The sequence below is a fragment of the Oncorhynchus clarkii genome, chromosome 27 (genome assembly GCF_045791955.1).
Source record: "Oncorhynchus clarkii lewisi isolate Uvic-CL-2024 chromosome 27, UVic_Ocla_1.0, whole genome shotgun sequence".
NCBI lineage: Eukaryota > Metazoa > Chordata > Actinopteri > Salmoniformes > Salmonidae > Oncorhynchus > Oncorhynchus clarkii.
The window spans coordinates 19,871,658-20,015,836 of record NC_092173.1 but is presented as its reverse complement, the minus strand read 5'-3'; the positions used below and the strand labels follow the sequence as shown (position 1 = coordinate 20,015,836).

General features: G+C 43.7%; 2 protein-coding genes and 1 pseudogene across 2 annotated transcripts; 1 reads left to right on the top strand and 2 right to left on the bottom strand.

The window, feature by feature from the left end:
* Window positions 1-79,936: 79,936 nt before the first annotated feature.
* Window positions 79,937-122,871, bottom strand: LOC139386214 (TNF receptor-associated factor 4-like). Its single transcript, XM_071131697.1, has 7 exons — window positions 122,345-122,871; window positions 90,304-90,355; window positions 86,694-86,798; window positions 86,294-86,455; window positions 84,607-84,768; window positions 83,747-83,902; window positions 79,937-82,917 (listed from the first exon to the last, which is right to left on the bottom strand). The coding sequence occupies exons 1-7, from the start codon at window positions 122,485-122,487 to the stop codon at window positions 82,285-82,287; spliced, it is 1,413 nt and encodes a 470-aa protein (XP_070987798.1). The 5' UTR covers window positions 122,488-122,871; the 3' UTR covers window positions 79,937-82,284.
* Window positions 106,363-119,843, top strand: LOC139386424 (uncharacterized; annotated as a pseudogene).
* A 5,279-nt stretch (window positions 122,872-128,150) lies between the features above and the next one.
* On the bottom strand, window positions 128,151-142,977 carry LOC139386107 (serine/threonine-protein kinase Nek8). Its single transcript, XM_071131533.1, has 15 exons — window positions 142,914-142,977; window positions 142,126-142,331; window positions 141,638-141,870; window positions 141,373-141,504; window positions 140,873-141,081; window positions 138,972-139,054; window positions 138,709-138,887; window positions 138,294-138,441; window positions 135,666-135,742; window positions 135,452-135,569; window positions 135,178-135,328; window positions 132,373-132,536; window positions 131,967-132,119; window positions 131,302-131,460; window positions 128,151-129,789 (listed from the first exon to the last, which is right to left on the bottom strand). Exons 1-15 carry the CDS (start codon window positions 142,958-142,960, stop codon window positions 129,761-129,763), a joined length of 2,088 nt encoding a protein of 695 aa, XP_070987634.1. The 5' UTR covers window positions 142,961-142,977; the 3' UTR covers window positions 128,151-129,760.
* Between the last annotated feature and the right edge of the window lie 1,202 nt (window positions 142,978-144,179).

Sequence of the window (144,179 nt, the reverse complement as noted above, 5' to 3'; positions counted from 1 at the left end):
ACTAGGAATGGGAGACCACTGAGCCTGGTTGTCCCTGACATTCTTTCTGGCCATTCTCTTTCTTACCACAAGGTGATGATACTGCACCAGTCATTTTCTGATGGTGCACAAGTTATCTCACCAGTCAGAGAGCGGTGAACTACAACTCTCTCTCTCTCTCTCGCTCCCTCTCACTCTTCTCTCAAGGTTCCATCTCTAACCTCGTTCGAGGATTCTCATTCTCTTTGTTCGACCACACAAGTCTATTTCCTCAACCAGTCTCTCGCTCTCTATCTCTCTCTCATCTCTCTTCTCTCTTCTGTCTCTCTCCCATCTCTCTCTCTTTTATATATATAAAATCTACTCCAGTAGGAGCCATAATCCCATTACGATGGGTGCAGTGTAGCCGTCAAGGCAAAATAAAGGCCCCTCAAGGATGAGAGGCTCCTCTTCTTTCCCCCTGAGGCAGCACTGAGACCAAGGGGACCAACACTGACAAGTGGGTCCCTGAGCCCCTCTACCACTTTAACAGCCCCTCTGGTACAAAAAATGCAAATCTGGGGGGCAAGACCTCTTCAGCGTCTTACCAGCTGCAACAGGACGGGAGTGCCTAGAGCCATCCTATACCATCAAGAAAAGGCTCCCAACAGATTGAGCACAATAAAAAGGACAATAGCACTTACAATTTCACTGGGATAACCACTTTCTGATAGACCTCAGTGTGTTGAACGACCCTCTCAGAACACATGATCAATTTATCATTCAGAGACAGACTAAATAACAGACTAAATACCTTTTAGAGAGCATACTTAAATTAAAAAGTGGCATGTTGTTACTCAATTGTTTACAATGGTTTTTCTCTGTGATCATGAAGTATTGCTCCTGCGCACTGGAACTCACAAATACAACTATTTGTGAGATGCCTGAATCCTTCTAAGCCTGCTTAAATGCTTCTACAACGGACAAATAACAAAGACAAGCTGCAGGAACCTGACATGTAGTCTAGCCTACTATCTGCCTCAGGAGAGCACGCACTCACCATGCGTCAACCTATTCAGAAAATAAATGAAATTGCCACTTCAGTTCTCCGTTACTCATGCCAGGGTTACCATATGTGGTGGCATATAAAATCACATCTAGAGAGTGCAGCGTGGGCTAACAAAGGGAATAAAGTGAGCATCACACAGACTGACACGTGTGCTTCTGTACACCCCCCGCGGCAGCATCTCTGTCTGTGAGCAGACTACCTGCCATCTCTCCATCCATGCCCCCCCCCGCCCCTACCCTGTGGCTCCCACTCCCTGCCTCCGAGCCCTGGGGAAAGGTAAGACAGACCAGGCACACCCCTGCCCCAGCCTGCAGGCACCTTTGTGGATCAAAGGATGCAAAGCCTTGGGGTTCCAGTGTATAGAAGTGTGCCAAATTATGCACTAGACAAACAGATGCCCCCCACTCCCCATTCCCCTCCTCCACCCCCCATCACTCCACATTCCCCTCCTCCACCCCCCATCACTCCCCATCCCTCCCTACTGTGTCCCCTCACCCCTGCACTACCCAGCTGCTGTGATTTAAATGAGGGCCCCATGAAGAAAGGAGGGCATCTGCCACATGCCCAAGAGCCTCGCCTCAGAGAAAAAGGCGTCCCTCTCATGGAGATGTCCTGTAACAAGATTAAGTCATTTGAAAAAGTAGTGAGCTAAAACGGAATGGATGGGTGCATATATGTTTGAATTGGAGCTGAAGCTTTAGGACAGGGATGGCAGCAAACGACACCTGGGTCATGTGATCGTCATTACCCCCCCAAATGATAGATTAGATATGGAGCTGTGTTAGGGCAGCTGAAAAAACAAAACAACTAGAAGATCAAAACCAAGTGTCCTGAAACCATATTTGAAGTGTGTACAGCACTGCACTGAATACTGAATTTGTTAAGTACCTGGAACAAGTTCTGTATGTATGGTAATGTTTTATATCAATTCAGCTGAGAGAGAGGGATGATGTGTTCAATCATTAATAGTCTTTCCCATTGCCATGATCTCATGGTCCTTGCTATCCGGTACCTTTGGACATCCCCACCCCATTGAAGTTGACATTTCAAATGGTTAAGGTAAGAGTTATGGTTAAGATTAGGGTAGGGGTTAGTGTTTAGGGTAGGGACGTCCCAAGGAAGCCGGATAGCACTAACAAAGCTCTCATTATCTCTCCTCTCTCTGGTCATATATGGTCCATTATGCTTTTCTGCTTTTACAGTCCCTCACAGCAATGCAGTCTCTTAATGATGATGAGCATGGCATGGCGTTACAACCTCACCACTGCATTAATGCACCAGCCAGTCAGAGAGTGGCACAGCGGTCTACGGCACTGCATTGCAGTGCTAAAGGCATCACTACACACCCTGGTTCGTTTCCAGGCTGTGTCACAAACGGCCGTGATCGGGAGTCCCATAGGGCGGTGCACAATTGGCCCAGCGTCGTCAGGGTAAGGGGAGGGTTTGGCCGGGGGGGGTGGCGTCATTGTAAATAAGAATTTGTTCTTAACTGTCTTTCCTAGTTAAATAAAGGTTAAATAAAAAATGAAAAGAAAAAGATAGGGACTGTGTCACAATAATTTTTATCCCAATGGTTGAACTCACCATTATCCCAATGGTTGAACTTGAGTTATCACTCAAGCTTTGTCTATTTCCCCAGAGGTCGTAAATCTCCGATTAATAAAGAATTAGACAAAGTCTCAGATTCTGCAATAGATCAATATTTTATTCAGAGAGTACTCTGGCCCTCAAAGGCAGAGCCAGTGTTTTTATACACACACACACACACTGTAACGATTGTCTTCCTCTTCTGATGAGGAATAGGATGGATCGGACCAATGCGCAGCGTGGTAAGTGTTCATGTTATATGCATTAGAACAGAAACACTAAACAAAATAACAAAGAGAGTGAAACGAAAATGAAACAGTCCTGTAAGGTGCAGCAACACAAAACAGAAAACAACTACCCACAACCCATAGTGGGAAAACACGCTGTCTAAGTATGGTTCTCAATCAGAGACAACGATAAACTGGTGCCTCTGACTGGGAACCATACCAGGCCAAACACAGAAATACAAAAACATATAACACATGGAATGCCCACCCAAACTCACTCCCTGACCAAACTAAAATAGGGACATAAAAAAGGAACTAAGGTCAGGACGTGACACACACACACACACACACACACACACACACACACACACACACACACACACACACACACACACACACACACACACACACACACACACACACACAGATGAACTCACATCAGTAGAAACTCCACCTCTCTTTAGGGGGGCTGTATATTTCCACAATACAACACATACAGTGCCTTGCGAAAGTATTCGGCCCCCTTGAACTTTGCGACCTTTTGCCACATTTCAGGCTTCAAACATAAAGATATAAAACTGTATTTTTTTGTGAAGAATCAACAACAAGTGGGACACAATCATGAAGTGGAACGACATTTATTGGATATTTCAAACTTTTTTAACAAATCAAAAACTGAAAAAATGGGCGTGCAAAATTATTCAGCCCCCTTAAGTTAATACTTTGTAGCGCCACCTTTTGCTGCGATTACAGCTGTAAGTCGCTTGGGGTATGTCTCTATCAGTTTTGCACATCGAGAGACTGACATTTTTTCCCATTCCTCCTTGCAAAACAGCTCGAGCTCAGTGAGGTTGGATGGAGAGCATTTGTGAACAGCAGTTTTCTGTTCTTTCCACAGATTCTCGATTGGATTCAGGTCTGGACTTTGACTTGGCCATTCTAACACCTGGATATGTTTATTTTTGAACCATTCCATTGTAGATTTTGCTTTATGTTTTGGATCATTGTCTTGTTGGAAGACAAATCTCCGTCCCAGTCTCAGGTCTTTTGCAGAATCCATCAGGTTTTCTTCCAGAATGGTCCTGTATTTGGCTCCATCCATCTTCCCATCAATTGTAACCATCTTCCCTGTCCCTGCTGAAGAAAAGCAGGCCCAAACCATGATGCTGCCACCACCATGTTTGACAGTGGGGATGGTGTGTTCAGCTGTGTTGCTTTTACACCAAACATAACGTTTTGCATTGTTGCCAAAAAGTTCAATTTTGGTTTCATCTGACCAGAGCACCTTCTTCCACATGTTTGGTGTGTCTCCCAGGTGGCTTGTGGCAAACTTTAAACAACACTTTTTATGGATATCTTTAAGAAATGGCTTTCTTGGGCCTCCCGGGTGGCGCAGTGGCTGTGCCATCAGAGTCCTGGGTTCGCACCCAGGCTCTGTCGTAACCGGCCGCGACCGGGAGGTCCGTGGGGCGACGCACAATTGGCCTAGTGTCGCCCGGGTTAGGGAGGGCTTGGTCGGTAGGGGTGTCCTTGTCTCATCGCGCACCAGCGACTCCTGTGGCGGGCTGGGTGCAGTGTACGCTAGCCAAGGTGGCCAGGTGCACGGTGTTTCCTCCGGCGCATTGGTGCGGCTGGCTTCCGGGTTGGATGTGCGCTGTGTTAAAGAAGCAGCGGCTTGGTTGGTTGTGTATCGGAGGACGTCTCTCCCGAGCCCGTACGGGAGTTGTAGCGATGAGACAAGATAGTAGCTACTACAACAATTGGATACTACGAAATTGGGGAGAAAAAAGGGGTAAAATTCAAAAAAAAAAAGAAATGGCTTTCTTCTTGCCACTCTTCCATAAAGGCCAGATTTGTGCAATATACGACTGATTGTTGTCCTATGGACAGAGTCTCCCACCTCAGCTGTAGATCTCTGCAGTTCATCCAGAGTGATCATGGGCCTCTTGGCTGCATCTCTGATCAGTCTTCTCCTTGTATGAGCTGAAAGTTTAGAGGGACGGCCAGGTCTTGGTAGATTTGCAGTGGTCTGATACTCCTTCCATTTCAATATTATCGCTTGCACAGTGCTCCTTGGGATGTTTAAAGCTTGGGAAATCTTTTTGTATCCAAATCCGGCTTTAAACTTCTTCACAACAGTATCTCGGACCTGCCTGGTGTGTTCCTTGTTCTTCATGATGCTCTCTGCGCTTTTAACGGACCTCTGAGACTATCACAGTGCAGGTGCATTTATACGGAGACTTGATTACACACAGGTGGATTGTATTTATCATCATTAGTCATTTAGGTCAACATTGGATCATTCAGAGATCCTCACTGAACTTCTGGAGAGAGTTTGCTGCACTGAAAGTAAAGGGGCTGAATAATTTTGCACGCCCAATTTTTCAGTTTTTGATTTGTTAAAAAAGTTTGAAATATCCAATAAATGTCGTTCCACTTCATGATTGTGTCCCACTTGTTGTTGATTCTTCACAAAAAAAATACAGTTTTATATCTTTATGTTTGAAGCCTGAAATATGGCAAAAGGTCGCAAAGTTCAAGGGGGCTGAATACTTTCGCAAGGCACTGTATGTTGGCAGTAAATGTGTAATCCCTCTGTAAAGGCTGCTTTCACCTCTGATTAATTAACATGCCTGCCCATTTGCTCTAATTAACACACAGCTGCTGCTTAACTAGCTACATGTATGCAGGCAGGAGAGGGTTCAGTATGTCTCTCTCTACCTCTCTCTACCTCTCTACCTCTCTTCCTCTCTCTACCTCTCTCTACCTCTCTACCTCTCTCTACCTCTCTACCAATTCAATTAAATTCAATTCAAGGGCTTTATTGGCATGGGAAACATGTGTTAACATTGCCAAAGAAAGTGAGGTAGATAATATATAAAGTGAAATAAACAATAGAAATTAACAGTAAACATTACACATACAGAAGTTTCAAAACGATAAAGACATTACAAATGTCATATTATATATATACAGTGTTTTAACAATGTACAAATGGTTAAAGGACACAAGATAAAAAAAATAAGCATAAATATGGGTTGTATTTACAATGGTGTTTGTTCTTCACTGGTTGCTCTTTTCTCGTGGCAACAGGTCACACATCTTGCTGCTGTGATGGCACACTGTGGAATTTCACCCAGTAGATATGGGAGTTTATCAAAATTTGATTTGTTTTCAAATTCTTTGTGGATCTGTGTAATCTGAGGGAAATATGTCTCTCTAATATGGTCATATATTGGGCAGGAGGTTAGGAAGTGCAGCTCAGTTTCCACCTCATTTTGTGGGCAGTGAGCACATAGCCTGTCTTCTCTTGAGAGCCATGTCTGCCTACGGCGGCCTTTCTCAATAGCAAGGCTATGCTCACTGAGTCTGTACATAGTCAAAGCTTTCTTTAATTTTGGGTCAGTCACAGTGGTCAGGTATTCTGCCGCTATGTACTCTCTGTTTAGGGCCAAATAGCATTCTAGTTTGCTCTGTTTTTTTGTTAATTCTTTCCAATGTGTCAAGTAATTATCTTTTTGTTTTCTCATGATTTGGTTGGGTCTAATTGTGCTGCTGTCCTGGGGCTCTGTAGGGTGTGTTTGTGTTTGCGAACAGAGCCCCAGGACCAGCTTGCTTAGGGGACTCTTCTCCAGGTTCATCTCTCTGTAGGTGATGGCTTTGTTATGGAAGGTTTGGGAATCGCTTCCTTTTAGGTGGTTATAGAATTTAACGGCTCTTTTCTGGATTTTGATAATTAGTGGGTATCAGCCTAATTCTGCTCTGCATGCATTATTTGGTGTTCTACGTTGTACACGGAGGATATTTTTGCAGAATTCTGCGTGCAGAGTCTCAATTTGGTGTTTGTCCCATTTTGTGAAGTCTTGATTGGTGAGCGGACCCCAGACCTCACAACCATAAAGGGCAATGGGCTCTATGACTGATTCAAGTATTTTTAGCCAAATCCCAATTGGTATGTTGAAATTTATGTTCCTTTTGATGGCCCTTCTTGCCTTGTCTCTCAGATCGTTCACAGCTTTGTGGAAGTTACCTGTGGCGCTGATGTTTAGGCCAAGGTATGTACAGTTTTATGTGTGCTCTAGGGCAACAGTGTCTAGATGGAATTTGTATTTGTGGTCCTGGTGACTGGTGACTGGACCTTTTTTGGAACACCATTATTTTGGTCTTACTGAGATTTACTGTCAGGGCCCTGGTCTGACAGAATCTGTGCATAAGATCTAGGTGCTGCTGTAGGCCCTCCTTGGTTGGTGACAGAAGCACCAGATCTTCAGCAAACAGCAGACATTTGACTTTGGATTCTAGTAGGGTGAGACCGGGTGCTGCAGACCTTTCTAGTGCCCGCGCCAATTCGTTGATATATATGTTGAAGAGGGTGGGGCTTAAGCTGCATCCCTGTCTCACCCCACGACCCTGTGTGAAGAAATGTGTGTGTTTTTTGCCAATTTTAACCGCACACTTGTTGTTTGTGTACATGGATTTTATAATGTCGTATGTTTTACCCCAAACACCACTTTCCATCAGTTTGTATAGCAGAGCCTCATGCCAAATTGAGTCAAAGGCTTTTTTGAAATCAACAAAGCATGAGAAGACTTTGCCTTTGTTTTGGTTGGTTTGGTTGTCAATTAGGGTGTGCAGGGTGAATACATGGTCTGTTGTACGGTAATTTGGTAAAAAGCCAATTTGACATTTGCTCAGTACATTGTTTTCATTGAGGAAATGTACAGGTCTGCTGTTAATGATAATGCAGAGGTTTTTCCCAAGGTTACTGTTGACGCATATTCCACAGTAGTTATTGGGGTCAGATTTGTCTCCACTTTTGTGGATTGGGGTGATCAGTCCTTGGTTCCAAATATTGGGGAAGATGCCAGAGCTAAGGATGATGTTAAAGAGTTTTAGTATAGCCAATTGGAATTTGTTGTCTGTATATTTGATCATTTCATTGAGGATACCATCATCACCACAGGCCTTTTTGGGTTGGAGGATTTTTATTTTGTCCTGTAACTCATTCAATGTAATTGGAGAATCCAGTGGGTTCTGGTAGTCTTTAATAGTTGATTCTAAGATCTGTATTTGATCATGTATATGTTTTTGCTCTTTATTCTTTGTTATAGAGCCAAAAATATTGGAGAAGTGGTTTACCCATACATCTCCATTTTGGATAGATAATTCTTCGTGTTGTTGTTTGTTTAGTGTTTTCCAATTTTCCCAGAAGTGGTTAGAGTCTATGGATTCTTCAATTACATTGAGCTGATTTCTGACGTGCTGTTCCTTCTTTTTCCGTAGTGTATTTCTGTATTGTTTTAGTGATTCACCATAGTGAAGGCGTAGACTCAGGTTTTCCGGGTCTCTATGTTTTTGGTTGGACAGGTTTCTCAATTTCTTTCTTAGATTTTTCCATTCTTCATCAAACCATTTGTCATTGTTGTTAATTTTCTTCGGTTTTCTATTTGAGATTTTTAGATTTGATAGGGAAGCTGAGAGGTCAAATATACTGTTAAGATTTTACACCTTTACTATTACAGTGGAACGTTTTACCCTGGAAATTGTCTAAAAGGGATTGAATTTGTTGTTGCCTAATTATTTTTTGGTAGGTTTCCAAACTGCATTCCTTCCATCTATAGCATTTCTGTTACTCAGTTCCTTTGGCTTTGATGCCTCATGATTGAGTATTGCTCTGTTTAAGTAGACTGTGATTTTGCTGTGGTCTGATAGGGGTGTCAGTGGGCTGACTCTGAACGCTCTGAGAGACTCTGGGTTGAGGTCAGTGATAAAGTAGTCTACAGTACTACTGCCAAGAGATTAGCTATATGTGTACCTACCATAGGAGTCCCCTCGAAGCCTACCATTGACTATGTACATACCCATCATGCGACAGAGCTGCAGGAGTTGTGACCCATTTTTGTTGGTTATGTTGTCATAGTTGTGCCTAGGGGGGCATATGTGGGAGGGAATGCTGTCACCTCCAGGCAGGTGTTTGTCCCCCTGTGTGCTGAGGGTGTCAGGTTCTTGTCCGGTTCTGGCATTTAGGTCGCCACAGCCATAGTACATGTCCCTGGGCCTGGAAATGATTGATTTCCCCCTCCAGGATGGAGAAGCTGTCTTCATTAAAGTATGGGGATTCTAGTGGGGGGATATAGGTAGCACACAGGAGGACATTTTTCTCTGTTAGGATAATTTCCTTTTGAATTTCTAGACAAATGTAGAATGTTCCTGTTTTGATTAATTTAATGGAGTGAGTTAGGTCTGCTCTATACCAAATTAGCATACCCCCTGAGTCCCTTCCCTGTTTCACACCTGGCAGTTTGGTGGATGGGACTACCAGCTCTCTGTAACCTAGAGGGCAACCAGTGGGTCCGTCTCCTCTATACCAGGTTTCTTGCAGGATGACAATGTCTGTATTACCGATTTCTTTGGTGAAGTCCGGGTTCCTGCTCTTTAGGCCAAAGGCAGATGACCTCAGGCCTTGGATATTCCAGGATGATATAGTGAAGGCTTTTTGTTCCATAGAGTGTCCAATGTTGTTGGTTGTAGTTTGGCCTCAGGCCAGTAAGTGTGAGCAGAGCCTGCTGAGCATCTGGTACATGCCATTGGCTTGGGCGAGTGTGAGAGTGGGGGTTGGGACTGTTTGCCCGCTCACTACCTGGGCGTATGTGTGGCTTCCATGTTGAGGCCCTCTTTGCGGGGGTGGGGTGCATGGGGTGGGCAGGAGTGGCATAGGTCTGATCTGAGGGGGCCTAAATGGGGTGTGGGCATGGTTGACGTGGGGGGGTGTTGATTGGTTGGGGTGGGGGTGTGGATGTGTCTGGGGGTGCTGTGGTCTGGATGTAATTCCTCTTGGCGTGGGTCCTCTATGTGTAGGTCCAGGGGGGGGGGGTCCTGCAGGTCTGGGAGGGTGTCTCGCTGGTCTGGGTGGGGTGTCTATTGATCTGTTACTCCTGTGTGAAGTGTTGGGGATACGTTTGAGAGCGATGTCCTTTAGGGTTCGGGCAAAGGTGGGCACTGCTGCCTTGTAGAGGTGGACCTGGTCATAGAGGCTGTTCAAGTCCAGGGTGGAGTGGTTGGCCAGGAAAACATTTGGTTTTCAGGCACAGTCACGGGAAATACTTGCGTTTACCCGCTGTATTGTGGCAGGGTGGAAGTCTTTTAGTGGTAGCAAGGTGGAGATAACCACTTGTGTGTTGGGGAAAGTAGAAGAAGCCTTTTCAGTCACTCCCTTCAGTGCTGTGGCCACCCTTTCCTGCTGTGCTCTCAGGTCGTTTGTGCCTGTGTGTATTATTATGTGGCTAGGTGAGCCTAGTTGGTCCTCAGACAGAAGGTCGAGGGCGCGCTGGGTGTTTGGACACCAGAGTTTAGACACACTGTGTTTGGGAAAAGTTTTTTTTTCTTATTTCTATATTTCCCATTTGAGTCCATAAGTAGTACAATCTGTGTCTTGTGTTTGTCCTCAGTGGGTGTGGGGGGGTTGTCAGAAGGGCTATCAGGGTGGCTGACAGGGGGGGGGTGCTCAGAGGGGGTGAGAGCCACTGGGCTTGGGGTTCTTCATTTGTCTGTTCTGCTGTGATGTCGACTCTATGGTCAGGGTCTGGTGTGGACTGTTCTGCAGTGGTGTCGAGACTTTTGTCGGGTGCTGAGGTGGCCTGTTCTGCTGACTTCTCTGTGGGGGTGGCCACCTCTGTAGTGGGTTGTTCTCTGTCACACACCGTCCCCCTCAACCTCTCCTCCGTCCCCCTCACCCTCTCCTCCATCCCTCTCAACCTCTCCTCCACCAGCAGTCTGATCCTCTCCTCTACCTCTCTCTACCTCTCTACCTCTCTCTACCTCTCTACCTCACTCTACCTCTCTCTACCTATCTCTACCTCTCTACCTCTCTCTACCTCTCTCTGTCTCTCTCTACCTCTCTCTACCTCTCTACCTCTCAAAATCTCAGCAAATCTACATTACCTCGTGCATCATGACCAACCAGCAACAGTGTCCAAGGGTGTTCATTTCCACATTTGTTTCCATGCATTTTTATCAGTTTCACCTGAGACATACAGCTTGTGTTCATTGTGAAAACACATATAGATCCTGTATCTGACTCCTAATACATCATTCATATGTTGAAAACGATCAAAAAGTTCCCGAAAGATACATTATGGTAATAAAGCAGGCCATCCATCAAAATACATCAAACATCACAACAAATATCTAAAATGAAAATAACAGGAGTCAATATTTCATGAACAAAAAGCAGCACAATAACATGGGGAATAGTATGATGTCAGACATGGCTTGGGGGAAATGAAGAGGAATAGGGATTCTGCATTACTCTCTGGTGGTGATTGTTCGGGGCTGGGGGAGGGGCCGGGTGGAGGAGACGGTAATGTGCATGTCATGACCCCAGGCCAATCTGATGGATGGGCTCCAGAGCCACAAAGATTTATTTTGGGATTTAATATTAGTCTTGAATCACTGTGTGTGAAACACCCCTTCATTAATCAGCATGAATCTCACTGTTTTCCTTTAGCTAGTTGTTATAATGAAAGTCCTACATTTGGCCCAGTATGTAATAAAGAAAAAACAAATGCAAAGGTTGAACATCAACAGACCTCTTTGAACCAATGCATTGACCCACCATGTGCTTTATTAAAACAAGATGGGAGTTTATCCTAAAGGCCATGTATGCTTCCCAAATGGCACCCTATGCACTACTTTTGACCATGGACCCTGGTTAAAAGTAATGTACTATTGGCCTCCCGGGTGGCGCAGTGGTTAAGGGCGCTGCGTCCCTGGGAGTCCCTGGGTTCGCGCCCAGGCTCTGTCGTAACCGGCCGCGACCGGAGGTCCGTGGGGCGACGCACAATTGGCCTAGCTGGAGCAGCAGCACGGCCAGGTGGACTGGGGACAGCAAGGAGTCATCATGTCAGGTAGTCCTGGGGCATGGTCCTAGGGCTCAGGTCCTCTGAGAGAGAGAGAGAAGGAGAGAATTAGAGAACGCACACTTAGATTCACACAGGACACCGAATAGGACAGGAGAAGTACTCCAGATATCACAAACTGACCCTAGCCCCCCCGACACATAAACTACTGCAGCATAAATACTGGAGGCTGAGACAGGAGGGGTCAGGAGACACTGTGGCCCCATCCGAGGACACCCCCGGACAGGGCCAAACAGGAAGAATATAACCCCACCCACTTTGCCAAAGCACACCCCCCACACCACTAGAGGGATATCTTCAACCACCAACCAGCCACGGCACAACCCAAGGGAGCCCAGGTTGTGTTCACTAAGGCACACCGTAGCGAAACCCTTTGAAACAGAAATTTATTAAAATAACTGCAGGTATTACCTCCGTGTATCACTCTTTCATAAGCGATAAGTTCATACATACTGCCTGTAATTTATCTCAGATTAGTAGTGCTGATATAAGATCAGTTCCCCATAATCATATTTATTATGATCTAAAAAACTAAACTGAGCCTAGACCAGCACTCCTCTGTGATTCTTTGTGAATACAACCCTGACGTTTAAGTCTGAAAATAGTGAGAGTCTCTACTGGAGACTTCCTGTTTTACTTGTTTGCTTTCAACTTTACTTGTTTGCTTTCAACTCAACTTCCTGTCAATATCCTGATATTCTGACAAAGAGTATTTCCTGCTGTTGAGGAAGTGAGATGTGCTTAATAGTCTAATGAGCACTTGAGTTAATGACATATGTCACTTGATGTCACTAATTACCTCTTGAACAAAGCCTGGGAGGGTGTTTGAAGCCCCCTTAATGCCATGCCCTTTAATTCATTTACGATATAAAAGATTGGGGCTGAAGTTCCCTGAGGCACAACTACTACAGTGCAATGTTAATATCATTAGGGATCTGTCCTCTGTCGATCTCCTACGTACACAGACAGTGACGTAACGTTACTGCAGGCATTGTTATATGGGGACGGTATATCCACAGCGAGCCAACTAAACCTATGGTCTCCCACACAGATGTGTTGTGTGTTTATTTTCCCTACAGTATGTGTGTGTGTGTGTGTGGGGGGGGGGGGGGGGGGGGGTCGGTCCAGTGAGAGTGAGAGTTCAGGAAGGTCAACAAGTGAGTTTGGAATGTGCGCTTTTCCCACACGGTGATCACCTCCACACACACATAAGCTCTGAGAATACACGTGACGGGCCTCTGCCCAGCAGACTGGAATGCCAAAGGGCTGCCCTGGGGCTGCATCCAATGAACCACAGTTTTTGAGGAGCCATTGGGTTAAATGAAACACAGAGAGAGAGGGAGAGAGAGGAGTGAGACAAATGTGAAGATAGTCTAGAAGGGACTGGTGGATAATGTGTGTTTCTGAAAAGAAGAAATGCGTTCCTTTCGCTTGTGCACAACACACACAAACACACACAGTCCACCCCACGGAGGTTAAGCTACAACTGGAGCGTAGAGACAGAGAGAGTACCCGATGTGAGTGGCCCTGTTGTTTTCTCTGTACCTCTCACGGCAGAGCGGCTCTGCCACAACACTGTCAGAGCACATCAGTAGAGGAGGGCTTGATCACTCCCACACTCCTGCTCTCCCACAGACAGCCTGGTCCCACCAGACCATTGACCCTCTCTGGGGTTGTGTCCCAAATGTCATCATATTGTCTTTATAGTGCATTAGTCTTGACCAGGGCCCTGGTCAAAAATAGTGCACTATAAAGGGAAAACCGGGTCTCAGCGCACTCTCTAACACAATATCCCCCTAACACTAATCTGAGGGAAGAATGGTGATGTGCATGGGGTATTATCTAGGGTGAGGTCTGACAGATTGTATAGGAATAACAGCAAATGGTCATTTGGGACAATGTAAGAGTTGTGATTTTTTTTATTTTACCTTTATTTTACCAGGTAGGCCAGTTGAGAACAAGTTCTCATTTACAACTGCGACCTGGCCAAGATAAAGCAAAGCAGTGCGACAAAAACAACAACACAGAGTTACACATAAACAAACGTACAGTCAATAACACAATAGAAAAATGTATGTACAGTGTGTGCAAATGTAGAAGAGTAGAGAGGTAAGGCAATAAATAGGCCATAGAGGCAAAATAATTACAATTAAAGATGACGATGTGCAAGTAGAGATACTGGGGTGCAAAAGAGCAAGAGGGTAAGTAATAATATGGGGATGAGGTAGTTGGGTGTGCTATTTACAGATTGGCTGTGTACAGGTACAGTGATTGGTAAGCTGCTCTGACAGCTGATGCTTAAAGTTAGAGAGGGAGATATAAGACTCCAGCTTCAGTGATTTTTGCAATTCTTTCCAGTCATTGGCAGCAGAGAACTGGAAGGAAAGGCGGCCAAAGGAAGTGTTGGCTTTGGGGATGACCAGTGACATATACCTGCTGGAGCGTGTGCTACGCGTGGGTGTTGCTATGGTGACCAGTGAGCTGAGATAAGGCGGGGCTTATCTAGCAAAGACTTATAGATTACCTGTAGCCAGTGGGTTTGGTGACAAATATGTAGTGAGAGCCAGCCAACGAGAGCATACAGGCCGCAGTGGTGGGTACTATATGGGGCTTTGGTGACAAAACGGATGGCACTGTGATAGACTGCATCCAATTTGCTGAGTAGAGTGTTGGAGGCTATTTTGTAAATGACATTGCCGAAGTCAAGGATCGGTAGGATAGTCAGTTTTACGAGGGTATGTTTGGCAGCATGGGTGAAGGAGGCTTAAGGATAAACTGTTGCACTGAGCAGAGATAACTTTGTGCCCTGCCTGAAGTTATGGCTGTAGTGGAATGTGACAATGTATCTCATGCTTGATTAAATGTCCTCATTCGGAAATATGGCTAACCTTGCAAATAACAACAGTGATGACTTGTGGCAACAAGCAGAGAAAAATGTCAGTCATGTCATCAACCAGGTCTTCCCTCTGGCGGAATGCAACCTACCACGAGAGAGAACATATTCTTAGTTGCCACATGCTCTTCTGAAGTGAGTATATAGAGTGTTGAGGAGTAGAAGTGACCAATGAAAGCTCAGGGTCAGAGCTGGAATGTAACCACAGATTAGAGTTGGCACTCAGCACAGTGCACACAGAGTCTGCCTGCCAAATGGCACCCTATTTCCTATAAGCTCAGGTCAAAAGTATTGCACTATGAAGGGAATAGGGTGCCATTTTGTACACAGACAGACTCTCACACAAGTGTGAGGCTGACAGGGACAGGCCCCATCTCTCCATCTCCCACCTACCCATAGGCCACCAGTTAGGGGTCATGACCTGTCCACCCTATCACTTTCTACCACACAGCAGAAATGTGCAACACTAGCAAGGGAGCACAGGCACAGCACTCTCCATTACCGCTGAGCGATTAACCAAAATGTCTGTTATTCTTCGTTTTTAAACAACTAATTGACCAAAGTTGGTTCAATTATTTGAATTCCATTCATTGAAAATGTGCAGTTTCTGTAAAGACAAATAAGGCCAAGCTTGAACTGTGCGATGTCGTAGGGAGTTGTAGTTTCCAACAGGCCAATATTCTACTTAGTTTAGCTCAGATCACATGGTAATTAACTACAATGACCATAATCCATTGCACACCCGCTTAAACTTGTACGGTCTGTGCGGAGCAGACACAGAGACAGAGAAGGGAGACAGCTCAATCAGAGAGGGATAGAAAGCAGTTGCTTCGCATGCCTGAAAATACATGATCCAAATGATTGATAGTTGGTATTCAGCAGTCATAAAAGTATGCCTTATTTACTTTGAAGAACTACTAAAATAGTGATTTTGTCAGACAGCATAGGCAGCAACTCTACAGAGATGAGATGATGACTTGGAATGAAATAATAAAGTCATCAAATGAAACACATATTTTATCTAATTAAAGTAATGTGTATAAATGATGCAGTAATAAGTGATGAGCAGTAATAGGCAGTCACTACGATAATGAAACTTTTGTTAATTGTTTTCATTCTGTGTTGTTACAGCATTCAACCCACTGTCACGCCCTGACCTTAGAGAGCTGTTTTATTTCTCTATTTGGTAAGGTGTGTTTGTTCACTGGAGTACAAAGAGTGCTAATAACAGACTGTTAGCGGTGGTCAATGAGCCCAGCACTAAATTAGAGCACCTCAATCCGAGTGCTGATCAATGCGCTGGCAGAGCATAACAGCCGACATGTTGTCGCGCCGACTCAGATGCCTCAGTCCAGACAGGGAGAGATGGGGGACCAGGGTGACTTCACAGATTTAAGCAGATAACGGGAACTGCCAGTGAGTTGGGATAAACCAGCACTATCAGTGGTTTATGATCAACATTGCTGAAGATTGACAAGTTAATTGCATGGAGATTTTGTATAGAGATTTGAACAGAATGACAGAGAGAGAAGTGTGTATACTGAACTAGTGCTGATGAAATCAGAGCATCTGTGAGAGAGGACGAGGCGATATGGGGATAAACAGATGAGCGGAAGAGAAAGAGGAGTTCACGAAGCCTGAACAGATTTAGATTCAACATGCCTAGTCTCACACCCCATATCTAACAGTGTAAAATATCGACACATCCAACCGCAACAAATTATTCTCCCTCATTCTCCTTAGGGAGAAAGGGCGGGAAAATACAATCTGACAGATGAACACTGTAAAAGCTATTGGATAGCAGATCATATAACAGCTCTCTCTATATATATTAACTGCAGCGAGTGCTAGTAACAAACTCTCACAGCAAGCCTACGAATTCTTTATAACCAGAACAATTTATACATAAACATAAACCCAATAAAATCCAATATGACAATGAACAAGGCAGGCCCATAACTGCTTTAGAATGTAATGAATATGAAGGCATTGAGTGTAGGAACAGAATACCTTTGGGACAGGATCGTAAACAGAGCAGGCAGGGACTGATGGGGGTTGGTTGGGGCGTTTGGGTTGAGACAGACAGAGAGAGGCATGTGGTTGTGATTGCCGTGGCACACAGTGGAGAGAATAATCATTGTGTATAGGGGCTTTAACTGGCTGCAGCCTTGCACATGAGCAGATCAGAAACACATGTTCCAGTGTGATTGTGTCTGACGGCCCATAAAGATGGAACACTGCATGGCTGCAGAACATCCAGGCCCTAGCTGAGTCCTAAATGGAACCCTATTCCCTATAAAGTGCACCTCTTTGGACCAGATCACTGCACGTTTCAATGGCCTGGGCTTTTTCAAATGCCTTATGCAATACAGAACTAACACATGAGCTGACTCAGTTCAAATGTATTGTATGGTATAGGAAAGAGAGGAGAGGGGTTTCCTAACTTTGACAAAAATAGTGCTTGGGGAAAATATTCCAAACGCAGTTAGAAATGAATTATGTGGGGCCTCCCGAGTGGTGCAGGGGTCTAAGACACTGCTTAGCAGTGCTAGAGGCGTCACTACAGACCTGGGTTCGATCCCAGGCTGTGTCACAACCGGCAATGACCGGGAGTCCCATAGGGCGGCGCACAATCAGCCTAGCATCATCTGGGATAGGGGAGGTTTTGGCTGTGGGGGCTTTACTTGGCAATTCACACTCTAGGTGACTCGGTCGTCAGTTGAACAGTGTTTCGTCCGACACACTGGTGCAGATGGTTTCTGGGCTAAGAAGTGCGGTTTGGCGGGTCATGTTTCGGAGGATGTATGCCTCTCCCGAGCCCGTTGGGGAGTTGCAGCAATGAGAAAAGATCGTAATTGGATATCACTAAATTGGGGAGAAAAAAAGGGGTTAAAAACAATCAAAAAATACAAAATAAATGATTTATGTGTAAACTGTACCTATAGCACAAGATTAATCTTAGGCTGTGCACTCAAACATGACTAGTTCACTTCACATTGTTGCTCGTATACTTGTGTAGTAACATTGTAATTAGTCTAGTAACAATATTGTATTACAATAATTGCTCTCCTCCATCTCTGCCAGGCTTGTCTCCACTCCAGTCCAATAGCAGGGAGCAGCCAGAGACAGAGAGACACAGGAGCCTGTCACTCACCAGCCAGGACTTATCTCTAGTAGTCAGGACGCTGATTACAGGGAGACAGGAGAGGCATGCAGATGTATGTACCCTGTTATGTGTTACAGCCTTGTGTGTTCAACCTGCCCTAAAGATGTTTGCCCATAGGACAGTGACATGTCAAAGCAACTGTTATGTCACTTACTGTAATGGGATTTCCAGCCTATGAGACGACTCTCAGGCTTAGTGTGAAGTTTTTCTTATTCTGTGGACCCTATTGGTAATAAACTGGCATAGCCTTAAGAAACAATTTTCCTGCTGCTTCCTTGATTCTAGAATGTTTCATTATTTTATAATGAACTGGAATAATATAGAGCTGGAGCATGAGCTGGAGCACAGCTCATGCACTCATGAAAATCCAAAATGGTGCCCTATGCACTACTTATGTTTTTCCTCTGCCAGAGAAATGGAATCTGTAGGGTGTGAAGGGTCGCAAGTTCCTTGGCGTCCACATCACCAACAAACTAATATGGTCCAAACACACCAAAACAGTCGTGATGAGGGCACAACAAAACCTGTATCCCCTCAGGAGACTGAAAAGATTTGGCATGGGTCCTCAGATCCTCAGGCACTACAGAGGATACTGCGTACGGCCCAGTACATCACTGGAGCCAATCTTCCTGCTATCCAGGACCTTTACACTAGGAGGTGTCAGAGGAAAGCCCTAAAAATGGTCAAAGACTCCAGCCACCCTAGTCAAGACCGTTCTCTCTGCTACCACACAGCAAGCTGTACCGGAGAGCCAAGTCCAGGTCCAAGAGGCTTCTCAACAGCTTCTACCCCCAACCCATAAGACTCCTGAACATCTAATCAAATGGCTACCCAGACTATTTTCACCCCCCCCTCTTTTACGCTGCTGCTACTCTCTGTTATTATCTATGCATGTACATATTTCCTCAATAAACTTGACTAACCGTTGCCCCTGTAAATTGACACAGGTACCATCTGTATATAGCCTCACTATTGTTATTTTACTGCTGCTCTTTAGTTATTTGTTACTTTTATTTATTTATTTATTTATTTATTTGTTGGGGTATTTTCCTAAAAGTGCATTGTTGGTTAAGGGCTTGTAAGTAAGAATTTCACTGTAACACCTGTTGTATTTGGCACATGTGACAAATACAATTGGATTTGATTTGATCATCAATTTAATTTATGTAAGTGCTGTGCTTGAGTGTCCTTCCCTATAAGCGTGCTGAAAGTCCATTGTCAATTTGTTTTCTGTGAAATAGCATTGTATCTGGTCAAACACAATTTTTTCCAGAAGTTTATTAAGGGTTGGCAACAGGCTGATTGGTCTTCTATTTGAGCCAGTAAAGGGGGCTTTACTATTCTTGTGTTGCGGAATGACTTTTCCTTCCCTCTATTATCCTCAGAAATGTTATATCCAGATTGTCAGACCCCGGTGGCTTGTCATTGTTGATAGACAACTATTATTATTTTTTTTACCTCTGCCACACTGACTTTACGGAATTCAAAAGTATAATTCTTGTCTTTCTTAATTTGGTCTGATATACTTGGATGTGTAGTGTCAGCGTTTGTTGCTGGCATGTCATCCCTAAGTTTGCTTATCTTGCCAATGAAAAAGTCATTAAAGTAGTTGGCATCATCAGTGGGCTTTGTGATGAATGAGCCATCTCATTCAATGAATGATGGAGCCGAGTTGGCTTTTTTCCCCAAAATGTTATTTAAGGTGCCCCAAAGCTTTTTACTATTATTCTTTATGTCATTAATCTTTGTTTCATAGTATAGTTTATTTTTATTTAGTTTAGTCAAATTATTTCTTAATTTGCCAATCAGTTGGGCTGCCAGATTTATTTGCCATACCTTTTGCCTCATCCCTCTCAACAATACAATTTTTCAATTCCTCATCAATCCAAGGGGATTTTTACAGTCATTTTATTAATGGGTGTGTGCTTATTAGTAACTGGAAAAAGCATGTGTCAAGTGCAGCGTCTGCTTGCTCCTCATTACACACCACAGACCAGCAAATATTCTTTACATCATCAACATATGAATCACTACAAAAGTTATTGTATGACCTCTTCTACATTATATTGGGCCCAGTCTTTGGACCTTTGGTTTTCCGAAATATTGCTACTATATTGTGATCACTACATCCTATGGATTTGGATACTGCTTTAAAGCACATTTCTGCAGCATTAGTAAAGACGTGATCAATACATGTTGATGATTTAATTCCTGTGCTGTATGTAATTACCCTGGTAGGTTGACTCGTTACAGTTTGAAGCAGCTTGATGAGAGCCAGTCAATATTTAAATCAGCCAGAAAATATACTTCTCTGTTGATCACATACACTACCATTCAAAGGTTTGGGGTCACTTAGAAATGTACTTGTTTTTGAAAGAAAAGCCAATTGTTTGTGCTCTGCCTTCTTAACAACATTATCAATAAGGCAGGTCCTACAAGTCCTAGTTTTGTCGCACCTTGACTACTGTTCAGTCGTGTGGTCAGGTGCCACAAAAAAGGAAATTGCAATTGTCTCAGCAGCATGTCAATCTCTCTTAGCTCAAAGTGGAGGAGAGATTAACTTCATCACTACTTTTATTTATGAGAGGTTGACATGTTGAATGCACCAAGCTGTCTGTCTAAATTACTGGCACACAGCTCGGACACCCATGCATACCCCACAAGACATGCCACAAGAGGTCTCTTCACAGTCCCCCAAGTCCAGAACAGACTATGGGAGGGACACAGTACTACATAGAGCCATGACTACATGGAACTTTATTCCACATCAAGTAACTGACGCAAGCAGTAAAATTAGATTTTAAAAACAGAGACCTGCTTTGGCAGCAGCTAATGGGGATCCATAATAAAATACAAATACAAATCACCCGACCTCAACCCAATTGAGATGGTTTGCGATTAGTTGGACTGCAGAGTGAAGGAAAAGTGCTCAGCATACGTGGGAACTCCTTCAAGATTGTTGGAAAAGCATTCTTCATGAAGATGGTTGAGAGAATTCCAAGAGTGTGCAAAGCTGTCATCAAGGCAAAGGATGGCTACTTTGAAGAATATAAAATACAAAATATATTTTGATTTGTTTAACACTTTTTTTGGTGACTACATGATTCCATATGTGTTATTTAATTTGGTGGATGAAAATTGTAGAAAATAGTAAAAAAATAAAGCAAAAACCCTTGAATGAGTAGGTGTGTCCAAACTTTTGACTGGTACTGTACGTCCTCAGTGGCGACTGAGTGTGTAGCCCACCCTGTCATCGGGGGCTCTCTTCGGCAGCTCAGGGTCATTGTGCTCGAATCTTGAGAAAAGTTATTTAACTCATCCGGTACGGTGGCGTTGGTGACCGCGATGTGGCAGGCTTTCCTTTTGTAAACTTTGATGGTTAGGAGCCCCAGGCACATACACATAAAGGCATGTTAGAACACAGCCTGAGGAGTATATCAGTACAGTTAATGGACAGTTCATACCATGAACTCACACACATGCATACGCACACACAGCTGTGGGGTTGTGAAACAGCTTTGTCTACTGTGGCATTGTCTACTGTGTCTATATACAGATAATCATTTTACCATAATTTATTTTGGCAGTGTGTCATTAACAATTGCAATGGTTGAAAAGACAGTTGTTGTGCACTCTAATCCAGCAGATGGCTTCGTGAAACTGATTGTCTATTTTCAACATCAGATTACCAAACACAACATGGTGAATCAATGCTTCCATCAACTGAAATCGTACTGGTGTTGCAGCTGTGGTAATACTGTTCATGTGTGACATCATAGATGTGTGTTAATGCTGTTGAAAGACTGAGGAAAACAGAGATCTGCATTTGGAAATGTGTGTGTAATTTATTGCGGGATATTCTTGCATAGATGGCTACCACCCGGCTACTCAACCCTGCACCTTAGAGGCTGCTGCCCTATACACATAGACATAGAATCACGGGCCACTTTAATAATGGAACACTAGTCACTTTAATAATCTTTACATACATATTTACTCATCTCATATGTATATATGGTAGGAACACAAGCATTTCGCTACACCCGTAATAACATCTGCTAAATAATGTATGTGTTCGTGACCAATAAAATGTGATTTGATTAGAGAAACTATTGGCCAATCCGCCAGCCAGTCAGCCAGCCAGCCAGCCAATCAGCTCAGTCAGCTCAGCCAGTCAGCCAGCCAGCCAGCCAGCCAGCTCAGTCACTGGTGTATCAGTCCCATCAGCAGGTATGGACTGACTTGTTAATTGAGGTAATTGTAACAGGGTTATCTCTCTGAAGCAGAGAGCTCATTAAGACCCCCACTTGCTGCCAGACAGACAGAAAGCACAGCTAGGGACAGGCACCATGCCACTTCCACCCATTGTCCCTCTCCCTTCTTCCCTCCCAGACCCGCCCAAACCATATTTAATTAACTCCCAAATTAATTATGAACAATCCATTCTCTGCAGTTGGAGGGGGGCAACTTGGCACAATATTGGTATACATCTTCTGAACATGCAAATTGTATTTTCCTTTTTAACCAAAACCCAGCAGGGTGGTCAGGTGGCTTATTTGCCAACTAGATGGTTTATGTCAAGTGTCAACTTAGAATACTGCCTGTATTGACACATTTAGCCCTTGTATGACACATTTAATGAGCAGGTTTTAATGTATACTGAGAGTATTATGGCTAAATTGTTAATGCAAATTCTCTGGGGTTATATAAACAAAGCATTATTCCTGTGTTCTATGTCCTTACAGTAGGTCTTAGAAACAATTGTTAAACTATCATAGAAGAGTTTATGTTTTGCTGCTTGGACCGTATGCCCTAATATTATACCAGCAAGAAACACGTACAACTTCAAAATGGAGCAACAGTATTTTTCAACACCACTTTTAAGACTACAGCCTGAAGCTTACAGTCTGTATTTCAGAGCATGCTGCTCATGAAGCACTGCATCATGTGTGTTCTTTATTGTAATAAGCCCTTTTCGACATTGAGGAATCGATTGTCCATGAGGCTATGTTTGGCCAGGATCTTCTTGACACGGAAACAGACCTCTATGAGTGTGGAATAACCTGTCATCCATCACTCACTTCCTGTGTGGAATCTCTCTTGTCGGTGTTAATTGAATTGCACCCTATTCCCTAAGTAGTGAACTATATAGGGAATAGGGTGCATTTTTGGACAAGACTGGGTCTCTATGAGGCAGTTGACTGAAACAGCCTGCTAGGTCTCCTGTCCTGTCCTGTCAGCAGCAGGTGCACTGTCTTTAGATAAATGTGGCAGCCAGCAGTGGCACCTGTCTTTATTGAGCAGCACAAGTAGCCATGACCTAGGCATCAGACCACCATGGTCTGGGAAACTGTTACTGTTTCACAGAGTTAGGATGACCTGTTTGAACCAATGAACCTCATCACACCAAGGCCAGTCAAACTCTCTGAAGCTGTCACTCAAAACAACAACTCCATTTACCCTTTACACTCGTGGGAATCAGCCCATTAGATAGGGCTAAATTGAAATGTTTCTTACAGAAGAGATATGAAAAGCATATGCATAAGCATGGTAGCAATTGAAAGGGAACCGTTTGGAGATAATGTGGAAATTATTAGACAAAAGGTGAGTAGACAACTTTTCACCTGACATAAGACTGAAACGGCAGGGTAGCCTAGTGGTTTGAGTGTTGGACTAGTAACCGGAAGGTTGCAAGTTCAAACCCCCGAGCTGAAACGGTACAAATCTGTCGTTCTGCCCCTGAACAGGCAGTCAACCCACTGTTCCTAGGCCGTCATTGAAAATAAGAATTTGTTCATATTAACTGACTTGCCTAGTTTAAATTAACACAACATTACACTGTTGATTTTATGTGTATTTTACATTTACTGTACTTTTTGCTACTCTGGATACATAACATGATAATACTATTTCTGGAAAATGTGGAATAGGTGCAACATAAGACAAAAAAATGACAAAGGAGAGAGGACTAACTGGCGTCTCCAAGTGGCCATACACTTCTCCAAAGTGTGCACACATCCTAAGCAATTTTAATGCACCTTTATGACTCAAAGAAGATTTTTCAACTATAAGGTACATTTTTGAGCTTTCCTAGCTGTGCCGTTGAGGGACTAAAGCAAGCACACTTGCAGTTATTTAATTTGGAACACAAATCACACAATTACTGCTTACGCAATCCAAAAATGGTCGGGCATGATTTAAAAGCTTGTTCTATTGCCAAAATGGCTAGCTAAATTATACTATACAATCTTACAGTGTTAGGCTTTTACAAGGACATTCGGAGAAACAGAAACGTTGACGATGTATATGACGTGAGTTTTTTTATTTGAAATGTGAAGTGCACATTTGGACTCACAGGTGTTTGGCTTGCTTATATGATATCAAAGCGGACCAAAAAAATGTGCACACGTTGCCCAATTACCGGGAGGGATAGGGGCAACTTCTTGTTGCGCACGGTGCGCAAATTCAGAATGACTGTCATTCAAAACCCATACAGAGCTGTTAAGCGCAGAAACAGAGCTCTAACATCATATATAGCATGTTACTGTAAAGCCACTACATTCCATTTTAGGCGCTTATAAATACCCAAATCTGCCATTTTCAATCTGTATACCGGTACAAGTGTTAAGGGCTACAGAAAGGTTGAGCTTGTTGACTAGAATAATGCCTATAGACATGCAGTACAGACAGATCAATGTTTTTTTTCAGCAAAGTAAAGATTTCAATAGATTTAAGATTAAATATATGTCAATATAATGAGAACAGAACATTCTGGAGTAATTTGTGGATGAAAATTAAAAGTCTTTGACTAATTCAAAGTAACAGAGCTTCAAGCTATTGAACTCCAAACTTTCGGTTGCACTCTGAGACAATTATTTCCTTGACAATTCAGAATATCAATATGCCAAATTATTCCTGGCAAAAAACAAAGGGAAATCTTGCACATTTCATTTGGAAAATGTTTTGTAATTACAAATGCCTCAGAGATCCATTCCATGCCATACATTGTTTGGTGACTCTCCAAACTAGTTAAAAAAGCCAGATGAACTGACTGCGCCGATGTGGCCACAGCAACTCTTCTTCCTGTCTTGCCCCATCCACAGTGCATAAATGCTGGGAGACCATGTGCCTGATTGAGTGGGGGATGCAGTATATACCTTGTCTGCTCTGTATCCCAAATGACACCCTATTCCCTATATTGTACACTACTTTTGACCTGGGCTTTATTCGTGCAGACAGGATTAAAGAACTCTTCGGGAAGAAGAAAGGCGGTGGTGTATGTTTCATGATTAACTACTCATGGTGTGATTGTGAGAACGTACAGAAGCTCAAGTCCTTTTGTTCACCCAACCTAGAATACTTCACAATCAAATGCCAACCATATTACCTCCCAAGATATATCAATTCGGTTATAGTCACAGCCGTGTATATTCTCACTCAAGTCGATACCATGACGGCCCTCAAGGAACTACACCTGGACTTTATGTAAACTTGAAACCACATATCCTGAGGCTGTATTTATTGTATCTGGGGATTTTAATTAAGCAAATTTGAGGAAAACTCTCCTGAAGTTCTATCAACACATTGACTATAGTACTCGCGTCAACATTTTTTTGACCACTGTTACTCCCCCTTCCGGGATGCCTACAAGGCCCTCCCCCACCTCCCTTCGGCAAATCAGATCATGACTCCATTTTAAGCAAAGATAAATGACAGTACATCATTACTTTAAGACATGAATGGTCAGTCAATCCAGAAAATGTCAAGAACTTTGAATGTTTCTTCATGTCACAGGAAAGGAAGACGCAGAATTACCTCTGCTGCAGAGGATAAGTTTATTAGAGTTGCCAGCGTCAGAAATGAATTATTCACAGACATCTCAACATCAACTGTTCAGAGGAGACTGCGTGAATCAGGCCTTCATGGTCGAATTGCTGCAAAGAAACCACTACTAAAGGACACCAATAAGAAGAAGAGACTTGCTTGGGCCTAGAAACACTAGCAATGGACATTAGATCGGTGGAAATCTGTCCTTGGTCTGATGAGTCCAAATGTGAGATTTGTGGTTCCAATCGCGGTGTCTTTATAAGACGCAGAGTAGGTGAATGGATGATCTCCACATGTGTGGTTCCCACCGTGATGCATGGAGAAGGAGGTTCGATGATGTGGGGGTGCTTTGCTGGTGACACTGTCAGTGATTTATTTAGAATTCAAAGCACACTTAACCAGCATGGCTACCACAGCATTCTGCAAAGATATGCCATCCCATCTGGTTTGGGCTTAGTGGGACTATCATTTGTTTTTCAACATGATAATGACCCACACACCTCCAGGCTGTGTAAGGGCTATTTGACGAGTGATGGAGTGCTGAATCAGATGACCTGGCCTCCAAGGTCACCCAACCTCAACCCACTTGAGATGGTTTGGGATGAGTTGGATCGCAGAGTGAAGGAAAAGCAGCCAACAAGTGCCCAGCATATGTGGGAACTCCTTCAAGACTGTTTGAAAAGCCTTCCAGGTGGAGCTGGTTGAGAGAATACCAAGAGTGTGCAAAGCTGTCACCAAGACCAAGGGTGGCTACTGTCATGACGTGGCCCTTTCTGGGTGTAGATTGTGGCTTAACCCTCTCTTGGGGCGGCAGGGTAGCCTAGTGGTTAGAGTGTTGGACTAGTTGCAAGTTCAAATCCCTGAGCTGACAAGGTACAAATCTGTCATTCTGCCCCTGAACAGGCAGTTAACCCAGTTTTCCTAGGCTGTCATTGAAAATAAGAATTTGTTCTTCACTGACTTGCCTAGTTAAATGAAGGTAAAATAAATAAAAACCCTCTCTCCTACACCCAGGTTCTGTTATCTCAGGTCATACATTAGAGACAGAGACCACAGAGTGAACAAGGGATTTCACTTGGCTAAATCCCCCAAATGGGAGTTTTAAACAATACCTCTCACCTTTGAGAGTATGGGAATGGTCCGTGGACACAGTTGAGTGTGTTTCATTTTGTGACCTCATAAACCACAGGAAACGCACGTAACTATATCTCTGAATGTGTACATTTCTCAATTATGGGGTTTTGAATCTAATTATTGTATAAAATGAATGAGTATAGATTAAACTATTTATGAAATGATGTAATGTGATGTTAACCTTTAATTTTGAGAGAATTGTATTCCCTGTAAAGTTTAACTAATAACCGGCCACACCCCCATGAGCACAGACATGATCTGGCGTCATGGAGCCTTTTCTATTTTTACAAATAAAACCCTCTTCTGAAGAAATCCTCTTCAGACCACGCATACCTCAGTGTAAACTGAGATGGCACAGGTTTGAGTACCAAGACTAAGCAAACCCACAGTATGAGCTGTGATTGCAAATAGTTGAGTACCAAGACTAGAAAACCACATCACGTGGCACATTAACTACAATGGTTAAACTCTGAGACTATCGATCCCTACAGAATAAAAGCAAATCTTAGATACTAATAACTAGTCTGCAGCTAGAAATTATGTAAACCTGGGATGCGAATACCGACAACATATATTCTAAGAACAATGGACGCCTGACGTATCCAAAACAACAGACACTATCAGGAGTTGCAGATAGACCTACAATCACTCTCTGATGAACTGTCTCTCCAGCAGACGGACCAACGACTCCAACAGAGAAGACAACAACAACATATAGGTGTAAATATATTGATTGCAATTATTACCGAATGAGCGAGCGTTCATGTGCAAAGGATTAGCATTTCAATGAATATAATTATCCACTGTGTAGTGAAGCCATTTTGTCTTTCCCGCTCCTTTATCGGTCCACACCCCCTTTCCCTTTGTCCTACAATGTAGAAAATAGAAATTTAAAAAACAACAACATTGAATGGGTACGTTTGTCCAAACTTTTGACTGGCACTGTATATTTCTTAATTCATTATTTTACTTTTAGATACAGTATGTGTGTATTGTTGTGAATTGTTAGAAACTACTGCACTGTTGGAGCTAGGAACACAAACATTTTGCTACATCGCCAATAACATCTGCTAAATATGTGTATGTGACCAAATCAAATCAAATCAAATTTATTGCATTAAGTGCTGTACAGAAACCCAGCCTAAAACCCCAAACAGCAAGCAATGCAGGTGTAGAAGCACAGTGGCTAGAAAAAACTCCCTAGAAAGGCCAAAACCTAGGAAGAAACCTAGAGAGGAACCAGGCTATGTGGGGTGGCCAGTCCTCTTCTGGCTGTGCCGGGTGGAGATTACAACAGAACATGGCCAAGATGTTCAAATGTTCATAAATGACCAGCATGGTCAAATAATAATAAGGCAGAACAGTTGAAACTGGAGCAGCAGCACGGCCAGGTGGACTGGGGACAGCAAGGAGTCATCATGTCAGGTAGTCCTGAGGCATGGTCCTAGGGCTCAGGTCCTCCGAGAGAGAGAAAGAAAGAGAGAAAGAGAGAATTAGAGAGAGCACACTTAAAATCACACAGGACACTGAATAGGACAGGAGAAGTACTCCAGATATAACAAACTGACCCTAGCCCCCTGACACATAAACTACTGCAGCATAAATACTTGAGGCTGAGACAGGAGGGGTCAGGAGACACTGTGGCCCCATCCGAGGACACCCCCGGACAGGGCCAAACAGGAAGAATATAACCCCACCCACTTTGCCAAAGCACAGCCCCCACACCACTAGAGGGATATCTTCAACCACCAACTTACCATCCTGAGACAAGGCCGAGTATAGCCCACGAAGATCTCCGCCACGGCACAACCCAAGGGGGGGGGGGGGGGGGGGGGGGGGGGGCGCCAACCCAGACAGGAAGATCACATCAGTGAATCAGAGAATCCCAGTGGAAAGAGGGGAACCGGCCAGGCAGAGACAGCAAGGGCGGTTCGTTGCTCCAGAGCCTTTCCGTTCAGCTTCCCACTCCTGGGCCAGACTACACTCAATCATATGACCCACTGAAGAGATGAGTCTTCAGTAAAGACTTAAAGGTTGAGACCGAATTTGCGTCTCTTACATGGGTAGGCAGACCATTCCATGAAAATGGAGCTCTATAGGAGAAAGCCCTGCCTCCAGCTGTTTGCTTAGAAATTCTAGGGACAATTAGGAGGCCTGCGTCTTGTGACCGTAGGGTACGTGTAGGTATGTACGGCAGGACCAAATCAGAGAGATAGGTAGGAGCAAGCCCATGTAATGCTTTGTAGGTTAGCAGTAAAACCTTGAAATCAGCCCTTGCCTTGACAGGAAGCCAGTGTAGGGAGGCTAGCACTGGAGTAATATGATCACATTTTTTGGTTCTAGTCAGGATTCTAGCAGCCGTATTTAGCACTAACTGAAGTTTATTTAGTGCTTTACCCGGGTAGCCGGAATGTAGAGCATTGCAGTAGTCTAACCTAGAAGTGACAAAAGCATGGATTTATTTTTCTGCATCATTTTTGGACAGAAAGTTTCTGATTTTTGCAATGTTACGTAGATGGAAAAAAGCTGTCCTTGAAATGGTCTTGATATGTTCTTCAAATGAGAGATCAGGGTCCAGAGTAACGCCGAGGTCCTTCACAGTTTATTTGAGACGACTGTACAACCATTAAGATTAATTGTCAGATTCAACCAAAGATCTCTTTGTTTCTTGGGACCTAGAACAAGCATCTCTGTTTTGTCCGAGTTTAAAAGTAGAAAGTTTGCAGCCATCCACTTCCTTATGTCTGAAACACATGCTTCTAGCGAGGGCAATTTTTGGGCTTCACCATGTTTCATTGAAATGTACAGCTGTGTGTCATTCGCATAGCAGTGAAAGTTAACATTATGTTTTCGAATGACATCCCCAAGAGGTAAAATATATAGTGAAAACAATAGTGGTCCTAAAACGGAACGTTGAGGAACACCGAAATTTACAGTTGATTTGTCAGAGGACAAACTGATATCTTTCCGACAGATAAGATCTAAACCAGGCCAGAACTTGTCCGTGTAGACCAATTTTTTTTTTTTTGAGAGGAATGGAAGATTCGATATAGTCCGATAGTTTTTAATATTTTCTGGGTCAAGGTTTGGCTTTTTCAAGAGAGGCTTTATTACTGCCACTTTATTACTGCTCTGAGACCTTGAAGTAATAGTTCCCCTTGCTCTGCAAGGGCCGCGGCTTTTGTGGAGCGATGGGTAACGATGCTTCGAGGGGTGACTGATGTTGATGTGTGCAGAGGGTCCCTGGTTCGTGCCCGGGTATGGGCGAGGGGACGGTTTAAAGTTATACTGTTACACCAAGCACAGGAAGCAGCTCTTTCAGTAGTTTAGTTGGAATAGGGTCCAGTATGCAGCTTGAAGGTTTAGAGGCCATGATTATTTTCAGCATTGTGTCAAGAGATATAGTACTAAAACACTTTAGCGTCTCTCTTGATCCTATGTCCTGGCAGAGTTGTGCAGACTCAGGACAACTGAGCTTTGAAGGAATACGCAGATTTAAAAGGGAGTCCGTAATTTGCTTTCTAATAATCATGATCTTTTCCTCAAAGAAGTTCATGAATGTATCACTGCTGAAGTGAAATCCATCCTCTCTTGGGGAATGCTGCTTTTTAGTTAGCTTTGCGACAGTATCAAAAAGGAATTTTGGATTGTTCTAGGGGATATACAATTTGATTTGGTTTGGGAAGCAAGCACCCTCTTTCCATCACAGACAACCTGTAATCCATCACTCACTCCTGTTCCCACTGTCTCAGATTAGTTTACACACTTCCTGCATGTGGGCTAGGACTTCCTGCCGGCATGGCCCCCTGGTTGGGGCAAGGTTCTGGACAACATATTTATCTCACACAACACACAGAAGGACACACAGCGAGGCACACGCACATCCAGGAGGCTATTGCTTTCTGTTTCTAACACACACACACACACACACACACACACACACACACACACACACACACACACACACACACACACACACACACACACACACACACACACACACACACACACACAGAGGTGTTTACAAACTGTAGTAAGTGAGTATACAGTATGTGATGTCTAACACCCCAACACTATCTTATCGAGCTGGCGAGGCGCCATTGGTTTGAACAATAACCGCTAGGCCTCTTGACCACCAACCAGAATGCACCCGGAATGTAGGTTTACTGTTAGAGAGTTGTTGTGTTTTAATTGAGCAGTCTGTTTGGGGAGCAGTAGCAGGGCTGACACTGGACACACTGTAAACTCTGACTGAGTAATTCCTCCTGCCAAGGCTGCTTGCATGGGCTCAGGTTGAGTTTATTATGAGCTCATTAGCCATACTGTTATCTGGCAGCGAGAGACGCCTTTTCCAGACACATACAGTAGGCTATGTCCAAAATGTCACCTTATTCCCTATATAGTGCAGTACTTTTGACCAAAGCCTTATGGGCCCTGGTCAAAGTAGTACACTACGTAGGGCCCTGGTTGAAAATAATACAATATATAGGGAATAGGGTGCCATTTGGGATGCAGAGGATTCTCCTCCAAATGCTTCCTGAGGCAGCCTGCCCAGCGACCAATGCCACCCTACAGCACCACGTACAGCGTCCATTTTTTAATGGACCCGCAACAGAGATGTCACATGATGACATAGTGTTGTGCCCCTGTCTCTATACAGTGCCTTGCAAAAATATTCATCTATTCATGTGTTTTTCCTGTTTTGTTGCATTAAAACCTGTGATTTAAATTAATTTTTAATTTGGATTTCATGTAATGGACATACACAAAATAGTCCAAATTGGTGAAGTGAAATTTAACAAATAACTTGTTTCAAAAAATTCAAAAAAATGTCAAACTGAAAAGTGGTGCGTGCATATGTGTTCACCCCATTTGCAATGAATCCCCTAAATTAGATCTGGTGCAACCAATTACCTTCAGAAGTCACATAATTAGTTAAATAAAGTCCATCTGTGTGCAATCTAGGTGTCACATGATCTCAGTATATATACACCTGTTCTAAAAGGTCCCAGAGTCTGCAACACCACTAAGCAAGGGGAACCACCAAGAAAGCGGCATCATGACGACCAAGGAGCTCTCCAAACAGGTCAGGGACAAAGTTGTGGAGAAGTACAGATCAGGGTTGAGTTCTAAAAAAAAATCAGAAACTTTGAACATCCCAAGGAGCACCATTAAATCCATTATTCAAAAATGGAAAGAATATGGCACCACAACAAACCTGCCAGAGAGGGCCGCCCAACAAAACTCACAGACCAGGCAAGGAGGGCATTAATCAGAGAGGCAACAAAGAGACCAAAGATAACCCTGAAGGAGCAGAAAAGCTCCACAGCGGAGATTGGTGTATCTGTCCATAGGACCACTTTAAGCCGTACACTCCATAGAGCTGGGCTTTACGGAAGAGTGTCCAGAAAAAAGCCATTACTTAAAGAAAAAAATAAGCAAACACGTTTGGAGTTCGCCAAAAGGCATGTGGGAGACTCCCCAAACATATGGAAGAAGGTACTCTGGTCAGATGAGACTAAAATGGAGCTTTTTGGCCATCAAGGAAAACGCTATGTCTGGCACAAACCCAACACCTCTCATCACCCTGAGAATACCATCCTCACTGTGAAGCATGGTGGTGTCAGCTTCATGCTGTGGGGATGTTTTTCATCAGCAGGGACTGGGAAACTGTTCAGAATTGAAGGAATGATGGATAGCGCTAAATACAGGGAAATTCTTCAGTCTTCCAGAGATTTGAGACTAGAACGGAGGTTCAACTTCCAGCAGGACAATGACCCTAAGCATACTGCTGAAGCAACCCTCTAGTGGTTTAAGGGAAAACATTTAAATGTCTTGGAATGGCCTAGACAAAGCCCAGACCTCAATCCAATTGAGAATCTGTAGTATGACTTAAAGATTGCTGTACACCAGCAGAACCCTTCCAACTTGAAGGAGCTAGAGCAGTTTTGCCTTGAAGAATGGGCAAAAATCCCAGTGGCTGGATGTGTCAAGTTTATAGAGACATACCCCAAGAGACTTGCAGCTGTAATTGCTGCAAAAGGTGGCTCCACAAAGTATTGACTAGTTATGCATGATCAAGCTTTCAGTTTTTTTGTGTTATTTCTTGTTTGTTTCATAATAAAAAATATTTTGTGGTAGGCATGTTGTGTAAATCGTAGCAATTAGTTTCCATACAACAACATAGCCCACAAGGACAACAAAGGAAAACCCAAACCCAAAAACCCTCCTCACACCCTGACTTGATCACTATGTCTGTGTTGCAACTGGCACCTTATTCCCTACAGTACATAGTGCACTACTTTCGACCAGAGGCCTATAGGCTATTTTTTCCCCAACTTTATTTAACCAGGTAGGCTAGTTGAGAACAAGTTCTCATTTACAACTGCGACCTGGCCAAGATAAAGCAAAGCAGTGGAACACAAACAACAACACAGAGTTACACATGGAATTGTCACGCCCTGACCTTTTTATGTCTCTATCTGGTTTGGTCAGGGTGTGATTTGGGGTGGGTATTCTATGTTCTATTATTTGTATTTCTATGTTTGGCCGGGTAGGGTTCTCAATCAGGGATAGCTGTCTATCGTTGTCTCTGATTGAGAACCATACTTAGGTAACCCTTTTCCCACCTGTCTTTGTGGGAAGTTGACTTGTTTATGGCACATAGCCTTTAGCTTCACGGTTTGTTTTGTAGTGTTTATTGTTTTGTTCGGCATCTTTTCATGCTAATAAAGAAAATGTACGCTCACCACGCTGCTCCTTGGTCCAGTTCTTTCAACGGCCGTGACAGGAATTAACAAACATACAGTCAATAATACAGTAGAAAAAGTATATATACAGTGTGTGCAAATGAGGTAGGATAACAGGGGTAAGGCAATAAATAGGCCATAGTGGCAAAATAATTACAATATAGCAATTAAACACTGGAGTGATGGATGAGCAGAAGATGAGTGTAATAGTAGAGATACTGGGGTGCAAAGGAGCAAAAATAAATTAAATAGATAACAGAATGGGGATGAGGTAGTTGGGTGGGCTATTTACAGATAGGCTATGTACAGGTGCAGTGATCCGTGAGGTGCTCTGACAGCGGTACTTAAAGCTAGTGAGGGAGATATGAGTCTCCAGCTTCAGTGATTTTTGCAGTTCGTTCCAGTCATTGACTATATAGGGAATATGGTGTCATTTTGGATGCAACATATACTTCCTGGTTCTCTGGTGGTGACAGTGACATATTACCTCCCTGATGAAAGGCCTCTGCAGACCGAGGACACTGGTTCATCTCGTTCCTCATTCTCAGCCCCTCTGTGATCGTTTGACCTCCCCTGTTAAGCATCCTGTCAGACCTCCCTGGGCATCAGGAAGCCCTGGCGGGCCTGCCAAGACCACAAGCAGCGTCGCTCGTTGCAAACTCTGGCACAACCCACTCTCAGAGCAGAGGAAAGAATGGGGAGGAAAGAAAGACGTTTGGTGAAAAAATGCTGATACTGTATGTTAACCATTTTTGGGGAAGTGCTGAGGTTTCCTGTTAAGCTCAGTATTTTAAATGAGCCAGGGTTGTATATGTGCCATTACTGAGGGTTATTAACAGTGGTTAAATTGAGCCGGGATACCCGGAGCCAGGCTTCTGCACCTTGGGTCAAAGAGAGCAACCCCAGCATCGTACAGATGTACGATCTTAATTCAATCACTCATTTGTTGCAGAGAATATTCCTGTGCCGCAGGAAATGCTGATCGGCTTCGTGGTTTACATAAATTAACTAAAAATCCTTCACTAACACATGGTTATATTAACAGTATTGCACTTTTCATGTAGCCTACTACAATCCAACTAATAGCATTACCACCAATCAAGCAACACTATGGACTAAATGATAAAATCCTATTGCGGCAGGATTATTTTTGCTACAACAATACTGGTCAAATTAATATCCGACATCTGCTGGACAGAATGTAAAATAAAAGTACTAACCCTAACCCTAATATTGGCATAAACTTAACCCTAGCCTTACGTTCAACTCTGGCTTAACCCTTACCATAACTCTAACCCCTGGATATAATAATGTACTTTGTGAGACTGTTATTGCCGTGTGGTGAGGTAAGTGTATTAATGCTAAGTCTGTGTGGGCTACTACAGTGCATGTGCATGCACACACACAGCCCAGTAAGTACTGTTATCTACTAAATGTTCCATGCTGTTGGATAATGAAGTAACCCTCTCTGTGGGCATATCTGGCTTCCGGCGCAGACAGAGATGGCCACCTCGCTTCGCGTTCCTAGGAAACTATGCAGTATTCTGTTTTTTTATGTGTTATTTCTTACATTGTTACCCCATGAAATCGTAGGTTTTATTACATACAGTCTAGAGGAACTATTGGATATAAGAGCAACATCAACTCACCAACATTACGACCAGGAATACGACTTTCCCGAAGCAGATCCTCTGTTTGGTCCACCACCCAGGACAATGAATCGGATCCCAGCCAGCGAGCTAAAACAACGGCGCCGCAGAAGGGGCAGACGGAGCGGTCTTCTGGTCAGGCTCCGTAGACGAGCACATCACCCACCGACTCTATGTGAACTGGAAACCACATATCCACAGTGCATGTGAAGTGATGCCCCATTCAGTGAGGCAGTCGGTCATCCCAGAGTCCCCCTAATACCGATAGAGAGATGATCAAAGTACTCTCTCCCAGGGCATAGCCAGTCCATGAATCACTTATCATTCATTTAGACTGTAAGTCATTCAAAGAGTGCTGTGGGACCTGTTCGACAATGACTATATGGGTCAGAATGAGGGCTTAAAGACCAAACACACTGTGTCAACAAACAGTTAAAAGCTGCTGGTGGCTGTCCCTTCGCCTCTGACTAGAACATCGGCCATCCTTTTCTGTTCATTTCCCGATGATTCTACATGTTGAATGGCCACTGTTCGTTGACACCCAGCAGGTGATCTCTAACACGGCACGCTGCTTAGTCCTTTAATGGCACGGTGTGTTTTGTCCTTTATTGGCACGGTGTGTTTTGTCCTTTATTGGCACGGTGTGTTTTGTCCTTTAATGGCACGGTGTGTTTTGTCCTTTAATGGCACGGTGTGTTTTGGCACGGTGTGTTTTGTCCTTTAATGGCACGGTGTGTTTTGTCCTTTAATGGCACGGTGTGTTTAGTCCTTTATTGGCACGGTGTGTTTTGTCCTTTAATGGCACGGTGTGTTTTGTCCTTTATTGGCACGGTGTGTTTTGTCCTTTATTGGCACGGTGTGTTTTGTCCTTTATTGGCACGGTGTGTTTTGTCCTTTATTGGCACGGTGTGTTTTGTCCTTTATTGGTGGCCTGTTCAGTAGTTTTCCCATAATTTGTGTGTATGAACCTGCTTTTGCACGTCAGATCCTGGATTACTGAGATCCCAGTGCATTCATTACAGGTGGGGATTAGATTATTACTCACAGTGGCATTATCTGCCTGCCCCATCCCATCCTCACAATGTCATTATCTGCCTGCCCCATCCCATCCTCACAATGTCATTATCTGCCTGCCCCATCCCATCCTCACAATGACATTATCTGCCTGCCCCATCCCATCCTCACAATGTCATTATCTGCCTGTCCCATCCCATCCTCACAATGTCATTATCTGCCTGTCCCATCCCATCCTCACAATGACATTATCTGCCTGCCCCATCCCATCCTCACAATGTCATTATCTGCCTGTCCCATCCCATCCTCACAATGACATTATCTGCCTGCCCCATCCCATCCTCACAATGTCATTATCTGCCTGCCCCATCCCATCCTCACAATGACATTATCTGCCTGCCCCATCCCATCCTCACAATGTCATTATCTGCCTGTCCCATCCTCACAATGACCCATCCCATCCTCACAATGTCATTATCTGCCTGTCCCATCCCATCCTCACAATGACCCATCCCATCCTCACAATGTCATTATCTGCCTGTCCCATCCCATCCTCACAATGACATTATCTGCCTGACCCATCCCATCCTCACAATGACAATGTTCAACATTTCACCTGGGGATTACAGGGACCCATTAGACATCCTTCACTTGGATGTATTCATCAACATACCAGGGCAGAGGGGGTTAATTCACCCCTGTGACCATGTTTGCATCCCAAATGACACCCTATTCCCTATATAGTGCACTATGGGTCCTGGTCAAATGTAGTGCACTATAAAAGGAAAAGGGTGCCATTTGGGATGCATCCCACGTATGTAACGTGAGCTCCCTATACAGCCCTGCAGCCTGTTAGCAGATTGAGTTCAGCCTGCAGATGGACACAGTGCTGTCAACACAGACCCCTTTCCTCCCACCAGGCAGACTGGCAGGTAGTGCCCTAACCTTTCACCCCAGCAGGACGCCTCCATCCTGGGACGCTCTCCTGCCACCAGCCCCCTCTCCCCCTTCATCCCCCTGCTGCTACCACACTGCTGTTTGGACAACATGAGGTACACCGGGAGAACGGCCATCTGTCTTCAAAATGTCCAGATCACACAGGAAATACCTAATGTCTTCATCTGCCGTCAGCTCGTCACAAGTTGCAGAACCCCCGCCCACCCACAGAACCTGCCTGGCTGGACACAATATTGATTATTCTGAGAGCTTTACGACATCTGTCGAACGTTGAATTAAATGTATGTATTGGCAGAGCGATGGGCTTACATCCCAAATGGAACCAGAGGTCAAAAGTAGTGCACTATATAGGGAAAAAGGGTACCATTTCAAATGCAGACAAGTTCCTCCTCTCCTCTCTGGCTCCTGCAGTTCAAACATGGATGCTTGTTTACTGTGCAAGCTTTGTGGGTGGTGAGAGAGAGGCCCTGTTTTCACAACGCTTCCACTCTGTCCCAGTTTGCTTTTTGCTGTTTTTGTCCAGTGGGGCTAAGACACAGAGAGAGATCATCCACAAGAAGATCCTCCTGTGTGGAGGTTGCTGGTTGTTGGTATTACAAGTGGTTTCAGTGTGTGACATTTGGAAATCATTGAGAGCATGTCTAGGTTGGGTTGCCATGATAGAGTCCCCTGGTTTGTTGTAAAACTAGTGAAAGCCTTCGATTGTATTGTTACTGTGTGGTGGAGTAGTCCTTGTCCTATTGCATCCGTGTGGGAGGAGTATCACGAGTATTACGAGTATCACGCGCTCCAGCAGGTGTATCTCACTGATCATCCCTAAAACCAACACCTCATTTGGCCGCCTTTCCTTCCAGTTCTCTGCTGCCTGTGACTGGAACGAATCGCAAATCGCTTAAGTTGGGGACTTTTATTTCCCTCACCAACTTTAAACATCTGCTATCTGAGCAGCTAACCGATCGCTGCAGCTGTACATAGTCCATCTGTAAATAGCCCACCCAATTTACCTACCTCATCCCCATACTGTTTTTATTTATTTACTTTTCTGCTCTTTTGCACACCAGTATCTCTACTTGCACATGATCATCTGATCATTCATCACTCACTCTAAATTTGTATTATTCACTCCTATGGTCTATTTATTGCCTACCTCCTCATGCCTTTTGCACACAATGTATATAGACTCTTTTTTTTATACTGTGTTATTGACTTGTTTATTGTTTACTCCATGTGGATCTCTGTGTTGTTGTATGTTCACACTGCAATGCTTTATCTTGGTCAGGTCCCAGTTGTAAATGAGACCTTGTTCTCAACTAGCCTACCTGGTTAAATAAAGGTTAAAAAATAAAATATAAAAAATCAACTGTCCTATTGTATTTGTGTGGAGGGAGTAGTACCTTTCCTATTGTGTCTGTGTGGGGGGAGTAGTACCTTTCCTATTGTGTCTGTGTGGGGGGAGTAGTACCTTTCCTATTGTGTCTGTGTGGGGGAGTAGTACCTTTCCTATTGTGTCTGTGTGGGAGGAGTAGTACCTTTCCTATTGTGTCTGTGTGGGGGGAGTAGTACCTTTCCTATTGTATCTGTGTGGGGGGAGTAGTACCTTTCCTATTGTGTCTGTGTGGGGTGAGTAGTACCTTTCCTATTGTATCTGTGTGGGGGGAGTAGTACCTTTCCTATTGTGTCTGTGTGGGGGGAGTAGTACCTTTCCCTATTGTATCTGTGTGGGGGGAGTAGTACCTTTCCTATTGTGTCTGTGTGGGGGAGTAGTACCTTTCCCTATTGTATCTGTGTGGGGGGAGTAGTACCTTTCCCTATTGTGTCTGTGTGGGGGGAGTAGTACCTTTCCCTTTATATCTGTGGGGGGGAGTAGTACCTTTCCCTTTATATCTGTGTTGGGGGAGTAATACCTTTCCCTTTATATCTGTGTGGGGGGAGTAGTACCTTTCCCTTTATATCTGTGTTGGGGGAGTAGTACCTTTCCCTTTATATCTGTGTTGGGGGAGTAGTACCTTTCCCTTTATATCTGTGTGGGGGGAGTAGTACCTTTCCCTTTATATCTGTGTAGGGGGAGTAGTACCTTTCCCTTTATATCTGTGTTGGGGGAGTAGTACCTCTCCCTTTATATCTGTGTTGGGGGAGTAGTACCTTTCCCTTTATATCTGTGTTGGGGGAGTAGTACCTCTCCCTTTATATCTGTGTGGGGGGAGTAGTGCCTTTCCCTTTATATCTGTGTTGGGGGAGTAGTACCTTTCCCTTTATATCTGTGTGGGGGGAGTAGTACCTTTCCCTTTATATCTGTGTTGGGGGAGTAGTACCTTTCCCTTTATATCTGTGTTGGGGGAATAGTACCTTTCCCTTTATATCTGTGTGGGGGGAGTAGTACCTTTCCCTTTAAAGCTGTGTGGGGGGAGTAGTACCTTTCCCTTTATATCTGTGTGGGGGGGAGTAGTACCTTTCCTATTGTGTCTGTGTGGGGGGAGTAGTACCTTTCCCTTTATATCTGTGTGGGGGGAGTAGTGCCTTTCCCTTTATATCTGTGTTGGGGGAGTAGTACCTTTTCCTTTATATATGTGTGGGGGGAGTAGTACCTTTCCCTTTATATCTGTGTTGGGGGAGTAGTACCTTTCCCTTTATATCTGTGTGGGGGGGAGTAGTACCTTTCCTATTGTATCTGTGTGGGGGGAGTAGTACCTTTCCTATTGTATCTGTGTGGGGGGAGTAGTACCTTTCCCTTTATATCTGTGTGGGGGGAGTAGTACCTTTCCCTTTATATCTGTGTGGCGGGAGTAGTACCTTTCCTATTGTATCTGTGTGGGGGGAGTAGTACATTTCCCTTTATATCTGTGTGGGGTGAGTAGTACCTTTCCCTTTATATCTGTGTGGGGGGAGTAGTACCTTTCCCTTTATATCTGTGTGGGGGGAGTAGTACCTTTCCCTTTATATCTGTGTGGGGGGGAGTAGTACCTTTCCCTTTATATCTGTGTGGGGGGAGTAGTACCTTTCCCTTTATATCTGTGTGGGGGGAGTAGTACCTTTCCCTTTATATCTGTGTGGGGGGGAGTAGTACCTTTCCTATTGTATCTGTGTGGGGGGAGTAGTACCTTTCCCTTTATATCTGTGTTGGGGGAGTAGTACCTTTCCCTTTATATCTGTGTGGGGGGAGTAGTACCTTTCCCTTTATATTTGTGTGGGGAGTAGTACCTTTCCCTTTATATCTGTGTGGGGGGAGTAGTACCTTTCCCTTTATATCTGTGTTGGGGGAGTAGTACCTTTCCCTTTATATTTGTGTGGGTGAGTAGTACCTTTCCCTTTATATCTGTGTGGGGGGAGTAATACCTTTCATATTGTGTCTGTATGGGGGGAATAGTACCTTTCCCTTTATATCTGTGTGGGGGGAGTAGTACCTAACCTATTGTATATGTGTGGGGGGAGTAGTACCTTTCCCTTTATATCTGTGTGGGGGGAGTAGTACCTTTCCCTTTAAAGCTGTGTGGGGGGGTAGTACATTTCCCTTTATATCTGTGTGGGGGGAGTTGTACCTTTCCCTTTATATCTGTGTGGGGGGAGTAGTACCTTTCCCTTTATATCTGTGTGGGGGGAGTAGTACCTTTCCCTTTATATCTGTGTTGGGGGAGTAGTACCTTTCCCTTTATATCTGTGTGGGGGGAGTAGTACCTTTCCCTTTATATCTGTGTGGGGGGAGTAGTACCTTTCCCTTTATATCTGTGTGGGGGGAGTAGTACCTTTCCCTTTATATCTGTGTGAGGGGAGTAGTACCTTTCCCTTTATATCTGTGTGGGGGGAGTAGTACCTTTCCCTTTATATCTGTGTGGGGGGAGTAGTACCTTTCCCTTTATATCTGTGTTGGGGGAGTAGTACCTTTCCCTTTATATCTGTGTGGGGGGAGTGGGGGGAGTACCTTTCCCTTTATATCTGTGTTGGGGGAGTAGTACCTTTCCCTTTATATCTGTGTTGGGGGAGTTGTACCTTTCCCTTTATATCTGTGTGGGGGGAGTAGTACCTTTCCCTTTATATCTGTGTGGGGGGAGTAGTACCTTTCCCTTTATATCTGTGTTGGGGGAGTAGTACCTTTCCCTTTATATATGTGTGGGGGGAGTAGTACCTTTCCCTTTATATCTGTGTGGGGGGGAGTAGTACTTTCCCTTTATATCTGTGTGGGGGGAGTAGTACCTTTCCTATTGTATCTGTGTGGGGGGAGTAGTACCTTTCCCTTTATATCTGTGTGGGTGGAGTAGTACCTTTCCCTTTATATCTGTGTGGGGGGGAGTAGTACCTTTCCCTTTATATCTGTGTTGGGGGAGTAGTACCTTTCCCTTTATATCTGTGTGGGGGGAGTAGTACCTTTTCCTTTATATCTGTGTGGGGGGAGTATTACCTTTCCCTTTATATCTGTGTGGGGGAGTAGTACCTTTCCCTTTATATCTGTGTGGGGTGAGTAGTACCTTTCCCTTTATATCTGTGTGGGTGGAGTAGTACCTTTCCCTTTATATCTGTGTGGGTGGAGTAGTACCTTACCATTTATATCTGTGTGGGGGGAGTAGTACCTTTCCCTTTATATCTGTGTCGGGTGAGTAGTACCTTACCATTTATATCTGTGTGGGGGGAGTAGTACCTTTCCTATTGTATCTGTTTGGGGGGAGTAGTACATTTCCCTTTATATCTGTGTGGGGTGAGTAGTACCTTTCCCTTTATATCTGTGTGGGGGGAGTAGTACCTTTCCCTTTATATCTGTGTTGGGGGAGATGTAGCTTTCCTATTGTATCTGTGTGGGGGGAGTAGTACCTTTCCTGTTGTATCTGTGGGGGGGGGGAGTAGTACCTTTCCCTTTATATCTGTGTGGGGTGAGTAGTACCTTTCCCTTTATATCTGTGTGGGGGGAGATGTAGCTTTCCTATTGTATCTGTGTGGGGGGAGTAGTACCTTTCCTGTTGTATCTGTGGGGGGGGGGGAGTACCTTTCCCTTTATATCTGTGTGGGGGGAGTAGTACCTTTCCCTTTATATCTGTGTTGGGGGAGTAGTACCTTTCCCTTTATATCTGTGTGGGGGAGTTGTACCTTTCCTATTGTGTCTGTGTGGGGGGAGTAGTACCTTTCCCTTTATATCTGTGTGGGGGGAGTAATACCTTTCATATTGTGTCTGTATGGGGGGAATAGTACCTTTCCCTTTATATCTGTGTGGGGCGATTAGTAGCTTTCCTATTGTGTCTGTGTGGGGGGAGTAGTACCTTTCCTATTGTGTCTGTGTGGGGGGAGTAGTACCGTTCTTTCTATATATCTATGTGGGGGGAGTTGTACCTGTCCTCTTATATCTGTGTTGGGGAGTTGTACCTTTCCTATTGTGTCTGTGTGGGGGGAGTAGTACCGTTCTTTTTATATCTGTGTGGGGGGAGTAGTACCGTTCTTTTTATATCTGTGTGGGGGGAGTAGTACCTTTCCTATTGTATCTGTGTGGGGGGAGTAGTACCGTTCTTTTTATATTTGTGTGGGGGAGTAGTACCTTTCCTATTGTGTCTGTGTGGGGGGAGTAGTACCGTTCTTTTTATATCTGTGTGGGGGGAGTAGTACCGTTCTTTTTATATCTGTGTGGGGGGAGTAGTACCTGTCCTTTTATATCTGTGTGGGGGGAGTAGTACCTTTCCTATTGTATCTGTGTGGGGCAGTAGTACCTGTCCTATTATATCTGTGTGGGGGAGTAGTACCTTTCCTATTATATCTGTGTGGGCAGTAGTACCTGTCCTATTATATCTGTGTGGGGCAGTAGTACCTGTCCTATTATATCTGTGTTGGGGGAGTAGTACCTTTCCCTTTATATCTGTGTTGGGGGAGTAGTACCTCTCCCTTTATATATGTGTGGGGGGAGTAGTACCTTTCCCTTTATATCTGTGTGGGGGGAGTAGTACCTTTCCCTTTATATCTGTGTTGGGGGAGCAGTACCTCTCCCTTTATATCTGTGTTGGGGGAGTAGTACCTTTCCCTTTATATCTGTGTGGGGGGAGTAGTACCTTTCCCTTTATATCTGTGTGGGGGGAGTAGTACCTTTCCCTTTATATCTGTGTGGGGGGAGTAGTACCTTTCCCTTTATATCTGTGTGGGGGGAGTACCTTTCCCTTTATATCTGTGTGGGGGGAGTAGTACCTTTCCCTTTCTATCGGTGTGGGGGGAGTAGTACCTTTCCCTTTATATCTGTGTGGGGGGAGTAGTACCTTTCCTTTTATCTCTGTGTGGGGGGAGTAGTACCTTTCCCTTTATATCTGTGTTGGGGGAGTAGTACCTTTCCCTTTATATCTGTGTTGGGGGAGTAGTACCTTTCCCTTTATATCTGTGTGGGGGGAATAGTACCTGTCCTATTGTATCTGTGTGGGGGGAGTAGTACCTTTCCCTGTATATATGTGTGGGGGGAATAGTACCTGTCCTATTGTATCTGTGTGGGGGGAATAGTACCTGTCCTATTGTATCTGTGTGGGGGGAGTAGTACCTGTCCTATTGTATCTGTGTAGGGGGAGTAGTACCTGTCCTATTGTATCTGTGTGGGGGGAGTAGTACCTGTCCAATTGTATCTGTGTGGGGGGAATAGTACCTGTCCTATTGTATCTGTGTGGGGGGAGTAGTACCTTTCCCTTTATATCTGTGTGGGGGGAATAGTACCTGTCCTATTGTATCTGTGTGCGGGGAGTAGTACCTGTCCTATTGTATCTGTGTGGGGGGAATAGTACCTGTCCTATTGTATCTGTGTGGGGGGAGTAGTACCTGTCCTATTGTATCTGTGTGGGGGGAATAGTACCTGTCCTATTGTATCTGTGTGGGGGAGTAGTACCTGTCCTATTGTATCTGTGTGGGGGGAGTAGTACCTGTCCTATTGTATCTGTGTGGGGGGAATAGTACCTGTCCTATTGTATCTGTGTTGGGGGAGTATTACCTTTCCCTTTATATCTGTGTGGGGGGAATAGTACCTGTCCTATTGTATCTGTGTGCGGGGAGTAGTACCTGTCCTATTGTATCTGTGTGGGGGAGTAGTACCTGTCCTATTGTATCTGTGTGGGGGGAGTAGTACCTGTCCTATTGTATCTGTGTGGGGGGAATAGTACCTGTCCTATTGTATCTGTGTGGGGGGAGTAGTACCTTTCCCTTTATATCTGTGTGGTGGGAATAGTACCTGTCCTATTGTATCTGTGTGCGGGGAGTAGTACCTGTCATATTGTATCTGTGTGGGGGGAATAGTACCTGTCCTATTGTATCTGTGTGGGGGGAGTAGTACCTGTCCTATTGTATCTGTGTGGGGGGAATAGTACCTGTCCTATTGTATCTGTGTGGGGGAGTAGTAGGGCCGCTGACAGAGGAGATGTTGGATAGGGGGAGGGGCATAGGACAGTGCCACCTCCTGTAGCCCTCATTCATCTTTTTTCCAGTTGTCACCAGCAGGTTCATAAAGACAGTTCACAACCTCACCACACCAGTTCCTTCATCCTCAGCTGTCTGCAGGAGGCCTCGCTGCCTCAGTTTTATGCCCACTCAAGGTCATTACACCATTATTGTCCAATCTCTCACTGCATCTTGACATATTACTTATTGAGTCAATCACCCAGCAGTAACTGAGCACATGGGGGCACTTCTCTCAATGTTTCCTCTCTCTAACCTCGTTCGACGATTCTCATTCTCTTTGTTTGATCACACAAGTCTATTTCCTCAACCAGCCACTCTCTCTCTCTCTTCTCTCTCCCTGTCTGTCTCTTTCTCTCTCGTTCTCACATTCTTCCGAACTTTGTCTCATCATCATGGAGCGCCTATGTCTGAGAGATTGGTGTATTTACATTTGAGTCATTTAGCAGACGGTCTTATCTAGAGCGACTTACAAGAGCACGACGACAGATTTTTCACCTAGTCTGCTCGGTTACTGGCCCAAAGCCCTTAACCACTAGGCTACCTGTATCATGATTACAGTGAGAACATAGATTATCTCTGTGTGAAAAGAGACCGAGCAGGAAGTTGACGTGAGAGAGAAACATACGGGAGGTGGCAGTGTGAAATAAAAGGTCAAGGTATTGCATTTCCTCCCAGAGTAATTGAAGCTTCCACAATAATAACGATCCTCCCTGACAGTTTATCCAGCCTTTTGTAAATCAGTAAAAATGCAACTGAATTCAGTTGTGGGTTTGGTAGTAGGAAAAGCTGTAGCTATATTGAAAAGGGCTCAGGGACTGCAGCTGTTAATAGAGCCGTACATAATATGTTCCCTTTCTCTTTCTCTCAATCTCTCTCTACTGACACCAACCTTTTCTATTGAAATGCATAGAAATGTATTGCCTGTTGTATATTGATTTCTGAAATAGCACAGTTTCCAGACAATACTGCTTGTCAAGTTGGCTTTGTGACTATGAATATCTGAGTGAGAAATAAAATGAAACCGTGGGACCTTTAAAAGATATACTATGAGGTATCTGAAAAAGCATAGGGCAGTAAGCATAATAGCTAGATTAATCCCCTTTGATTTGTCTGTTATAACTTGTGTTCAAGAAAAGCTATCAAATTTAACAACAACTGCCTCCCAAAAATATGCAGGGTGATTTAATTGGATGGTTGCTGCCCTGCACTAACCCTCGTGTCTCTCCATTCTATAGCATGGGGTGGTGGGCATTTTAACTGTTCCTTTGAGGTCCTAAAAATCTACTATATTTTACTAGCTGTAAGATGATACCAATGTTATAGCACACCCTGGTATTACTAACTTTGGATTAAGTTCCAAGTAACTATTATTGGCCCATGAACAACAGTTACAATTGGTATGAAAGCAACATGGTAGTTTGTTTCTGTCCAGGAAAAATACTGGAACATTTTCAGCACTTGACAAAACAAACCTCATGATGTATGCATGCAGCACTTCTTAATCATCAATCCAAGAAATGAAAAACAAATGCAAGTCCCCATATCTCACATGGCAAACAAAAGTCATACACAGACTCATTGTTGCAGAAGAAAGTGTTAGAGAATGAGCAGAGAGAGAATATATGGTGACCTCATCCACAGCACTGTGTGTCAGACTAAAGATAACATTGTCTGCGTCATTCAAGTCCCGATGTCCCACGCCAACCTTATTAGCTCTGTCCTCCTCCACACCTACAGCCCTTCACTGTGACATAGGAGGAGACGTTGTTAGGAGAAGGGAAGACCTAAAAAAGGCAGCTTTACGGAAAAGAACATGCATGAAGATAGCCAGTCAGCCAGCCTCACCCACGTTCCCAATAGGCACTGGCATCATTATGTACATTGTTACTGAGGTGCCCATCACGACAGAGATTACACATCATTATCTATTTTGAGCGGGCTCTGCATAAGCCACCCTATGATTATGCATTTACAGCGGAGATGCGGATGAGAGAAGAAAGGCAGGCAGGCAGGAGACGGAGAGAGAGACAGGGATCTGTCTAGGCAGGCGGAAGAAATGTGTCAGAGACACAGCTCTCCGCTCCAGGGTGCAGAATAGGAGAAGTCTGATCAGTTTTCCTCTCAGGTGAGATCAGATCACCACACTGTCTTCCTCTACCATGACAATGATTACAGCCAGGCAGGCAGCTAAACAGGAGCAGTCGGACATGTGCAGGATGCTGATATAATTGCAGTACTTTATCACTTGCCGAGGTCTAGTCCCCCTTCTTACACTTATGAATTCTGCCCTCCTCTCCCTTCTGTTAATGACAAGATGGCTTCGTGGTGCTTTTTACACATTACTGGAGTAAAACCCCTTACAGCATTCATAAGACCGCTTCCTCCCTTCGTTTAACTCCCAAGGCAGCGACGGGTTGTGTTCAGCTGCACACTGATTACAGCATGAAATTGGACACCTAGAGTTACACTGCAGGCTTTGGGTTGGAACACAATGGCCTCTCTCTCAAAGTCACACATCCCTCCACCCCCTCCTCTCTCAGTGCTGTAGACCAGGGGAACAGGTGCTACCTCCTGTGTAAGCTGACTGAGCTCTCATATTCCTGTCTCAACCACTTCATAATGCACTGCTAAAGTGGAAGGGCACCTTGCTGCTTTTTCAGCTACAGGTACAAGCTGAGTTCCAAATGCCACCATATTCCCAATATTGTACACTACTTTTGACCAGAGCCAAGAATAGTGAGGTACCTGAGGTTCATGCCAAGCATTTGAATCCAGAGGAAGAGGGTCACTGATGTAATGATGTGAGATAATAGGTGTCCATCAAGTTCAGGGTGGCTGACGAGCAGAAAAGTCCCTGATTTTCCCTGTTAAGTTTAACGTTGTTTAATGTTTAACTGTTCTCCTGCTGATGAAGTGTGAGTCTATGCAGATGGAATGTGGGAATCAAGGTGAGAGTATACAACGAAGGACAGTGAAGTCATTAGCTAAAGAGTGAGAATGTTGGGAACAATCTAACTTGATAGATGGATACACCTTTGTATTTTTCCCTCCACTAATAAAATCCTAAATCAATATATGAGTAATGTACAGAGTAATTGAGGAGTGAACCACATGTTACAGTGCTTTGCTCTCCTCCGTTGGCTTACTGAGTGTGGTGACGGCAGCTTATTCAGGAAAAGGGGAGGACATTGGAGAGTTATTCAATTACATTAGACTCAAGGCATTCGTCCCAAATGGAACCCTATTCCCTATACAGTACATTTCTTTTGACCAGAGCCCTGTGGGAGCCCTGTGGGCCAAGGAGAGAGAGAGGGAGTGGTGCTTCAGTCCCTGTTGATACAGTGAGATGAACATGGCTGATATGCGACAGGAATCAGAAGGGATTTCCCTGTTATGACATAAAAAAGTGACAAGCGAATCCAACGAGGAGTTTTGAGCTCATTCCTTTTGTCCACAGCTGTGGTTTTGGTTGTCTTTTGACGTTTGGTTAGCCAAACGAACTGACCTCAGAGTCAGAGTATTTGATGAAAATATCCATCACAACTGTACTCAATTAGAGATGTTTACTCCAAATGCAACAGTTGACCATTATTAACAAGTGTCTCCACATTCCAGTAACATTCCTTAACCGGTTAATTGATTTTTACAACACGGGTTTGAGCGGTAGTAAACCTGCCGTGTCCTGCAACAACAAGTCTTAAATCTACTCTGTGTTTGTAGAGAAAACAGAGAGGGACATCCTCACACCCAGGGGGTCGTCAGACCAGGCGCTGGGAGGCCCGGGCTCAGGGCTCAGATAGGGCACGGTGAGTGTGTGTGTAGTGGACACCCTGTTAGCAGCACACAGATAATGCCCTCCATGTGCTTGAAACCTGACACACACAGACACTGAGGGAGGGAGGGAGGGAGGGAGGGAGGGAGGGAGGGAGGGAGGGAGGGAGGGAGGGAGGGAGGGAGGGGGGGAGGGCTGAGGCACAACAGGATGGGGAGCCATGTTAGTGATGGAGGGCTCCCTGGTGTCCCATCAGCCCTGAGAACCGCTAGCCACTGCTTAACCTCCCTGTCCCCGTATCCATCCCCCCTACCCCTCTGTCCTCCCGCAGCCTTGTCTGATCCAGCCTCTAGCACCCACTACGCTACCCTGTACCCATAAACACAGGGGTTGCTTCCCAAATGACACCTATTCCCTATATAGTGCGCTACCATATAGTGAATAGGGTGCCATTTGGGATGCAGGTAGGGACTAGGTAGGGGGACAGCAGAGAGCCCGGACTCAGAGCCGTCTGTCTGGACTGCACCACAGCCAAATTAACTGTAAAATGGGCTGTAAAAGACAATACTCTTGGCTGGGGGGACAGAGGGCTGTGTATTCTCCCTCCTTGTGGCTTTCTCTTGTGTCTCCTCAATGTTCTTCTGTTGGGACACTGTCTGTCAGGGAGTGGGAGGGTTGGGAAACATGATTTGTGGTTCTGTAGAGGCTTCTGGGACACAGAGACACAGAGACGCATCTCTATGGCAGTTTTGTTGTTTCGTAGCACAGAATGCAATCTTCCCTTCTCTTTAGTTTCTAATGGCCTTCCAAATGAAATGCTGATAAACAAAGGCACAGATTGACATGGACACTAACATTTCAACTGACAAATATGTTTCATTTCCAAATGGCGTTGAGGATTACGGGAGGTGTCTGAAAGCCTAGAGCTGCAAGTGCCATAAAAAAGCACTGTCAACTTCCAATGTATTCTCTTGAAAAGGGAAAATTCCGTCCATCTTTCCACAGGGCTAATTACAGAGTGATCTTCACCATGTATTATTTCTGTACAGCGAATTAGCAGTAATCACAGCTCTGTGGAAAGGAGGGAGGATTCAGTCAGGCAGTCCACCAAGACAATGGTGTTGGATCCCACAAACCAAAGACTCTCCCACACCATATTCCCTATAGGCTCTGGCCAAAGGTAGTACACTATAGGCAATAGGGTGCCATTTGGGATGCAGATCCTGTATCTACTACACCAGAGACACGAGGCTGCATCTTAATCTAGAACAGATCCAGACTCATATGCGGAACACAAGTGGTTTATAAAAGCTGTGAACAATTTACATGCATGTGGGACCGGCCTAAAATATGTAGGAATAGTACTTCTCTTAATATTTATATCGGCTTGCCAAGCTGAGGTTCATTTTCATCAGAGACGCTTTTAGGGGTACATTCAGTGTTTGTTTAGGTTAAGCAAGTGAGTAAGTCAGTGCTTTATTGCCCTTTCAAGCCAAATGAAAATGTCTCTTCCTTGTGTGACCAAAAACAGCAGTTCCAGACTGCTGATGAATAAAGTGGTGAATATTAAAACTGAGAATCAATGGCGGTGTCCCAAATGGCACCATATTCCATATACTGTATATCCCTATATTCCCTACAAAAGTAGTGCACTACATAAGAAACAGGGTACCATTTGGGACGTAATAATGTTTTGGATGGTAACCCAACCAGTCAACGTCACCTCCATGTAGCATCAGTGACTTGTGGGTCATGTGACGTGTGTGTATGTGCATGTGGTGCTGGCTCCAAGCAGCGCTGAAAGGAGAAGGAGAATGGGAAATATGAGGGAGGAGGAAGAGAGAGAGGTTGAACTCCTATGGGGAATTCATGGAGAGCTGTGACCTCTTACTACCCATGGTCCTCCACTCTCTCACTCTCTCCACCCAGCGTGACACATTACTCAGATATGTGAGCCAGTAAAACCTGGGAAGTTTGGATTAGTTCACTAAATCATTCAAAATGGAGCCCATAATATCATCATGCTCTTTGAACATGTGGCAATGTATGTGGCAATCAGATCCAGTCCCCACAGATGATAGCTGGAACTGGATGGGGCTCAACCTCAGTCTCACACTAAATGCCAGTGAAAGGAAAGCTTCCCAATCCTGCTTTACATGGATCAGAGTAGTCTGACTACAGGACATTCATTCTCCCCCCTCGTTAAGGCCAAATATGACTGATTTACATATTCAATTAGCACTTCTGAGGGGGCAGGTTTCAGCCTACCCATTGTTGTCATGGCCCAACAGAGTAATGCAATTAAAGCCCATTGTTTAAGTGTGCCTGCTCAATTCAATTACTCATGCGGAGCTGACAATTAACGTCTGGCTATTTGAGATGCACAAATCAGGATGCACTGCCACCTCGTGTTAGATTAGGGTTGTTATTGTATATCAAGCCTGCTTTAAGTCTGGTTTTGGGGTGGAGATCTGTTAGAGCATGGGGGGGGGGTTGATTTGGTAGGGGATCCGTGTGTGTTCTGCCCTCTACCTGTTCTGTCTTATCTGCATAATCATAAAAAATCCTAAAAAAAAACTAAGATTAGGGTTGTTAGTTGATATATTCATTAAAATACAACTTCTCATTATCAGGAGGTCAATTACATGAGAGATAGTGTAATGTATTTGGGTGTTGTCATGTGTGTGCTGAGGATCATTATCAGAGAGAGAGAGAGAAAGAGCTCCCTTTGGTGTTGGTTGACTTTGATGTTCTCTCTACTAATGTCAGCTAGCATCGCGCTGTAATGAGAATGTGACATGGATGAGTAGCATAGAGCATTTGAACAGTGCTACAGTACAGCTACTGGCGATTGCACACAGAAGTAAGCTACGTACAACAAACTCTCTCTAGAGTTTCTCACCACAAGAAGGAAATCAAAGTCTGTCTTTGCATCCTCTTTAACTGTTTTTGGGTGAGACATTTATAGAAGCAAAACTGAAAAAGGCTGATGGATACCAAGCTCAGAGAGGAACGTGCTAACTGTATTGTTTCACCTGCTTTGTACAAGTCCCAATGTCACAGTGTACTGCAATTGGATTCACTTACTGACTAGAATAAGGTCTCTATTCGCTCTGTATCGCGTTAGAAATGTAATGGTCATTTCCAATTGAGCCGACATATGTAGCATTTGGCATGAATGCAGGGTCCGCTAACGTGGGAACTTTGCCTTTAAATTTCAATCAGTCTGTAACGCTGAACTTCCCCGATACGGATTGAATAGCGCCCTAAGAAAAGTCCTGTGACTTCAAAAAGCAGAAAATCAAAGGGGGGATATTGCTATCTAATTATTTTCTAGATGAGGAGAGAAAGGAGGTCTGTCTGCGAAGTGGCTCTGATTCAATAAAATATGTAAATAGAGCCAAAGAACAGCACACTGAGGTTGAAGGAGCTCCAGCTACTTCCTTTTCACAAGCAGCGACTCAATTAGAATTTGATCAGGCTCTTGTTAAATAAGTAATAATATCCACAATTTCTACTAACATTGGCTGCTGGCTACTGGGAGGTTGTAAATGGTGCCCAGTCCATTCTAAGAAGATGACACTGGTAACTGTGCAGTTTCTGTGGAGAAAAGGCTGTCTGCTTGTCACAGAGTTAACTAATGAGCTGAATGACCAGTGTTGTTTTTTAAGTGTCACCTTTTTAACCTGAAGGCAAGTCCTGTTTCCAACAAAAGTCAGCTTTTTGTCGTGACAGCTTGGACCGGCAACAAAACATAAATTGTTTTCAATTGGCTGGATTTCATTCTCTCAGTGGCAGCTCTGGCCTATCAGAGGCCAATTTAGTGGAACAGAGTATGCTCACCCTGGCAACCACTCACTCCACTCTACCTTCTCCCAGCTGATGTGTTCTCTTCTCACACAGTCAGTCAGTCCACTCCCTCTGTCAGATGGTCAAAATCAACACCCACCGGCCAACCGAAACTGGTCATTGCTCAGGTAAACCCACCTGATTTTCCCCCTGAAGGAAGAGCTGTCAGGGGAGGGAGCAGGAGACCGATTCATATAGCATAGCGACCCTGGAGGGCAGGTTATGTGGCAGAGTGGGCAGTATACAATATTTACCATTGAATGAACCCTTTTATGAAGACTATGGCAACCCCCACGTCCCGGTGAAAATGTAAGCTTTTTTTCTTACCCACATTGTCTGACTGTATATTTACAGTTAAGATGGATATTTTTATATGTCATCCACCGGAAAACTATATTATACATAATCCACACTATTTTATTTGTATTACTTTGTTTTCGGCTTCAGACTGATACTGTGAGATAGTGTGAGGTGTGAGGCAGATTCATACAGGCCTGGGTGGGTTCAGTGCCTGTAGCAGATGCTCATGGGGGAAGCTGTGACATTTTAGCCTCAGCAAAGATATAGGAAAACTGTTTAAGACAAGTATGGGTGGTGCTGCATGTTTCAATACATCAAAACATCAAATCACTCTTTTCTGATATACCAACTCCCTTACCATACACACGTGCCCACACGTACACACACACAACGGTCTAAGCACTCCAACACATACGCCCACACATACATTCCACACATGGATCCAAACACACACACAGACAAACAGACATAACATGCACTGAGCCAACTCTTCGTTGTTGGCAATGATGGAGTGGGCTGTTCATCTATTGTATGTTCCTCTACTGATTACTCTAAATCAGGGATGGGCAACTGGCCCCCTTTTTGAAGGCCCTTGGAAAAGAAACTCTGTCGGGATCACAGCGTACAGTTGCGAGTTAGAATAGTGTGGATGTGGGTACATAAACTGTGAGTTCAGATTTTTTGTGGCCCCCACCCGATCAAAGTTTGCACATCTCTGCTTTAAATGACAGTATTCCCATTAGGGGCTCAGAGCCAGGCAGGCCATGTTCAGTGGATAATCTTCCTCTGACCATCTGCTCAAGATTTTCTATTTTCTCTGTATTTCTGGTTTCCTCCCTTTTTTCTAAATGAAAATCAAATGTTCCTTTTGTAATCACTGACAGCAATTTGAAACTATTTCAAGTGCTCGCGGAGATTGACCTCTTCTTCCTATCATTGCAGGAGAACAACTATAACATTTGGGACAGTTGAAATTGAAAGTGAAATTGAGGCAGCCAGGGTGGGAGAACAGGTTGGATAGCTCTCAGTTCCACTGGTGGCATACTGAACATGTCACACCACTGGCTGGCTGTAGGCGGAGAGTCCCAGACGTATACTGTACTATGATATCATATCATATTAGTGTCATAGGTTAGTTACAGATAGCTCCTCTCTAATACTTTACATAGACGGTTGTGTGTGTGGTTTGGTTTCACTATCCTTGTGGGGACCAGAAGTCCTCACAAGGATAGTAAATCAAGTTGGACAAGTTGGGACATTTCGACCAGTCTCTACAAGGAAAAAAGCTTATTTAGGCTTAGGGTTAAGGTTACAATTAGGGTTACAATTAGGGTAAAGGTTAGGGTTTAGGTTTAGTTTTGAGGGTTAGGGATTTGCGGTTAAGGTTAGAGTTAGAGATTGGTTCAGGAAAATAGGATGTTGAATGGGAATCAATTGTTTGGTCCCCACAAGTATAGTAAAACAAACGTGTGGGTGTGTGTGTGTTTAGGTGCAGTGTGGAGAGACAGGGAAATCTACTGTAGATGTTATGGTTATGATGAAAGTGGCTATAATAGGATTAACCTCCTCTTGACAGCAGGAGTGTAATAAACTCAAAGAGCATGAAAACATTTGTAATGAGCATAGAACAGGCTTTGTGGTGTCAGTGAGTGTTTGTGTGCATAGAGAGAGAGTGAGAGAGAGAGAGAGTGAGAGAGAGAGACCAAATTCACATAGAAATGTGAGTTATAGATCTGTAATTTTTATTGAAAGCAAGTCTAAAAAGTGGTAGATCTGTTCTATGTGCTCTATTTTTATGCTTCCAGTTCTTAAGTAACATTTTTGCGTCTTTTGGTTTTGTACACCAGCTTCAAACAGATTTTACTTTTTCGTTATTGAAAATATATTTCACAGCACAATTATATTTTTATCACATAAACTGAAATTAGGCGAACTATTAGAATTGTCGCAACCAGGAAATTGCACCTTTAACAAATAGGGCCTAAATAATTCATCCTGTCATTTTAGGCTTTTTGAAAGAGAAACCATGAGACAAAACATAATCTGGTATAGAAACAGTTACAATAGAGGCCTTAGAGCATCTCAAAGTTGCATCCCAAATGGCATCACATTTCCCTCTGTAGCGCACTACTTTTGACCAGTGCACTATGGGCACTATGTAGGATATAGGGTGCCATTTGGGAAGTAGTTATGTTTTGTCTGGAGTGAACACTATGCATCAATTTATGCTACTACTAGCTGCTGCTTATCTTGAGTTGTAAAATATCTGCTGTGTGTCTGTTCTCTGTGTCCTCATGCTGCTCTGACTTCCCCATAATGCCAGATTATGGGTTGTGAGGTCAGAACAGGGGGAGTTCCAGGCATAAGTGGTCACTTAAGGCCCCCCCCCCCCCCCCCCCCCCACAAAATAATAAAACAAATTATGAATAGTAGAATACACCAGGTGCAATTTTGAAATGTGGTTGTGCATCAGCAGTTTTCTCTTGTTATGTCAATCACTGACAGTCACTCAATTAGCCATTTTTTTAGATTGGTAGTTAGTCTAGCCAGCTATCTAAACTTGTATTAATCATGGCCGAATACCGACCGGGCACGCAGGGCATGTGTCCAGGGGCCCTGACCTCCAGAGGGCCACCATTGATCTTGTTAGTCATTCTCACTTAGATATCATATTAACATGTCATACGTCATTACAAAATGTGTAGAATTGCATGGAAAATGTCTATCCACCCCATGGCAAAATAGGTAAATTCACAGGAAATCAACTGTAAAACTGCACATTTGTTCTTGCTGCCCCATTGCAAAATCAGTAGAATTGCATGAAATGTGTTATAAACGTTTCCTCTCTGCCCCATTGCAAAATGTGCAGAATTTCAGGAAACTTGCTTTAAAACTGAAACATTTTAACTAAAACCCATGGCAAAATGTGTAGAAATGCAGGAAATTTACTTTTAAACGTGTACTTTTCTCTTCAATGTCAAGAGGGCCACTATAATGTTTTTCCGCAAAGTGGGGGGCCCCCAAAGGTTATAGCCAGCCCTGGTCAGAACTACAGAGCAGTCACTTAAAGGCTAAAGCCCAGAGTCTAGATTAACTGACTATAGGACGACTGACTTCCACCCAAAGAGATTTTTCCTACACAGCAGGCACAACTAGAGGGACAATGGTTAAACCCAAACACACAGATTACAGACACAAGAGCTAATGCAGGATGAGAAGCATTTCAAGGGCATCCCATGCAGTCATGCTGTAGCAGACCATATATATAAATAGATAGACAGTACAGTACTGAGTGTACAGACTGGAGAATATTATTACTGTCGTTAATCATGACCTCAAAACCATAGGATTCTCACAGCCTATGGCTGCATCCCAAATGGTATCATATTCCCTATACAGTGCACTACTTTTGACCAGAGCTATAAGGGCCCTGGTCAAAAGTAGTGCACTCTATAGGGAATAGGGTGCCAATTGGGATGCAACCAAAATTTCCATCAACCAACCCAAGTATATTACAGAGTAACAGTTTAGTGTTAATGGCTAATGCTAGTTCAATGGCATTACAGCCTATTTAAACAAACTATATTCATTACCATTTCTGCCTTTCTTAGTAGAGTGAACAGAACAGGGACACAGTGGGGGGCATATCACTTTCAGACAACTGTGAATTGATGTGTGCAGTCGAGTAGGGAATAGACACAACATTACTCAGTCATGTTATGTTATTATGCTGCTTGTACAGTACTGTGTAAACATCATCCCCACCCTCCACATCTTCTCCCATCTCCCTGTCAAACAATCATGCATGCATCCTCATCGTACACGGGCACTGAAGGTAATTTCCCCCCTTCGACCTCGTTTGTGTCCCAAATGGCACTCTAATTACCTACGTAGTGCACTACCTTTGATCTGGCCGCATGGCCCTGGTCAAAAATAGTCTACTATAGTGCCTTCAGAAAGTATTCATATCCCTTGACTTATTCCACATTTGTTGTGTTACAGCCTGAATTCAAAATGGATTAAATATATTTTTCTCACCCATCTACACACAATACCCCATAATGACAAAGTGTAAACATCTTTTAATCTAGTTTTTATCTATTGAAAATGAAATATCTAATTGACATAAGTATTCACACTACTGAGTCAATACATGTTAGAATGTATTGAAGACAAACAATGTATACGAAACGCTTCAGTCTGGTTTTAGACCCCATCATTGCACTGAGATTGCACTCGTTAAGGTGGTAAATTACCTTTTAATGGCTTCAGACCAAGGCTCTGCATCTGTCCTCGTGCTCCTCGACCTTAGTGCTGCTTTTGATACCATTGATCACCACATTCTTTTAGAGAGATTGGAAACCCAAATTGGTCTACATGGACAAGTTCTGGCCTGGTTTAGATCTTATCTGTTGGAAAGATATCAGTTTGTCTCTGTGGAGGGTTTGTCCTCTGACAAATCAATTTCGATGTTCCCCATGGTTCGGTGTTAGGACCACTATTGTTTTCACCGTATATTTTACCTCTTGGTGATGTCATTCGGAAACATAATGTTAACTTTCACTGCTATGCGGACGATACACAGCTGTATATTTCAATGAAACATGGTGAAGCCCCAAAATTGCACTCCCTGGAAGCCTGTGTTTATAAGGAAGTGGATAGGGCAACTGTTTTACTTTTAAACAAAACAGAGATGCTAGTTCTAGATCCCAAGAAACAAAGGGATCTTCTGTTGGATCTGACAATTAATCTTGATTGTTGTACAATCGTCTCAAATAAAACAGTGAAGGACCTCGGCGTAACTCTGGACCCTGATCTCTCATTTGACGAACATATCAAGACTGTTTCAAGGATAGCTTTTTTCCATCTACGTAACATTGCAAAAATGAGAAACTTTCTGTCCAAAAATTATGCAGAAAAATGTATCAATGCTTTTGTCACTTCTAGGTTTATCCGGCTACCCGGATAAAGCACTAAATAAACTTCAGTTAGTGCTAAACACGGCTGCTAGATTCTTGACTAGAACCCAAAAAAATTATCATATTACTTCAGTGCTAGCCTCTCTACACTGGCTTCCTGTTAAGGCTAGGGCTGATTTCAAGGTTTTACTGCTAACCTACAAAGCATTACATGGGCTTGCTCCTACCGATCTTTCTGATTTGGTCCTGCCATACATACCTACACGTACGCTACGGTCACAAGACGCAGGCCTCCTTATTATCCCTTGAATTTCTAAGCAAACAGCTGGAGGCAGGGCTTTCTCCTATAGAGCTCAATTTTTATGGAATGGTCTGCCTATCCATGTGAGAGACGCTGACTCGGTCTCGACCTTTAAGTCTTTATTGAAGACTCATCTCTTCAGTAGGTCCTATGATTGAGTGTAGTCTGGCCCAGGGGTGTGAAAGTGAACGGAAAGGCACTGGAGCGACGAACCGCCCTTGTTGTCTCTGCCTGGCCGGTTCCCCTCTCTCCACTGGGATTCTCTGCCTCTAACCCTATTACGGGGACTGAGTCACTGGCTTACTGGTGCTCTTCCATGCCGTCCCTAGGAGGGGTGTGTCACTTGAGTGGGTTGAGTCACTGACGTGACCTTCCTGTCCGGTTTGGGGGAGATCTTCGTGGGCTATACTCGGCCTTGTCTCAGGGTAGTAAGTTAGTGGTTTGAAGTGGTGTGGGGGCTGTGCTTTGGCAAAGTGGTTGGGGTTAAATCCTGCCTGTTTGGCCCTGTCCGGGGGTATCGTCCAGATAGGGCCACAGTGTCTCCCGACCCCTCCTGTCTCAGCCTCCAGTATTTATGCTGCAATACTTTATGTGTCGGGGGGCTAGGATCAGTCTGCTATATCTGGAGTATTTCTCCTGTCTTATCCGGTGTCCTGTATGAATTTAAGTATGCTCCCTCTAACTCTTTCTCTCTCTCTTTTCTCTCTCGGGGGACCTGAGCCCTAGGACCATGCCTCAGGACTACCTGGCCTGATTACTCCTTGCTGTCCCCAGTCAACCTGCTGTCCCCAGTCCACCCCAGTCCACCTGCTGCTGTTCCAGTTTCAACTGTTTTGCCTGCGGCTATGGCACCCTGACCTGTTCACCGGACGTGCTACCTTGTCCCGGACCTGCTGTTTTCGACTCTCTCTAATGCACCTGCTGTCTCTAACGCTGAATGATCGGCTATGAAAAGCCAACTGACATTTAATCCTGAGGTGCTGACCTGCTGCACCCTCTACAACCACTGCGATTGTTAATATTTGACCCTGCTGGTCATCTATGAACGTTTGACGATCTTGGCCATGTACTGTTATAATCTCCACCCTGCACAGCCAGAAGAGGACTGGCCACCCCTCATAGCCTGGTTCAGCTCTCTAGGTTTCTTCCTAGGTTCCTGCCTTTCTAGGGAGTTTTTCCTAGCCACTGTGCTTCTACATCTCCATTGCTTGCTGTTCGGGGTTTTAGGCTGGGTTTCTGTATAGCACTTTGTGACATCGGCTGATGTAAAGAGCGCTTTGTAAATACATTTGATTGATAGATTGATTGAGAATCACCTTTTAAAGCGATAACAGTTGTGAGTCTTTCTGGGTAGGTTGCTAAGAGCTTTGCACACCATGATTGTACAATATTTGCACTTTTAATTCTTCAGTCTCTGTCAAGTTGGTTGTTGATTTTGATCTTGATTTTATTTGGATGTCTTTTAGTCCCCATTTCGACTAATCTTCTAAGAGTCCTTAAACATTGATATACAATTTATAATACAAACACACTTTCACATATAACACACTATTACAAACATACATAATATACTAGCATAATGACCCAATAAATACTAAATCTAAAAAATATTGATTCTTCATCTACAATTCATCTACAGAAATGTCCCACAACATTTCTATATACTATATGTAAATTGTTTTAAAATATCGTTTAAATTTATATATTGCTAGACAGCCATTTTCCAGTCTTACCATAGATTTTCAAGCCGATTTCAGTCAAAACTGTAACTAGGCCACTTAGGAATGTTCAATGTCATCTTGGTAAGCAACTCCCGTGTATTTTGCCTTGTGTTTAAGGTTATTGTTCTGCTTAAAGGTGAATTTGTTTCCTGGTGTCTGTTGGAAAGCAGACTGAACCAGGTTTTCCTTTAGGATTTTTCCTGTGCTTAGGTCTATTCCATTTATTTTTATCCCCCAAAATACTCCTTAGTCTTTGCCCGATGACAAACATACCCATAACATGATGCAGCCACCACCATTCTTGAAAATATAAAGAGGGGTATTCAGTGATGTGTTGTGTTGGATTTTCGCCGAACATAACTCTTTATATTCAGGGCATAATTTAATATCTTTTCCACAGTTTTACTTTAGTGCGTTACTGCAAACAAGATGCATGTTTTGGATTATTTTTATTCTGCAAAGTCTTCCTTCTTTTCACTCTGTTGTCTAGGTTAGTATTGTGGAGTAATGACAATGTTTATCCATCCTCAGTTTTCTCCTAACACAGCCATGTAACTGTTTTAAAGTCACCATTGACCTCATGGTGAAATCTCTGAGCAGTTTCCTTTCTCTCCGGAAACTGAGTTATGAAGGACGCATGTATCTTTGTAGTGACTGGGTGTATTGATATACCATCCAATGATTAATGAATAACTTCACCATGCTCAAAGGGATATTCAATATTTGATTTTTTTACTCAGGCTGTAACACAACAAGCAGTGTGAATACTTTCTGAAGGCACTAATGAATAGGGTGCCTTTTATGTCATACCCCTCATGTAGTCCCAGACCAAACCTTTCCTGGCTCAGGAGGAATAGCTTTCTGTTTAACATGGAGCAAAACATTCATCACCATGCTAGCCAGGTAGCACAGAGGCCCTGAGAGATTATTTTCCACCAGCTCCATTGGTTCTATCATGCAGTGCACTTGGGGTGGGGGGATGGAAGTGCACTATGTAGTATACACTATACACTATACACTATACACTATACACTATACACTATACAAAGTAGTGCACTATACAGTATAAGAAATAGGGTGCCATTTGGGAAACAACCCTTCTCTCTACTGAGATGAAGTGTTCTCTCTATGGAGTACAATGCAGTCAGTCCTCCCTGACTATGACAGCCAAGGCTGTCTCCTCTGAAAGTGACACTCACTCTACTGTAAGGATCTCTCAGAGCCTGCCTGTCATCTCAGCACACACACCATCCCCTCCGATTCACAGCCTTATTGTCTTCCACAGAGGGGTCCTTAATCACACAATTGTCAGTTTTGTGAGGCTTTAGCTTCTATGTTAATTACTGTGAGATAGAGAGTCAGTCTTTATATATCTGGGGGGTACGGACTCTCTTGCATGTGCAGAGAATGTACTGTACAGTATGTAACTGTTCATTGTTTATGGTGTGAATAAAACATTAATTCTCCAATAAACTAAACGGTATGAAATATGTAAGTAGCATGGATTATGATGCAGCTGTAGTAGGATGGCTCATGATGCAGCTGGAGTAGGATGGCTCATGATGCAGCTGTAGTAGGATGGCTCATGATGCAGCTCCAGTAGGATGGCTCATGATGCAGCTGTAGTAGCATGGATCATGATGCAGCTGTAGTAGCATGGATCATGATGCAGCTGTAGTAGGATGGCTCATGATGCAGCTGTAGTAGCATGGATCATGATGCAGCTGTAGTAGGATGGCTCATGATGCAGCTGTAGTAGGATGGATCATGTTGCAGCTGTAGTAGGATGGATCATGATGCAGCTGTAGTAGGATGGCTCATGATGCAGCTGTAGTAGGATGGCTCATGATGCAGCTGTAGTAGGATGGATCATGATGCAGCTGTAGTAGGATGGATCATGATGCAGCTGTAGTAGGATGGCTCATGATGCAGCTGCAGTAGGATGGATCATGCTGCAGCTGTAGTAGGATGGATCATGATGCAGCTGAAGTAGCATGGATGTTGATGCAGCTGTAGTAGGATGGCTCATGATGCAGCTGTAGTAGGATGGATCATGCTTCAGCTGTAGTAGGATGGATCATAATGCAGCTGTAGTAGGATGGCTCATGATGCAGCTGTAGTAGGATGGCTCATGATGCAGCTGTAGTAGGATGGATCATGATGCAGCTGTAGCAGCATGGATGTTGATGCAGCTGTAGTCGCATGGATGTTGATGCAGCTGTAGCAGCATGGATGTTGATGCAGCTGTAGCAGCATGGATGTTGATGCAGCTGTAGTAGGATGGATGTTGATGCAGCTGTAGTAGGATGGATCATGATGCAGCTGTAGTAGCATGGATGTTGATGCAGCTGTAGTAGGATGGATGTTGATGCAGCTGTAGTAGGATGGATGTTGATGCAGCTGTAGCAGCATGGATGTTGATGCAGCTGTAGTAGGATGGATGTTGATGCAGCTGTAGTAGCATGGATCATGATGCAGCTGTAATAGCATGGATGTTGATGCAGCTGTAGTAGGATGGATCATGATGCAGCTGTAGTAGCATGGATGTTGATGCAGCTGTAGTAGGATGGCTCATGATGCAGCTGTAGTAGGATGGATCATGATGCAGCTGTAGTAGCATGGATGTTAATGCAGCTGTAGTAGCATGGATCATAATGCAGCTGTAGTAGCATGGGTCATGATGCAGCTGTAATAGCATGGATGTTGATGCAGCTGTAGCAGCATGGATGTTGATGCAGCTGTAGTAGGATGGCTCATGATGCAGCTGTAGTAGGATGGATCATGATGCAGCTGTAGTAGCATGGATGTTAATGCAGCTGTAGTAGCATGGATCATGATGCAGCTGTAGTAGCATGGGTCATGATGCAGCTGTAGTAGCATGGATGTTAATGCAGCTGTAGTAGCATGGATCATGATGCAGCTGTAGTAGGATGGATCATGATGCAGCTGTAATAGCATGGATGTTGATGCAGCTGTAGCAGCATGGATGTTGATGCAGCTGTAGCAGCATGGATGTTGATGCAGCTGTAGTAGCATGGATGTTGATGCAGCTGTAGCAGCATGGATCATGATGCAGCTGTAGTAGCATGGATGTTGATGCAGCTGTAGTAGCATGGATGTTGATGCAGCTGTAGTAGCATGGATGTTGATGCAGCTGTAGTAGCATGGATGTTGATGCAGCTGTAGCAGCATGGATGTTGATGCAGCTGTAGTAGCATGGATGTTGACGCAGCTGTAGCAGCATGGATGTTGATGCAGCTGTAGTAGCATGGATGTTGATGCAGCTGTAGCAGCATGGATGTTGATGCAGCTGTAGTAGCATGGATGTTGACGCAGCTGTAGCAGCATGGATGTTGATGCAGCTGTAGTAGCATGGATGTTGATGCAGCTGTAGTAGCATGGATGTTGATGCAGCTGTAGTAGCATGGATGTTGATGCAGCTGTAGTAGCATGGATGTTGATGCAGCTGTAGTAGCATGGATGTTGATGCAGCTGTAGTAGGATGGCTCATGATGCAGCTGTAGTAGGATGGATCATGCTGCAGCTGTAGTAGGATGGATCATGATGTAGCTGTAGTAGCATAGATGTTGATGCAGCTGTAGTAGCATGGATGTTGATGCAGCTGTAGTAGCATGGATCATGATGCAGCTGTAGCAGCATGGATGTTGATGTAGCTGTAGTAGCATGGATGTTGATGCAGCTGTAGCAACATGGATGTTGACGCAGCTGTAGTAGGATGGATCATGATGCAGCTGTAGTAGGATGGATCATGCTGCAGCTGTAGTAGGATGGATCATGATGTAGCTGTAGTAGGATGGCTCATGATGCAGCTGTAGTAGGAAGGATCATGATGCAGCAGTAGTAGCATGAATCATGATGCAGCTGTAGTAGCATGGGTCATGATGCAGCTGTAGTAGCATGGATCATGATGCAGCTGTAGTAGCATGGGTCATGATGCAGCTGTAATAGCATGGATGTTGATTCAGCTGTAGTAGCATGGATGTTGATGCAGCTGTAGTAGCATGGATCATGATGCAGCTGTAGTAGCATGGATGTTGATGCAGCTGTAGTAGGATGGATCATGATGCAGCTGTAGTAGCATGGATGTTGATGCAGCTGTAGTAGGATGGATCATGATGCAGCTGTAGTAACATGGATCATGATGCAGCTGTAGTAGCATGGATGTTGATGCAGATGTAGCAGCATGGATGTTGATGCAGCTGTAGTAGCATGGATGTTGATGCAGCTGTAGCAGCATGGATGTTGACGCAGCTGTAGTAGGATGGATCACGATGCAGCTGTAGTAGGATGGCTCATGATGCAGCTGTAGTAGGATGGATCATGATGCAGCTGTAGTAGCATGGATCATGATGCAGCTGTAGCAGCATGGATCATTATGCAGCTGTAGCAGCATGGCTCATGATGCAGCTGAAGTAGCATGGATCATGATGCAGCTGTAGTAGCATGGACCATGATGCAGTTGTAGCAGCATGGATCATGATGCAGCTGTAGTAGCATGGATCATGATGCAGCTGTAGTAGCATGGATCATTATGCAGCTGTAGCAGCATGGCTCATGATGCAGCTGTAGTAGCATGGACCATGATGCAGCTGTAGTAGCATGGACCATGATGCAGTTGTAACAGCATGGATCATTATGCAGCTGTAGCAGCATGGCTCATGATGCAGCTGTAGTAGCATGGACCATGATGCAGCTGTAGCAGCATGGATCATGATGCAGCTGTAGTAGCATGGATCATGATGCAGCTGTAGTAGCATGGATCATTATGCAGCTTTAGCAGCATGGCTCATGATGCAGCTGTAGTAGCATGGATCATGATGCATCTGTAGTAGCATGGATCATGATGCAGCTGTAGTAGCATGGATCATTATGCAGCTTTAGCAGCATGGCTCATGATGCAGCTGTAGTAGCATGGATCATGATGCATCTGTAGTAGGATGGATAATGATGCAGCTGTAGCAGCATTGATGTTGATGCAGCTGTAGTAGCATGGATGTTGATGGAGCTGTAGCAGCATGGATGTTGATGCAGCTGTAGTAGCATGGATGTTGATGCAGCTGTAGCAGCATGGATGTTGATGCAGCTGTAGTAGGATGGCTCATGATGCAGCTGTAGTAGGATGGATCATGCTGCAGCTGTAGTAGGATGGATCATGATGTAGCTGTAGTAGGATGGCTCATGATGCAGCTGAAGTAGGATGGATCATGATGCAGCTGTAGTAGGATGGCTCATGATGCAGCTGTAGTAGCATGAATGTTGATACAGCTGTAGTAGCATGGATGTTGATGTAGCTGTAGTAGCATGGATCATGATGCAGCTGTAGCAGCATGGATGTTGATGCAGCTGTAGCAGCATGGATGTTGATGCAGCTGTAGAAGCATGGATGTGGATGCAGCTGTAGTAGCATGGATCATGATGCAGCTGTAGCAGTATGGATCATTATGCAGCATTAGCAGCATGGCTCATGATGCAGCTGTAGTAGCATGGACCATGATGCAGCTGTAGCGCATGGATCATGATGCAGCTGTAGTAGCATGGATCATGATGCAGCTGTAGTAGCATGGATCATTATGCAGCTTTAGCAGCATGGCTCATGATGCAGCTGTAGTAGCATGGATCATGATGCAGCTGTAGTAGCATGGACAATGATGCAGTTGTAGCAGCATGGATCATGATGCAGCTGTAGTAGCATGGATCATGAAGCAGCTGTAGTAGCATGGACCATGATGCAGCTGTAGTAGCATGGACCATGATGCAGTTGTAGCAGCATGGATCATGATGCAGCTGTAGTAGCATGGATCATGATGCAGCTGTAGTAGGATGGATCATGATGCAGCTGTAGCAGCATGGATGTTGATGCAGCTGTAGTAGCATGGATGTTGATGGAGCTTTAGCAGCATGGATGTTGATGCAGCTGTAGTAGCATGGATGTTGATGCAGCTGTAGTAGCATGGATGTTGATGCAGCTGTAGCAGCATGGATGTTGATGCAGCTGTAGTAGGATGGATCATGATGTAGCTGTAGTAGGATGGCTCATGATGCAGCTGTAGTAGGATGGATCATGATGCAGCTGTAGTAGGATGGCTCATGATGCAGCTGTAGTAGCATGAATGTTGATACAGCTGTAGTAGCATGGATGTTGATGCAGCTGTAGCAGCATGGATGTTGATGCAGCTGTATTAGGATGGCTCATGATGCAGCTGTAGTAGGATGGATCATGCTGCAGCTGTAGTAGGATGGATCATGATGTAGCTGTAGTAGCATGGACCATGATGCAGTTGTAGCAGCATGGATCATGATGCAGCTGTAGTAGCATGGATCATGATGCAGCTGTAGTAGCATGGACCATGATGCAGCTGTAGTAGCATGGACCATGATGCAGTTGTAGCAGCATGGATCATGATGCAGCTGTAGTAGCATGGATCATGATGCAGCTGTAGCAGCATGGATGTTGATGCAGCTGTAGTAGCATGGATGTTGATGGAGCTTTAGCAGCATGGATGTTGATGCAGCTGTAGTAGCATGGATGTTGATGCAGCTGTAGTAGCATGGATGTTGATGCAGCTGTAGCAGCATGGATGTTGATGCAGCTGTAGTAGGATGGCTCATGATGCAGCTGCAGTAGGATGGATCATGCTGCAGCTGTAGTAGGATGGATCATGATGTAGCTGTAGTAGGATGGCTCATGATGCAGCTGTAGTAGGATGGATCATGATGCAGCTGTAGTAGGATGGCTCATGATGCAGCTGTAGTAGCATGGATCATGATGCAGCTGTAGCAGCATGGATGTTGATGCAACTGTAGCAGCATGGATGTTGATGCAGCTGTAGTAGCATGGATGTTGATGCAGCTGCAGCAGCATGGATGTTGATGCAGCTGTAGTAGCATGGACCATGATGCAGTTGTAGCAGCATGGATCATGATGCAGCTGAAGTAGCATGGATCATGATGCAGCTGTAGTAGGATGGATCATGATGCAGCTGTAGCAGCATGGATGTTGATGCAGCTGTAGTAGCATGGATGTTGATGGAGCTTTAGCAGCATGGATGTTGATGCAGCTGTAGTAGCATGGATGTTGATGCAGCTGTAGTAGCATGGATGTTGATGCAGCTGTAGCAGCATGGATGTTGATGCAGCTGTAGTAGGATGGATCATGATGTAGCTGTAGTAGGATGGCTCATGATGCAGCTGTAGTAGGATGGATCATGATGCAGCTGTAGTAGGATGGCTCATGATGCAGCTGTAGTAGGATGGATCATGATGCAGCTGTAGCAGCATGGATGTTGATGCAGCTGTAGTAGCATGGATGTTGATGGAGCTTTAGCAGCATGGATGTTGATGCAGCTGTAGTAGCATGGATGTTGATGCAGCTGTAGCAGCATGGATGTTGATGCAGCTGTAGTAGGATGGATCATGATGTAGCTGTAGTAGGATGGCTCATGATGCAGCTGTAGTAGGATGGATCATGATGCAGCTGTAGTAGGATGGCTCATGATGCAGCTGTAGTAGCATGAATGTTGATACAGCTGTAGTAGCATGGATGTTGATGCAGCTGTAGCAGCATGGATGTTGATGCAGCTGTAGTAGGATGGCTCATGATGCAGCTGTAGTAGGATGGATCATGCTGCAGCTGTAGTAGGATGGATCATGATGTAGCTGTAGTAGGATGTAGTGCAGGATGGCTCATGATGCAGCTGTAGGATGATACAGCATGATGCAGCTGTAGTAGGATGGATCATGATGTAGCTGTAGTAGGATGGCTCATGATGCAGCTGTAGTAGGATGGATCATGATGCAGCTGTAGTAGGATGGCTCATGATGCAGCTGTAGTAGCATGAATGTTGATACAGCTGTAGTAGCATGGATGTTGATGCAGCTGTAGCAGCATGGATGTTGATGCAGCTGTAGTAGGATGGCTCATGATGCAGCTGTAGTAGGATGGATCATGCTGCAGCTGTAGTAGGATGGATCATGATGTAGCTGTAGTAGGATGGCTCATGATGCAGCTGTAGTAGGATGGATCATGATGCAGCTGTAGTAGGATGGCTCATGATGCAGCTGTAGTAGCATGGATGTTGATGCAGCTGTAGTAGCATGGATGTTGATGCAGCTGTAGTAGCATGGATCATGATGCAGCTGTAGCAGCATGGATGTTGATGCAGCTGTAGTAGCATGGATGTTGATGCAGCTGTAGCAGCATGGATGTTGATGCAGCTGTAGCAGGATGGATCATGATGTAGCTGTAGTAGCATGGATGTTGATGCAGCTGTAGTAGCATGGATGTTGATGCAGCTGTAGTAGCATGGGCCATGATGTAGCTGTAGTAGCATGGATGTTGATGCAGCTGTAGTAGCATGGATGTTGATGCAGCTGTAGTAGCATGGGTCATGATGCAGCTGTAGCAGCATGGATGTTGATGCAGCTGTAGTAGCATGGATGTTGATGCAGCTGTAGCAGCATGGATGTTGACGCAGCTGTAGCAGGATGGATCATGATGTAGCTGTAGTAGCATGGATGTTGATGCAGCTGTAGTAGCATGGATGTTGATGCAGCTGTAGTAGCATGGGTCATGATGTAGCTGTAGTAGCATGGATGTTGATGCAGCTGTAGTAGCATGGATGTTGATGCAGCTGTAGTAGCATGGGTCATGATGCAGCTGTAGCAGCATGGATGTTGATGCAGCTGTAGTAGCATGGATGTTGATGCAGCTGTAGTAAGATGGATCATGATGCAGCTGTAGTAGGATGGATCATGCTGCAGCTGTAGTAGGATGGCTCATGATGCAGCTGTAGTAGGATGGATCATGATGCAGCTGTAGTAGCATGGATCATGATGCAGCTGTAATAGCATGGATCATGATGTAGCTGTAGTAGGATGGCTGTAGTAGCATGGATGTTGATGCAGCTGTAGCAGCATGGATGTTGACGCAGCTGTAGCAGGATGGATCATGATGTAGCTGTAGTAGCATGGATGTTGATGCAGCTGTAGTAGCATGGATGTTGATGCAGCTGTAGTAGCATGGGTCATGATGTAGCTGTAGTAGCATGGATGTTGATGCAGCTGTAGTAGCATGGATGTTGATGCAGCTGTAGTAGCATGGGTCATGATGCAGCTGTAGCAGCATGGATGTTGATGCAGCTGTAGTAGCATGGATGTTGATCTGTAGTAGGATGGATCATGATGCAGCTGTAGTAGGATGGATCATGATGCAGCTGTAGTAGCATGGATCATGATGCAGCTGTAATAGCATGGATCATGATGTAGCTGTAGTAGGATGGCTCATGATGCAGCTGTAGTAGGATGGATCATGATGCAGCTGTAGTAGGATGGCTAATGATGCAGCTGTAGTAGCATGGATGTTGATGCAGCTGTAGTAGCATGGATGTTGATGCAGCTGTAGTAGCATGGATCATGATGCAGCTGTAGCAGCATGGATGTTGATGCAGCTGTAGTAGGATGTATGTTGATGCAGCTGTAGCAGCATGGATGTTGACGCAGCTGTAGCAGGATGGATAATGATGTAGCTGTAGTAGCATGGATGTTGATGCAGCTGTAGTAGCATGGATGTTGATGCAGCTGTAGTAGCATGGGTCATGATGTAGCTGTAGTAGCATGGATGTTGATGCAGCTGTAGTAGCATGGATGTTGATGCAGCTGTAGTAGCATGGGTCATGATGCAGCTGTAGCAGCATGGATGTTGATGCAGCTGTAGTAGCATGGATTTTGATGCAGCTGTAGTAAGATGGATCATGATGCAGCTGTAGTAGGATGGATCATGCTGCAGCTGTAGTAGGATGGCTCATGATGCAGCTGTAGTAGGATGGATCATGATGCAGCTGTAGTAGCATGGATCATGATGCAGCTGTAATAGCATGGATGTTGATGCAGCTGTAGTAGGATGCATCATGATGCAGCTGTAGTAGCATTGATCATGATGCAGCTGTAGCAGCATGGATGTTGATGCAGCTGTAGTAGCATGGATGTTGATGCAGCTGTAGTAGGATGGATGTTGACGCAGCTGTAGTAGGATGGATCATGATGCAGCTGTAGTAGCATGGATGTTGATGCAGCTGTAGCAGCATGGATGTTGATGCAGCTGTAGTAGCATGGATGTTGATGCAGCTGTAGTAGGATGGATGTTGACGCAGCTGTAGTAGGATGGATCATGATGCAGCTGTAGCAGCATGGATGTTGATGCAGCTGTAGCAGCATGGATGTTGATGCAGCTGTAGTAGGATGGCTCATGATGCAGCTGTAGTAGGATCGATCATGCTGCAGCTGTAGTAGGATGGATCATGATGCAGCTGTAGTAGCATGAATGTTGATACAGCTGTAGTAGCATGGATGTTGATGCAGCTGTAGTAGCATGGATCATGATGCAGCTGTAGCAGCATGGATGTTGATGCAGCTGTAGTAGCATGGATCATGATGCAGCTGTAGCAGCATGGATGTTGATGCAGCTGTAGCAGCATGGATGTTGATGCAGCTGTAGCAGCATGGATGTTGATGCAGCTGTAGCAGCATGGATGTTGATGCAGCTGTAGTAGCATGGATCATGATGCAGCTGTAGCAGCATGGATGTTGATGCAACTGTAGCAGCATGGATGTTGATGCAGCTGTAGTAGGATGGATCATGATGCAGCTGTAGAAGCATGGATGTGGATGCAGCTGTAGTAGCATGGATCATGATGCAGCTGTAGTAGCATGGATGTTGATGCAGCTGTAGCAGCATGGATGTTGATGCAGCTGTAGTAGCATGGATCATGATGCAGCTGTAGCAGCATGGATGTTGATGCAGCTGCAGCAGCATGGATGTTGATGCAGCTGTAGTAGCATGGATGTTGATGCAGCTGTAGCAGCATGGATGTTGATGCAGCTGTAGTAGCATGGATGTTGATGCAGCTGTAGCAGCATGGATGTTGATGCAGCTGTAGTAGGATGGCTCATGATGCAGCTGTAGTAGGATGGATCATGCTGCAGCTGTAGTAGGATGGATCATGATGTAGCTGTAGTAGGATGGCTCATGATGCAGCTGTAGTAGGATGGATCATGATGCAGCTGTAGTAGGATGGCTCATGATGCAGCTGTAGTAGCATGGATGTTGTTGCAGCTGTAGTAGCATGGATGTTGATGCAGCTGGCGTAGCATGGATGTTGATGCAGCTGTAGCAGCATGGATGTTGACGCAGCTGTAGTAGGATGGATCATGATGCAGCTGTAGTAGCATGGATGTGGATGCAGCTGTAGTAGCATGGATCATGATGCAGCTGTAGTAGCATGGATGTTGATGCAGCTGTAGTAGCATGGATGTTGATGCAGCTGTAGCAGCATGGATGTTGATGCAGCTGTAGTAGCATGGATGTTGATGCAGCTGTAGTAGCATGGATGTTGATGCAGCTGTAGTAGCATGGATGTTGATGCAGCTGTAGTAGCATGGATGTTGATGCAGCTGTAGTAGCATGGATGTTGATGCAGCTGTTGTAGCATGGGTCATGATGCAGCTGTAGTAGCATGGGTCATGATGCAGCTGTAGTAGGATGGATCATGATGCAGCTGTAGTAGCATGGATCATGATGCAGCTGTAATAGCATGGATGTTGATGCAGCTGTAGTAAGATGGATCATGATGCAGCTGTAGTAGGATGGATCATGCTGCAGCTGTAGTAGGATGGCTCATGATGCAGCTGTAGTAGGATGGATCATGATGCAGCTGTAGTAGCATGGATCATGATGCAGCTGTAATAGCATGGATGTTGATGCAGCTGTAGTAGGATGCATCATGATGCAGCTGTAGTAGCATGGATGTTGATGCAGCTGTAGCAGCATGGATGTTGACGCAGCTGTAGTAGGATGGATCATGATGCAGCTGTAGTAGCATGGATGTTGATGCAGCTGTAGCAGCATGGATGTTGATGCAGCTGTAGTAGCATGGATGTTGATGCAGCTGTAGTAGCATGGATGTTGATGCAGCTGTAGCAGCATGGATGTTGATGCAGCTGTAGTAGCATGGATGTTGATGCAGCTGTAGTAGCATGGATGTTGATGCATTTGTAGTAGCATGGATCATGATGCAGCTGTAGTAGCATGGATCATGATGCAGCTGTAGTAGGATGGATCATGATGCAGCTGTAGTAGGATGGATCATGATGCAGCTGTAGTAGCATGGACCATGATGCAGCTGTAGCAGCATGGATGTTGATGCAGCTGTAGCAGCATGGATGTTGATGCAGCTGTAGTAGCATGGATGTTGATGCAGCTGTAGTAGGATGGATCATGATGCAGCTGCAGTAGGATGGATCATGCTGCAGCTGTAGTAGGATGGATCATGATGCAGCTGTAGTAGCATGGATGTTGATTCAGCTGTAGTAGGATGGCTCATGATGCAGCTGTAGTAGGATGGATCATGCTGCAGCTGTAGTAGGATGGATCATAATGCAGCTGTAGTAGGATGGCTCATGATGCAGCTGTAGTAGGATGGATCATGATGCGGCTGTAGTAGGATGGATCATGATGCAGCAGTAGTAGGATGGCTCATGATGCAGCTGTAGTAGGATGGCTCATGCTGCAGCTGTAGTAGGATGGATCATAATGCAGCTGTAGTAGGATGGCTCATGCTGCAGCTGTAGTAGGATGGATCATGATGCAGCTGTAGCAGCATGGATGTTGATGCAGCTGTAGTAGGATGGATGTTGATGCAGCTGTAGTAGGATGGATCATGATGCAGCTGTAGTAGCTTGGATGTTGATGCAGCTGTAGTAGGATGGATGTTGATGCAGCTGTAGATGGATGGATCATGATGCAGCTGTAGTAGCATGGATCATGATGTAGCTCTAATAGCATGGATGTTGATGCAGTTGTAGTAGGATGGATCATGATGCAGCTGTAGTAGGATGGATCATGCTGCAGCTGTAGTAGGATGGATCATGATGTAGCTGTAGTAGGATGGCTCATGATGCAGCTGTAGTAGGATGGATCATGATGCAGCTGTAGTAGGATGGTTAATGATGCAGCTGTAGTAGCATGGATGTTGATGCAGCTGTAGTAGGATGGATCATGATGTAGCTGTAGTAGGATGGCTCATGATGCAGCTGTAGTAGGATGGATCATGATGCAGCTGTAGCAGCATGAATCATGATGCAGCTGTAGTAGCACAGGTCATGATGCAGCTGTAGTAGCATGGATCATGATGCAGCTGTAGTAGCATGGGTCATGATGCAGCTGTAATAGCATGGATGTTGATGCAGCTGTAGTAGCATGGATGTTGATGCAGCTGTAGTAGCATGGATGTTGATGCAGCTGTAGCAGCATGGATGTTGACGCAGCTGTAGTAGGATGGATCATGATGCAGCTGTAGTAGGATGGCTCATGATGCAGCTGTAGTAGGATGGATCATGATGCAGCTGTAGTAGCATGGATGTTGATTCAGCTGTAGTAGCATGGATCATGATGCAGCTGTAGTAGCATGGATGTTGATGCAGCTGTAGTAGCATGGATGTTGATGCAGCTGTAGCAGCATAGATGTTGATGCAGCTGTAGCAGCATGGATGTTGATGCAGCTGTAGTAGGATGGATCATTATGCAGCTGTAGCAGCATGGCTCATGATGCAGCTGTAGTAGCATGGATCATGATGCAGCTGTAGCAGCATGGCTCATGATGCAGCTGTAGTAGCATGGACCATGATGCAGCTGTAGCAGCATGGATCATGATGCAGCTGTAGTAGCATGGATCATGATGCAGCTGTAGTAGCATGGATCATTATGCAGCTGTAGCAGCATGGCTCATGATGCAGCTGTAGTAGCATGGATCATGATGCAGCTGTAGTAGCATGGACCATGATGCAGTTGTAGCAGCATGGATCATGATGCAGCTGTAGTAGCATGGATCATGATGCAGCTGTAGTAGGATGGATCATGGTGCAGTTGTAGCAGCATGGCTCATGATGCAGCTGTAGTAGCATGGACCATGATGCAGCTGTAGCAGCATGGATCATGATGCAGCTGTAGTAGCATGGATCATGATGCAGCTGTAGTAGCATGGATCATTATGCAGCTGTAGCAGCATGGCTCATGATGCAGCTGTAGTAGCATGGACCATGATGCAGCTGTAGTAGCATGGACCATGATGCAGTTGTAGCAGCATGGATCATGATGCAGCTGTAGTAGCATGGATCATGATGCAGCTGTAGTAGGATGGATCATGATGCAGTTGTAGCAGCATGGATGTTGATGCAGCTGTAGTAGGATGGTTCATGATGTATGCCAAATTGTTGTTTTTCTGTTTGTTTTTTGTTATGCAATTATTTTGTTCCCTCTCTCAAAGAGACTCACTTAAATATTCACATCCAAAAACATTATGGATTAAATTGTTTAACCAACCAGGGCATTATGAGGATATGACATAGTTTCCAAATGTATTCCCAATCATATGCAGTATATATCTATCTACCCTGCTCGCTCCAGTCCTGTCTATCTCTAAACCTGATGGGCTGAATGGCTTCTTTCCAGTTAGACACTGTACTGCTTGTTTGCATCTGAGTCGTTGGGGAATCCTCATAGAGGTGTTAGATACTGGTTCATCTGACCCCCCTACAGGAGACAGAAAGCAAGCACCTCTCACAGCCTTCAATCCACCGGACTGTCAGTGAGGCGTGGGAGGGAAGGCCTGAGCTGGATGTCCTTTTCCCCTAATGTTTGCCATTGACCACCCAGTACCCGGAGCAGACTAGGAGCAGGTGACCTAGGTCCTGACCTCTGTATGTATGCGCAGAGGGCAAGTGAGAGGACAAAACTTTAGTAATATGTTTTAGTGTTTCCAAATGGGGCAAGAACAGAGGTAAGTTCTAACATAAGTTTCAAGTTTTAACAGTTTTGTGTGAGGTCGGGAGGACAAGTAACATATATAAGATGTTTACACATTGACTACCACCCAGCCTTGCCCCGCACATCTTGCCCCTATGGCTGTTAATGCAGATATTTGCAAAATACAAGGGAATTTAGAGCCCAAAAAACATATTCCACCCATGAATGAAGAGTATCATTCACCGCATTATGCACATAAAAACACAAACAAATGCTTTTTAAAATCCTAATCACACACTGCACCCACTGCATGTGTATTTTCACAAATCCCCCGCCTAACCTGTCATGCAGACCCAAACCTCAGAACACAATTTGCAGTATATTGATTGAAATCAGGAGGGAGTGGGAGGTAGGGAGTGGGAGGCCTCAGAGCTCTCCCCTCCCTCTCACAGCCTCCTCTCCCAACCCTATCCCCAATGGGTAAAGCAGGTCAGTCATTGATCCAGGCAGGCATTGCTGAGAGGAGAGGCCGTCAGGGAGGCCCTGGGACGTGTCCCAAATGGCAACCTATTCCCTATTTAGTGACCTACTTTTGACAAAAGGATGTCATTTGGGATGCACACGTGGCCTTTGGTTCCAGGTCACTGTCTCTGGTCCTGCTCGGCTGGCTGTTGAGAGGTAGAAAACAGCAGGTCAACCACTCATTGGCTGGATGTATCGCAGTCTGCCTAGGGAGATCAATACATCAGAGGCTACAGGCTACCGTTCCCAACTCCCACGTTCGGACAGAGGGCTTTAAACGATTTACCATCTACAGGCAGACTCCCAGGGGGAAGAATCCCTGTCATGCCTTCTTCACAACTAAACGCGTGGACCATTTTAAGTCCTTACTGATTTGGACACAGAGGAACTTGAAGCTCTCGACCTGCTCCACTGCAGCCCCATCAATGTGGATGCTCGACACCCCCATTTCATGTAGTCCATGATCAGCTCCTTGATCTTACTGACGTTGACAGAGAGGTTGTTGTCCTGGCACCACACTGCCAGGTCACTGATCTCCTCCCTGTAGATTGTCTTGTCGTTGCTGGTGATCAGCCCTACCACCCTTGGGTCATAAGCAAACTTGATGATGGTGCTGGAGTCATGCGTAGCCACACAGTGATGAGTGAACAGAGAGTACAGGAGGGGACTAAGCACACACCCCTGTGGGGCACCCGTGTTGAGGGTCAGCGTAGCAGTGGTGATGTTGCCTACCCTTACCACCTGGGGTCGGCCCGTCAGGAAGTTCAGGGTCCAGTTGCAGAGGGAGATGTTCAGACCCAGGTTCCTATGCTTGGTGACGAGCTTGAAGGGGACAATGGTGTTGTATGCTGAGCTGTAGTCATCGAACAGCATTCTCACATAGGTATTCTTCTTATCTAGGTGGGTGAGGGCAGAGTGGTGTGCAATTGAGATTGTGTCATCTATGGATCCATTGGGGCGGTATGCAATTTGGAGTGGGTCATGGGTGTCTGGGATGATGGAGTTGATGTGTGCCATGACCAGCCTTTCAAAGCACTTCATGATTACAGATGTGAGTGCTACAGGGCGGTAGTCATTGTGGGAGTCCTTAGAGTTCTTGGGAACAGGAATGATGGTGGTCATCTTAAAACATGTAGGGATTACAGATTGGTTAAAGGAGAGGTAGAAAATTATTGTGAATATGCCTGTCAGCTGTTCTGCGCATGCTCTGAGGAATACTGTCAGGCCCTTCGGCCTTGCGAGGGACCTAATTAAAGACCTTAATCATATTTTCCTCAGAGAGCGAGATCACTCAGTCCTCTGGTCAGTGGGGGCCCTCACACCCGGCAAGGTTGAAGCGTGCATAATATGAGAGGCATTGTTGGGCAGATCACCTCTGGGTCATCCATTTTAATCTGTAATGGATTGTAGCTCCTGACATGTGATGGGTGTCGGAACCTGTGTAATATGATTCTACCTTATTCCTATATTGTCCCTTTGCTCATTTGATGACTCTGCAGAGGTCATAGCGGGACTTCTTGTATTTGTTCCTGTCTTCAGCTGTAGTCTTAGGGTTGTCTGCGATAGCTCTGTGTGCAGTAGCCCTCTCCTTTAGCTTAAAACCTCTTAAGGATGGGACTCTTTTTTTACATTTTCACCTAAAATGACATACCCAAATCTAACTGCCTGTAGCTCAGGACCTGAAGCAAGCATATGCATAATCTTGATACCATTTGAAAGGAAACACTTTGAAGTTTGTGGAAATGTGAAACTAATGTAGGATAATATAACACATTAGATCAGGTAAAAGATAATACAAACAAAAAAACTATGCGTTTTCTATTTTTTTGTTTTGTTCCATCATCTTTGAAGTGCAAGAGAAAGGCCTTACATTAACATAGGATCCTAGGTAGAATTGAAATTTTGTCCACAAGATGGCAGCAGTGCGTGTGCAAAGTTTCAGACTGATCCAGTGAAGACTTACCTCACTTCACAATATTTTGCATCAAGCTCCTACATTTATCAAATATAAATATAAAAATTGATTTTATGCTACATTATATCTCTGGGACCCTCAGGATGACAAGTCAGAGCACGATTACTAAATGAAAATATGATTTACCTTCAGAGGTGAATGTATCAAACCAGTTGGCATGATAAAAGTGTTTTGTTGTTGTCACGTTCTGACCTTGGTTCCTTTGTTTTGTCTTTGTTTTAGTATGGTCAGGGCGTGAGTTGGGGTTGGCAGTCTATGTTCTTTTTTCTGTGATTTGTGATTTCTGTGTTTGGCCTGGTATGGTTCTCAATCAGAGGCAGCTGTCAATTGTTGTTCCTGATTGAGAACCATACTTAGGTAGCCTGTTTTCACACTTGAGTTTGGTGATTATTTTCTGTTCTGTGTTTTGTGTATTCACCGTACACGACTGTTTTGTTTCGTTTGTTGTCGCTTTATTGTTTTGATTCAGTGTTTTGTCACCAAAGCCCCATATACTACCCACCACTGTGTCCTGTATGCTCTCGATGGCTGGCCCTCGCTTCATATTTGTCGCTAAACCCACTGGCTCCAGGTCACCTATAAGTCTTTGCTAGGTAAAGCCCTGCCTTATCTCAGCTCACTGGTCACCATAGCAGCACCCACCCATAAGCATGCGCTCCAGCAGGTATATTTCACTGGTCACCCCCAAAGCCAATTCCTAATTTGGCCGCCTTTCCTTCCAGTTTCTGCTGCCAATGACTGGAACGAATTGCAAAAATCACTGAAGCTGGAGACTCATATCTCCCTCCCTAACTTTAAGCATCAGCTGTCAGAGCAGCTTACAGATCATTGCACCTGTACATAGCCCACCCAACTACCTCATCCCCATATTATTATTATAATTTTTTTGTTGCTCCTTTGCACCCCAGTATGTCTACTTCCACATTCATCTTCTGCACATCTATCACTCCAGTGTTTAATTGCTAAATTGTAATTACTTCGCCACTACGGCCTATTTATTTCCTTACTTCCATAATCTTACTTCACTTGCACACACTGTATATACACTTTTCTATTGTGTTATTGACTGTACGTTTGTTTATTCCATGTGTAACTCTGTGTTGTTGTTTGTGTCTCAATGCTTTGCTTTATCTTGACCAGGTCGCAGTTGTAAATGAGAACTTGTCCTCAACTGGCCTACCTGGTTAAATAAAGGTGAAACAAAATGTAAAAAAATTCCATTGTAGTTAAACATCATGTCGTCTGGTTTGTTTGGGATCAAGGGCAACGATGAGTGAAAGCACCTGGATGGTTATCAATGTCCCCATCTCTCATCGTAGTTTCACTATTTCACATTGAAGTAAGGAGAGCAGCAACAATTGTGGTTGTCTTGAAAAAAAAACATATGTAAATATGACTGAGCAACAACAGTAGTGCTGTATGAAACAAGAAGATATTGCCGTTTCAATTGAATAACTCCCTGAATCAAAGCAGTGTCTATCCCGAGGTCTCTGGTCTTGGGAGCTCTGCTCAGCTACAGTATGCAGAGAGTGAGAGGGCTGCTCTCTGTGCTCCTGGGGCAGTTATCTGATCTATCTGAAAGCTGCAACTGAAAAAGAGCCAGTGTGCTAATGAGGACAGTCAGCCACAACACTGAACATCACAGATTTGACATGTGGGACAGAGGAGGAAAGAATCAATTTAGGTCAAAGTGAATTAACTGCTGTATGCATATTTTGAGTTAAGTGGCATGATATCCACAATTAGATTGTTTAAATTACCAGCACCAGCACTTGACATTGTGGGTATAGTACAGTACTGTATATAAAAACAGTTGGAAAACCTCTGTTGGATCAGCTAGGTCTTCAACCATATTGCCTGTAGCCAAGGAGCAAGGCATCTGTCAGAGTTCTGAGGAGACCACTGCGGTGCTGGGCTGTTTCCTCAGCCTCTCAGTTAAGATGTTGATCAGTCAGGGGATGTGTTTTCTCACCGCTGGAGGACACAGCCGGGCAGAGCCACACACCCCTCCACTGAACCTCTATCCTGCTCCACACCAGTCATTGTTTAACTTCAACATGAGGGAGACGACAGCATGGCATCGCTACACAAACCCACACCACAACTCTTTGATGTGTTTTATGGCAGAGGAAAGCCTTATGGGCTGTGCTGGGTCCTCCCTCTTTACTCAGCCTTTCACCCAACCTGCTCTGACACTCCACTCATGTTCCTCATGTATAGCTAACCTATAGGGAACAACACTGTAGTGTGAGAGCTTGGGTGTAGACTACCCGAGGGCTCATTTACCAGGCGAAAAGTCACATGAGAGAGAGAAGCCAAAGGACAGTACTGTATAGTACATTGAGCAGTGGCTCCATAACACGTGACTACTCTGCTCCTCTACTGTCGACATGTAATTATCCTTTTCTATTTGAATGCTGCTGCACAGCCCCAGAGCAGCACGAGCTAGGCTGTTGTTTGAACGCCCAGCGCCAGGAAATGTTGAGGCTGTCAGTATGGCGTTTGGTTATTATGCTTAACTTTGTATAAGGCAGCTCAAAATGAAGCCATTCTCTCTGTGGAAAGCCATTAGTCTGGGGACAGACGGAGGGGATTGTCCTACCCAGAGAACCCATTGTGGTGAAATTCATACCACTGAAAACATTGCCCACAGCAGGGAAACCTATTTTGTCATGGGAACAATTTTCCCATAATGATAAATAAGTAGCCATTTAAAGAGAAATGTAAGTAGGACTATGACCAAATATCCTGGAGAATTGACAGTGGAGTGCATGTGCCATTACACATCACCCTTTGTGTAACTTCATAAGTTTTACTTTTGAGAAAAGAGTTCCCCAAACTATTCTAAAACAAGTGAAGAAAGAGTTTCCTTCCTGAGGGATATTTGAGTTAACGGAGGTAAAAGCTAATTTTCCCCTTCCCTAAACTCCACATTCAACATCATTCAAGCTGAGAGCTACAGCAAACTCCTGGCATCACATCAAAGCAGGGAAAGCGTCTGCCTCGCTTCCTCTCTCTCTGCCCCCTTTCCTCCGTTCCCTCCATCTCTGGATGTGTTGGACCAGAGAGGGAGGAAGGGAAGCGACCAGGAGGAGGGCTTTGTGTTGTAATCAGATGGGGCCTGCTCCTTAGACAACACTACTGTGATAATTCAATTCAGACTAGATGCTTGGAGTGGGTGCTCAGTATGGGACTAACTAAAACAAGTGAAACACGGTGGGACAAGATATTTTATTGATAAACTTGAAGTGCTGAAAAAGGCAGGAATTTCAGACAGAAATTACACCTTTTCATCAAGGAAGCAAGAGTTAAGGTAACATTTGCTGTAGTTTAAGACAAGTTGTCAGCCTACGAGACAGCTGAGCCAAGCAATGTATCTAGCGTGGTTTACTGTATGTATTACAAGAGGAGCAGAATCATCAATGTGATCAGTAAAACATTTTCTGGTGGAGAAGGGTTCAGCTGAGAGGCCAAACTGCCTGACAATATTCATGTGGATGAAAGCTGAGAAGTCAGTAGGTGATGCAAACACTCAGACATACTGTACAACGACATAAAGAGTAAATTAGCAGCATAGTGAAGCAAGATGTAAGAGGGTATTTTATTTTAAAAGAGAAATTGAGAAGCACTCAACATATTAAAACATCTTTGCCATCTAGTCAATCAAGCTTAAGTGATGCTCTTTAAAATAATTAATTTTAAAGACAAAGTAATACAGACAGAATATGAGATTCAAACCAAACAAAACAATTATTCAGATTCAGAAGAGATTCAACTTTTAAAAAAGTGTCCATAAAATTCCTAAGCTCAACCCCGACTCGCCAACAAAAAGTTGTATAAAACATTTAAGTACTTCGTAAAATACATAACCTTACAAAATGTTCTTTTTTTTTAGTTCTTTAAAATCACTGTAAAATATTGGCTGGTATTATAGCAAGAAACCAGGAATTTTAATGTAGAAAAAAATGACAGAATGGGCTTCTGCATTTTTTACATCAGTATTATTCACATTATGTCATGAATGTTTGATCAAGTCCTCCACTGCGGGTGTTACTGGTCTGATGGAGCCTCTGACTGGTGTATTGCACATGGCTGCTCCTCTTCAACCTCTCCTCGTGACCAGCTTATGTGCTGAGATGAAGATGCACACTGGTGGCCATGGTAACCAGCAGCGCCACACCATTGAGATGCAGTCTGTCCTGAGGCACCCACACGTCATTCTCAGGTGGGAACCAAGGCATAAACCATATTTTAAACAGCCCCCATTCCCGCCTGGGCTGACTTAAAAACAATGCACTTTAGTTCACAGACCTCCGTTAAGCTAATTCACTCCAATGTCTTTCGGTCTATGACATATTATCAACAAATGTTGCTCACATTTTGCAAATATGAAAAGAATTTGGTTCCATTTAACAGGTCCTCCGCTGCAAAAAAGCCCTCAGTATCGGGGGAGAAGATTTCAAGAATACAGGTTACAGTACAAAAATGTGGTCCACGTTGAATATCATTGAAACATACATGTTTTTCTGTTGATGTCTTCGAGCTCATCTCTCCCCTACCTACGTGCCTACCTGCCTACCAACTAAGACCCAGCCCTCATGGCTTTCCCTTCACACTTAAGTACACATGTACCATATCGCCTCTTGACAAGACTTCAGTTCTACACATTCAAAGACCGTCATACATTAATTAGCACCTTTGACCAACAACGCACAGGAACCCATCTACTGTATCTATCCTCTCAGGACCCCACAGGAGATGTCTTTCAGAGGCCTATAAATCTGCCTGTGACAAATGATTGTTGTTTTTTGTCTAAAGATCATGATCCTCTCATTTATAAGCAATGGCCAAATGACCAACTGTAGACAGCGAGTGATGGAACAATGACAAGAAGAAACAAACGTAATTCACAGCTGTAATATTGTTTGCTGACAATAAGCTTAACAGCAATCTCAAATTCGCTAACCATGAGCTTTGCATTTGTTAAGGGATCAGTGGGAGATACTGTTAGAGCATGTAAACAGAATGCAGTTGGGTTTGAGAGTGTGATGAGCTCCTTCCAATAGCCTGAGGTTTGCTCTATTCTATAGACCGCTCGTGACCAGATACGATGGTTCAAACCAGAGCTGAAAACACTAGGCTTAAGGACGCCTTCCACCTCCAGAACATCGCTCTATCCCTTAATATTTACCTGTGCTGCAGAAAAACAACAAAATACAACTTAAAATAAACTCTAGGCACTGTTGATTTCCAAGGCTTTCTGTTGCAGATAGAGAAGAACATTTTTAGAAAACAAACACTTAAAAATAAGAATCAGAAAGTGATGGTTTCTGCATACCAAACACTTAGAATTCTCCTCCATTTAAATATGGTGGGGTCCTCCAACACAACCCAACAGACTAGCAGCTCTAAGTCCTGCAGTGGAGGGCTGTATGGATTTGGACAGTTATTCAGTGTCTAAAGGATAAATGTGGTGAAGTTCTCAAGGTAAGTGTCATATCAGTCTCAAGCCTGTCTTTCACCCTCCTTTCCCTTCCGATAAACCAAAAACCAGCTCTCCCTCAGGCCATAATTTTCTGGGGGATCTCTATGGAAGCCTTGAGGAAGATGGAGTTGTCTCTGACATAGTTCCTCTTCTTGATCTCTTCGTGGGAGATGAACTTGGGGTAGCCAAAGCCCAGGGTGCTCTCGTCCAGCGAGTTGCGGGTGCTGCACGGCTTCTGGAAGTTCTTCCAGTTGGGGTCAGGATTGAAGGTCTCTGTAATGTGTTGGGGCTTGGACAGCGACGGGTCACTCTGGTCCATGATGGAGAAGGTCACCTTGTAGGAGAAGGGCCACTCAAGCAGGTTGTCGTACTCCCCTGGCAGTACCCGGATGTAGATGGACAGGTGCGAGCCCTCCCCACTGCCATTACCATTGAGAAACGCAGACACCTGCAACTTGTAGCCATAGCGATGGGTATAGAAGGGCGGGCTGAAGAACTCATGGTTGTTCCGGAGCTTGGCCTCCTGGAGTTTCCGGGAGTAGTCGCTGAGCTTCCAGATGAGCACTCCATCGTTGCTGACTGACAGCTCCTCCATCTCCCTCCGCAGCTCCAGGATCTCCTGCCGCTGGCGCCCCACCAGGCTGCACATCATGGTCAGGTGGGACTTGGTCGTGTCCTCCAGGTGACGACCGATCGCTAGTTTTGGGCACTGCAAGGAGAGAGGAGAGACTGGTTAGGGAGAGGTCACTGTGTGTAGCAAGGAGGGTTAAACTCTGTATAGTACAAACTCTGTATAGAAATGTGTTGTGTTTAATAATGTGGTACAGTATGCACATCACACTAAATTGTTTTGTCTGTTTGAGTTTCACATTCAAGCCTCCTACAGTAAGTGAATGTTGTCTGTCTGCTGATCAGCTGCTCTTTTGGGAGCCCTGCCATACACATTTGTGTTTGGTGTACTGAACATCTGCACTCTTGGTTGTACTCTCTCGCTTGATGCCTTCGTGGTCAGGGAGAGAGTCATTTATGCATTTGTCAGACCATGTGCATTGCTTTGCACTGAGCTTTCCAAACTCGCTCCCATTTCAAACTGAAGGACAGAAGCTGACAACACAAAGCATGAAGCCTGTTTTCTCTGACTCTGGGAGCTCTCCACATTTTCTCAGATTGACGTCAGTTTCAAAAATAGACTTAAATATGCTGTCAGAGCGGAGGAGAAGTGTGACTCTCATTAAAATAGAGCCTAGAGGCACAGACGGGCAGACAGTGATGTATGTTGGAGACAATCATAGCTTTGGACATAAGTTACTGGGTTTCAACTCCACTGGACCATGAAGCATAATAATCCAAATATAATTTTGGAAACATGCACAAAAAACAACCAGAGAGTGGAAAAATGATAAAACCTGACGTCAATAAAGCAGTGGGCAGTAATGAAAAATCTAACTACACCTCTTGCAAGAAGCTAGAATCAAAGTTATTCTCAATGAGGGTCTGAAATAATAAAAAGCAGCTAGATCGCAGCAGGTCAGCCTTACCCTGTGTTTGCAGCCAGCATCTTTGAAGGGGCAGAGGATGAGGGCACTGTTACAGTTCTCCTTCACGTGATTGGCCAAGTCCTCCCGGGCAATGTTGGGGGTCCCACACTGGTTTGGGCATGCAACTGGAAACCGAGGGCAGTGGTACTGATGGTTCTGTAGGGCAGAAAAAAAAGATACATTTATTATTTAATTTATTACATTATGTACTTTACACAGCAGAATCACTGTGAGTGATTAAAAAATGTTGTGTATCATATTGAACAAATGACTGTCTATTAAAATGTATGAATGGGATAAACAAGTTGATTATGGAGCTGATGTCTGCATCATAAAGCATGTGCTCTGAGAGGGAGACATGATGAATAAACTGTGGGTATGAGAGAAGAGGAGAGTGGGAGTGGCTGGCCGGCCACTGGGCCTGAGGACAGGATGTGTGCAGAGACAGGTGCTGCCGGGGGTGGACGCAGCCAGCACAAACTACGGGCTGGCACAGAGAAGTGAGCACCATGGAAGCCAGTGTTCATGCAACCATGGGCCCAGTGCCATCCTGCTCTACAGAGACTGAGAACCCTCCTTCATCCACGACAGACTGCACTGTTCTTTCATCACACACAGTCAAATAGGGGAAGGACTCATAACAACCCTCCAGAATAAACCTTCAAAACACTTAATTCTCACAGGTCTGAGTTTAGACCTAAATTGGTGCCCAGCCTTCCAATACAAATACTACATTGATGGGAAAGAAAATGTACCCATTAATCACGTGATGACAAATGTGATTGTAAAACAAGACACGCAGGAGGAGAAGTCCTAGAGCCTGTTCGGTCAGAGGAGGTGTGTTGGTGTTGTTGACTAACCTGGATGGTGTCGAAGACAAACTCCTTGCCACAGTACTTGCAGGGCTGCGTGCGTTTGGGACACTCAGCCAGACTGTGCTGGGACAGGAGGCGGCGCATCATCCGCGCACCACACTTATTCTCACAGTACACACTCTCCTGGGGACAAATACCCTGGTGGTTCTGGGAGAAAAGACAGGACATACAAACAGGTCACAACACAGCAGTGACATCACAACCTGCAAAAATACCAGCAAAACTACCAAGCTTTCAGCGCAGTTCATCATAATTGTGACTCTTTTCAAAAAGCTAGGTGTATGTCACACGTCCCTACTTCACAGGAGAGGCATTTTAATGTATTTTGAAACATTCTTATGAAAATGTGTTTTATTGGCAGAAATGCCTTCTGGAACATGTGAACTTTCATGTGCCTTAATAACAAACTTGTATGCCATCTGTAAATAACGAATAAAATTGTTAAATAACGAACCTAATTGGTTTAGCCACAGAAAAAGTCATGAACCTTCCGGCTAGCCATGATTAGCTGAGATAATGGATGGGCTGGACATGCCGAGAGATTAGTTTGTATTGGTCTGCCATGTAGCATGCTTCTGTCTATAACATGAGCTGCTCAGTATGTGTAGATAATCCTTGCTACTGTGGATTTTTTTAAAGATATCATGGAGAACTGCAAAAGTGTTGCTACTGCTCTCAACATTGCTTCCCTGAATTTAACAGGAGCTATCGACAAAGATCAGTGGGATGAAGTTGTGACGGACTACTTTCTGGAGGACGATCATGCCATGCTGAATCTCTCTGACGATGAGGAAATCCCTGATTTAGTTAACAACATTTTTCATTAAACCAGACATTACAGAGTCTTCTGATGACAGTGATGGAGAAGAAACGGTGATCAACAGTGTTGTTGTCACGGAAGAAATTGACCAAGTTATGAAATCAGTGGAATGCACGATGGAAGCAGAGTACTGTATGATTGCAAGCTAGCTAACATTGAACCTAGTTGGTTAGCTTTAGCTACCTGCAGATTCATACATGGTGGCCATCTATGAGTGGGGCTAAGGCTTAAGAGGGTGTGAACGATGCTGAATGGGTGTAGACAAAAAAGAGCTCTCCAGTAGGTGTACCAAGACATTCAAGGGCCATTTTCTAAAAAAGTGGTGTTACAAGTTTATCAACTTTCAAAGCAGAATGACTTTCCCATTGTTCCTCAACTGCAGTGTATGATATACCATTTACTAGTTCGCAGTGTCTACTTTTATACAATGTAAAAAACACCATTTCAAATTTTGGGCCTGTATATAACAGAAAGGCCACATTGGGCCTGTATAAAACAGAAAGGCTACATTGGGCCTGTATAAACAAAGGAGGGTCAGCCTGTAAACAGTAACAGAGGTGTTAGTTAGAGGGAGGAAGGCTAACTTTAACCATGAGACACTACTTCTCATGGACTGAGAGAAAAGCACACAGTATGAAATGTGCACAGTTCTACCTCGCTCCCCTCACGCCAACACACATTCTTTCTGAATACACTGCCACCTTTGAAAGCGAGAGTAATTTACATAATGGGCATTCTGGGGTAGACAATACAAAGATTTATATTCACCAGGTTGTATACTTGTAAGTGCTACCCTGTAAAAATATACAAACAAAATTAAAAAGTAGGTCTCTGTTTATTGTTGTTGTTTACCTCATAGGCCTCCCCGGTGAACTCGTTGCCGCAGAACTCGCACTTGACCTTGCGCTTGGGGCAGTCGTGCTGCAGGTGGTCGGGCAGGTCACGGCGCGTCAGCTTGATAGAGCAGCGGTTGGGGCAGGGGATCACATTGAAGGCGCAGGTGGAGAAGTGGCCCTGAGGGTGACGGAGGGAGGGGGGAGAGAGGAATGTGTCAGCAGCCAGACACGCAGTATTTAGCATTTAGCCAGGCTTCAACACAACACGACACACTGGAGGCAGGAGACACAGGGCTCTGGTCACAAAGGAGGTGGCTTAGACAGGAGGAGCAAGGGAGAGGATGAGATACTGTAGAGAGATAGAAAGGTAAAACAAAGAAAAAAAAGATAAGAAAGCCAGGCAGGCAGCTACTGACCTGGAGCTGCATCATCTGTCCTGTCCAGCGACAGCCCTCCTCACTGTGGATGCAGCGGATGGGTAGAGCCAGGATCTGCTGCTCTAGCTCTGGGTCAGGGTAGATCTGTAGCCATGACACAACCATGAGGACATGATCAGCATTGGCTCACACTGGGATAGATATGTCTTGTCCAGCCCATCTCCTGTTTCTGTAGCATGAGGCAGGTTGATGTACAAGTACACACCCTGCACAGGAAGCTAGTCTGTCGCTGGGCCCCAATACATCTCCTTAATGCTGATTATGCTACGGGGACAGAGTGGGGGTATAGTGGCCACACCAATGGCAACACCCAAACTAATATAGTGTGTGACCGAGTAAGACAAAGGGTGTTTGCAGCAGTCTAGTAATGATTATCATGTTGATGCCCAACGAAGTGTATTACTAATACAATGAAGCCTTGACCAAGAGGATCTGAGTGACCAGCAGCCAAACAGCAGAGTTCAAAGTACTAGTCATGGACATGTGACATGAATGACGAATGAATCAGTCCCACAGGAATATTAGGAATAACAATGAAACTTCTGTGAAAACAAGAATATATACTGCAATGTTTATGGAATTAGTTCATGAAATGTTGAAAACATCAGAGAGAGAATTAGAGTGAGGGAGAACACCCCATGGTTACTGATCAAGAAGGATGAGGTCCTTCTCTATCCAATCAAGCCAAATCCACTCCCTACAGGACAGTATCCTATGGATTTACAGATTTAGGCCACACACAACCCATGTGAGGCCACACACAACCCATGTGAGGCCACACACAACCCATGTGAGGCCACACACAACCCATGTGAGGCCACACACAACCCATGTGAGGCCACACACAACCCATGTGAGGCCACACACAGCCCATGTGAGGCAGCACTGCATGCATCTCCGTCCCTATGGTGCCCAGGCTGCCTTTGTCACATGAGGAGAAAAGGAACTTCCTCAAAATGTCAAAGCTGTCCCTAAAACAAATAACAGCTCAACTGTCGTCACACGCCGTCATACAAGAGGAAGTCTCTTTCTCTATAGGCTAGGAATCAAAACATTGAGATACTATGGTTTTACCATAGCCTAAATACTATTTATAGATAAATAAGTACACTGTAAATGTTCATGGTCTTGGTACCCTATTAAAACGGTAAAAGGTACATTAAAAAGGGTCCAGTGAATAATACATTCGAACCGAAAGTAGATCTGAGGTAAAACTTTTCCCTCTCCTGACTTGGCAGCCTTTATTGGTCCATTAACTTACATGAACTGTTATGTCATCGCAAATAAAAGCTGTGTGCTACAGTAGTTTAACTAGTGAGGATGATTTATATATTACATTAACCATGCTGTAATGAACACTGCCTTCAAATCCCCAAAATACATAGCAGAGAAGAGTCTTGCCATCTGAAAGGAGCACAGTACTATGGCAGATAATTGGTGTGTGTGTTGGTGTTGAGCAGCCTGTGATGTGTGTGTTGTGTTTCAGGTTGGGTACTATGACAGCAACAAATAAAGAATAGGCTATCTGTGCAAATGGACCAATAAAGCAACTATTGTGCTACAGAACAGCACTGTCTCTTACAATCTACTGCAGCATGTACCGCAGCATAATAATGCATGGTGAGTGATTGAAGCAGATAACCGCAATACTATTTCCTACTGGAAATCACATGCGCTGAGCCAAGATGACAAAGAAACCAAATCCTCTAAAGTAAACCTTAACGTTCCCTCATTGTTCCTGCCTGGGAGTCTGCGGGGGACTGCAATAAAGACCTTTTAATAACATAGGCCCTGGCGGATCAGGGAACTAAAGCTCTTTGGAGTGCTAACTTCAACTCTGTCTGTCTGCGTTTTGGAAGAGTCAGTCAGCTGCAGTCTCACAGCAGAACCCATCCCTTTACATTACTGACATTCTGCTTCCTCTCTGACAACAGGGACATATTTGAATGACATGTTGCACTGCCTGGGTGAAATGAGAGCATTATTAGAATTGAGCTGTGTTCAGGGGAGGGCAAGGACAGGGACATAGCGTAATGAGCTGTACCCAGGGAGCTGGACTGTGTCCCAAATGGCACCCTATTCCCTATATACTGCACTAGTTTTGATCAGGGCTCACAGGGTTCTGGTCAACAGAAGTGCACTATATAGGGAGTAGGGTGCCAATTGGGATGCATCCCTAGTCACCAGCAGGGGGTAATTTACAGGTGACTGGAAGGCTATGAAGGCATCAGTAAATAACAGTGTCTGACAGATGTACAATGAGCACATCCTCACTGTGGGGACCCATGTACTGCTTCTCTGTCGTGACTACAGTCTCCTTAAGTGCTTCGCTAGCAGTTGCAGCTCAGCACCCACTGAACTCACACTCCCCACCTCACTGGATCGCTGCCTCTGAACTCCTAACACACTTTAGCATGCTAATGTTCTAGTATAGAGCATGATGGGCCTACTGTATGGGAAATTATTTTATTGATGGAAAAACTAGCCAGTGTACAGTAACTGAGATGATGAATTAGTGACCAATGGTATTTTTATTGCTTTGTTAAGTGTTGCTTGGGGTACTCTCATGCACAGAGCAGAATTAAGTCCTTATCCTTTCGCTGCACACTGTGGCACAATGGAGAAATCAAGTTTGTAAGAGAGTGATTCTTTCATTACGAATAAAGACTGCCAACCATCTTTCCCCCCAGTACAATCTGATTAAATGCTTAAAAGAAAAGATGGAGTAAGAAGCCAAAAGTTGAATTAAAGAGATTTAAATGTGGTATTCTTTCAGTGGAACCCGGATGAAGAGGTTTAGGAGAGCTACTATTTTAGTGATTTGAAGGTTTTTGCCTCCCTTTTCTAACAGATCAACCCAATACCCTGCTTTTCTCCAGCAATGCAATACTTAAAACATTTAAACACAACCTTTGACTTTGGCTGCTAGGCTGGAGAGTGTTATTACCACTCCCCAGCCGCTCTCCGGTTGTGTAATAATGTCTGCTCATTTGTTTTTCATGGGTACCGTATTAAACTCTAAAACGTTCATGTCGACCGTAGTGTGCGAGAGTTTTGTGCATTGAGAAATGGACCGTCATCAACCCTGACATTCCAAGGGGAATGAGTAGCCTGTGGTCCTTCATTAGCACAATTAGTGGGAATATACTAGGATGGCTAGCTAGCTGCCTGAGCCCTCTGTCTGTCTGTTGGTCTAAGGGTCTGGGGCAAGGGACATGGTGATTCACGGGTCCATGCTGTGTCTCAAATGGGACCCTATTCCCTATATAGTCCACTACATTTGGTCTAAATAGTACACTATATAGGGAATATAGTACCATTTGGGTCCCTTCAGATTCACATTTAAAATAAGGCCTCATCTCAGCCTGACCAGGACATTCATAATTAGTGTGTTGTATGGGTAAGTTACTGGGTAGCCCAGAGACATCAGAAAGTGAGGGTGAATTATGTTGATTGGGGCATGGTTGTAGGCTTAACTATGGTTGTAGGCTAAAGTATTGCTTAACTGGCACACAGATCATATTCAAACTTGAATGGGTGGGACTGTCAGGGACATGTGAGAAAGTGGGTAAGAGGGTTTTAACCGTACCTTGGCATAGTCCAGGGGCAGCTGGTCCTCTGGGCACTTGAAGACCCCCTCACTGTAAGACACAAGAAGGAAAAGACATGTTAGTTGCCTTCAAAAGCATCACCACCCCATCTCTGCTCTCACACACCCGTCCCAACCACACTGCACTGTACAATAAAGCCAGATGAGTTTCTGAGCCACTGGCTTTTATGTAGTTGCCCTTTCATCTTCCCTCCCTCTAGGGATTTATTTCCACAAATTCACAGTTTTATTACTGGACAGGAAAAGAGAACACATTAGAACCTGAACTGTCTATCCATAATACATTAAGGGCTTCTCTCGCTCGCCCCCACCCCCGCCCCTCTCTTTCTCTCTCTCATGTCAAAGGTGTTCATTTTTACCCCTATTTTTGAAGGCAGGGGGATGACAAACTGAGCGTGTGTGAAGCGGCTGAAGAGGGCGGTAAGCCTGGTCTTTATACCCTCCCTCAGTAAATATTGATTGCTGATTTGCCAGTGAGGCTGGTGGCTTGGCTGGGCGACTAGCTGCTGCCTCTCTTTGTTCCTCCCTTCCTCCCTCCCTCCAGCAGCAATAAAACCCAAAATAAGATCTCTGAGATCTCTGGGTTTATCACACAGGCAGCACCACAAAAAAACTCATTCCCTGCCCTGATTTAGAGGCCTTTTATCAAGGGGCCAGATGAGCTGGGTGGCGGTGGCCCTCAGGTAACAACGCAGCACGTCCCCAGTCCTGATGTCACCATGAAATATTCACTCTGGTAAATAACGGAGATGACGTCACTGCAGTACTATAGGCAGTCAGGCAGGCAGTGGGCTCACTGCGTGCTGAGCCCATAGATCTACTGTACAGCAAAGCCAGTCAATTAGTGACACAAAGAGCAACTTTAAAAAGGTAATCAGTGGCTGATCCCCTGAGATGCATTAGGGATCGAACATACCAATAGCGTTTGCCTGCCGAGAGTACTCGCAAACTGACTGCAAACTGATTTTACATATAGAATCGCATGACAATGTCGCCAGTCAGATGTCAACAGCGCGCTGAACGATCGATCGATAGACGAACGGGAAATCCACATTCGATGTGTGCACCCTTTAAAAGAGATGTGTCGGTAGTGTAGTGGTGGGCTGCTTGGCTGCAGGCCCCCTGCTGAGCCATATGGGTGGCTGGGTCAGGGTCAGGGGGATCAAGAGGGTCAGTCAGTCAGTGACATGAGATGAGGATGTACATCCCTTTCCTCATGGCCCAGTGCACATACATGAGATCGCAATGTCATTATCATAGGCCGCAGCCAGACAGGCATCTTGTTGCAACAATGGCCATATTGATAGAGGTACTGTAACACAAATGGTGAAATGCTCCTTTGCTTTGCATACATTTTCATTGCCCACGGGTGTGAGAGAGACTAAAATAACCTCAGTGTTTTGGGTTAAAGCAACAAGGCCCTGAAGCTCCATCTGTCCTACTACCATGTACTAGGTAAACAACAGAAAGACATCTTTTAATGAACAAACTTCTTCTGACCTCTCCATTCTCCAAAGTACATTAATAGATTAATGGGAAAACAAACAGCCCGAAGGGGGCAGGGAGGGCAGTGGTCTCTGCTCCCAGGGTCCTACAATGGGTTCTTCCCAAATTGCACCCTATCCCCTATGTAGTGCACTACTTTTGCACTATTTAGGGAATAGGTTGCCATTTGGGATGCACACAATGTGCCTATTGACCAGGGCCCTTGTTACCCTGTAGTCTAGTTGGCCTCAATGTCACCTGACAGAGCCTGAGGCCAATGGGAGTGGACCAGAGACCCAGGGCCATGTGATGTTGGGACACATGATCAATGATCACCCTGCACTTTGCCCTGGCTGGAATGCCTGGCATGTCTCTCCAGCTGCTGTGGAATCAGCTGCACACAGAACAACAGACCAGAGGGGTGACGGGGAAATAGAGGTGGGGGAGGTGAGTTTAATGCATTACGAGACAGCAGTAATTCCAGTCCATTAGGGTCACTCTGTCAGCAGGGAGCTGGAGAGCAATTAATAAACAACAATGCAGCTTTTAAAAAAACATTATTGATCCCCAGGGGAGAGAGCCCAGTCAGCAGAACATCTATGTACTGTGAAATCATTTACTCATCTCCGTCATTCGAGCCTCATCTATTTGATGTTGATGATAAGTTTTAGAGCCACAGGGCCGGACTGCATGACGCAGAGCTGTGGGCTACACCCCAAACAACACCCTACATACTGCACTATTTTTTTTTTACCAGGGCCCACAAAGGTAGTGCACTGTATAGGGAATAGGCGGCCATTTGGGACATGGGGATGTGTAGTGACTGTTTCCCCATATAGAGGAAGGAAATAAGAACAGAGAGAAAGGTGCTCCTTGCTGGACTAGACAGGGGAGATGTAAGCAGTGCAGGAAAGCAGGGTTTACAGCTAAAGACCTACCCAGCCGGCTCCTCTGCTCTACCTGACACAGAGGCAGACAGGCGAAAAGAGCATCGTCACAGGCTGTCAGGATGATTCCCTCCCTGCTTCGCAGAGAAAGACCTGCAGCCACACATTCATCTGCTTGGCCCGCTGTTCATAATGCTACCCGACTCTCCAGCCAGCTTGTTTGTGGAGCACACTGCCACTTTGTGAATGCACATTAGTAGAGAGAGGTGGGGGCATTGGAATAATAATAGCTTCTATACAAGTCTTCCCCTTCTCTTGACAAACCATTTCTATGACTACTTGAAGGCCTCCTTACAGTGGAGTAAGATTGCACTAATTACCGTTCAATGCCCTTGACTACTTCAATGCCCACCTCTAATCACTCAGCACTGTGCAGCTGTGAGAGGATGAACAATATTGTAACACTGAAAAAAGAGAAAAGTCCTTTGCATACATACAGTACAGCCTGGTCACCCGCAGGGTCCTTGCACCCTGTCCACTTGACTCACTAACCAACAACACTACTGATACCAACAGCTTCACTACAACTAGGACACAGTTTCATGGGAGAAAAATATGTGCCTACTAGGATACACAGGGCAGAGATAACAGTGCCTGACTTGTACAAGTCAATGATTATACAGGGTGAGAGGCTGATAAACAATAAACTAACCAATAATGACAAATACAACAATACCGAATAAACACTTATTTTCACTTAATATAATACATCAATAAAAATCAATTTAGCCTCAAATAAATAATGAAACATGTTCAATTTGGTTTAAATAATGCAAAAACAAAGTGTTGGAGAAGAAAGTAAAAGTGCAATATGTGTCATGTAAAAAGCTAACGTTTTAGTTCCTTGCTCAGAACATGAGAAGATATGAAAGCTGGTGGTTCCTTTTAACATGAGTCTTCAATATTCCCAGTTAAGAAGTTTTAGGTTGAGGTTATTATAGGAATTATAGGACTATTTCTCTCTATACCATTTGTATTTCATATACCTTTGACTAATGGATGTTCTTATAGGCACTTTAGTATTGCCAGTGTAACAGTATAGCTTCCGTACCTCTCCTCGCACCTACCTGGGCTCGAACCAGGAACACATCGACAACAGCTATCCTTGAAGCCACAAAAGCTGTGGCCCTATCAGAGCAAGGGGAACAACTACTCCAAGTCTCAGAGCGAGTGACGTCAACGATTGAAACGCTATTAGCGCGCACCCCGCTAACTAGCTAGCCATTTCACATCGGTTACACCAGCCTAATCTCGGGAGTTGATAGGCTTGAAGTCATAAACAGCTCAATGCTTGAAGCATTGCGAAGAGCTGCTGGCAAAACGCACAAAAGTGCTGTTTGAATGAATGCTTACGAATATGCTGCTGCCTACCATCGCTCAGTCAGACTGCTCTATCAAATCATAGACTTAATTATAACATAATAACACACAGAAATACGAGCCTTTGGTCATTAATATGGTCGAATCCGGAAACTATCATTTCGAAAACAAAACGTTTATTCTTTCAGTGAAATACGGAACCGTTTCATATTTTATCTAACGGGTGGCAGCCCTAAGTCTAAATATTGCCGTTTCATTGTACAACCTTCAATGTTATGTCATAATTATGTACAATTCTGGCAAATTAATTATGGTCTTTGTTAGGAATAAATGGACTTCACACAGTTCGCAACGATCCAGGTGGCCCAAACTGCTGCATATACCCTGACTGCTTGCACGGAACACAAGAGAAGTGACACAATTTCCCTAATAATTAGAAATTCATGTTAGCAGGCAATATTAACTAAATATGCAGGTTTAAAAATATATACTTGTATATTGATTTTAAAGAAAGGCATTGATGTTTATGGTTAGGTTTGGTGCAACGACAGTGCTAAATCATCACCCGTTTGGCGAAGTAGGCTGGGATTTGATGAGAAATTAACAGGCACTGCATCAATTATATGCAACGCAGGACAAGCTAGATAAACTAGTAATGTCATCAACCATGTGTAGTTAACTAGTGATTATGTGAAGATTGATTGTTTTTTATAAGTTTAATGCTAGCTAGCAACTTATTTGGCTTCTTGCTGTCCTCGCGTAACAGGTAGTCAGCCTGCCACGCAGGCTCCTCGTTGAGTGCAATGTAAGGCAGGTGGTTAGAGCGTTGGACTAGTAACCGGAAGGTTGCAAAAACGAATCCCCGAGCTGACAAGGTAAACATCTGTTGTTCTGCCTCTGAACAAGACAGTTAACCCACCGTTCCTAGGCCGTCATTGAAAATAAGAATGTGTTCTTAACTGACTTGCCTAGTTAAATAAAGGTGTAACATATATATATTTTTAAATCAGCCAAATCGGTGTCCAAAAATACAGATTTCCGATTGTTATGAAAACTTGAAATCGGCCCTAATTAATCGGCCATTCTGATTAATCAGTCGACCTCTAATACAAATGCACCTTATGGAGCAGCGGGGACTGTGAAGCAGCACAAACATAGGCACAGACACATGCATACAAACACACGCGATATAATACACACTTGTACACATGGATTTTGTGTTGTAGATATGTGGTAGTGGAGTAGGAGCCTGAGGGCACACACTTAGTGTTCTAATGCTTTTAGAATTGTATAACTGCCTTCATTTGGCTGGAACCCATGTAGAATGGGGATCCATAATAAATACAAATAGCGTGTTTAATATAATCAGCACATTAAAATGTCAATGGGTTCCCATCCTTTCCCTGTCTCTCATATTGTGAGAGTAGCCTAGGCTCCACAGCTGTTGTGCTGCAGCACAGGGAGGCCAACATCAGATCCAGCAGGCCCCTGGACCAAAACAGCAGAAGGCCAGATGAGTATGCCCCACAGCTAATTACATGTTCAAAATCACCCCACTTATCTGGTTAGACAACAGCCTTCTCCCCAGCTCTAATTAGGGGCATTTCCCAATTCCCTTCCATGAGTGAAAGTACCCCCCCCCCCCCCCCCCCCCCCCCCCCAGCATCACCCTAGTATTTCCCTGGACCATCCCCCACTCCCCAGACCCTAATTGCACCCCCTCTCTTGCCCTCAGAGCAGATTAAACAGCCATCCATTGAGCCCAGTGATAGTGATGAGGACTGAAGGTCACCCTCCATATGCCTCCTGATAGGCAGACGGCCACTGAGAAAAACAAGACAAAGCCCCCAGGTTTAGTTTGCCTGCAGAAGACTGCAAACGGCCTGTCAGGGACAGTACAGTACAGCCATCACACACAGAGAAAGAGGAGATGGCTCCTGATGGCTACTACCTCACCGACTGAGGCCTAAGAATGACCCTGAAGCCTGATCTCTTGACTACCAGGGAGACCCCTGACCCTGTTTACAATAATAGAGGGAATGGCTGTGGAGAGCTAAACAAACGTCTCTCAGAGGAGTTTGAGAGTTCTGGAAAGCAGGACGTCTACGACACATTAACACCCAAAAGAGAGTTTTACTATTACTGTGAGAGGTTGAATGCAACACAAATGGTACATTATTAACTAAATAGTGCACTACGTTTGACCAGGACCCATAGGTCATTTGGGACTCAGAGGAGGTCTTTTCAAACTCAGAGATCTCATCAAGAAAATGGACTGGGTCGTCTGGCTAGTAACTGTATCAGGCTGGCTTGCTGGTCTTCTCTGGAAGCTTACTCTGAGGTTTTATGTTCATCTTCATGCCAAATCATTTTCTTTTCAAGTAAAGAAGTGGATTAACTATGCTACACAAACAAGATCTTAAATGCCACCAGTTCCCTTTATTCAGGCTTCCTGGCTTTCAGTCTCCCAGCTGATCCCAATTCCATGCTTCTGCTGCCAGAATGTTGGGAGAAAACAGGAATCTTGTTTCATCTCAGCAGGAGTTCCCTTAATCTCCCAAATCCAACAGTTTTTTGTATGTGTATATGAATGTGTGTGTATATGAATGTGTATGTGTGTGTTACAACTCACATCAAATTATCAGCCTGTAGTTTCCAACAGTAATGAGACTGTCATTATAACTGCCCTTTACAAGTCTGCCTGTTGACAGACTCGCCTCCTGTCCAGGAGGTGTACTTGTACATCGAGCTGCCTCACGCTACAGAAACACAACCCTAAAGGCCATTCTGTATTGGACAATATAATATATACACAATAAACCTATCCTATGCAATGCTGAAGGGGAGAACATTCTAACACTTGCCAGTTAAATGAAATGACTGGTCGTTAACTACATGTTCTGTTGTTTATACGATTCCCAGTAGTAGCATTTAGAGATAATTAAAGGACTCTAATGCAAAGATAAAGAGCCTCTAACACATTTGACTAAATATATTTTTATTTATAGAAGAGGCAAATGAGATTAGAGAAATGATCCGAAGTACAGGCCATATCCACATGAGTGAAGAGGTTTGTAGGACAGTGGAGGGAGAGATGGAGGGAGAGCCATTAGGCAGTGACCGGGTGAAAGAATGCCCCCTAGCCAAAGAACAGTCAGAATGTGCTTCCCAAATGGCACCCTATTCCCTATAGTGCACGATTTTTGGCTTGCTATTCCTTATAGTGTCCTATTTTTGGCTAGAGGCCTATAAACCCTGGTCAAAATAAGTGCACAATATAGGGCAAAGTGTGCAATTTGTTTTGACGCAATCAGAGGGATCTCCTGGATGAGGAATGAGGTGGAGGACACGGGGTGAAACAGGTGTTTCTGTCTATGGAACCCGATACGATGGGAGGGTAATGTTCCCTACTCCAGCTAAATGCTGACTCAGTTTACAGCCTGGACAAAGGCAGGGTTTGCATCCCAAATGGCTGCCTATTCCCTACATAGGGAATAATACTTTTGACCTGGACCCATATGGGAATAGGGTGCCACTTGGGACACAGGGAGGCTTACATCAGCCTTCTTCTTTGTCCCTGGGAGGAGAAGGAACTAGCTCCACTTTCTCTATGCATGAATGACATCACCGGTTAACTCCTCACTACCTGACTGGTTCAGAGAATTCTGGAGTTTAGTCTACTGTAGCATGACGACTTGTGGGAAATTTCACACTTCTGAAAATGAATCAGAGATGAGTTAAAGAGTTCAACAGGATTATGTTGTGCAGAATCCCATGACATTTGATAAGCCAATCATATCCTTAGGGTTTTTGGGATAAATCTAAACACAGTTGGCTACAGTACTTCACGTGCAGCAAGGAAGCATGTTTGAATCAACATGCTGTGAAGTTTATTTTAGTTTAATTTAGTTGAGTACATACATCTTGTTATGTTTGGACTTTTTTAATCAGGGTTTGATTGACTGATGCATAGAGGACATGCTTGTACAGCAAATGTAATTTGTAAAATCATATTTGACTCACATCATTGGTGTTTGCAATGTCCATGTCCAGTCAGTGACAGCTTAATGTGAACTGACCATGTCTGTATATCTGAAGGTCACAGACATCAACAAGAGTTGATTCAGCCTTATAGGTATTAGGCCTAGTTCCTCAAGATCCAGTTTGGATCTACAATGTACGTTTTCTGTATCTACTCTAAAAACACTCTTAAGACTTTTCATGAGTCTTTCTACTGTTGTTCTTAGCAACAATAGCACAAATGATGCAAGTGGAGGAAAGCCGACTAGGCCTCATACTACAACGACAAATGTGTGGGTAGTTGTCTGGTAGCGTTTCCATGGCTCTCTTGCTCCTCCTGCTCTCTCTTCAACATACTGTATGTGTCCCAAATGACACCCTATTCCCAACTGGCACCCTTTTCCCTATATAGAGCCATACAGGCCCTGGTCAAAAGTATACCACTATATATGGGAAAGGGTGCCATTACAGACGCAGGTATTGATCATGGGACAGCTCTGTAGAAAGATGCACAAAGATGGAAGTTGTTTAGATGCAGGGGACGGCACGATTTCACGCCACTTACGTAACGACATTCATTTTTCTTTGCAGTTCTCCAAACACTCAAACACATCTGTCAGCTAATTCACACAGTCCTGGCACGTTCAAAGGTTAGCGAAATATCAATTTGTTTTTCAAATGCCATCTTTGTTTAACAGCACTAACGCAGGCAGTTGTTCAAGGGTAATACTGTGTTAAAGTATATTTTCCAAGGGTTTTAGAATTGCAATAGTGTCAAAATTAAGCTTTTGGATCCTGCTGTGAATTGCATGCATGGCAGCAGCTCTTTTCCCCGAGTAGAGCTTAGGGGAACAAGCTAGCACGTCAAAACTGACAAAAAAAATGGGCAAAGCTATGTTCGCTGACATCCTTGTAAGAAAAGGAACAGACGGCTAGTTCTTTGACTTTTATGATATCAGACGTCTGTTCTGAGCCACAGGCAGTTCCCCGAGAATACATAATGGAATAGGATCTGCACACTGTTCAGGGGGGATTTGAGGTGGTTGATCGGTTTGAATCCAGGAGCGTCTGCTCTACACCGTTAGGATACACTGTGACTCATAGTGGCACAGCTCTGATGCAAGTCCACTGTGTTCCGGCGTAACAGAAAACACTGACTCCCAAAAGCATCCAGAGGGAGGGAGGGTGAGAGGGAAGCATCCAGCCACCTGCCAGGGCACAGATGAGAGGGGGAACGGAAGGAGGGATGGAAGGATGCAGCCACCTGCCAGGGCACAGATGAGAGGGGGAACGGAAGGAGGGATGGAAGGATGCAGCCACCTGCCAGGGCACAGATGAGAGGGGGAACGGAAGGAGGGAGGGTGAGAGGGAAGGATGCAGCCACCTGCCAGGGCACAGAGGAGAGGGGGAACGGAAGGAGGGAGGGTGAGAGGGAAGGATGCAGCCACCTGCCAGAGCACAGAGGAGAGGGGGAACGGAAGGAGGGAGGGAAGGATGCAGCCACCTGCCAGGGCACAGATGAGAGGGGGAACGGAAGGAGGGAGGGTGAGAGGGAAGGATGCGATATGAAACCCTTTCTTGTCGACTTTGTATTTTTGTAATAGTCAATCGTTTGAAAATACTGTCAACTGATTTGTTTTATGGTTTCCTTGTTCTCGCTTGAACTGGCTAACCTTGACTGGGGATCTATAGCTCAGCTGGCAGGGTTATGTGCTTCATTGGGTTTGTAATGAATCCTCTTCCAATGGGAAGGACTGCATACAAGGGTGGATTTAACTTTACTGTTTTGCCTACATGTACATGGATGGTACTTGAATTAGATAAATACATTAGCAAATGTAATGTATTCATGGCTCTAAATAAAGGAGCGCCACATGAAATGTAGGAGCAACAGAAAAACATATATATTTTGTTACATTGATTGAGATACAGGATATATTGGGCCTATATGAATTCTAGCTACTTTTGAAGCACATGTTGTGCCCTAGAAACTAATATGTAACACTGCAAACACAGTTTATTATAAAAGCTAAAATGTTGATACAAATACCTGTCATTGAAATTACAAAGTCATTTGTGGAATATTATATTTCTACATTGTGTAAAAGCACTATTTTCCTATTGAGATGCATTACATTGAAAATTGTACACCGTCTCTTTAAAAACGTCAGGTTTTTGATGATGACATGCAAGAGAACTGTCATTAATTTATTGCCATGATCAAAGATGATGGATATACTGACAAGATACATGTCTCTCCGCCCTAACAATGGGAGTCGTTGTCCATAAAGCGGCATGGCGGTCTGTCTAGCTCCTGCCTATCCTTTCTTTTGATTGGTGGATACATCTCATTATTGTAATAATTTTTTTAATATTCGATGAGGGTTTTTGACGTGAACCACCTGTATTCAATGGAGAGATGCTATGCTACTAGCCTCATGCCATGAATATGCATAGCCATCTAATGCTGAGCGGATAGTGCTTATTGAGGTCGGTTCGATTATTTAAAAAATAATCATGGTAACACAGAATAAAACAATGAATAAAAGTCCCATGATGGTAGTTCACTGCCCATTACTGCTTATCACTTAACATAACTTTAATAAAATATTTCAGTTGTGTATATTACATTTGTTTTATTTGATGACTTTATTATTTAATTCCAAATCATCATCTCTATAGAGCTGCTGCCTATGCTGTCAGACAAAATCCCTATTTTAATAGTTCTTCAAAGTTTTATTTATTATTTATTTCACCAGGTAGGCAAGTTGAGAACAAGTTCTCATTTACAATTGCGACCTGGCCAAGATAAAGCAAAGCAGTTCGACACAAACAACGACAGAGTTACACATGGAGTAAAACAAACAGAGTATAAATAAGTCTATATACGATGTGAGCAAATGAGGTGAGATAAGGGAGGTAAAGGCAAAAAAAAGGCCATGGTGGCAAAGTAAATACAATATAGCAAGTAAAACACTGGAATGGTAAAGTAAATAAGGCATACTTTAATTACTGCTGAATACCAACTATCAAATCACTTAGATCATGTATTTTCTGGTAGAGATACCACACAAACTAATAGCTGCTCACTATATCCCCTCATGAACTTGCATTGTTCTGTGTCTTCTGTAGTAGGCGTAAAAGAAAGAGACCTGATAAGTAGATGCGCAATGGATTATGGTCATTGTAGTTAATTACCACGTTCTATGAGCTAAACTATGTAGAATATTGGCCTGTTGGAAACTACAACTCCCTACTACATTGCACAGTTCAGGCTGGATCTGACATATCTCTAGAGATGAGCTCACAGAAAAAAAAAAAGAACAAAATGAAATTCTAATAATTGAACCGACGTCGGTCAACAAAAAATAACCAAAATTAAATCGCTCAGCACTACTATCTTGAGGCAACTCCGATATAAAGTGTTTTTTCTCTCAAAGATACCGGGATGCCACGTGTCCTACTTATATCAGTACACTCGTAACAACTTAAGCATTACGAAACTTCTATTAGATCAAATAAACCTCATGTAGCAAAACACTTGCTTGGTGGGCAAAACAATGAAGAAAAAAAACAGCACATGCTGGCGGGAGACAGATTTTTTGCCAAATCGGGCAACAACAAAAAAAATGACCTCTGGATCGTTCAGTCATCCCTACGGAAAAAATGGATAGGGAAAGAATAGGGTTTTGGAATAAATGCCAAAATAAGGTCGGAGGTCAACACAGACTTAGGAGATACTATGTGTTCTATGAGATAATATCAGTCAGGTAACATGACCTTTATGAATTATGAAGCCTTTGTGTTTTATATGTTTTTTTTTATTACATCAATTCTTCAAAATAAGTGACATTAGCTGATGAAGATTATCTCATAGAACAAAACGTATAAGATCTCCCAAGCCTGTGTTTACCACAGACCTCATATTCAGCGTCTATCCAAAAACCATACAAAAACTCCAGGCTTTGTCCAACGAACCATGGCGGAGTTAGTGCCAAAAAAAAGACACCATTACTATTTCTCTCTATTGATTTCCTGAAGAAGCAATCCCTTTTCCATTCTTTCTGAGGCCCCAAATGTTTGGATATAGTGGTAAAGTTATGAGATAGTTAGCCAGCCAATGAGGTAAAATGACTAAACAAAGTGTAAACAAATGGTTAATGCAAGTAGTTGTAGGATGACCCACGACATGATTTATGAATGTAAAGTTTTGTCCCAGAGATCCGCTATAGCAGGGTTTCCCAAACTCGGTCCTGGGGCCATCTCCCTGGGTGCACATTTTAGTCACAGATAGAACAAGGAGACAGATATTTCACTGGATGTATAAACGTGAAGAATCTGGTTGGCATGTCCTCTCACTACCAAATATGGTAGTGAGAGGAAGCCTACTAGCGTGCAGTGGGAGAAGATGGAACGAGGTGGATTTTGGCAGACATTCTGCAAATTTTGTCATTGATTAAACATTTGATCTCTATACAGATTTTGGTTCCCAAAACGAAAAGTATGTTGTGAACAGAGTGGACTAAGTTTTGTAGACTTTACCCTTTGCAAAAGTTTGTTTTAAATCACACTGTTAAGGAGTGCAATGGCGAATTTAGTTATTGCACACGCACACAACAGAGTAGGCATTTCCTAACGGAAATATGCAGATGTATACCAGAACGCGCCAATAGGATATTGCTAACGTGTGCTTGGCTCTTCCCACCTCCTTGCTTGTTCTGACCACTATGACTAATTTGTTCCCATTGGAAACAACAAGCTATGGTCTATCTTGGTTTATCTTTGTTTAGTTTTTTGCCCTAGCACTACACACCTCATTCATAACCAACTCATCTGAATCAGCTATGTAAAAACATGCACCCAGGGGGTCCCCAGGAACGAGTTTGGGAAACCCTGCACTATAGGAAGATAAACATTGTGCCGGTAATATGGGTCAGATCTTTTGACATGGTTGGGTTAGAAGCATGCTGTTTTCTCTGTAGTAAGGGTGCAACCATGACGCTAACGAATCTGCACTCGTTTGTTTCTCTAGTGCACTCAAACAATGGTGCAGCGAAGCCTTGTCATTACAACAATTACTATCTGATAAATGTTTTTCATAGTCTCACAGTTGTCCCAAAATAAAACTCCTGGTCGCACAGGAAAATATTTGGTCGGATATTTCGGCCAAATTGGTCAAACTTTAGAGCCCTGAATGCGTTCCCAGATCATTTTCCCAACCAAATTCTTCCCAGGATTATATTCTGCCTGCATGAAAGAGGTACAAGGAAATCAATTCAATTTCATTAACTCCTGCTGATCTGGGTCCAGGGTGGGGGTTGAGATGGAGAACGGTTCCATCAATCCTACTGAGAGCTAGCTGGGCTCTGGCTGCATACCACGCATGACTGCAGCCGCCCTCATACTCAACACACTCACAGCTTAGACAAAGTATACACAGCCAATAAACCCCTTAGAGACACACACTGTACACACACCACCATGCAGGACCAGCAGTATCACTGCTCTGAGCAGTTCAGTTGAATCCATGAGAACCCATCTAAGAATGGGGGCTTGATGAGAGCATACAAATTAGAAGCTTGTCTTTGATCTTTAGTTTGAGTTGCATCCCAAATGGCACCCTATTCCCAATATAGTACGCTACATTTTACCAGAGCCCTATGGGCCCTATATAGGGAATAGGGTAACATTTGAGATGCACCCAGGGTGTAGAGATAGTGGAGTGGGGTGGGCTGAGCTTCTCACAGGGCTTGGCTACCACCAGGGGCCAATGAAGGTCCTGGGTTTGACATGGCACACATGTGAGAAGGAGCCACTATCCTCTGAAGAAGTGTTAAGAGCTCCTGTCAAGGTATTAGATGTGTGAAACACCACACTCTTGTCAGTACTGTTTGTTCCTGCTCTCTTTACTACCATCGCAACTCTGGTAAACTGGGGCACTAGAAGAAAGAGTGGAATCTTCAGTTTACACATATTGGACTCAAATTAGTGTACACACACAGTAAATGAATTTCCTCACACATGCAAATTTGAGCCGTTTTGATGACAGATCTTATTGTAGCTTTGCTTCAGGGGGCAGATGTCTACTGTGGGGGTGATCTGCAATGCGCGAGGCCTGCTGCCTTTGAAAAGTTGTGGTGCCGCCACAGTAATCCTGAAGAATGCTAACCAACGCTGGGCAGAGGGGCTCAGAGACTGGTTTATGACTAGCCCGGGTGCTGACTGGCTTATTAAAAGAGGCACTTCGTCTTATCACACACACATAGCATAGGACTGAGAGACTGTCCTGCCATCACTCCTCAAACACTGAGGATTTGTTCCAATTGGCAATCTATTCCTTATGTAGTGCACTACTTTTGACCAGGGCCCAACCCGAGTCAGCTACTGGAGCCAGAAAGTAAAGCATACAGCAACACAGTAAATCTGAGAGGTAAAGGTAACACCCTGCCCCCCTCTCAAACTCACAGGAGGTATTCAGACTCCTCTTACAAATGCTTCACTAATCTCAGGTATTCACCGTCAGGATATCCGGCAGATGAGAAGAGTGCAGGTTTGGTCTTAATCCTGAGGGATGAGAGAAACAGAAGACTACTATTCCATCCCTGGAGGATAAAGGACTGCTTCTTAAAGCACTGCCTGTGATTAGCTGGAGGTATCAGCTCCTTAATGCAGAGGTGAGATGGTTCCTCGTTGGGAAATGAAGTATATTTGAGACCTCATGGGACAGCCTACTTTAGGGATAAAGACTGCAGCATCCCTGAGAGAGTAAGTCAATCCACTGCACATTCTAACGAAGGCAAAAAGCTTTAAGACTGCCCAAGATTACAATTTAATTTTTCACTACTTACCACAAAAGTTGCCTTGATACTTATGACCAAAACTGAAGTATGATGTAATAAGCAGACACATACAGTATACCGTAGAGGTTTCCCCCAGAAGGCATCCCACCACCAAACAACACATCAAGAGTACTGTGAGTAGAGCATCTATCAACCTCTAAAAATGAATGTTTGGCGAAATACAAAGCCTCGAGTCCATAGCTATAAACCAGGCCCAGAGATAATACACCAGGGACACAGAGTACTGAGAGTGATGAATAAGCCCATGGCTAGTTAGTTTCCTCCATCAGCATGTATCCCCAGAGTAATCTTCCCCCTGAGCGCTTGTAAAGAGTTTTAAAACCACACTGAGATCGGTTACTCCCGAGCCGAGACAAAAGGTTCTCTCCATAAAGTATTACTGGCGGCTGGCCAACTACAGGTAATATATCTATCACAAGCCACTTAGCGGTTTAGTTTCTAAATTAGGCATCCTTGAAAATGTTCTTAGTCCAAGGCGCTACACTACAGTCAGTGCCACTTGTGACAAGTGACAGTTCATTGACCTTCCAGCCCAGTTCATCTTGATTTACCTGCTCCCTGACATGACAGAGCACATTATACTATCATTTAGTCATTCTGTTGGTAGAGCACACTCCTTAGTGACCATTATTCTGTGCTCACTGAGGCATAAGGTGAGTCAGGCAGAGCCCCTTTGATTGCCTGGACAGCCAAGCCATCTACTCCACGGTGTAGTAGAAACCAGTGCTTCATCCATCACTGAAATAATGCACTCATAACAGTGACTGTTGTTCCTACTCCTCGCACAGAGCAAGGATGAGTCATAAACAAATGAAAAATAAAAATTGCACTTCTCTTTTCCTACTAGCACAGACTTTGCTGATAGCTACTTTGAGGAAAACTTTACTTACACCGACTGTGATATGTGTTTGTCTCCCCCTAGCTATCTTAAGATGAACACACTGACTGTGAGTCACTCTGGATAAGAGAGTCTGCTAAATGACTAAAATGTAAATGTAAATAGGTCCTACAGAAAGAGAGACTACACCGAGGAAAGCAGACAACATGATCTGAAGTGTCCTGACCCTCTAACAATGTGTCAACTTCTTTTGTCACACTGGTCCATTGAAATGTTTAGGCGATGACAAAAAACAGACACAAATTATGGAGAACAACAATGGCCTGTATACAGGATCACATGGTGGCAGGCCAACATTAGCACTGTGCTAATCCATGGAGCTGGTGGCTAAAGGCGGATTACCTCACCAACTCCATACTGCTTCTCCCCAGCACACTGCCCCAGGGACAGCAGGTGGGTTGAACACATAATCCCTCCCTGCTACTAATAATATCTTATGGACTACAGATCTTTTGATTAGTCTGCATCTGCTCTCAAGCCTGCACAGAGACATGTAACATGTAGCAAAATGCTAGCGTTGGCTAAAGATGGCACTGGTGAGACTTATTTTTGTATAATAACCTTTCATCACTACTCAGTGCCTTCAAAACATTCACTGTGTGATATATATCAGCAGAATGCAATAAAATGCTTTAAAAAAGGTTTAACCTTTATTTAACTAGGCAAGTCAGTTCAGAACAAATTCTTATTTACAATGACAGCCTACGTGGGTTAACTGCCTTGTTATGGGGCAGAACGACAGATTTGTACCTTGTCGGCTCTGAGATTCAATCTAGCAACCTTTCGGTTACTGGCCCAATTCTCTAACCTCTAGGCTACCTGCTGCCCCTTTGGTGACAAGGCTTGCAGTGAATTAATTAACATCAAGCTATTCATACCTTGCTTCTATGGCACATCAATAGATGAGGAGTAAGTTAGACAAACAAGATCAAATTGAGGACTGATGAAAGCAATACTTTTTTTGTGTCTAACCTACCTGACCTGTGATTCACCACTGTGCTCTTGTTTCATACTCAATGCCCACAACAACCATAAAGCCTTTTGTTGCTTGTTAAGACCAGCGTGGTTCATTGCAGGCTGTATTTGTGTCTGGAGGGAACAATGGAGGAAAGGAATGTCCTTCTTGTCACCTTTTAGGAGCTGCTGATGCAAAAAGGAACAGCACCAAGTTCAAGTTCCAAGTTGCTCTCCTTTCTTCACCATGATAGGGTTTACATAGAATATAGGTGATCTACTGTGCTTAGTGCTTTAGCCATAAAGATTGGTCTATTATTTATGGATTTACCAACAGTGAGGTCAGAGGGTTTGTTCTCTGTCCCTTGATCTCACTTTCTGAATGTACAGTAAGCCTATGTGGGTGAGTGAGATACCAGGATTTGTGTGTACACTACTTTCATCTGTGCCGTGTGGTGTGTGGGAGGCTTAATTTAGCTCAATCCCAACGGAACATCTGTGGAAAAATTCTGCCACGCCTTTAGTGTTGTTGAACCCATTCATTAGCAGGTTGGGTAAGAGAAGGAGAGATGTTTCAATCAGGAAAACAACAAAGATTCCCCATGAGAAACAAATAAACAAAACTATAAACACCAATTGATGAACCTTATGTCCTAACGTGCTTTCAAGGTATAACTTGTAGATAAGTATTCACCATGTTATCAGTTCTGTTCAACTCCTCCATAGAAGTAAAGCTGTGAGGAACTTGTGTGAGGGCGTGGTCATCTGAGGAGGAGTGCAAGGTGGAGAAGTTAATGATTGTGGATTCACCCTGTGCCTGCCTGCCTGGCAGTGTGACCTGCCTCTGCATGAGTAATAGTCTGAGTCCCAAATGGCACCTGATTCCCTACATAGCGCACTACTTATGACCAGAGCCCATAGGTCCCTGTCAAAAGTAGTGGCCTATGAAGGGCATAAGGTGCCATTTGGGATGGACACAGTCATCATTGCGGCGGATGGCACAGAACAGAACCACGCGTCTTCTCTTCCCTTGTCTGTCATGAGTCACTCATCACAGGCTTCCTCCTTGCTCACAGCCACAAAACTGGCCAACATTTCTACCTCGCCTTCTTCAAACTCCCTCACTAAATGCTGCTTGCTTTCAAAAGGTGATCAAAAGGACGCCTTACCCTGGCACTTTTCTATGGTGACACTTCAGAGCAAAAACAGCCTTACATAATAATCATTTATATTTCTGCTCTACCTGCATTTCCATTTATCTGACATTTAGGAAAAAGCTATTTTTCTTGTTTTGTCAGTAAGCCAATTCATTTCAAGTCAGTGTGTCTGAGATGTGCACCTCACTGCTGGTGACAGTTTGAGAGGGCCCTGTGCTGGCTGTGGCCATGGTAACAGTGAGGGAAGGTGAGGCTCTTTGTGTGAGAGAGAGCTCAGTAAGCAGACAGGGGGCTGCTGTCTGTGGTCTAGCCGGTGACGTACACGTGTGCACACACACGCGATAAGGCCAGAAAGCTCATCTCCGGACATGCTGTGGCTCCGGTTTCCCTTATCAGCCTGAATCTGAAGCCCACAAACATTCAGACAGAGACATAAAATAACCTGCCAGAGAAATCTAGTCATCTCTTTCCCTCCGTCCCCTTCTCCTTGAGCCATACATGTTTGAAACCAGCATTCAGCTGCAGCTCAAGCTGCTGTCCATTCCTCTTTTTGAGGATGTATTTTCTTTGTTTAGCCAGGCGAGGCAGTGACGTCAAAAATACTCCTTTGTGTCGAAACACCTAGAAGGCAGTGCTCCTGTTGTATGCATTCTTTAAACTGCTCATGTTGCCAGGAGTGACAACATTGAGGCATTTTGCTTTTGGAATCAGAGACAGAGAGAGTGCGACGAGGGAGAACGATTAGCCATGTGAATTTTACTAAACATAAACAAATCACAATGGCCCAGTTTAGTGTTACACTATTTGTGTACATAAGTCTGGCCCTGCTTTCTATGACTGTAGAGAGGGAGAGAGCTAAAGGTAGCAAGAGAGAGAGAAAATTCAGCAGGTTTCTCTTGTTCAACAATATTGATTTACAGGTCCGGATGATGACTGAAAGGAGCGACACTGAACAAAAGCCAAATTGAAATGGGAAATTAATTAAGAAATGAATGAGACGAGAGGCTGCAATGAGACAAATGCTCTCTCATCCTAAACAGAGCGGTAGTGAATGATGCATCTGGCCACGAACGTGAGCTAGTCACTTACTCCGCTCGGCTCTTTCATAGGATCAATAGCCCATCTGTGCAGGGGGAGGAGAAGGGAGGATTGGAGGAGGCTGTGCATTGTGCCTTGTTGACATATCTGAAATGAGCTGTGAGAGAGAAGGGAGGATGCCACACAGACAGAGAGTGGTGGTGGTGGATGGTCATTGGGGTTTTAGTTAGTTGTCCAACACAGTAAGTACAGCTAGCTGATGTTAAGTTAGGGCAGGAAGGAAGGAAGGGAGCCATCATCACAACGGCCCTTTCACTGGCCAGGGGGAGCGGGCTGAACGGAAAGGCTTAGGGTTGAATGGCAATGACCTTAACATTGAAGGAGCCTCTCCCGAATAAATTACTAGAATTCAGGATGTGTGTGTATGCTTTTAGTGAAAAGCTTAACTGCTATGCCAACACCTGTTCTGGTCTACAGTGGACCCTTTCACTAAGACAGGTGCCTTCCCCACGTTCCAGTCCCACTGGCCAGCTGCTCTCCTTTCAGAGCCCAGACACAGATTCTTCACATGCCTGGGCCTCCACTCAGCAACCAGAACCAATGGTCAGTCAGTCAGTCAGTCAGTCAGTCAGTCAGTCAGCTGCCTGCCTGCCGCTAATGAGCCTCTCACAACATCAACTACCCCTCACAGACACGCTTCCAATAGCTCTCATGACTACTGGGTTTAATAGAAAGTAGTCAGTAGCCTCTCTTGGGGAAGAAATTGTATACATTAATTAATGCATTATACTAGCTTAATATATGTGGGTGTCTGAGCATGTGTGTGCATGTGTTCATTTGCAGAGGGGCTTTACAGCCAGTGCAGAAGTTTCTGCACAACACAGACAGATTGGGGGAAGTCAATTAGCTCAACAGGGAGCAGTGCGGTGATGTAGCCGAGCAGTGGAATGGGGTTCGAACAGCTAAGCACAAGCTGTGCCATGGCCAAGCAGACCCTCCCATGTCCGCTGTGTAACCTTGAATTGGTCATTAGGGTAATCTGCCTATCCATCCACCTCCTAACAGCCCTCATCACTTCCCAGTTCCCACAATCTTAACCCAGACTCTCTCCGCTGTACATTGTCCATTAATCTTGATGTAGTCTGACGTGAGGGCTAGTATGTTTCACAATAAACACCTTACATTATCCCTTTCACATTACATGCACGTGTAGGCACTGGCCATGCTGGGAGGGCTGCCAACTGCTCAGGCTCCAGTGACAGGGCTGGGACTGGCAGCTTGGCCCCAGCATGCTCTCTGTGTGAGGGGCAAGGTGCTCCGCTGCATAACTGGAATGCCTACCACCTTTGTTAGCCTGAAGAGCTGCCAGATTCCGAGCTGTCTGAAAAAGACCTCCTATAGCCATGGACGAGTCTCGGCAAGTCCCAAACCTGCTCTAGGGATGCTTCATGCACACTTTGTATAAGACCAACAATGTTGATAAAGAGAACTGGGAAGATAAGAGCCTTGATGCAGGAATGTGTCAGCGCATTTGGAGAGGCTAGACAAGAATTTTAAGTGCTTTCCCTCTTTGAGAGGTGTGAAATTTTGTCCTGAAAAAAGTACATAGACTTACTCACATTTTCCTAGCTTAGACCAACAATTAGCATCACGAAGCCCTTACGCCAGTGACCAAGGCATAGAAAATTACTATTGCAGAAAATTCAACCAAATGACCCCTAGTTCCCACTAAGGGAGTTTGACAATAGCAACTGGGCCGTCCAGTCCATGTGGAGAGAGTCTGTGTGAAGGAACTCTGCAGCTGTGCGAAACAGACCAATAACGTTCTCTCAGTGATGTCATCACAGCTGGACGTCTAAAGCCCCTCAGCTTCCTCCCATGAGACCCCATACAATGACATCATCCTGCAATGTCCTGGCTCACATCCATATCACTCCTCTCATGGTACAGGGGGTCTTATGGGAAAATGCTTGGAGAACAGTAAGGCTTATGTTCTGCCAAGGAGCTGAATGAGAAAAGATGGTGCCCTAAAGATAAATGGATGGGTGACTTCAGGTTTCAGCATGCACTGTATATCACGCCATGTGAGTGACACACAAAATGTTCAGTGAGTATACAATACTCTCTCAACCACATACACTCACGCCCAGCCACACTCACACGTAAACACAAGCACACATCATCACCTTTGCAAGTGTAGACGTTGTTTTACAGTCACACCCACAACAGAAACCTCTTATCAGGGCAATAGAAACATCCTGGTGGTGTAAGTTCCATACAGGTTGACAAAATACAACCTTGTTGGTTTGTTGTTTTAGTGAGGTCATCCATTACAAACAACAAAGGATTAATGCATTCCCCAGCTTACCTGAGTTTGCCTAATTCTGAAAAACCTAATGGAATACAGAACGAGTAGTTTTTTATTGACCATATCTGTGGCCATCAAATCAGTGTGTCCATGTACAGTAACGACTACTGTACCAGTTGATTTGGGTGAATGAGCACCATATAGGTCATGGAGTCATTCTGAAGGGCAGAGCTATAATTCATACGGTATGTGTAACTGACATGTTAAACTTGAAAAGATCAGTGGACTTTCACACAATGGATCGCTTCAAAGTCCTTGCACGTGTGAGGAAGTACTGGTTTAGTTTCTCTCAATAGGGATAGCCTACATTGGGATATTTCCATGTCAGGGTGTGTCCACCCTGCCTCTCTTTTACTGTATATCAGGTACTAGCTCTGGGGAAGTTTCTCTAGTTTCCCCTAGGTACAGATCTAATAAATCAGCTTCCCCTCCATCAATCCTAACCTGAACCATTAGTGGGAGGAAAATACAAAACTGACCCAAGATCAGTGTCTAGGAGTCACTCCTTTGTATGGGCTACTACTGCCTCAGTGTTTATAGCCAGATTCTAGACTCCACCATTCTCAGTTCATCAGCTGGAACAGCAATATTCAGCTTTGAGAGGTCTTCACCACCCACCCAGAGAACAGAGTAGAGCAGAGTAGAACAGAGCAGAGGCCTGGGGGATTTCACTCCGCTAACTAAACCCCCTTCAGCGAAGCACAGTGAACTACGTTGTGCTCAGCAATAGACGAAGCAAAAATCCCTTTCACTCCACATCCCCTTCTGTATCCTCGTGTGCCATACATACATAAATGCCTTTGGACAACTTTGAGGGTCTATGAAGGCCTCTGTGAAGCGACTAGAGGATGCGTGTAGGGCTGGGGACTGGAGATCCTCATTCACTGAGCCATTAATTACTAGTCCAGCTGAACCCACACACAAACAAACACACACGCTTTTTCAAAGGCCCAGCTGCCAGAGCAGGCCTGGCTCACACACAGAACTGGGCACCAGTACTCCCCAACCCCATTTAGTCCTTTAAGAAACACTAGATAACTCCCTGGCCAAAAGTGCCTCTATTCTGCGTTCCCCTATCAATCTGCACACACACAATGGACAGAAGTCAATTCATCTGGCTTTAATGGAGACCAATGTTACTCACCCAGATTCTCTCCCTCTCTCCGCTGTCTCAGACCACATCAATCATATCCTTTTTCTTCCCTCCAAACTCTTTCCTCACTGCAATAAGCTTTTTGTTTACTTGCTGCAAACTCTCTTTCCCAGACTGCAAAAGGGATGGAAGGAAGAAGCAGGATGTGAGGAAGGAGAGAGGAAGTAGGAGGTAGCGGAGGCACTGATAATGCTGGTGATTATGGTTGTCCCAGACTAAAAAAAAATTGTCATCCTGTTTTTTTGACCAATAAGTTGATCGAAATGTTTAGACTTATTTTTCCATATATTGACATACCATATGTGTTTGAATAAAATCAACTATGTATGCACAGAGCTTGTCTGATACTTTAAGCACACTGTTTGATTAAATAATTAAGACAAATGACTCAAGAAAGAATCCGATGTTCACACAGTTAAAAGAAATGACGGCGAGTGCCTGTGTGATTTGCGCACGTTGTTTCGCTCTCCTCCCTACTGCAGCGAAAAGGCACAACAGCAAGTGTTTATTGCGCTGTCCGTGCTGAAGATGCTACATCATTTCAGCCATTTAGTTTCTTACTTGTTTCTGACTGAAAAGTTCTGTTACGGAAATCCATCATTTGTTTACGAAAAACATTCCATATTCCCTCAACCCTTGCTCTCTTTACGGGGAACATGTAAGTGTCGCATGCATGTGACCAATAGGGCCTGATTTATAGCCTATGATAATCACATAAATAAATTGGTTATAACAAACTCCCAACACAATAATGTCGACAGCTAAATGGATGGGGAGGACGTGAAAAAGAAATTAGAAACGGGCAAATGTTTCCTGGTTGCTCAGGAGGGAAAGGGGAAGTCCGATCTGTGGAAGACATTTGACTACTGGATATCAAGAAAAAGGAGGGTATAGGAGCAAGCGTTGCCTGAGTATTATGTGTGACAAAGAGTAGCAGTTTGATTACAATATTATTCTTTTTTTTGTCCATTTGGAACAATGTAAACACTCAATAAGTGTACCAGAGAGTCTGTTCTAACAAAAAAATAAGATAAAGCCTTTATTACAGCAGACTAGAAACAGTTGCATGCATTTGTGAATTGCGATGTATTTATTGTTTAGGCTAATTATTCAAAGCGCCCTTTGTTATTTAATTTAAAAACTAAAATGCTTGATTTCATTACAAAGCATGAATGTCTCGTATGCTGTGTAATGGCATGAATGAATGAATGAATGAATGATCTATTGATTGATACAGTAGCCTATATATTGAAAGTAAGTTATGGTATTAAGAGTAAACAGGACTCTTAGGCCTAGAGCTCGATGGTGGTTATACAAGGCTAGTATACAAAGACCACTAATGATAACGACATTACTGATTATTATAATGATGATCTTAATAATAATTGTAAAAATACAAATAAGGAGATCAAGAAAAAGGGGGGCATAGGAGTGAGAGCTGCATGCATTTTATGTGCAATTTTTCTGCCTGTTTGAAACAGTGTAAACAGCACTAAATAAATTATAAGCAATACCAGGCTGTTCTAACGAGAATTTTTTAAGCCTTTATTACAGCATAGCAAAGACTAAAAACAGCAAAATCTGTGAAATTGCTTTATCCGACATTTTGCCTTTGCATGAGGCTTGGTGCTCACGGAATCAACAGGTTAATAAACAAAACTGAAACAGGCAAATTAGCAAGATCGGTCTTATTTCTGTAGATATATATGGATAATTGATAAAGCCAGGCACATTTAACAGTTTGGCTATTGATTATAAACCAAATGAAATGTCCTGTGTCCTCGTCTCTGCTGCATCTGCCTCCCCCGCATTGTTTTCAATCGCAATATGCTGGTTAACTTTGCTATTATGCACATAGCAACATAGGGAAAGGTGCCAATTCTACAGCGCACTGAAGATTATGTTTCAGAACCGTGGACAGTGACCGTATCCAATGCGGGAGAAAGCGCATTATATAAAATAATTAGATTTATTAGTGTTGCACCATTATTTTTTACATAATATAACCATATACAATTTTAGTATCAAATCATGTCTTAGAATGATGGACTGTGCCATCCCCATGGCCTCTGCAATGGATTAGCCCACAGAGACCGGCGCGAATCAGACAGGTGTCTTGTTAGGCACGTAAGGCATGAACAATTCTTTTTTGTGACTGCTCGACTTAAGAAATCTTAGTCGACCAACAGCTTATTGACCAAACAATCGACCAGTCGACTAAATGGGGTCAGCCCTACTGGTGATGCTGCATCAAAGAGACGTCAGTGTTATTACATGTGTGGGAGATTGGAAAGCCATAAAGAAAAGTCAGGGAGCAGAGAAAAAGAGATGAGTAGGCCTATAGCCTGCATCAGCAAAACAGCACAAAGCATTCACCACGTCCCAAATGGCACCCTCTTCCCTACATAGTATGCTACTGTTGATGAGATCCCTATAGGCCCTGGTTAAAAGTAGTGCACTTTAACAGGGAAAAAGGTGTCATTTGGGAGACATACCAATTAGATTGTAAGCTCCACGGGACAGCAGAGGAAATCAGAAGTTACAGTAGGCTACCATAGTGTTGGGGAGGCCCATCCAGGAAGAAGTTACAGTAGGCTACCATAGTGTTGGGGAGGCCCATTCAGGAAGAAGTTACAATAGGCTACCATAGTGATTGGGAAACATATCCAGGAAGAAGTTACAGTAGGCTACCATAGTGTTGGGGAGGCCCATCCAGGAAGAAGTTACAGTAGGCTACCATAGTGTTGGGGAGGCCCATTCAGGAAGAAGTTACAGTAGGCTACCATAGTGATTGGGAAACATATCCAGGAAGAAGTTACAGTAGGTGACCATAGTGTTGGGGAGGCCCATTCAGGAAGAAGTTACAGTAGGTGACCATAGTGTTTGGGAAACATATCCTGGAATAAGTTATGGGGCAGAACAAACCAATAGCTGTCCCTGTCAAGACCAGGCCGGAGCACTGTATCATTCCCACAGAGACGGCACAGTAGCGTGCGTGTGACACTGCCTTGGTTCACAAACACTAACGCAAGATAGATGACTCCATGCATGGGATGGGTTAGGCACGTAAGGCTGCTCTTGCCCTATATCATGGGGATAATAGTTTTTTTTGTATCGTTTGAGTGTTTATTCTCCTTTGCTCATGAGGTATTGAGCTAATTTCCAAGGCCTATGATAAGCGTTTTGCCGTCGCCAACCAGGGATGCGTCCCAAACGGCACCCTATTCCCTATACAGTACACTACTTTTCACCAGAGCCTTATGGGCCCTGGCCAAAAGTAGGGAAATAGGGTGCCATTTGGGACACAGATCAAGACCAGCATACACGGTGGTACAGGCATGTGATTCACAGTTGATTGCAGAAGTGATAAGCCTCAGGTCTGTGCTTGCTCTACTACCCCATGACTCTACATCAGAGCTGGGCCGGGCAGCCTCCAGGGCTTCTGCCTGTTGGCCTGTTGTATTTAAACATTCCTCCCTCCCTCTCTCTCCCTGGGTGGAAACACAGCCCATTAGCATCACATGCTGACAGACTGACAGGCAAGCGAAACCTTTTCATCACAAAGACATGATTCAGCAAATAAAGCTATTATTGTGTTAGTCAAAAGTAGTGGGTCTGTCAGAGAAAAGGGAAATGTTATTGTACGATAGCATATGAAAAAGTGTAAAACCTGAAGCAATGATCTCACCTGTACCTTGTGCAATCCCTTCTTATGCAATGGTCTGTGTCCTCGGTTTGCACAGTGTGCTAACTAAGCCAATGGAAACACACTCAGTGAACTCCGCTACGTGTGGATTTTTACTGGGTTAATCAATTGACTAGATTAAAGAGTGAGATCGATGGAGAGGTGAAGTGGCTGTCAAATAGCCTAAACCCCATGTCAGCTGGACCAATAGGATCCTAGTAGATGAAGAAAGAAGTAAAGTAGGAGTGGACAGACCTCATGAGGCATCAAAATGTTTTAGAGGATAAAATACCAGTCAGAAAAAGTGTGATGTTTTCTAGGCTGAGAAAACAATGCGTTATGAAAACAGAGGCCCCAATCTCTTGGCTATGTTTGGCACTACAGTTTAACAAGCTTACCAAGTCAATAATGTCACTCACATTGTAAGTCACTGACATTGCATGCGTCCCAAATGCCACCCTATTCCCTATACATTGCATTCGTAAAGTGTTCAGACCACTTACAGTTTTTCCACATTTAGTTCCATTCCAGCTTTATTTTAAAATTGATTAAAATTGCCCTTTTCCATCAATCTACACACAATACCCCATAATGACAAAGCGAAAACAGGTTTTTAGAATTTTTTTCAAATGTATTAAAAATAAAGAATCTGAAAAACCTTATATACATACAGTTGAAGTCAGAAGTTAACATAGACTTAGGTTGGAGTCATTAAAACTTGTTTTCCAACCACTCCACAAATGTATTGTTAACAATAGTTTTGACAAGTCAGTTAGGACATCTACTTTGTGCATGACACCAGTCATTTTTCCAACAATTGTTTACAGACAGATTATTTCACTTATAGTTCACTGTATCACAATTCCAGTGGGTCAGAACTTTACATACACTAAGTTGACTGTGCCTTTAAACAGCTTGGACAATTCCAGAAAATGATTTCATGGCTTTAGAAGCTTCCGATAGGCTAATTGACATCATTTGAGTCAATTGGAGGTGTAGCTGTGGATGTATTTCAAGGCCTACCTTCAAACTCAGTGCCTAGACATCATCGGAAAATCAAAAGAAATTAGCCAAGACCTCAGAAAAGAAATTGTAGACCTCCACAAGTCTGGTTCATCTTTGGGAGCAATTCCCAAACGCCTGAAGGTACCACGTTCACCTGTACAAACAATAGTACGCAAGTATAAACAGGATCACACAGCCATCATACCGCTGAGGAAGGAGACGCGTTCTGTCTCCTAGATATGAACGTGCTTTGGTGCGAAAAGTGCAAATCAATCCCAGAACAACAGCAGAGGACCTTGTGAAGATGCTGGAGGAAACCGGTACAAAAGTATCTATATCCACAGTAAAACAAGTCCTATATCGACATAACCTGAAAGGCTGCTCAGCAAGGAAGAAGCCACTGCTCTAAAACCGCCATAAAAAAGACAAACTATGGTTTGCAACTTCACATGGGGACAAAGATCGTACTTTTTGTAGAAACGTCCTCTAGTCTGATGAAACAAAAATAGAACTGTTTGGCCATTATGACCATCGTTATGTTTGGAGAAAAAAGGGGGAGGCTTGCAAGCCGAAGAACACCGTCCCAACCATGAAGCATGGGGGTGGCAGCATCATGTTGTGGGGGTGCTTTGCTGCAGGAGGGAGTGGTGCACTTCACAAAATAGATGGCATCATGAGGGAGGAAAATTATATGGATATATTGAAGCAACATCTCAAGACATCAGTCAAGAAGTTAAAGCTTGATCGCAAATGGGTCTTCCAAATGGACAATGACCCCAAGAATACTTCCAAAGTTGTGGAAAAATGGCTTAAGGACAACAAAGTCAAGGTATTGGAGTGGCCATCACAAAGCCCTGACCTCAATCCTATAGAAAATGTGTGGGCAGAACTGAAAAAGCGTGTGTGAGCAAGGAGGCCTACAAACCTGACTCAGTTACACCAGCTCTGTCAGGAGGAATGGGCTAACATTCACCCAACTTATTGTGGGAAGCTTGGGAAAGGTTACTCGAAACGTTTGACCCAAGTTAAACAATTTAAAGGCAATGCTACCAAATACTAATTGAGTGTATTTAAACTTCTGACCCACTGGGAATGTGATGAAAGAAATAAAAGCTGAAATAAATCTCTAATATTATTCTGACGTTTCACATTCTTAAAATAAAGTGGTGATCCTAACTGACATAAAACAGGCCTTTTTTACAGGGATCAAATGTCAGGAATTGTGAAAAACTGAGTTTAAATGTATTTGGCTAAGGTGTATGTAAACTTCCGACTTCAACTGTAAGTGTTCAGACTCCTGGCTAGGAAACTCAAAATTGAGTTCAGGTGCATCCTGTTTCCATTAATCATCCTTGATATGTTTCTACAACTTTATTGGAGTCCACCTGTAGTAAATGCAACTGATTGGACATGATTTGGAAAGGCACACACCTATATAAACTCAGCAAAATAAGAAACGTCCCTTTTTCAGGACTGTGTCTTTCAAAGACTTTCAAAATCTTCATTGTAAAGGGTTTAAACACTGTTTTTCATACTTGTTCAATGAACCATAAACAATTAATGAACATTCACCTGTGGAACAGTCGTTAAGACACTAACAGCTTACAGACGGTAAGCAATTAAAGGTCACAGTTATGAAAAATTAGAGACTTAAAAGAGGCCTTTCTACTGACTCTGAAAAACACCAAAAGAAAGATGCCCAGGGTCCCTGCGTGAACGTGCCTTAGGCATGCTGCAAGGAGGCATGAGGACTGCAGATGTGGCCAGGGCAATAAATCGCAATGTCCGTACTGTGAGACGCCTAAGACAGCGCTACAGGGAAACAGGATGGACAGCTGATTGTCGTCGCAGTGGCAGACCATGTGTAACAACACCTGCACAGGATCAGTACATCTGAACATCACACCTGCGGGACAGGTACAGGATGGCAACAACTACTACCAGAGTTACACCAGGAACGCACAGTCCCTCCATCAGTGCTCAGACTGTCCGCAATAGGCTGAGAAAGGCTGGACTGAGGGCTTGTAGGCCTTTTGTAAGGCAGGTCCTCACCAGACATCACCGGCAACAACATCGCCTATGGGCACAAACCCACCGTTGCTGGACCAGACAGAACTGGCACAAAGTGTTCTTCACTGACGAGTCACAGTTTTGTCTCACCAGGGGTGATGGTCGGATTCACGATTATCGTTGAAGGAATGAGCGTTACACCAAGGCCTGTATTCTGGAGCGGGATCAATTTGAAGTGGAGGGTCCGTCATGGTCCGGGGAGGTGTGTCACAGAATCATCAGACTTAGCTTGTTGTCATTAAGGCAATCTCAACGCTGTGTGTTACAAGCAAGACATCCTTCTCCCTCAAGTGGTACTGCTCCTGCAGGCTCATCCTGACATGACCCTCCAGCATGACAATGCCAGCAGCCATACTGCTCATTCTGTGCGTGATTTCCTGCAAGACAGGAATGTCAGTGTTCTGCCATGGCCAGCAAAGAGCCTGGATCTCAATCACATTGAGCATGTCTGGGACCTGTTGGACCTGATCCAACAGGGTGAGGGCTAGGGTCATTCCCCCAGAAATTTCCAGGAACTTGCAGGTGCCTTGGTGGAAGAGTGGGGTAACATCTCACAGCAAGAAATGGCAAATCTGGTGCAGTCCATGAGGAGGAGATGCACTGAAGTACTTAATGCAATTGGCGGCAACACCAGATACTGACTGTTACTTTTGATTTTGACCCCCCCCCCCCCTTTGTTCAGGGACACATTATTCAATTTCTGTTAAGTCACATGTCTGTGGAACTTGTTCATTTTATGTCTCAGTTGTTGAATCTTGTTATGTTCACACAACTATTTACACATGTTAAGTTTGTTGAAAATAAACACAGTTGACAGTGAGAGGATGATTTATTTGGTCCAACAGTTGACTCCTTCAAGACTGTTGAAAAGCATTCCAGGTGAAGCTGGTTGAGAGAATGCCAAGAGTGTGCAAAGCTGTCATCAAGGCAAAGGGTGGACACTGAAGAAATCAAATACATTTTGATTTGTTTAACACTTTTTTGGGTTACTACATGATTCCATATGTGTAATTGCATAGTTTTGATGTCTTCCATATTATTCTACAAAGTAGAAAATTGTAAAAAATAAATACAAACCCTTGAATGAGTAGGTGTCCAAAATGTTGACTGGTACTGTACATAAAGTAAGACCGCCTAGTATTTCAGTCATCTTTCAATGGGGGGTGTGGGGATGTGGTAGTGGCGAAGGGGTATGAGGAACTCAAGTGGCTCAAAACTAAATCTTAATTTTGGCAGTAATTTTACACTGTACGTGACCATGAGAGGCTCTGTCCCAAATGGCACCCTATCCCCTATATACTGAAGTGCACTACTTCTGACCAGAGCCAGAGCCCTTGTCAAAAGTAGTACACTATATAGGTGATAGAGTTCTATTTGGGACATAACCTCTCTCGGGCTCAGACATGGCTCATTGTATATTTATTCCTTGTGTGATTATTTCTCTATTTTTCTCTCTGCATTGTTGAGAAGGGCCTGTAAGCATGTCACTGTCAGTCTACACCGGCTGTTTACGAACCATGTGACAAATAAAATGATTCTAAAATGATTTGAATTTGATGACCTCCGAGTGAATGGGCGCCAGTCTCTCAGCACACTTGTGCCCTTAATCCAATAAAGGAATCTGTCTAATCCCCCCTCATCCAAGGCAGTGCCACTGCTGACTACCCCAGCACCCCTACCACCCTGCCCCCTCCCCCTGACCCAAAACCCAGCCAGGCAGGCACATAGCCTCAGGGCAAAAAGACAGACAGACAGGATGGGAGGATAGGCCAGGGTCCCCTATGCCTGCCTGGATGAAAACACACACACATTAACAAACATGCACACACACAGATATATTTCCATGCAGGCTCACACACACAAACAGACAACCTCAAACGTGCCTCTCCCCTCTCTCTGTCTGTCCCTGGTCCTGAGGTCTTAACATTAGATAATTGTTTACATGTGTCATGGTAGGCGACTACAGCTAGAATGGCAGCAAAGTCTGCAAAACCAACAACTACTGAAACATTACTTCCTCATCACAGAATTGAATCTGACTGTTTATTATTATCTGAAACCTATATGCACAATATTACAATTGCAGTGTGCCAAATGATGATGCAAACAAGACATTGTTTTCTCTTCTGTTTTATGGCTTTTTAGAGCTTGAGTTCTCATTGGTGGCTCCCAGACTTCTGCCAGTTGGGCAAATTTGAATTCAGTTATGGAAAATAAAGAAACTGACTTCATGAAAGATTTGCATGTATAAACAACACCCCCAATGGCTGTTGTATCATCATACTGTATCATAATATACCACACATATCTACCCGGAGGATATCACATTCAGAAATATAGAATCATATTTGGACCAAAATAAAACAATTTGGCTAATCTAGAAGAATAAATGAGTGAAATATGTTATAAACATTTTCAATACCATAGGCTGGGTAGGTGAGGCAGTGGTATTCAAACGTTTTCAGCAGGGGACCAAATTTCTACTATATTTTTTGGGGGAAATAATTTATTGTGACCCTACCCTACCCCAAATATGACAACCTTAAAATCGGTACATTTCGATTTTTACATCAACAAATAACCTTCAATTAATGTTTTTCATCTCTTATCAAAATGAAAAGGAACCAATAAATACAATAAAAAAAATATTTAAATGGTCTTTCTCAAAAACGTTTGTATATTGTCCCATATGTCCTAATTTATTGTTAAGGATTTAAGTCACCACCACTTCCTTTACCTATCATTTTGCTTCACCTGTGAGTGCAAAGGCCTTACAAAGGAAGGACACGCCTACAGGGTTTGTTTACATATATACTTTCCAACTGAAATTTGATATTTATGGTTAGTTCCTATAGTGTGACCCATGGACAATACACATGTAGCACGCACGCACGCACACACACGCACAGCGAGAGAGATACAGGGAGAAGTTTGAAAACAAGTTTTTTCAGTGTACTTTAAGGCTGTGTATACAGAACACATCAAAATGCTAAATCATTATTGCAATCCAATAGGCTAATAGCGTTTGATCTGGAACACACACACGCACGCGCAGCTTACCTTAAGAATTCTTGTAGACAGGTGTCACAAAATCGGTGGCCACACGTAGAAACTTGAACAGGCTCGCGCATGGCTTTACTGCATAATGGACATTGAAAACGTCTCTTCGGTTTCTCCAGAAACTTGTAATCAAACCCCGGCATTGCTGCAGGATTCGTCGAAATACACTACAGAATAATGTCTCTCACTTCGCCTCTGTGTCCTGTCCTACTGCGTGATTTGGGGTATGATGTCACCAGTGTCTCTCTTTTGATGGCCGTCAACAGAGAAATTCTCCGATATTCATGTCCCCTTCGCCAGCCAGTGACAAATCGGTTTACGAGACGAGAGTATAGACCGATTCAGTTCCGCCGTCTCTCCAGCAACAGGGTGACCGAGTGCATTGAAACAAAGGGAATCCTCGACAGTACAAACGTTTTTGCATAAAAACCTGACGATGTCTTCTTCTGACAATCTTCTTCTGCGTCTAGAAAAGCAGGAAAATCTTCGGCATATGTCTCTCAGCAGAGGTGTAACACTGACAGATTGAAGACAATGCTCTCATCCCATCTGCTTAGGTACAAAGCCCCGCCTACTATTTTTCTTGCGGGAGGAGTCGAACGTGAAATCAACATAGCCTATTTGCTTTTCTCTGGTCTGGGTCAATGATATCTCCTCTGATTTGTTTTATTTGTCAGCTATGTAATTCAAGTCTCTTTTTTATGAGTTGAATGATATCAATCTAAAATGAATGGAAATAAGGTAGGGTTTCACCTGCAAATTAATTGGCTTGAATTAAGTAGTTTGAAAGGAGTATGTTCATATTTGAAAAAGTACAGATGTTTAATGTTCAATAAAAAAGTGAAATATTTGTTTTGCATATCCTAAACCCTGCTCAGAAAACAAGATGTATTGATGAATTGACCCTAAGTAGACACATGAATTACTAATTAGGAAGAGCTGCCCTCTGGTGGTGAAACTGAAAAAGAAGAGCCTGATATTCATGGTGTTGCAGATAAATTTGATAATCGATATTAAACATTGACTTCGATAATTGTCGGAAGGGGTTTCAAATGGCTGGACAATATCTTGTCTTAAAAATCTTTACAATTGTGTCCATTTACAATTATTCAATATATAGGTTGTCATCACCAACCTTGTTGCTTCAGGATTACATCATTACACAGGCACAGTCACGTGCGCTTTCTTCAAATAAGTGTCGAAAACCCGCCACAGCATTGTGGTATTACTAAATCATAGAGTACATCAATAGAGTCATCAATAGAGTACCACAGTATGAATCATAATACCCATAAAACCTAAGGGTCAAAGGGGGAAATGGTTCCAATCGTTTTTCCACCATATATTTTTTCCATAGGGGATTTTAGAAACACTTAAAATAAGGGCTGTGTTTTGTGTAGGCTTACTCTGGCCTGACATTTGGATAACCTGTAAATCTTTCTAGGACAAAGTTACTTTTTTGTATTTTACCCCCTTTTCTCGTCTCAACGCTGCAACTCCCCAATGGGCTCGGGAGGCGAAGGTCGAATCATGCATCCTCCGAAACATGACACACCAAACCGCACTTCTTAACACCCGCTGCTTAACCCAACCCGGAAGCCAGCCTCACCAATGTGTCACAGAAAACACTGTTCAACTGACAACTGATTTCAGCCTGCAGGCACCCAGCACGCCACAAGGAGTCGCTAGAGCGCAATGAGCCAAGTAAAGCCCCCCCCAGCCAAACCCTCCCCTAACCCTGACGATGTTGGGCCAATTGTGCGCCACCCTATGGGACTCATCGAACCCGGGTCTGTAGTGACGCATCTAGCACTGCGATGCAGTGCTTTAGACCGCTGCGCAACTCTGGGAGGCCCTAGGACAAGGTGACTTTTATCAATAATTTGCCTGTATTTACCCCCCAAAAATGAAATGTTAATTAGCTGCTAATGTGGATATCATAAAGAACTACAAATGTCATGATGATCTGGACAAGACTGCCGACTCGAGGCAAAGGTAAGAATCTCTGAATTAACTACCCAATGTCAGCTAAATTAAGTAATTAATACATTTGCTACATTTCTATAAATGGACAATTCTGTGAACTGTTAGCAAAGGTGTCAGCTAGAGATGACATACAGGAGTTTGCAGGGATATGTAGTTTTGCATGATGTCTACTTTGAATCTGAAAGTAAATAGAGCCGAATATATTGATTAAAATCACCTTGTCCAAGAGAGATATACATGGTTATCAAAACATAACGTCAGGGTAAGCCTACATGAAACACAGACCTTATTTTAAGTGTTTCTATGGGAAACATTTATGGTGGAAAAACAATTGGAACCATTTCCTTCTTTGACCACTAGTTTTTATGGGTATTATGACACCTCCATTGAGGGACTCTATAGAAATTCTATATCTACAGTGCATTCGGAAAGTATTCAGACCCCTTTACTTTTTCCACATTTTGTTACGTTACAAAAGATTTTCAGAATTATTATTTTTTTAAACCCCCAGAAATATCACATTTACATGAGTATTCAGACCCTTTACACAGTACCGTGTAGAAGCACCTTTGGAAGTAATTACAGCCTCGATTTTTCTTGGGTATGATGCTACAAGCTTGGTACACCTGTATTTTGGGAGTTTCTCCCATTCTTCTCTGCAGATCCTCTCAAGCTCTGTCAGGTTGGATGGGGAGCGTCGCTGCACAGCTATTTTTATGGCCCTCAAGAGATGTTCAATCGGGTTCAAGTCCGGATTCTGACTGGGCCACTCAAGGACATTTAGAGAAGCCACTCATGCGTTGTGTTGGCTGTGTGCTTAGGGTCGTTGTCCTGTTGGAAGGTGAACCTTTGCCCGTGTGCAGGTGTGTGCTTTTCCAAATGATGTCCAATGAATTGAATTTACCACAGGTGGACTCCAATCAAGTTGTAGAAACATCTCAAGGATGATCAATGGAAACTAGATGCACCTGATTTCAACTTCAAGTCTCATACCAAAGGGTCTGAATACTTATGTAAATAACAACCTGTTTTCGCTTTGTCATTATGGGGTATTGGGTGTAGATTGATGAGGACTTTTTATTTTATTTAATCCATTTTAGAATAAGGCTATAACATAAAATGTGGAAAAAGTCAAGGGGTCTGAAAACTTTCTGAAGGCACTGTGTGTGTGTGTGTGTGTGTTTGTACACACACACACACACACACACACACACACACACAGACACACACACACACACACACACAGTAGAGCTATAGATATCATGAACAAAACAATACATGTTTTCAACTTTTTCTAACTCCTGATTTATTGCTGCCTCAATTCTTCATAAACTGTTTTCACAATCATTACAAATGATTTAACTCAGTTTTGACTAAAGTAATCTGACATGAAATAGTGACCCAAACAAAGAAAATCCATTTCAAATTTCTTGTCCCTTATTACAGTTTTTTTCGATTGCTAAATGACAGTGGACACAACTGGAGTCACATGTGCAAAACTCTAACTACAGTCTGCACAGCAGCAGTTCATGTGGACCAAACTCTAGTTCGTTTTTCATTGCTTGAACACAGTTTTCAAAACTCTACACACTTATCCCATGACTTTAACCACAACCTGCACAACACTGTGGATTTACAGCACTTTGTTCAAATGCTAACACACTGCTGTCAAAACTGTGAACCACACATTCAAAACGGAATAGATTTCAGCCTTGTGCCTTTCAAACACTGCTGATTGCAATTTCAGCTGAAAGGCTAAGCAGGTGTCTTGTTTTAGACTTGTTAGTGAACACACACACATATTACAGTATATGTAGGTAGAGCTCAGAAAGACTCATTTTGGAAATGGAACAAGGAAGATGGGTTCGTGGAAGGAGAAGGGTGGCAGGGAGAGGGCGGATGCGTGGAGGAAGACAAAGAAGACAAAGAGCTGTTATTTCAGATGAAATAAGGGCTACACTTATAGACCATGTCGTGAACCATGGTCTCTCATTGAGAGAGGCAGGGTTGAGGGTGCAACCCAATCTGCAAAGATCCACAGTGGCATCTGTAATGCGAATTTTCCATCATGCAAACAGGTGAGAGTTACATCCTTACAGTAAATTAAAACATTACAGGAATCTATTTTGTATTGCAATTATAGAATATTTACACAGATATATATTACAGTAAGTTTGACTGTAAAATATATTTTTACAACAGGACCCAAAAGCTGCCCCCAACAGGGGGAAGAGGAAAAATATTTTCAGATGCGCAGGAAAATGCTATTGTTGACATGGTTGTTGTCAACAATGCAATAAAACTGCGGGAGAGTCAAGATAGAGTGCTGGCTGATAATGATATATTTGAAAATGTTAATTCTGTCAGCACAACAACTATTGCTCGAGTCCTAAAGAAACACCAAGTTACAATGAAACAGTTATACACTGTACCGTTCGAGAGAAACAGTGAACGGATAAAAGAGCAAAGATACCAATATGTCCAGGTAAGACGTCTGAGGTTACGTACACAGCTATACAAAATATTTACAGTAAAACTGTGCACTTACTGTTTTTCAGAGAGTAATGGAGGTGGAAGCACTGGAAAGACCACATTCATTTGTATTTATCGATGAAGCTGGATTTAACCTTGCCAAAACACGGCGCAGAGGAAGGAATGTTATAGGTCAAAGGGCCACTGTGGAGGTTCCAGGCCAAAGGGGGGGAAATATCACCATGTGTGCTGCAATGGCCAATGATGGTTTGCTTCTCAACACACCACTCAGTGGCCCATACAACACAGAAAGGCTTATAGCTTTCCTAGAACAGCTCTATGCTCAGCTAGTGCCAGCAGAACAGGGGGAGCCAGTAAGAAACACCCAAGTTTTTGTCATAGTTTGCGATAACGTTGCTTTTCACCACTCTGCAGCTGTCACAGATTGGTTTGCAGCACATCACAGATTTATGGTTTTGTACCTGCCTGCATATTCACCCTTCCTCAACCCAATAGAGGAGTTTTTCTCTGCCTGGAGGTGGAAAGTGTTTGGTCACCACCCACATGACCAAATGTCTCTTTTGCAAGCCATGCGAGGACACGAGTCCAGAGGACCAGAGGACTGCCAGGGATAGATAAGGCACTCCAGAAGGTTCTTCCCCAGGTGCATGGCAAGAGAAAACATTAGATGTGATGTTGAAGAAAACCTGTGGCCTGATGCTAGAGAGAGGCAGGATTAGCCCCTCAATTATTTGTTTGAATTACAGTATGTACTTTTAGTTTCTACCTTTTTTTTCTCATTACTGTAATTCCGTAAATTACTACAGACTATTGAAGCAAACTGCTAATTTTCATTTACCTTAAAGAATTGTTATGTTCTAAAAATTTTAATAAATCATGTGAAAGAATGTCACTTTTTTCTTTGAAGAAAATATTACTTTGTATGAAGTCACTGAAATTGTTCAAACTGTAAAGATGAAAAGTTTGTATTTTCTGTATTGGTGTTTGATGCTAGTGTTTTTACTCTCAGTGTGTTCTGAGTGACAGTGTGTGTTATCTCAGTGAGGGTTGTGCATTGTGTTTGGCTGCACTGAGCGTGTTTTGAGCCATGTGTTAAGAGTTGTGTTGCTTGGAATGAGTTTTGCAGGTGATGTGAACTGTTTAGCTCAGGTGACTGTTGGTAGTGCAGACTGTAGTTAGAGTTTTGCACATGTGACTCCAGTTGTGCCCACTGTCGTTTAGCAATCGAAAAAAACTGTAATTTATAATTTAGTTGATAATTGTATCACATACAATAGGCATGTTTATCAATTATCTGGTACATTATGTACAATACAAGAATAGACCATTCCTTCTTTGACAGAATTTATAAAATGGCATATTCATATACCAACAAAGGCAGTAACTATGTAATAACAGCACAAATATAAATTGTTATTTGTTACATAATGATTGGGAAATAAGATACGTTTTTTTCCTCACAGAAAAATTGTGTCAGTGGTACCACAGAAGGTAAATGAAGAGGATTGTTCTGACAAATTGGCAACACTGCAGGCAAAGCACTAACATGAATCATGTTCACATTTCTTCCAAAAATGGAAAACAAAAACATCTGCTTGGAAATCATCTTGGATACCAGACAGTGATGCACCTTTTTTTGCACTACAGTTTACCCACATTTTGGTGGAAAATGCATTGAAAGTATATGGAGCGTTACTTTTTTCACTGTGACCGGTGATCAGTTTAACCACCTATTCTTTACCACTACATCACTGATACTAGAGTGGGTGACATAGAGATAGTAAGGAGCAGGCCAATAACATTGATTTCCTCTGTCTGGAGCACTTACCATCCCAGCCTGTTTGGAGGCTTTCCAGAGTAGGATCAAGCTAGTGTATGTGTCCCAAATATCACCCTTTCCCCCATATATTGCACTATTTTTGATCAGGGCCCATAAATAGTGCACTATGTAGAGAATATTGTGCCATTTGGGATGCATTAAGGGTTCTAATTAAGCACATCATATCAAACTGGCTCATGCCTACGACACACACACAGCTGAAAAGTCAATATTGACTCTTAAATGTGTCTCTCACACCTGTGCCATGCTGTTAGTGGCACTTCTACATACAAAATCTTAAACAATCTTTGAACTCTTGAGGGTTGAAAGGTCTATGTGACTTGAAATGCATTTACAATAGAAGTGGCCTCCTTTAGTCAACCGTCTTAAAGAAAATGTCGCTGTTCATGTGTTGTCTAAAAGTACCTGATACTAAACACACAATCTGTTATTGTGAATGAAAACAAAACTTTCTAAACCAATTGATGAGGACTAATCCTAAAAGCACACTGATAACGTGCTTAAGATTTGAAGTGCCGTACTTGCTTGCTTCATTTGACTGACAAGTCAGTTAGTAGGCTCACACGGTAGTGGCAGTCCTAAACGAGCAGCCTTCCTTCTTCACACACATTGTTTTGTCTAACTCAATACTGGGTAAATAAAGCTACCAAACCAGTTAGACATCCTGGAACTGTGTGTTTTATCATGCTAACCTCACTGGTGAGAGAGGACAAAACTTTACATCAGGACAGCTCCCCAATTCCTTCTGCAATCTCACTCCAATACTTTTGGTAAAGCATTCTATTAGCTACCAGCTACATAAGCTCGGGAAGCTAAATAGGATTGTTTTGCATTTGTTCCATAAATTGTGCCATTAATAAAGCCCCACCATTTACATAATACTGTATGAAAAACATAATATTTAAAAAAATATATAAACTGACTTGAGACAGGGCAACTGAAACTGTGTAAGATGTGCAGGAATCCTCCAACAGCTTAGTAAACTACCGGCCACTGGAAGAGGTTATTCAGAGAAGGCTAGCAGTCCTTGTGCCACTGTTTCTCTCCTGACAGCTACTGAAGGGGTGGACAGTGGTGGGATGGTTTTCAGAGCTGTATCATCTGGGGACTGGCTCCTCAAGCAAAGCTGAGAAAGAGAAAGAGTAATCAGAAGCCATCAACGTATCACTTACATTAGTACTAAAGACAGGCAAGAATATACCATCTTACACAATGCATGCTTGTGTACAGTTACATACTATAAGGGGCCTGAGTCTTGTAAAAGGTTTCAGGACAGGTATTGAATTATTTCACTCTTGTATTTTAGATATTGATACACCCACATTTTCATCTTGATTACTGCACTTAGACACAATGCAGTAGGTGTGGTGGCACAATAATGTTTCTAATGCCCACACACTGCCATTGTCTACCATGCATTTAGTCATACTGTATCTGGATTAATGTACTACTCATACATTGATAAAATAACAAAACCAATGGAAGTCAAATGTGGGTGAAATGACCTGTGTGAGGGCACTCTGGCTGCTGTGTTTGCATTTCAGGTCACTACCACATGGTACGCACTACACACAGCCAGGTCAGAGTTACACTGCAACAGGATTGGGTCTCTTCCAAAGATTAGAGACGTCTCTCTTACTTACTGACGAGATTTTTAAGTGCAATTTAATCTTTCCTAAATCTGCATCTATTTGTAATGGGAGGGTTGCTTTAGTTTATTCCATGCGTGATTTTAATAGATATTGGTTGTGTCACGATTGGCACCCTATTCCCAATATAGTGCAGTACTTTTGATCAAAGCCCATTGGGTTCTGGTCAATAGTAGTGCACTACAAAGGGAATAGGGTACCATTTGGGAAACCGTCGTTGTTTTAAAGCAGAGGAATTGCTGGCTTGTCCGCTATTCCTGACCATTAATCACAGATTGGATAATACATTATCTTATTGAGGTTGGGGAACTATTCACATTACATGAAGATCCATAAACTGCATGCAACAACCTGAAATCAATAATTATAAATGTACAGTGTAAGGGAATAGTGAAATGTGAGTAAATTATTACTGGTGTAAATAGAGACACACAACCTAATCAACCCTCTGCCTGGTTTTGTGGACATGGCACAGAGGAAGCCTATTATCAGATACACTGGTTTGTTACATTCAGGTTTATAGAAAGAGCTAACCCCAGCTCATCTCCCCATTGACTAACAAGCTAAGCATGACAGGGAGGCAGGCCCCTGTTGTTCATTTTATTGCTTGTAGAGAGCAAGGTACAACTGATTGCCTCATCCACCGTTAATGAGCCTCTGTTACTACAGACCCTGAGGCGATGGAGACACAAAAAGCCAAACATGGGGCTTGGTGTTCACTTCTGATTTTACTGACTGGGAGAAAGCCACAGGAAAATCTGCATTGTGGGGTTAGCTAATTATCAAGCTATTAACAAATAGGCTCTTTCAGACCTTCTGTTCTACAAGAAAAAACATGGATCTCTGTCAGCCACATCTAAAGAAGCTTGTTTCAAGTTTGACCTTTCTTTCATCCCAGTGATTGCTGTTTGATTTCACCACATACAGTATGTGCTACTGGCAATTTCACATAATTTTCTTTAACAAAAGGGTAATAGGTAAAATATTACGTTTCACTGCCAGCAGAGTGTTGCCATGACAACATGCCACTGACGTCACCGTGAACGGGTGACTCTCGTCGAGCTGCACTGCCTTCGGTATCCCAGAATCCTCCTCTTTTCTTCCGAGGCGGCCACGGGCCCCCTTTCCCCAGGTATACACCTCCCCTTCTACACCAAGATAGAGAGAACAGAATAGTTATATTCTTCAGGATTCATGAATCTGCACAATCCTTAACAGACAGCCCTCTCTTCTCCTCCCCTCTATCCCATCCCTCTCCTCTCCTGACTGCACAATGGCTCTATCTATCCCTGGGAGAGCAGATCTGATCAAAGACAGCCCTGAACAATGAGGTGACTGTGCCTGCCATCTCCCTATGGGACGTCTAGCTGATCATTGACACATTCTGACATGTATTGTGTCATTCTCCACAACTCTACCCTTTGGAAAATGTCTAACACACCTCTGTTACAACATCTTAAGGACCTTAAAGCAGTCGCTGGAAGCACAATTACAAAAGACATTACAGAAACAGATTTGTACAGTGTTCAATTAACTCTTCTAATAAAGTGTGTTATCTAAGTTTACTGAGAACATCACGTTTCTCCAATATTTTATATAAACTGAAAATGTCTGCTTAAAGCATCTTCCCTTCTTGCCAATGCCTCTTACTCACCTGATCCAATTGCCAGAGTGAATGCATCCCCACAGGCTGCCATGATGATGCCCTGAAGGCCCGGCACCGGATAAGGCACACGACTGGTCCGGCGGGAGCTACAGCCCAGCTGACCATGCTGGTTACTGCCAAATGTGAAACACTGACCCTTATCTGGACACACGGAACAGGGGGATTAAATGTGTGAAGATTGTTATTGTGTATTGTCAAAGGACACATAGAAGCACATTCATCCTATAGTAGATAATGGTATTACAATATAGTTACATGTTTTACTGTGTAAGCATGACAAAGGGATGTCACGTCCTTGCAGCTTACAGGAACTTTGGATTTCTAGTTACGATGGGTTCAGGAACTGCATGGTGACGTGTCAGGCATATGAGGTGAAGATAAAATATAATTTCACCTGTGACAGCAACAGAGTGGGCTGTTCCAATGTCAATGTAAACAACCTTGTCCACATTCAGAGGTGCTGATTGGACAGGACTGAACAAGTAGACTTCTTCAATCTGGTCACAGGGGGCTGGCTCCTCTGTGGCATTGATCTTATCCAACCCCAGCTTGTTGAACCTAACCAAGCACATTTATAGGAATCACAATTGATTTCATGGCAGCACATGTATAGGCTTAAATGTAATTGTTAAAAGGTGCTGCATTTACACAGGCAGCCTAATTCTGATCTTTTGCCCAATTATTGGCATGCAAAAGATCTGATTGGTCCAAACGCAATTATTGGAAAACTATCAAAAGTGGGATGCCTGTGTAAACACAGCCAGATAAGATAATGCCAATCTACTACTCTAGCCATTTAATTAAAGAATGTTTGAATCATATCAAAAGGGAAACATTGATAACTTAAAAGTAAAGTAGATCCAGTTGACCTTATCAGCTGATGTGTGTTTTCTACAATATCACACTACAAAATTGTAAGGAGAAAAGTTAAGAAATGCTGTGTCATGTTCTGTAAGAATTCATTGAAGGGGAGTTTATTGTTCTGTGTTCAAGGCAGATACATATTCCGTATGGTGTGGAGTGAGTAAGAGAGAGAGTTAAGGAGGGCAGGAAGTAGCTAAACCACAGGTGTCTGGGCAATGTGATCTCTTATTGTGTATAAGAGATCATACAATACGTTTTGTAGTGATTCCTATGTTGTTGATGTGAAGAATATTTGTTGGTCTGTGGTGTGCAATGAAGAGCAACCAGACGCTGCCCTTGACACATTCATGAAATTGCTTATCCCAGTTATTAATAAGGATGCACCAATTAAGAAAATTAATGTAAAAACTATCAAATTGATTGATGAGGAATTGAACAATTGTATGGTTGAGAGGGATGAGGCAAAAGATATGGCAAATAGGTCTGGCTCTACAACCGATTGGAAAACGTACTGCAAATTGAGGAATTATGTGACTAAACTCAATAAAAATAAGAAACTACACTATGAAACAAAGATAAATGACAAAGAATAATAGTAAAAAAGTAGCGAAGCCCTTTCAATTAAATGGGCAAAAAAGGCAAACTCCGCATCATTCATTGAATCAGATGGCTCATTCATCACAAAACCCACTGATATTGCCCACTACTTGATTTTTTCATTGGCAAGATTAGCAAACTTAGGCATAACATGCCAGCGAAAAACGCTGACACTACACATCCAAGTATATCTGACCAAATTATGAAAGACAAGCATTGTAATTTTGTAAGTAAGTATGGAACAAAAAAATTGTCTATCAACAATGACAAGCCACCAGGGTCTGACAACTTGTATGGAAAATTACGGAGGATAATAGTGGACAATATTGCCACTCCTATTTGGCATATCTTCAATTTAAGCCTACTAGAAAGTGTATGCCCTCAGGTCTGGAGGGAAGCAAAAGCTATTCCCCTACCTAAGAATAGTAAAGCCCCCTTAACTGGCTCAAATAGCCAAACAATCAGTCTGCTACCAGCCTGTTACCAACCAAGAAAATGGTGTTTGACCAGATACAATGCTATTTTCCAATAAACAAATAGACAGACTTTCAGCACACTGATACAAATGACTGGCTGTTTTGTTAGACTTTTTGTTTAACCCCTTTTCTCCCCAATTTCGTGGTATCCAATTGTTAGTAATTACTATCTTGTCTCATCGCTACAACTCCAGTACGGGCTCGGGAGAGACGAAGGCCGAAAGCCATGCGTCCTCCGAAACACAACCCAACCAAGCCGCACTGATTCTTAACACAGCGTGCCTCCAACCAGGAGGCTACCTTGGTTGCCAGGTGCACGGTGTTCCTCCGACACATTGGTGCGGCTGGCTTCCGGGTTGGATGGTGCTGTGTTAAGAAGCAGTGCGGCTTGGTTGGGTTGTGTATCGGAGGACGCATGACTTTCAACCTTCGTCCCTCCCGAGCCCGTACGGGAGTTGTAGCGATGAGACAAGATAGTAGCTACTAAAACAATTGGATACCACGAAATTGGGGAGAAAAAGGGGTAAAATTAAATAAAAAAATATATAAAAAAAGATTGCTTTATCACGTGGACTGCGATATGTTCCGCATTGCGTCGAACAATAACATTGATGAATACGCTGATTCGGTGAGCGGGTTTATTAGCAAGTGCATCGGTGATGTACCCACAGCGACAATTAAAACCTTCCCCAACCAGAAACCGTGGATTGATGGCAGCATTCGCGCAAAACTGAAAGTGCGAATCATGGTTTTTAAATCAGGGCAAGGCGACCGGACACATGATCGAATACAAACAGTGTAGCTATTCCCTCCACAAGGTCGCAGGCAATGGTCAAACACAGGTAGGCAGTCAAAAACAAACCTCACAACCATACAAACAGAAATAACTGAAGTAAATAGGGAGCTGATGAGACCAGGTGAGAAACGAACACAGGTGAAAATAATGAACAAAAATTAAAGACAAGGCTACGTTCCAGAACACAAAGAAAAAACACAAGGTTGACTAAGAAAACGAAAGCAGAACCTTACCTGGTAAGGGCAGTGAGGGGAGCGGCCGTAGAACTGAAGTTACGAATGAACCGGCAATAGAAGTTGGAGAACCCAATGAAACGTTGGAGTTCCTTAACGGTGGTGGGTTTGAGCCAGTTACTAACGGCGGTGACTTTATAGTAACCTTTGTGGAATGCCTGTGCAATTTCACAGCACTTTCATTCAAATTACTGATTATGTTGCTAGTAGTCTATAAAAGAAGATAACTTTACCTGTTGCTGCCACAGGCCAGAATGCTGTTCTGGGTGCTGATAACCATGGAGCAATCCACTCCACACAGCACCCTGTGGGCCTCAAACTTCCCTGGCACACACACCTGCTGGGGAGAGTTGTGGGAGTCCTGGGTGCCCAGCCCCAGGCGACCTGCCAGAGGGTGAAGAAAGCAGAACATTCTGTTAGAATGCCAAGCTCTCCCGCAGACACTGCTGACATAAACCAAGAAACAGAGAGAGACTGACGACCCCAAAAATAAACTTGCTCATTTACCATTGTCTCCTCTTCCCCAGGAGAATACTTCTCTGTCATTGGTCACAGCAAGTACATGGGAAGCACCACATGACACCTGGACCAGCTCGTATCCGAGTAAGGCCTCTACAATCTTGGGCTGGGCATTAATACATACAGAGAAATAATATGTTTTTCACTGGAATGACTAACCACAATAATGTTTATAACAAACCACAAAATCATTGACATTTACCTGTGTTACGTCATTAAAATTTCCATGTCCGAGACAGCCATTGCTTCCACTTCCAAATGTCATAATAATACCTCGGTCTGCAAATTGAAAATAAATAGAGGAGATTATAGGTACGATGAGTTGATGGGTGTGGTTATATCACAGTGCGGGCCAACCGTGTGAGTTTTAATCCGTAACAAGGGAATGCTAACTTGCTCCACCACGGTGATAAATGGTGACGAGGGAGCAGGAAATAGAGCTTGGGCTCAGAGGTTCTTTAATCCTGTGTCATCTGCTTTTGATATTTGACTAATGACAGCTCCCTTAAGACTATGACTGTGACTAATGGTGTATCCCGGGTTGGAGAAAGTGTACCTCCTAAACGCCAAGCCAGCAGTGTGGTGATTGCATTCTGTAGGGGAGGACAAACACTGATGAATGTTCTCTTGTCAGAAATGCAGTGAAAGAGGTGATTACATCCACACGTTCAAATGCATCTTCCATTCCAATGCTGCTCCAGTGCTTTATGATAGTACTATACTGCAGTGTGTGTGTGTGTCAGAGTATGTGCTTAGCAGCAAAAACACAGAGTGAAAAAATATTGATTTCCTATAGTGAAGCTCCCCTACTGAGGCTGACCTGACACGAATGCTGTTGTCCCCAGCAGGAAACACAATGAGAGATGGTGTGCATCCCAAATGGCACCATATTCCCTATTTATAAACTGGGTGGTTAGAGCTCTGACTGCTGATTGGCTGACAGCCGTGGTATATACCAAGGGTATGACAAAATACATTTATTTTTACTGCTCTAATTACGTTGATTACATTGAACCAGTTTATAATAGCAATAAGGCACCTCTGAGGTTTGTGGTATATGGCCAATATACCACAGGAAAGGGCTCCGCGATGCTTTGTGCCTAAGAACAGCCCTTAGCCGTGGTATATTGGCCGTATACCACACCCCCTTCGTGCCTTATTGCTTAAATAGTGCATCACTTTTGACCAGAGCCCTCCAAATGTGGGCATTATACAGTGGGGCCAAAAGGTATTTAGTCAGCCACCAATTGTGCAAGTTCTCCCACTTAAAAAGATGAGAGAGGCCTGTAATTTTCATCATAGGTACACTTCAACTATGACAGACAAAATGAGAAAAAGAATCCAGAAAATCACATTGTAGGATTTTTTATGAATTTATTTGAAAATTATGGTGGAAAATAATTATTTGGTCACCTACAAACAAGCAAGATTTCTGTCTCTCACAGACCTGTAACTTCTTTAAGAGGCTCCTCTGTCCTCCACTCGTTACCTGTATTAATGGCACCTGTTTGAACTTGTTATCAGTATAAAAGACACCTGTCCACAACCTCAAACAATCACACTCCAAACTCCACTATGGCCAAGACCAAAGAGCTGTCAAAGGACACCAGAAACAAAATTGTAGACCTGCACCAGGCTGGGAAGACGGAATCTGCAATAGGTAAGCAGCTTGGTTTAAAGAAATCAACTGTGGGAGCAATTATTAGGAAATGGAAGACATACAAGACCACTGATAATCTCCCTCGATCTGGGGCTCCACGCAAGATCTCACCCCGTGGGGTCAAAATGATCACAAGAACGGTGAGCAAAAATCCCAGAACCACAAGGGGGGACCTAGTGAATGACCTGGAGAGAGCTGGGACCAAAGTAACAAAGCCTACAATCAGTAACACACTACGCCGCCAGGGACTCAAATCCTGCAGTGCCAGGACATGTCCAGGCCCGTCTGAAGTTTGCAAGAGAGCATTTGGATGATCCAGAAGAAGATTGGGAGAATGTCACATGGTCAGATGAAACCAAAATAGAACTTTTTGGTAAAAACACTCGTCGTGTTTGGAGGACAAAGAATGCTGAGTTGCATCCAAAGAACACCATACTGTGAAGCATGGGGGTGGAAACATCATGCTTTGGGGCTGTTTTTCTGCAAAGGGACCAGGACGACTGATCCGTGTAAAGGAAAGAATGAATGGGGCCATGTATCGTGAGATTTTGAGTGAAAACCTCCTTCCATCAGCAAGGGCATTGAAGATGAAACGTGGCTGGGTCTTTCAGCATGACAATGATCCCAAACACACCGCCCGGGCAACGAAGGAGTGGCTTCGTAAGAAGCATTTCAAGGTCCTGGAGTGGCCTAGCCAGTCTCCAGATCTCAACCCCATAGAAAATCTTTGGAGGGAGTTGAAAGTCCGTGTTGCCCAGCAACAGCCCCAAAGCATCACTGCTCTAGAGGAGATCTGCATGGAGGAATGGGCCAAAATACCAGCAACAGTGTGTGAAAACCTTGTGAAGACTTACAGAAAACGTTTTACCTCTGTCATTGCCAACAAAGGGTATATAACAAAGTATTGAGATAAACTTTTGTTATTGACCAAATACTTCTTTTCCACCATACTTTGCAAATAAATTCATAAAAAAATCATACAATGTGATTTTCTGGATTGTTTTCTTCTCATTTTGTCTGTCATAGTTGAAGTGTACCTATGATGAAAATTACAGGCCTCTCTCATCTTTTTAAGTGGGAGAACTTGCACAATTGGTGGCTGACTAAATACTTTTTTGCCCCACTGTATATGGAATAGGGTGCCATTTGTGATGTTATTATGGCCTGTACCTGTCATACAGGTGGTGAAGAGATCCCCACAGGACACAGACTTGATGGTGACACCAGACTGGCCCTCCAGGAAGCGAGAGATGAACTGCGGCTGCATCTGTTCTACTGCACAAGGCAGAGTGGGCTCACCAGATCCTACTGACGGAGCCTGGCACAGCACCATTAGGACGTGGTTAGGAAATGTGTGAATACTGGTGATATTAAAGACTATCCAGATAAGACTCTCAGATTGTTTTGAAAACAAATCCTTTATCTTATCACCCTGTATGCATTAAAATGGTTAATCTGAAGATATTAAAGAGGCAGCTAGTAGCTTGTTGGTTAAGGTAAATATTGATATATGAAGCCATAACTGAGGTTGACAAGCCTCATTCAGACAGAGAAGGGATATGGGGATCAAGAAACCCAATCTGACCTCCCAGGTGATGAGTCGGCCTGACTTGGTGACGCCCATCTTCTGTGTGCGTCCCAGGGCCACCTGCAGCACCTCTGTGTTGAGCATGGGTAGACGCAGAGGCGCAGAGATGCCACTGCCCCATGTGTACACTGATGACAGGGGGAAGGAGTGCAACTTTCCTGTTCCCATCCGTCCATCTAGTACAGGACAGAAAATTATACCAAAGGTGTTAATTATTACAGAACTGGTTCAATCATGGATGTGGGTGGAATGTCACTGACCTCTGAAGGACCTTGTGCCGGTCATTCGCCCTCCTTGTCTACCATGACCTCCTGACTGTACGGTGGACAGTGGTTTCTCAATTCTGGACCAGAAATCAAAATGTCTTTTGAATATTGTATACATACATTTCCATCAATGGTAATGTACATGTACAGTTGAAGTCGGAAGTTTACATACACTTAGTTTGGAGTCAATAAAACTTGTTTTTAAACTACTCCACAAATGTATTGTTAACAAACTATAGTTTTGGCAAGTCGGAGAGGACATCTACTTTGTGCATGACACAAGTAATTTTTCCAACAATTGTTTACAGACAGATTATTTCACTTATAATTCACTGTATCACAATTCCAGTGGGTCAGAAGTTTACATACACTAAGTTGACTGTGCCTTTAAACAGCTTGGAAAATTCCAGATAATGATGTCATGGCTTTAGAAGCTTCTGATAGGCTAATTGACACCATTTGAGTCAATTGGAGGAGTAGCTGTGGATGTATTTCAAGGCCAACCTTCAAACTCAGTGCCCTTTTGCTAGAAATCATGGGAAAATCAAAAGAAATCAGCCAAGACCTCAGAAAAAAATGTGTAGACCTCCACAAGTCTGGTTCATTTTGGGAGCAATTTCCAAACAATACTGCGCAAGTATAAACACCATGGGACCACGCAGCCGCCATACCGCTTAGGAAGGAGACGCGTTCTGTCTCCTAGAGATGAACGTACTTTGGTGCGAAAAGTGCGAGTCAATCCCAGAACAACAGCAAAGGACCTTGTGAAGATGCTGGAGGAAACAGGTACAAAAGTATCTATATCCATAGTAAACGAGTCCAATATTGATATAACCTGAAAGGCCGCTCAGCAAGGAAGAAGCCACTGCTCCAAAACCGCCATAAAAAATCCAGACTATGGTTTGCAACTGCACATGGGGAAAAATATCATACATTTTGGAGAAATGTCCTCTGGTCTGATGAAACAAAAATAGAAATGTTTGGCCATAATGACCATCCTTCTGTTTGGAGGAAAAAGGGGGAGGCTTGCAAGCCAAAGAACATCATCCCAACCATGAAGCACAGGGGTGGCAGCATCATGTTGTGGGGGTGCTTTGCTGCAGGAGGGTCTGGTACACTTCACAAAATAGATGGCATCATGAGGGAGGAAAATTATATGGATATATTGAAGCAACATCTCAAGACATCAGTCAAGAAGTTAAAGCTTGATCGCAAATGGGTCTTCCAAATGGACAATGACCCCAAGAATACTTCCAAAGTTGTGGAAAAATGGCTTAAGGACAACGAAGTCAAGGTATTGGAGTGGCCATCACAAAGCCCTGACCTCAATCCTATAGAAAATGTGTGGGCAAAACTGAAAAAGCGTGTGCGAGCAAGGAGGCCTACCAATCTGACTCAGTTACACCAGCTCTGTCAGGAGGAATGGGACAAAATTCACCCAACTTATTGTGGGAACCTTGTGGAAGGCTACCTGAAACGTTTGACCCAAGTTAAACAATTTAAAGGCAATGCTACCAAATACTAATTGAGTGTATGTAAACTTCTGACCCACTTGGAATGTGATGAAATAAATACAAGCTGAAATAAATCATTCTCTCTAATATTATTCTGACATTTCACATTTTTTAAATAAAGTAACTGACCTAAAACAGGGAATTTTTACTGGGATTAAATGTCAGGAATTGTGGAAAACTGATTTTAAATGTATTTGGCTAAGGTGTATGTAAACTTCAACTGTATGTTCACATCAGATAAATGTTGTTTTCTTATGATGAGTCTGTTGACTAGAAGCTTCAGGCTTTGGCTATGTCCAAAATGGCACCCTATTCTCTATATAGTGAAATGTATAGGGAATAGTGTTCATTTGGGATACAGCCTTTTGTGGCATTCATTACCTGCGCATTTTGACGTTGCCTATATCAGTGTAGAGGTTTAGCAGGGGTCTGATGCAAACAGGGTGGGCCATGATCTCATTGAGCTGTGGGCGTTTGGACGGGTCCAGATTGAGCATGTTCATGATGAGCTGCCTGAGTTCTGTACTGTACCGGTCTGAGATTGGGGCAAAGGTACCGCTCATGATCTTCAACACTAGGGCAGGTAGGTTCTGTAAAAGAATGAAGAGTGAGTAAGCCCAAGGAGAGGAGTTACATTTTCAAACTATGCTAATGTGCTGATTTTTTATGGGTTTACTTTTGGACCAGTAAACTTTAGGCATCATCCCACAAATTTGAATACATTTTGCATGGAGATAGAAAGATAAAAGCTTCAAAGTAATGTGAGATATGATTAACTTCAATGCTATTTCTGGATCTATTGACACATAATTCCAAAGTGCAAGGACAGGTTATGAAATTGGAATGACAATGTATGAAGTGTATTTGAAAAGAATGTGTACAGCAGCCTCGAAAGCTCTCTTTAGGCTGGCTAGCTCATATAGAACACAGCCCAGGGCCCAGATATCACTCTTCTGGTTGTAGGGCTTCCCCTCACACAGCTCCGGGGAGATGTAGCATGGGGTCCCCACCACCTGAATGGAAATAAAACAAAAACAAAAGATAAACTCTACTGCCAGTGCTGCCTATGACTAGGCATTTCATCAGAGTACGCATTTGGCCATTACTATGTAGTCAGGTGACCAATGCTACGTCATGTCCACTCACAGTGTAGGCTTTGCTCTTGCTGACTAGGATTTTGGAGATTCCAAAGTCGCCTATTTTGACGATCATTTGATGCTTGTCAAGCAGAATGTTCTGGGTCTTCAGGTCGCGGTGTAGGATGAGCTTGTTGTGCACGTGGTACAGGGCCAGCAGAATCTGGACAAAGAAGTGCAGGATGGTGTCCTCATCCAGCAGGGAGTTACAGCGCTTCTGAATGTAGTCGGCTAGGGTTCCACCTACAGTAAGAAAGCAGGAAAATAATACAGTTACAGTAGAATAGATCATGCTCTCAGGCCACCCAGAGTTTTGTAACATAATGCAGTGCCCTTTATCATATATCTCCTGAAGCGCTACAACAGGGACTGACATCTGATGAGACTGAATAAGATCTCATGGGGAACGTCTGACAAGCAAAACATATTTGACACCCTATGTTACAGTGTCAGACTTTCTATGTACCTTATGTGATATGGGGGGTAATGTGATAGTACCTGGTGCATATTCCATAGCGATCATCAGAGCCTTGTCCTCCAGGAAGTTCTCATAGTACTCTATGATGTTGGGGTGGTTGAGCAGCTTCAGCACCTGGCACTCGTTCTGGGCAGCAAGGCGTTCATCACGGGACATCTGCTCTACTGGGATCTCCTTCAGGATCACAAAAGCCCCATCACTGCGCCGGCGACACAGGTGCACTATGCTGTCACACATGACATGGGAAGGTGGAGAATGGGGGGAAGAGTGGGGAAGCGTGGGGAAGAGTTGGAAAAGTGTGTTCTGGTGTAGGCTATCCCCTTACAGTGGGCCTATTTGCTTGTACACTTTTGAACATTATTGCCACTGATATTGGTGCTATGTAACGCATGTGGGCATTAGAAAAACATCTTAAGAACTAGAGTTTTACAATTTATATAATGGGCAAATAACATAACACATTACATTTATGACTAAGAAGTCAACACAGTAGCTTTGCACTCATCATGTACTAACTAGTATTATACTATATTGATTAGGGCGACCATAGAAATATAATGAGCGCTTAATTATAATTGTATGAAGGCGGGCCTTTTAATAAAAGATGCGCGCGCCGTTCCGTTACTCGACTGAACCGATTTACATGCGTTCTGTATTTTGGCAAATAGACAAGCTGCGAAGTTTTTAACTTTAACTTAAGTTTGACAGTAAGATAAATAAAACGTCACAAAAAAATTATAAATAAGGCTACTGTGCCTTAGCGATGTAGTTTCATCAAGAAGTTCAAAGTTAATAACTTTTGGTTTACCCAAAAGCTCCTCTTCCGACCACTTTGATTTTCTCATACTTCTCCATCTCCTCTGCTCAAGACGATAAAAAAAAAAAATCGAAAGTCGTCTCCAGGCAACACTTCCCCTGCTCCTACAGGGAATAACTTGGGACAAAAAGCACGCGGATCTGAAAGCAAACTTCTTGTTTTCCTTGGGCAATTTAATGGTTACTCAAAGGCTTTTTTGTTGTAGGGTATTATTGAATGCTCATTCATATAATTTTACTAAATTAGATTTTGTCATCAGTGTGTGTGTGTGTGTGTGTGTGTGTGTGTGTGTGTGTGTGTGTGTGTGTGTGTGTGTGTGTGTGTGTGTGTGTGTGTGTGTGTGTGTGTGTGTGTGTGTGTGTGTGTGTGTGTAGCTGAAACTGCTTGACTGGTTGTAATCCAATCTGTACAGATCATCACATTTAAGAAATCTCATGAGATGAAACACCTCCAATGGGTGGAAGTCAGAATCACATCACATCAAAAATGTGTTACTAGATGTGGAAACCAGAGAGGGGTTAAGTTCTAAATGGCACCCTATTCCCTAAAATAAGCCTGTTTCAGTGGAGGATGGGGAAGATATATCTGCATGCACAATGTTTTTCTGGCACATGTTAGGTCCTTTGATACCAATTGAGCAATGTTTCCATTCCCCAAATAATTCAGGCTGTTATGGAGGCAAAGGGGGATCCAACCCATTACTTGATGGGTGTACCTAATAAATTGGGTGTACTGAGTGTACATGGAAACATTTCATAAACAATGGTGAGGTGTTTGCTCTGTCCCTGTACAATAGATTGCCCTTTAACCTCTGTAGCCTTCTGCCTGGTGTGTTTAACTTTCTCCCTCATAGGCACGTGCATGTGCACACACAGACCTGACGCACACACAGAGTAAGACTTTGATGTTTGTAAATGTGTTCCTCCAGGACTGGCCTATCTCAGAGGATGCTAATGTTCTTCCTCCTATCTTGCGCTCCAGTGACATGAGGATGTTAAACATTTGGGAAGAATCAGCATTTTATTCATCTCTCACCAAGCAGCAGGCTTGTACACTGAGCATACACATCATTAAGAATACCTGCTCTTTCCATGACATAGACAGACCAGGTGAATCCAGGTGAAAGCTATGATCCCTTATCAGTGGTGTAAAGTACTTAAGTAAAAATACTTTCAAGTACTACTTAAGTTGTTTTTTGGGGTATCTGTACTTTACCATTAATATTTTTGTCAACTTTTACTTCACTACATTCTTTAA

Bases quoted from the DNA above. Each gene is read 5' to 3' on its own strand.
- LOC139386214 (XM_071131697.1), bottom strand. From the start codon at position 122,487: ATGCCGGGGTTTGATTACAAGTTTCTGGAGAAACCGAAGAGACGTTTT. The intron at 86,799-90,303 runs GTACGGTTAAAA...TCATGGCTACAG, and splicing joins TGCCCCTGGACTATGCCAAG to ATCTACCCTGACCCAGAGCT. The intron at 82,918-83,746 runs GTAAGGCTGACC...CTCTCCTTGCAG, and splicing joins ATGCTGGCTGCAAACACAGG to TGCCCAAAACTAGCGATCGG.
- LOC139386107 (XM_071131533.1), bottom strand. From the start codon at position 142,960: ATGGAGAAGTATGAGAAAATCAAAGTGGTCGGAAGAGGAGCTTTTGG. The intron at 138,888-138,971 runs GTCAGTGACATT...GTCCTGTACTAG, and splicing joins CGGCACAAGGTCCTTCAGAG to ATGGACGGATGGGAACAGGA. The intron at 132,537-135,177 runs GTAAAGTTATCT...GTGCTTGGTTAG, and splicing joins CTGGCCTGTGGCAGCAACAG to GTTCAACAAGCTGGGGTTGG.